The 144179-nt window shown below is 40.4% G+C and overlaps 1 protein-coding gene across 2 annotated transcripts; it reads right to left on the bottom strand.

Moving 5' to 3' along the window:
- Positions 1 to 62847: 62847 nt before the first annotated feature.
- Positions 62848 to 129666, bottom strand: mafa (MAF bZIP transcription factor a). 2 transcript variants are annotated; one of them, XR_003840592.1, is made up of 4 exons: positions 128301 to 129666; positions 120538 to 120603; positions 101003 to 101125; positions 62848 to 63042 (listed from the first exon to the last, which is right to left on the bottom strand). XR_003840592.1 is itself a non-coding variant. In XM_029498362.1 (3 exons), exons 1-2 carry the CDS (start codon positions 129260 to 129262, stop codon positions 120576 to 120578), a joined length of 990 nt encoding a protein of 329 aa, XP_029354222.1. In that variant the 5' UTR covers positions 129263 to 129666; the 3' UTR covers positions 62848 to 63042; positions 120538 to 120575. The 2 variants fall into 2 exon arrangements, 1 of the variants encoding a protein (XP_029354222.1); XM_029498362.1 differs by lacking the exon at positions 101003 to 101125.
- Between the last annotated feature and the right edge of the window lie 14513 nt (positions 129667 to 144179).

Raw genomic sequence — 144179 nt, 5'->3', positions numbered from 1 at the left:
TTGGGTCTTTGGATGACAGTCTGTTTGTTGATGTGTCAATCAATCAGTCCACTATTGTGATTTACAATGAATAATCTCACCTACTACCAAATGAAACTTTACAAAGACATTCATGGGCTTCAGTGTTTTTATCCTATTGAGTGGTGATTAATTTGAGCCATAGTACAATCATCACTTTATTTCAGATTTTAGTCTTTTTTCATCCTGACAATGTTTGAATGAATTACCATAAAATATGTTAATTCAGATAGCCATGATCTCTAGGGGATGATTTCTAATAGCTTTGGTAATCCTTTGACCTTTCTTCCAACCTCACAAGCAGGGTGACGTTTTCATTTGTTTATTTCATTAGTAAATTCCATCAGTGGTTCGAAATACATTTTTATATTATTACCAAATACTCGCTATGCTCTGTGCTCATAAATGTTTCTTAAATGTTGGCATGGTGTAATGATAAACTAAACGAGATTACAGATTACATCTGTTTGGCATCAGTTTGTTAGCCCTGTCATTGCAATTGTGTTAGCATTATAGATATGGAGCCTCACAGCTGCTATCCTGACTGTACACTAGCACAGTCTTCTTGTTAAATTTCCATTAATAAATCACTGTTAAACATGAATACACTTTTAACAAACGGACAGCATTGTGAATCAAACATTTCATGCACTACATGTAAGATTTTTTATGGTAATCTGTGTAAAGGACCAGGTTCACCAATCTCCACTTTCCGCTCATCATTCAGTTTAACGTCCCTTTTGATTTTATTTGGGGTTGGAACAAGTCCCTGGTGAGAGATTTTAAAGTGCGTAAATGAAAACGATTTCATGCACTGTCAGTGTATTTGATCCACAGCGTATAAACTATGCTTAACAATTGATTATCAGAAGACACAAGCGTTTGCCAGATGCTGCCAGATGCATCAGATCTGCTTTCTCTGAGGCAGTGGAGACAGACTTGTATCTACCAACATCAGTCTTACAGTAGCAGTGTGGATTTCAATGACGGAGCCAAGTTTGGATTCTAAATGGCTCTGTGACTCCCCCCCCTGCTCATTGCCAGGATTCTCCTGTCTTGGCAAGCCTGTGGCAGGGTTATTAGATAAGGAGACAGACTCTCCATCCCCTCTTAACATCCCTCTCACCAGGAGAAAATAAAATGATTTTACTCCCTCCCTGTTTACCAATGAATGGAAATGGAACAAGACAAAGCAAATGACAGCACACAGAAATCAATGTGACAGCAGACCTGTGGCCCATTCTCATCTGAAGAAAGATTTAAGATAACTGCGGTTTCAGGGTTTTTTTGTTTTTAGTTGTTTTTACATCTTGCAAGTGAATCACTCACATAATCAGTTAGCACGCATGCTTTACAAGCCTTTCTAGTTAAGTGTCATCAAAAAGAATGATCTCTATTATGAAGCACCGTTTTAAATATACTCATCACATTTTCCACTTGGCTGACTGAAAGCCACCAATGATGAAAGCATATTAACCTATTTAACTGAGGTCTGTGTTTCTTGAACCAGCTCCATGTTCAGGTTAAAACTTATTTAAATTAAAACAACTTTTATGTTTTCAATTTTGCATATGTGGAAAACAAAACTAAATGAAACCTGATTTTCAGTCGTTGTTTCAGCTGTAATATTTCAGTCTCCTGCAATTACCTGGGATGTCAGCTGTAGGCCTACTGACCCAGCTAGCCCTGAGACTAATTATCATCTTATGGAAATGCGGCTATTTCTGCAACTTCCATATTCCTAATTATTTCTGTTATTCCATTATTAGCCTGGCTTTGATGTCCCAAATCCTGTATTCAAACAGTGTAAGATTCCTATTCTTTGTACCCTCTGAGGATTGTTCATGTAAAATACATGGACTAAGAGTGGGTATTACCAGAGCCTCCAGGGGCTGGACATACCAGGTCCACAGCCTCCTTGAGTCCCCCCCCTCACCACATGCTGGCTCCTGGGTACGTCCACTGGGAGAAAGCGGACAAAGGTAATATACATACAGGTTATAAGAATATTGGGCTTGTGGAAATTCATCTTTGTCTGGTATCTATAGTCCTTGTTCCCAAGGAATGAGGAAAAATGCCCATCAGAAAGATGTGCACATTTTTTTTAATTATTCCTCATCTCAAATACTACAACTTATTACAAGGTGACCTGTAAGAAGCAACTCTTCTTATATTGTCTTATACTGTCATGGATAGATGGAAGGGTGTCCTTGCCATGTGCAGATCTTGTATTCTTCAGGGTGCTGTGTTAATCAAAACGACTGGCCAAACTTTTCAAACTTTCAGCTCATTGAGAGTTAAAAGTATCTAACAAAGACATCCATCAGCAACACATAAAGAGACTGGTTTCATTAATTAGTAGGGTTAAATGGCAGTGTACCATATGGTCTGGTGCCATCTTGGCAGACAATTGCAGTATGAAACTGATGCACTGTCTTCAGAGAGAATTTCATCACTCTCTTACCGCTGTCATGCATGAACCACATTGTGATTTGATTTCATTCACCTGCACTGCAGGTTAGACAGAATCACAGAAATAAACCATGGCTGTATCTAGAGTTATGACTGTGTGTACTTCTCAGTCTGAGCCCCGCTCTGGCACATGAGCTCCATTCTAAAAAGATGACGCTCTGTAAAACCATCATCATGTATTTTCATATAGATGAGCTATGGCTACCTGTGCTCCCAGCCATGCTTTTATTAATGGGGAGCTGTCAGGAGTGGGATGCTCTGCATATTCGCATATTAAACAGGCAGGGGGGGAGATGCCCAGTTTATTACCGTTTGATATAAATCAGCTTAAAGCATCTCTCCACCTCCTGCTCCACCTCTTTTCTTCTGCTTTGAGGATGTTTTCCTCTCCATTTTCCCTCTTTCATTACTCTGCAGTACAATTCTCTCCATCTCTATTTGGCTCTTCCACGGTGTTCTTGCGACTGCTTCCTCTTACAACTGTGATCCAACCACGATACATTTTAATAAGAAGACACAGTACAATGACTTCTCTTTTCAGCAAAAGCTGTTTAGTCCTCCATTCATTTGTCTAAACAGAGTTGAACAGTACCCCAGCTGTCCTGATATAGTTGAGTTATGAATAGCTAGGGTAGAGCGATTAAGCAGATGAAATTTCATCATAAAATTTCTTGATGCTGCCACTGTTTATGACTGAACGCTTATTAAAATGCAACATGTTCCACTACATTTGGATTCATTTTGCTCGTCATAGAGCACTATACTGCTGCTATTTTCTTTACTACTCCAGTTAAAGACTTGAGATACTGTATAATCAAGGGATGAACAAAAGTTTGAAATAAAAATTACAGCATATTTTGTCTCAGCAGCAGTACAAAAACACATTACAGTTTCACAATTGGATGATAGAGTGGAATTCTGTATGAAAATATTGATTTTCTGTACCCTTGGGTGATTTGTGGAATGCAGCCTTCAATAAATTTGCAATTTGGATCCATTTCTCTTTTGCGATCAGATCATGATTTAGGATAACCGCTCAACACATGAGATGATTGATCAAAGTGTGCCTTTCGTTATTTTCTGTGTGTTTTTTTGCAAGCAACTAGTATTGCTTCAAGAGTAGAACCAAGAGAAAGACACACTAGATACACTGGGGTTCCTCTTCAAAGACGCTCTCCCCTCACTGAAACAAAATAATATTCTCTGGTGGAACTGCTACTTTCATTTACTGTGACCCAGCTCTGGGGATTCTTGAGACTCCAGGGCCTCACACATCGCAAATACAGAAAGGCAACAGCTTTTCTCAACACTCCTCTCTCAGTTCTACAAGCTGTGTGTTTGCTTTTAATAAAGTGGAAAGTCTAAAATATTACAGAGACCTTGTGGAGACGTGAACTTATAGAGTAAATGCAAGTTTACTGCTTCCTGGGTCACGTCATCCATAATTGGTGCTTCAAACATTGTTTATGAGCTTTGTCCAATATAGCATTTTATGGGTATATCTAATTACTTGCGTTGTGGCCATGATATTTTACAAAATAGTCGTGCTCTAAATTCTTCTCAGAATGATATCCCACCATGACAGTTAAAGCACAAAGAGCCCGCATGGCTGCAGTGTTAAATGGAGCATTGTGCTGGCACCTGTCCCTAGGTAGGACCTGGGCCACGGTGTGCTTGCTCACGCATGGCTGTGACACTAAACAGTTTATATGCTGGCACCCCTCCAGAGGACCAAATTATAATCGCAATTTAAAAGAAAAAGAAAACAAGAAGAGGTGAGGAACATATTCCTCATGAGAGAAGAGTGCAGGGCACGGCACAATGTGGCTCTAATCATATCTTTAGCCTGATAATGATCCTGACATGTTTTGTTATTGCTTGCGATAGTGATGCCTCCCCTGCAGACTTTAGGTCATATCTCAGACAAATCACAAGGGAGACTTACCCTTTTTCTGTTTACTTTCTGTTTTCTCACTCTCTCATCACTTCACAACTGTTTTCCTTATCTCTCCCATCATCTATCTAAAATTATTCATCCCTATCAATTGAAAGTCTGCCTTGATGAAAGGTGGCCCAAATGTTGCTTTCAAGCGAGAGGGTTTGTCCACTGATAGTATTTTTTTTTTTTTTTATTCCAGCAACTGAAGACAAATGTAAATGTATGGATGAACTATTTGTACACTTTTTATGTTTTATTTACTTGTATTTGTAAAATGTATTAGTTTGTTTTGTTGTTTTATTTTGGTGCGAAAATGAAAAGATTTAGTACTCACTGGGTCAGAAAGCTCTGGTGAAGACTGAGGCCTACATGCTCAATAAGAACAGCAACTCATGCCAAGTACCTCCAAACAATAATGGTCTATAAATCACAGCCCGTGTCCTCTTCAAACACCCTTTCCCTTTTGCTCCTCTTTTTAAGGCATATTCTACTGTACTCTAGGAGCAAGTACAGCTGTGATTTCTTTCCTTTTTTTTTTCTTTTTGGGAGAACTTCCCAGAGGTGTTATTAATTACACAACAGGCTGTTAGGTCTGTGGGATTGACACTCCCTATGAGGTAGGTCCAACCACTATGCCTTCCCTGACCTTGTCTGGGTAGGTGGATAAGAAATATTAATCAGATATAAAGATGGTTTCTTGGGCCAAACAGGCCTATAAAATTAGACTCAGTGATGAGATATTTGTAGATTTTACATCCATTTATTTTTTCCCAGGAGTGCCCATCAATCCATGTGTCATTCTGCATTTCTGCACGTTTTTACAGCTCCCAACAAATACACTTTACCCCCCTTAGATTCTCAGGGCTCTTGGAGAGAGCTGTCTGTTCCGTTTGGTGGGCCACCGTGTCTAGCTTATGCATGTTTAATGTTGTTGAACATGAATGCACAGTCAGCCCGTCATAAACATGGCAGCTGGGACACATAAAAGGTCATAAACCTGTCAATGAAATTAGAGTGGCATGTCCACCAGTGCCAGTTTACCCACACAACACCTGCTTAGAGAAAGGGATGGGGTACAATATTTGCCATCCCTATCACCTCTATCCCACAATGTAGTGATGCACCAGCCGCAAAAAATGTGCAGCTGAAGGGTCGGCAATAGTTGCTTCAGCATCTCATTGCTTTTGACAGCTACAGTGCTCACAAGAAAGAGGCTATTGCATCACTAAGTTGTAGGTTCATGCATTCCTTGAATGTCATAACTTTTGCACATTTTTCAGCATGTATTTGTAAATGCCAAGCACCTTTTTGGCTGTTGAGTTGATTTGAGTTTATACATTTCTGGTTGAGAATATAATGAAACATAATAAAAACTGTGCAAAATTTGCTAAATGCTTTCAAAAGGTTCATTTTATCTTTCAGTGTGTGGGAGGACTTGAGGAAGTGCCCTCAAGTGTGATCTTCACTTTTTAGGTTAACTGTCCCCGCTGCCAGCTGCCACTGGGTAAAAATAACACTCTTTTTCTACACCATTATTCATTCAACTCCATTAATCATTAGAGCATTATCTGGCATGTGAAAATTCACTTGCTGATAAGGAATGCATGACCCCAATATGAGATTTCCGGCTATTGTAGAGCTAGACTAATTGATCGTGGTGTGCTTCTGGGACAAGCTTTTGCTCTCTCTTTCTCGCTGATTTGCTCACTCTCTCCTTCAATTGCCTTTTTTTCTCTCTCAGTATGTTGACTAAAGACATGTTTGGGTAGCTTTAAGTCCATTACAACATCTCTTTATTCCTTTTGTAAAGTAAACAATCAAACATGCCAGCTCTAACAACACTTGAATTCTGTAGTCAACTGTAGGTAACTTTTAGGAGTGGGACACTTCATTGGTGAGAAAAGAGTTTTTTACTTAAAATTTTTCTAAATTAACATGGGATAGAGGGTATTACACTCAGTGAGGTACACTTTCGAAGCAAGTGATATCCTGCAGGTAAAAACAAAAAGAACAGCGTGAACCAAATCCTAATTAAGCTAAAAACAAAGCTAAAAATTACAATTTTACTTATTTTTACCTTTTGGTCCATTAGGCAGGTGAACTTAATAAATGGTGACATTTACAAATGCATGAAGACGTTAACACCACGTTTTCAAAAGTGAAAAAAACAAAACAACTTTTGTGCCTGATTCACATATTCTGTGCAAGTGATGAAAAGCTGTCAGAGGAAACTGACAGGAAAGTGTGGTTACCATCTAGCTTTGAACTTTCTATTTTGTCAAAGGAAAATTAATGTTAATGTCACAGTACTTTGTAATGTGTTACCACTGAAAGACTATTTCTTTGTTCCTCACATGACCTCATTCATATAGTATATGAAAGTAGGACCGTGTGAAAGTGTATTCATTCTGTTCATGTATGTAGGTGGTTGACGTGTGTGGGTGTAAGATGATTACAAAGCAGCTCTCATTATCACAGTGACCACCCTGTGGTTTTCCCCAAGCCATGACTACAGAGCAACCAGTTGTATGCGTTTTGTGGTCAACAAAACTTTGACCTCAGAGAGTGGCAGACGTATCCATTGCCTGAGTTCTGAGGGCAAGGGTAGGAATGTCCGACAGTCAGCTGTGATTGAGTTACTTTAGGCCTCAGCTCTATTACCCAACCCCCTCTTGTTTTGCTGAATTCCTTAATAGTTGTCCACAGCATCCTAAAGACATAGACCTAAGAGCTTAAATCACTGGACAACTCTCAAGTAAAAAAACTAAACGGGAAACTACAATGCACCCATTAAAATAAGATTTTACCTGTTTCATTATTTAAGATATCTCGATCTTTGGGTTTACATGACTACTGTATAAAGCAAAGAAATAAGAAAATTAAAGGCATCCAAAAATGAAGTTAGTACTGTATTGTTGTGGCCCATAACTGCTCCGCTCCCACAGCAATGTATTTTTCTTACATATAAACTGAGTTAATTATTTTTGGTTTTGTATCCTCTTCACAGAAAAGGGCAATCACTCAGATTTTATTTGTTATTGCAGTAATGTGTGAATTGATGTAAACTTAAGTGAAGAAAACATCAGCCAGACAAAGCTGCTCGATAGAGGGTGTTGGTTGATTTATGACACAGAGGCACTTTTCCAAACAGGCTTATGAGTATCCAAGAAAACTTTTCAACACATGGCTCAATTGCCTACAGGTTAAATGACAGCGGAATAGCTATGCTGTTAATTTCCTTAACAGATCCAGATGTTGGGAGCGTGACAGTAAAGGACTCGGGTTTCACAGATGCATGCTAGGGGATCATGTATCAGGGTTTCCAGATGACATTTGTGTCTGTGTGTCTAGTGCATAAACACAATGCATCTCCACACAACTGTTTGTTGGAATTTTATTTTGTCTTTTCATGAAAATAATTCGCCCATTTGCTGGCAATGTCAATGGATCAGTCTATCCCATTCTGCATTGATTGCCTTCCCTCCCCTCTCTTTCTCTTTGTTTGCTTTCCTTGTGCAATGCCATTTACCCACTCAGATTCAGACATCAATTTTCCTGAGACGTCCTTTTCAATATACATCAAACATTTTCTGAGCTGCAAAACAGATCCTTTAAATCCTATGCAAGATATCAACACGAAACATCTCTGTAGTGAAGGGTGTGTGTAGATAGGCATGAAATAACATGTTTATATGTTTCATGTCCCACTAAAATGACATCATCAAACATGACTGTCCTTTTTTTTACCAAGCTAAGTGACTGAAGGGTTCTTTTGCTTTTCCCTTCATGCATTGTGCATAGGCTTATAAATTCTAAGTCTGTAAAAACGTGGTTGTGATCCAACGTATAAGTTGACATGAACACAAGGTTTTAAGATTAGCTTACAGTCAGATAATTGTCTGTCATCAGATTAAATTAAAAAGTAGGAGAACAAAAAAAATCTACATTATTATTTTTATTAATAGCTGAAATATGCAATGGCAAAATACAGTTGGTTCTGTGTGTGTGTATTTGTTGTCTGCTTGTGTGTGTGCCTATTTGTTGTCTCCTTGTGTGTGTGTGTGTGTGTGTGTGCATCCATGTGTGGATTGTATGTTTGCTGTTGGATCATTGGCTCCTGTTCATTATATTTTCATGAGGCATGCAGTATAAAGCGGACCATTCCCCCCGTGGTCCCTATTGCCCTCCAGTCCAATCCACTCTAGTGGCAGGGAGCTGCAGTATACTCCCTTCTGACTGTATATCATCCCAACCTTCCTCTCACTGGATTTCCTGTTTGTTTTTCCAGATGCTCTTCCTTGTCTCTCCCACTGAGACTATAAGGAAAATAGTCTGAGAGCAGAGCAGCGCTGGACACGCGACTTGTTTCTTTAAAAGAGGGGGGAGGTAGCTGGGTTTTTCCAAATCAATACAGTGGCCCTTCAATCTGAAGCAAAGGGGCTGAGTGGTCAGTAGATTGGTGCACATATGGTTTTGATATAATGAGGTAGATGCATGCAGTCTGACAGTACAGAGTACATATTACGCTTCTAGAGTAATGTCACTTAAGTCCTACACTAAACCCTTGTGGAGGGCTTACATTATGACCTGTGGAGATAGAAATATTAGATGGGGACCTGCAGTGAATTCAGATTTTCTGACTTTTGATAATTTTATTAAAATAATAGCTTATTTGATCTTTGTTCATCACAGTAATTACCACTTGTTTTGACACATCTTGTTTTGCAAATACTAGAAACTACCTGTCTGTTGTAGCTTTTGTCAGTCTATGTAAAATCTGTGTCTGTCTTTCCTGTTTCCCCCCATCATCCTCACAGTCACTAACAACTGCTGTGATCCTTTTTTTGGATGAGCTCTTGACTCTTCATAAATAGTTTCTTCTTAAGGAGAATTGGTCGCTGACTGTGGTTCCCTGAGCACTTTGACAAAACAAATAATTATCATGGATGTGAATGGCCCTTTTACTGTCCCTTTTATAGTGTGAACTGGTAGCATGTGGCCTTTCTCATGAATAGGAGACAGTAAAAACATAAGGTTCACTGCAGTGGTTTTGATGAGACCGTAGATAGGTGAGAACTAATATGATGTTCCAGAGACTGAATGATGTGTGGCTGTACGATGAAATACAGGGAATGCTTTCTCTTATTAATCCTCAGCCGTAACTGCAGTATTTATTTATTTTTTTATTTATTTTTTTATCACAAACCTTTTTTTATGTCTCAGCAAGGTATGGAAAAGCCTGCTTTCTCCACACAGCCAGCTCCACCTCGCCTATCTAAAGGCCACTAATAAAGCAGAGTTTAAGGGGCTCAGAAGTATCCTTCTGTAATACCATTAATTATTATTGGCATTTAAGAGGATGAGCAGGGCTGGTAGGTACAGAGGGCCATGCTTTTTACTGTACTGTGCACTCAGGTTTACAATTAACCTCTCCCTCCTCCTGCTCGTGAAAAAAAAAAAAAAAAAAAAGAAACAGAGGAGAGAAACCTGTAGGTGTTCTTTGGTGATGGCATATAGATGTCATTGTGGAGAATTCCAAGGTCAAAATATTGGTTGTGTAAGACTCTCTACAGTACTTCTGCTTATCAGCTCTATTTACAGCAGGGAAGTGTGAAAAAGTTGGATGTTAATAAAAGCACAATCATTAGGTTAGCTTTAATTAAAAAAGGCAGTAGTGTTGTTTCATATTCCCCCTTCTGTCTGTGTTTCCGAGGAAATGATAAAGATTTAATCCAATTAGCCCGGCACTGTTTCACTAGACTGCATAGGGGAATAGACTCTAATTGGGCTGAAGACAATTAGCTGAATTAATTCCAACAGAAGTCGGAGAATATCGCCAGATTTAAACAATATTTCCTCTGCCAGCTTTGCCAGAACATTGTCCCATTTTATTTTGTTCAAATAAGACAATGCAAGCAGCAATGTAACTGGTTCTTGTAGAGAATAAGCTCAGAAATTTTTTACTCATGCGGGTCTGCTTTTCATTTCTATTTAAATTATCTGTGTAAACTAGTCACTATTAATGAAAAAGAGCTTTAAAGACCTATCCAGAGTGATATATTTCACAATATTTGACCTCCTTTTTATTTCTTATTTGCTTTTTTTTTCACCCTCAATTCATTCTCAGGACTATCAAATTCAATGTGATGAAATTGTACAGTAACTTAATGTTTTAGCTTTAAGGTGAGAATCTAAAATAGACAAGAAGAAACTTTTAAGAATAAAATATTAACCAATACGAGTGGGAGAGACCTGGTCAGTTGATCAGTGGTTATACCTGCCTTCTCCAGTCAAGCTTACCTCACAGTTGATTTTGTAAAGCAGAAGAATGGGAGGAAGACGGTTAATGGAGAATGCTGAACATAGGCGAGGAAAGGAGGCATGGAAAGCCCTTTGTTGGATCAAAGATCAATAGACATGGAGAAACGACAAGGCTCCATGAGCATTGAGGTTTACCTTCCCCACTTTTCTTTTCTAAACAAATGCATTTCAAACAGGCTTAGGGAGCACCTCCACTAACAATGACAAACGGCAATGCATGGAGTTTTCTTTCTCTATTAACATAAAGTAATATAAACCGAAGGACACTACTCTATAGAGAGAGTTAAGGGCTAATGTTCCATATCAGATGTGGACAATGTCAGGACTGAATACAGATTAGGCTGTGTCCTTCTCTCCCCAGGGGGAATTAAGGGGTTGACACCATTCTAGCTGCCAAGTGTATTATTATAACATGCTGGTGCCAGGCCTGTCTTCCCTGGACTATTAACCCCGCTATCCCCATACGCTTTCCCATTGTCCCTCAAAACCATAACACCACGTAGCCTTTTGTCACTTTGAGCCCACTGTACTTTAACACCCCCCCCTTAACTTATTGATGAGTCTTTCCTCTGGTCCCTGCAAAATATACTGGTCCACGTAACCTCGATATATCTAATGTCTTTCTCTATGATTAAACACCACAATACCATCAGTGTATGAAAGAGGTCAGAGTTTGACAGATGCAGTGCAGAGTGACTGAACCTGTGCAGTTTCAGAGTGCAGCAGTAGGAGTGCAAGACTGTCAACTTGATCTGTGTGCTGATGATCGGTAAGGCTCATTGCTTATGAGGTATCAGGTGGGTGGAAAGATTATCGGAATAGTGACGCTTTAAAGAAAACGGAAGTGAATGTGTCCTGTTGCAGTTTCAATGGTGTTTGTCTTCATGTGATCTAGGTGGAGGCTTCTGGAAAACCTTTCTGCATGCACAGTGTGCATTTCTTTTTTCTAATGTAAGCAAACTGCTTGACTTTAGTTGTGAAATTGAAAAGGCTCTTTTTCCTGGATACACATTGTGCATGTTCAGTGAACTCCCTTAGATGGATAATGAAACAGTAGTAAAACTAAGCCATAAGCCATCATAAAGAAACTGAGGGAGAAGCAGAGAGAAGAAAATCAGATGTAGAGGATGAATGGAAAAACACTGGTTTCTTTATTGGAGCTTATTCTTGAGGTACTGATGATCCAGAAGCAAAGCTAAAATGTAACTGATAGTAAGGCCAGCTGGAACAGACACATGTGGAACAGAGTCTGAATGCTGTGATTGCAATGACAATTCTGACATTGATGGTGTCCATAAAAAAAAAAAAAATCTGGTTTATGCTTTAATTCTTGTGATTTATTTATTTATTTATTTATTTATTTTTATTTATCTGAATACAGCATAGACAACTATTATATCTGTATTTGTTATTAAAGAAGAAAGTTGAAGCTGTTAATGTACTAAGTGGTCTTGGGATAAATCCAGTGTGTAAGTTAACAGTGAAGTGTTTTACTGCAATGTCACTTGCTCCCTCCACTAAATATGAATTAAATTCAGAATAAAACAGCTGCTGAGGCTGATTGAGGTAAGTATAGGTATAAAGATTGATTTAGTTGGTTAAACTGTTGTTACTTTGACCCTTTCTAATCCCTGACAGATTCACCCTTGAATGCTGTGATCCCAATTATATTCTACTGATTTTTGAAGGTTTTATTATTGTTTCCTTAATTTTAAACTAGTGCTGTAAATTTAAATTTCATTTAATTAACATGGAAATAATCAGTTTGGGGAACATCCCTTGACAAAGAAGGAAGTCGCCACACACTGGTCAGCAAATTACAAATGGACAAAAAAAGAGGACATCAAAAAGAGAGGAGACCATATGTCCTATGTGTTATTGAGTAGTGTAGCTTTGCATGCAAAGTATCTACTCTGTGCTGTGGTTTTCACAGGACTGAGGAAATACGGAGGCCTCTGCATACAGGAGCCAGAGTGGCTTCTGTTACTGCTTCTGTGTTTGGGCACTTTAATTGCCACCGCACATGGAAACATATTATGCTGAGATGCTGGTACTGGAAAATTCCATTCAATAATGCCTGTGGGTGTCGGTGCCATGTGAACGATAATGTGTGGGCAGAGGCTTATTTTCTCTTTAATACGGGCATGCCCACACTGGCACCCACAGAGCCCCCATTTGAGCTCAATAATGAAAGAAACAAGCCATCATTGAGGCTTGGGTTTGAGGTGTTGTTAAAGTCTTTGAGGTTTTCTCCCTGTGGGCCTCTGTCTGCTGCCCTGAATAAGAGGGGCTTTGTTAGATCAGCGACAGAAGCTTTGGTGAGGCTTGTTGGACAGGCCTTTCTCTGCTGGATTCTAGGCAGGCTCAGTACTGCCTGTAACTACCTCATCTCACACAGTCAGACACAGAGACAGAAAGATTGCACACAGGCACATGCAGACGTAGACACCCACTGTATTTAAGAGATTGTTTGATGCATTTGAGAAACTGTTTTTATTGGTGGTGGTGATGTCACAGCTCAAGCAGAAACCACAAAAAACTTCATTGTTTTGTTTTGTTTTTTTTTTTTTTTTGCACCGATTCTGTTTGAGATAGCTGAAGAAAATTTTACTCTGTATTATTTTTATGGCTGATCAGAGGATTTTTATGGTGTACTCACTAAAGCACAACTGGTCCCCTTTGCTCATGTACATATTTTTCTCTTCTCGGGTTCTCTTCTTCCTTCACTTACTCCATTCGAGACTCTTTCACTCATACTTGAACTCTACCTAGACCTGACAAGGACTGGACCCCATACTGACCTCTCCACATTCCTTTAGCCCAATCATAGCATGCCTTACTGACCCATTTCTATCCCCACTTGACCAATCAAAAGTGCCTGTGAACAACCAACAGGAAGATGTCAGCATTCCTCTGGTAGGAAGTCAGTCTCCTTAAAGGCTTACCGGGAAATGTTTTCCTTCTTCCCATCTTTTCCTCTTTCTCTCCCCTGACAAACAGTGATAAACCGGTCATTAATATAGCCGCCTTTCTGTCAAACAGAGCCTTCTTGTCAACTCTTGAGTCCCATGTGAGTGAGAAATCTTCCAGGGTATGTCATTCTTCATGCCCCCTATGTTTGAAACCCTCCACCCTTGACCGCTCAGCAGGATACCCAGCACAGCAGGAGCATGTCAGCCATATGCCTCATTCTTTACTTTTTCTCATTTTTCTCTTGGCTGTCTAGTACCCTCTGAGCTCTTGGGATAATCAGGATTTACCTGGCTGTGTTAAAGTAATTTCAACTGCTGAAAAGACACAAGACAAGCATGTTTCCCTGTGGTCTACATGAACGGTCTGGACAGCAGCATGCCTTGGTAGATTATTCTGAAACACAAACCACAGAGTGGTCCCATCACACTCAAGCTCAAGATCTGCTCATTCAGTATTCTTTTCCCCTTTTACGAGAGATGTTTACTTTTCATTGAATGATTTCGGTTTGGGTTGGATAGCATATATATTCATGTCTCTGTTGTCAAAAAGGTCTGCCAACAAGTGTTGTCATTTGCGAACAGTGAAGGACAAAGTTAAATCTTCTGAGAGAATGAAGTGACGGCACTCTTTTTTAAATCCTGGCCTATCAAAGGTAAGCTACAGTGTTAACTCAGCTTTTTATAAACATTGAATACTGCTGTGTCAAATGCTTCTCTATGAAGAGCCGTGGATGTCTCTCAGTATTGTATATGATGGTCAGCTATAATGTTGAGAGGGTGTCTTTAGCCTCTAGTGGTCATTTGTGTGTGTATGTGCATTTGTGTGAGAGTGCTTAGCGGGCAGTAGAGGGGCTTGGGGCAGTGCCATGCCCCCTACAGTAGTTTATCTTGGGCTTGTACATGCCCCCCTTGGCAGGGTCGATTCTCAGGGCGCCCTACCCCAGCACAGCTCCATTTGTGTGTGTGCTAACCTTGCAACAATGCTGTGACACCCTCGTTTTTCATCCGGCCCTGCCTTCAGCCTTCTCTCTTCCCTGAGCATGACCCCAGGGCTTCCCAGATGAGACAGAGGTGAGAGGGGCTCTGTGGTCTGGCTGTAAGACAGCCCGCTGCCATGCCACTCAAAAGATCCCTTATTCCTTATCTCTATTCTAGTGTCATTGACTGTGGATGAAAGAGTTCAACCTTTGCATGTAGGCCTAAAAAGTGACTGCTCCCTCTGCCCTTAGCCTCTCATAAAAGAAACATAAATGAAGCTGTGCTACCCTTTATTGAAAGTGTCTTCAAGTATTATAAAAATTCTCCCTCTTCCTGTTACCTTGTTTTTCACTCGTTCTGCCTTCATGTGCTGAATTTTTCGGAATCACAACTTTAGAGACAGTCAACTTGAAACTAGAGCTTTCGCTTCTATCTGGGTAAAAACACACACCCTTCATTAAAGGTGGTGCTTTGTAAAGCACTCTGAATTAAACACAAGAGACATGTTTACATGTTAGTACTGGGAACAGCTACTCGTTCTATAGATGAAATGCAGATGTCACGTCCTGCAAAATCGATGCAAGACAAGATCCCTCATCATCATCAATCACATCATCACTGCAGAGACATCTCTGGCAGGGGTGTCTCACATCTTCCTTTTTTCCATTCATGCAGCTCACATTTCATGAATACATTTATCTAGGATGACCTTAATGGCCCAGTTTCATGTGGGTGTAAAAGGCTGTGAGTATTTTAACTCTGAGGTTAAATAAGGCCTAGGGCATCAAGTCAGAAACGTGCTCAGCGATGATGATGGCATTTGGAACTCAACGCACAGCTTATCATTTTTTCCATGTTTTGCTATTCATTCTTAATGACCTGCTTGCTTTTACAGGCTAGTAATTCTTGATCCTGTAACTCACAGCTGTGAAAACTCTGATATCCTCTGACATTTCACTCCAGTTCTCTGATGAACCTTTGCTTCCAGTGTTTTTGAGGGATTAGCAAACTGCCATTGTGTTCTGCTCAACATTCCACAAGTGGCAGATATAAGACAACTAATTCGGACTTGGATTTGGAGTTGTGGCTTTTGCGTTGCACCAGGGAGTAAGATTGCAATCAATGCTCTGCATACTTCGAGCTATTTATCTGGCTAGCTAAATAGTCACCCATTCTTTTTCTCTCTGTCATCCTGCATGTATTTTGTGTATCAGTGAAAAAGCTTACTGCCTCTCTTTTCTTGGCAGGTGTTTTGCAGCGATGATCACTGCTTCTCCATAAATAATCAATCTACGAAGAGCTTTTGAGGGCAGTAGGAATAAAGAAAGGAAGGTCTGCCTGCTTTACTAACACACACGGATGATTAAATGGATGTAATGTATATTCCTGCCGTATTGGCCTCACTGTATTTTCTGTTGCATGTCTATTCATCCCAGACACCACCATGATCCATCATATGTACTACTGATGGATATCCATGCCCTTCCTAAGCTGTCCTGGACACATACTTATTGTATCTTTTTACTGAGGCGAAGTGATGAACTCATGTGGCCCTGGTACTACACTGGCAGATACTCAATAGGTGAATGAGTGAGGGGGTTATAAAAAGCTGAATTACAGCACAGGATACCAGAGAAGAGTGCAGGATGAAAGGAGGATGAAAAGACATGAGTAACTTGACAAATCAAAATGCATTGAAACGGCAAAATCTCTGAGAAATTACATGGTTGTTAAAGTTCTTTACTTGAGCAGGATGAATGAATTAGTTTCTTTTTTTCCGCCACTCAGGATTGTATGCGATAAAACATTCAATCAGAAGTAGCCCTGGGTGATACTATTTTAGTGCTGGGCACAGTGTCCTCCTCTATTCTTCTTTCTAGGGAATTTAGCCTGATTTATGGTGAAGCCTGGGCTACATAGATGAGGGTGTTCCTGCAGCTACAATATATGCATGTATGGTTCTAATGAAACTCTCCTACTCACAATTCGAAATTTGTCCTCAGAAAATAAAAGATCTAATTAGAGCTGGACAGTTTTTGAAATGCAAAATCCACCTGCATTCATTTGTCTCCTTTTTTTTTAATACCTTAAGAATTTACAGGGAAAAAATACATGAACATCTAAGTTGCTGCTGCAGATAAATGTAAAAACTCAAAATGAATATGATCTATACTGTGAGGAAGGGTTTGAAGCAGGGATATGAATCGGGGATAAGCCTTTTATCTGAGGACGTGGAAACCACTAGCTCTTATTAATAAAAAATTAAATAAATAAAAATCTGATCTAGATGAAACACTCAGATCTGTGCATTTCACACAAAAAATCCTTTCATTCCTTTAGGCACTGGATATAACACATATATCTCATTCTATCGCCTACAACTATTACAAACAGTGGGGAAGTGAGAGCCAAATCTTATATTAGTGTGCTGTCTCCATCTGGTTTGCACCGTTTTAATTTAAGAGAGGAGAAGCACCCTCATCAGCTGCAAATGTAGATGTAAGCCCCCTAATAAGGAGGCTTAGGGAGCGATGAGAGAGGACCGCACAATGAATTAGCTTCTGATTATTTGGAATCATGGCAGCATAATCTTTTATAAGCTGCCTTTTTGCCAAACCCGGTATTGAACTTTGCTTTTACCCATACTGATGGGGCGACCTTTCTTGCTACTATCCAGCCTAAGGGCATTAGCTGAACTGATAAGGGGGGATTGTATGTTACAGGGAATACCACTACTCTATATGCTTATGAATTACAGTAGAAAGTCCTCCTGCTCTCACACATACTTTTTGTGAAGAATGTTCTTTACATGATCATGCATGTATCCTGTATGTTGCTCCATTGGGGAGGGCACAGGGGTGGCAGGGTTCCACAACGACCAATGCTAGGGAGAGAGGATGAGGAGGAAGACAGACAGGGTTGGCAGAATATCCAGGTGCCATCAGTGTGCTCCAGAGAGTGTGGAGCCCATGTGGGCATAGGTGTAGTTGGCACTGAGCTGCTATGTTATAGTGTGTCCCATGCAGTCTCACCAACCTGTGTGCCCGGGCAAGGAGCCACGTCCTTCCCCTCTTCTGCCTTCATGGCCGCTGATGCATAGATGTGTGATGACTTAATTCCGATAGTATTATTGATAGCGTTACAAATTCATCTTGACTTGCACAGCCTTCCAAAGAATGGCATACATTTCTTGAGAAGTGCATTTGCTTTGGTAGTTTGATACTTTTTGTTGGCTTGACTTAACTATTAGACCATTTATTTCATTGTTACTATTAAAGCTCTTGTTTCATGGACTCTGCTATAACATTTCACATTTTTAGGCCCAGTTTACTAACCCATTTTTTTTTTGCCCCACAGCTTTCTATCACTGGTGTTACAGTGTTTCCTAGACATGGGGATAAGATTAATAATGACACTAACAATTAATGACTTTTACAGTGATGTTTGTGCTTGTGTGTGTGTACGTGTTTCTCTAAGACAATATCAAAGTGGGATAGTTAATAGCAGCCCAAGTGTTGTACATAAGAGATTTAAAATGTCCACAGGGCATTGTTCCTTTGCTAAAGACACTCCTCACATCTAAAACTTCAAGGACACTCTTTTATTTAAAGATCCGCTATAAATGATTAATTTAATATTGATGAATATTTAACATTTCTTAATAAATTATTATGTATGCTATTAAGCACTACATGTGTCTGCATAAGCAGGACTGTGGGCCTGTGTTTGGATGGCTGACTGTTTAGAGCATGTGTCTCTGCAGTTTGTGTATGTGTGTGCTCCATTGTGTGTGTGTGTGTGTGTGTGTGTGTGAGAGAGAGAGTGTGTATGTCCATGTGTGCACCACCATGGGGAATTGTCTTGCTCCGGTTGTATTTTGACATTTGATTTATGTTAGTGTGATACCATTTTCATGCAAGCCATTATGCAATCTATAAAAGCAAGCGCGTGGTTTTCACTGAGCATGGGGACCTGCTGCCGCATCGCTGGCATACCAAGTGGGTCTTCTTCGTAAATTTCATTACACTATAGACACTGCTGCAGCTCTGACCATAACCTAAAGGTGCCATTGGCTAATGAAGGAGGAGTCTGCAGCTAAGTGCAGATGGATGCTGGCATCGCCATAGTGCAGTGTTCTATATGTGTGCATATTTATGCAAGATATAAGAGTAGCATGACATTACTTTCTTCACAAGATGAAACTGGGCTTACTGACTTGTAAATAAAACAATATCCATATCCATAAATAAAAAGGGCTTTGGGTCCCTACTTTTGTATATGCCAGTGTCCAGCAGACAAACAAACAACAAAAAAAAAACAACTAATCATTGATTATGGACAACAAACGTATGTAGTGTACAGAAGCCGACTTTTAGGAAGTGATTTGAATTTAAAAGTTGTACAGTTGAAATTATGTTGTATATAATACTAGGCATTTTAACAAGTCATGTTGAAATTATTTTCAGGAATCTCTATTATGAAGCCTGAATAACACCACTATTCTAAAGTGCATGTTAATACTATACCAGACTTCTTTAAATCAGTTTAAAGTTGCCTACACAAGTCTCAGACCTATTCATCTACACTCCAATCCCTCCATGATACTGAAAAGATATGCCTTTTACATTTGAAGGCAATACAATGACAATTAGATTATGGTGGCTGCACTTTGGTCATCCATGTGACTGATCTGACCCCACTGATTGGCTAAAGCTGGGAAGCGTGGCTCAGCTGGGAGACAGAGGTGGTGTTCGTGGCAGATCCATTGTTCGTCAGGGAACTTCTTTATGTGCAGCTGGTGTTGCCTCTGATGTGATTTGGCCTTTCTCTCGTTCTCACTTTGGATGATAAAAAGCTTTCTTTTAGGGGCTGACTGGAGTGGTTCATAGGTCTTTTGAGAGATGAAAATTAGAGGAAGAGGGTAGGTGGAAGACTTAAGGGTATGGCTGCCATAATGCCATAATGCTTTTTCTGAAGTCTGACTTCACTTGCAGGTTGAGATAACATCATTGTTTTGACCAACCATGTGCAATTTTCTCAACTGATTAAATTGGCAATCCATCCGTGAGGTTCTGAATGAGACACACTAAGATGCTGGAAGCTGTGGAACATTTGATGTTCTTTCTCTTACTCTAAAGCAGTTAAAGATAAATGAAAGATAAACTAGGGGCGATGACACAGACTAGCAGTAAGATGTTTGCTTTATGAGTCAGTTGTTGTCTGTGCTTGTCTCTGTCTCGACGTCTCCAGCAAATATGTCTGATGAAGAGAAATAAGGCCTCTTCTCTGATGCTCTACATTTACGTGTCCTTCATAACTCCTGTTTCCACGCTACCAATACCACAACCTAGAGATAAGAGAACACTGTTTTAACCACCCCTTCAGTTAGGTCAGCATTTCCACATTACGTACTGAGTGTCATATCACTGAGGTTGGGAAACAGAAAAAGCCCCGTACACAGTCTTGAATAAACCACAGCTATAACTGGCTGTCCCTCTTCAATTGTAGAATATTGTTTCTTACTCAACCCATGAGGCTTTCTTAGATTGGCTAAGCATCTCCCTGTAGTGCTATTTTGTATCTGGTGCAGAATGTTCTTCCTCTCCTGTCAAACGTACAGCAGAACACATGGGCCTGCTGTCAGAGAGTATTTTCCAGCAGCCAAAAGGTTTTAAGAAAGAGAGACAGAAGCCTCCCAGCATTCAGCCTGTTTGCTCCACACCTCTCAGAGTTCCACGGTATGTGGGAGAGAAGCTGTCTGACAAGACCACCTCTCCTGCCAGACTTGGAGAAGGTGGGGGAGAATGAAAGGGGGGGGGGGGTACGAGACCGGGAGAGAGAGAGCAGCCTAGAGACTGTTCCCCTAATCTTTATGTATTAACAAAAACAACATATTCACTCAAGCTTGCCAAAGCTTTCACAATCTCCTGAAGGAGGAGAATCTTGGACAGGATTTGTTTTTCTATCCGATAGTGTGTGTGTGTGTGTGTGTGTGTGTTCACGCGTCTGCGCCTGTATGCTATAGAGTGGAGCATGACTTTTTATTTGTTTGAATATGTCTATGTTTACATCTATCAAAATGCATGTGTTGTGTCCAGACAGTGTGGGTTTCACACTATAATTGGTTCATGTTTTTGAACTGTGCTCTCTGAATGGCATCGAGGTAACAACGGTGTATGAATTTTTCATCGTAGGGAGCAGCCGTGGCTTCTTGCTCTTCTATGGGCAGAGCCGTTTTTGGTTAAGCTAAACTTGGGATGACATGCCATCTGCATTCGGTGTCAACACAAGTAAGCGAGTACGGGAATTCATTAACACCCAATCCCAGTCCCTCAGCCTCAGCGGGGGATTCTTGATGCAACTCATCTCTGCGTTTAAATTATTGAGCTCATCGTGTTGTAACTCCAAATCACTCCTAAATGATCACTCCCTAATGTGGCTAACATGGCTCTATTTGCCACTACAGTCACAATCACTTGTTTCTTTTTCGCTCTCTAACCTTTTCCTTGTCTGTCTTTCTCTAGCTGTGGTGATTCTCTGTGGCTCCTCATGTTATCTACTCAACTGATAGTGTATGCCTCCATGCATCACACCTCCTAAGCTGTGATTGAAACATCAGACAAGGACAGGCCTCAGAAATGCTCCTGGCCTGACACGGCTCTCAGTGCCAAGTTTTATCATACCCAGTTCCTGCATCCCACACACATTGGGTATGCTTCACAGCACCAATATATATTAATCAATGACAATATGATTACCTCTGAATGGGATATATACATTATTTAAAGGAGTGTCCCATGGCTTACATTGTGTCTTCCTTTCAAATTAAACTCCTAGTCAATAATTAATGTTAAAATTAACTGAGAGCACCTTCAGAGGACAGGTGTTGGGATGTATGTTGTGTGTGTAAGTGAAAGTGAGAGTGCGACAGACACAAGAATTTGCTTGCTCGTTGAAGTTTGTTTGTGTGCATACACCTTATTGACATGGAACCAGTCATGTGGAGGAGTGTTCTTGATCTTGGCTTTGTTTCCTGAGGGAATGTCTCTAACAGCTCCAGGCAGACACTTTAAATATTCCCCACTGCTGTTTGGAGAGACAATCTTTCCTCCCTCTCCCAGACATATGAATGACACTTACAGAAGCTGAGAAGATGGTGAGGTATGTTTTTCTCACAGTGACGTAGGGTGGGGAGTTATCTTCATCTCTCCGAGGTTGCCGGTCATGTTGTCCGAGTGAGAGCCTGGGCTTTCTCACACGTGGATGGAATCCCTGCACGGTTCAAGGCCCCTGAAATCTGTCTGGGTGATAAGCTGCCAGTGCAGAGGGGAACAACAGCAGATAGGGCTTTCAAAGCGGTTCAGCTCGACTGGAGGGCTTCTGTCTGCCTGCCAACTGCCTGATTACTCAATCCAGCTTTTCTGCTGCTCACAATGTGGCCAAGAGCTTGCTGGGCTGGTCCTCAATGCTACCTGTCAATACTTGATACTGGCATAAATATGTCTGCTCCACAAAGATGTGGAGCATGGAAGGTTACAGGAGGTGTAATCCCTTGTAGCAACACATTTGCTTCTAAACAACCTCAAACTCAGACAGTAAACAGAAAAGGCTGAGGTTGACTGTCGTCTGCACAGAAACACTTTCAATACTGCCGCTTATGTTGTAAACTTCACAGTAAGACTGCTCAGCAAAAAGAACCCACATACAACATCTTTCCTTGCGAAGATGATCAAAACAAAAGATGCCAATTCGATGAATCAACCTTCTGCACACTTTCTGCGTAATTGATGAGAATTTCTCCAAACCTCTGTGGCTGTGAACAAACGTGTGGCTTTGCTGATTACTGTACAGGAGGTGCAGGCTCAACTCTCCCACATGCTGTACAGCCTCATAAGCCTGATAGAGGGTTGCATTTTTAACTGATAATACAAAATTAAGCATGATCATGAGCATTACTTTGTAAATGTGTTGCTCCTAAACCTTGAAATGTGAGGTATGCTAATATAGTATAATATAACACAACAATTATAAAATTATTAATAAGACTACACAAGTAAACCACAGTTCATCTTTAAAATACAATGACACACAACATGTTTGTTAGTGTTTGGGAGATAGAAGCAGCCCGTCAAATACGAAACATGTAAATCTTTTGTGAACACATCTGTTATGATCCATAATTGTTCCATTGACTTCACTATTACAGTGCTCAAGACAGTATTTTAAGTTAATTGATTTTTTTTTTTATCTTGAAAGCATAGATAGAGGTTCAACAAAAATAAGAAAATACTCCCCACATGTGAATTATATAACTAGTCACAAAACAGCCTGAAGACTGAAAGCCAAACCCTGGGTTTTTGTGATTTACATTCTTAGAAAAACATGTTTCTTCCCACATGACACAAAGCAAAGTTACATTCACAAAATACGTCCTCTCTACCACCAACCTTCTGTTCCTCACACACACACACAGATCCCACACACATACCAAGTCCTACCATACCACAGACACTTACTTGTGATCATCTCTCTGATGACCTCTGCTTTCAGTGAATGATGGATCATCCAGAGTTCCAGGGCATCTATTTTCCTGACCAAAAAGAGACACCAGCTTTGAGCTAGGACAGATTTGGGCAGATGTAGGACTTTGGTAGGAATAAGGTTTCATCCATCAGTAGGCAAACAAAAGGCTGCATCAGTTTCATGACATTACTGATGAGATTCATTTTCAACCCTTGAACAATTACATAAAAGAAGATTTCACTTCAAAAATGTCAAAACAGTCATAATGCATTATTACTCATAAATTCACATTGAACAAAATGATTCATATTGAAAATATGAATTTTAGTATTTCCATACACACACTGAATCACTTTGGCATATTTGCGTAATTGACTGATTTATAATTTGTATCTTCAAACATCTAAAATGTAGGTCAACCCATAGCATGTAAAAACATCGCACAACCATCTTTAAGGTGGTCCAGTGAAAGAGTGAAATGTCACTCAGCCCACGCTTCTAAAAAACACGTGATGAGCACCAAGTGATGACAAAAACACATTGCAAGAAGACATAGCAAAGAACAAAATCTCCCCTTCCTTACCGAAAAGGTGACATAGAACATGCTAGAGGGGAAACACCGGGCTATTCTTTACATATTGAAGGGCAACATCTTCCTTCTTCCTTCCTTCATGCTTGAAATTACAAAATTATAAAATAATTACCATACTACCGCATTACTAATCATGCACCATAACTATATCCCACACATAACCGACTTCAAAGTGTGCATACATGTCATTTTTGATGTGAGTCAAAACTTATGTTTCTCAGATACGTGTCAAATGACACGTATAAGAGAGAAGGTAACTAGTTCATGTGGCTCTTATCAAATGGTGTGTTAAAAGTTGGGCAAATTTCTCAGTTGACATCATGATTATCCATGACCTCCATCTAATTTTCAAATCATTATGGTTCAAACCCTAATTCTAATACTTAAGAGAAGACCAAATAAGTCTTTACTTTTGATTTGATTTGAGGTACGTTGAAAGTGCAAAACAAAGTTTAAGTCTTTTTACTTCAAATAAATGTAGTACCCTTCTGCTTTACATACTTAATACAGACTTGCTTGTATTTTTTAACGATAGAGCTTAAATAAATTTTTTCTGATGTTTTTTGAAATGTGCAGCACATTTCAACATGATTCTGCATGACCGCTGTAATAAATAAGCGGAAATGTGTCCTCTTTGCAGAGACGGTTGACAAGACCTGGCGGAAGTCTGTAGTGGTTTTCATCAGTGTACAGGGCCACTGTACACAACATGCACAATTTTCCAAGTTTCTTCCTCGCCCTGCTAACCTATTTTTTTTTTTTTTTTTTGATCACAAAGGTATGCTTGTGGTAGCAAAACAGACAAACGGCACATCTTTTTTTGACTAATTGGACAACATTTGTCCCATTTATTTGTGGTAGCAGATTTTCTGTGAATGCTACCTTTTCTCAACTGAGGTGTTAGATAAAATGGAGTCCTTATTATCTCATCACACAATATAGACAGTATAAGTCTCCCTCATTTTGCATTTGCAGTGTATTATTATAAATCATTACCCTTTTGTATCTTTTTGTCTTATTTGTCTTCAATGCACCTGTAGTAAAGTGTGTATTCATACAGTTTTATAGTTTTTTTATTTAATCTGCAAAATCTTCCAAGATCTGAAAAAGCTGAATTCAAGTTATGAAGTTCTGTCTATGTCACAGACAGTTATTTTATTGCTGTGTGTCAACAGTGGGACTGGACTAATCCCAAACACTTCAGACCCTTTCCCTGTAATTACCTGCTTCTCACTTTGCTCTGGAAGAGTTGAGGTGAGCTTCCTCTTGCTCCTCCTGCACACTTTGGGGCATTATCATAAATACGGCACATTAACACTTGTTCCTGGCTTGTCAGGATATAAATTAAGTCTGCAGGTGTCCCACCGAGGTTTACCCCTGATACTAATTAAGGCATGATAATTAGGTTTGTTATATTCAGTCCTTTCAGCCCTGATACCCCCCTTGGAATACAACAATCGCAGATTGCAGACAAGAGAAGGGCTTAGAGGATCCTCCCCTACCTAACACACAAGAACAGACCAGTGGCTGCCTGATAAAGTCGTTCCCCAGTGCTCAAGGGAATATACGGGCTTGTAATTATGATTTTGCGCTTGACAATTCTCATTCATCTGACTTGAATGTGGTCTCGTTTTATGAAGGGAAGAGACAACATTTTGATGAGGTTCTTCCTCTTCATCTAGAGAGAGATAGAACTCTTCATTTACACCAGAGAAATACCCCAGTCCCCCTTCTTTTCCTCTCTGCTGTCTCCATGACCTTGGCGGCTGGCATGCCTTATCAAGCACGAGACAAGAACAAAGAACTGGAAGAATAACAGAAGGCTATGGCAGCTCTTTAAAGCATTTCAGAGGCTTAAGCATAAGTTCTGTCTCTTGTAAGAGTGAAAACAAAGTCAGTGCAGCCAGTGATGCACAGCTCATTAGGTGAAGCCAAGATATAGGGAGAAGACTGTGCACCTTTACAAAGAGGTCAATAAAGGACAAAGTTCTGCATATCATTAAGCACTACTTTGCCTCTGCAAAAAGCATCTATGCTATTATGTAGCTCTTAAGTTCTATTGGAAGGGGTATTCATTTTATTATAATGAAAGAGTTTTATATAGAGCTATAGCTCTGTTCCAGGAAAGACACAAAACAAAAGCTCTGTTTCTCAGTGGGCTGAATTATGATTTCATTCAGGAAATTAACGCAGTGTAACACTCAGCACTGATTAATAACCTGAAGGTTGTTGCAATGTGTCACTGTTCACTGCAACTCTGCTCTGATATTGCACATGTAGATTATCACTCAGCCCCCTCAGTCTATAGCCCTGCTAGGCTGATGTGAGGGAGAGGTTAACCGAGGAGAAAGAAAAAAGAAAATAAGACCAGGTTGATGGTATGAAGTATCTTGCTGCTTGAGAGTCAGCTGGCTCACTATCACTTCCCTAGTTATTCTCACTTGTGGACCCTTATGTATAAGGCTGGTGAAAAGAAATGAGAGACAGTGGGCATTACAGAGATAAAGTAAGCGAGAAATTGGGGCAGTAAGATCAGAGAATTCAGAAATGATCCCTCCCTCCTGTGCAGTCCAGATGTCAGATTGTGTGCAGGCCTCCCAGTACAGGCCTTTGGGACAGGCCCAGCATGGTGAAGCCTACTGACAGCTCAGGGAGAACAGCTGTGCACAGGTCCTCAGCTCTGCTGCTCACAGCCCAGATGTGGGACAAACAGATACCCCTCTTTGTTTACAGATGGTCGTTGCGTACATATTGTGCTTGTTTACTTGCTTCCTGTGTTCGTGTTGTTTTTTGATGGTCTCCCATGATGGCCATTGTTCTGAATGGTCATCATTTTTTGAAGTTGGAGCGCCTGGCAGCTGATGGCCTTCCAGAGGTGTGGGCACACACCAGAATGAACAGTTATATTTTAGGCCCCTTAGTGAGCAAGAGTGCACCTGATGTCTAGGTCTCTGATTATCCTACCTGATATCTCCTTTCATTGATTGCATCCATCTTATTATCTTACACTACAGCTGTACATTTAAGCTACGCCCAAACATCACTTGACCTCATTTGCTGTCAGTTATTTTGATCAAAGGGCTAACATGAGGAGTCTTGGTTTCCTTTTCTTTCAAAAACAAAGTGAGTTTTTAACCCATCTGTCTTCATAATGAACACAACAACAAGTGGCTTTTATGTGTGTAACTGACAGGCTCTCAGAGATCCATAGCTGGATTTTCAGTCATTGATAGACTCTTGGTGATGGCAACCCAAAGAGCTATCCATTATGAATGAAGTGGCAAGAAAGAAGATTGAATTGAGTGAAACTGAAGAAGACCAGGCAGAGTGCCTCACATCCCTGCACACTTGACTGAGACCAGAGATGGGATTGCTTTAGTAATGTTGTACAAAGAACAATAAATGTCTACACTTTCCCCTTATGTACTGGATGGTGATGGGGTCACACAGCTCTAGTTCCTGTTGCACTTCTGGGATTTCTCTTCGTGTTCAAATGCTAACAGAGCTACACAAGTATTAAGAGCAAATTCAATTTAATAATTTTAGTTTAATTGTATTCTTTACAGAAGAGAATGAGCAAGAATGAGAAATGGGAAGCAGGGACAGGTTGACCTGCAACAAAGGCTCCAATCTGAACTTGGTGTCAAAATTATTTAATGTAATCATCGCAACCATGGACAGATCCTTAGGAAAAGGACATGTCCTTGATTTGCAGGGATGTGTTTCTGCAAAGAAGTATCCTTGTGTATTTCACAGTTAATAAGTGACTCTGTATGTGTATATTTTGGAAAATGTGTACATTATATAAAAATGCATACTGTATGCAGCAACAGAGTAAGTGAGTACAGGAGAGAGAGAGAGAGAGAGAGGTGCATTGTTGCACCTAAATACCTTCACTAACCATATTATCAGTATGTGTGCAGGAGCCAAGTGGTTCCTGGTTTCCTCCTCTTCAGATGTGATAACCTGTCCCAACCCCCTTGTGATAACACCAAGGTCCAAGGGGTTCTGCACGCACTGCATCCTCAAAAAGGGAGGGGGAGCTGCGCCACAGGCATCCTGAAGACTGTCTTTATGGAGGGGAAACACAAGTGAACAAACAAAGGGGTCCGTAGCCAGGAAGCCTTAATCACTGCCACTACCATTAGAGTAATGAGGCCTGATGGACACACAGTCTAGTGAGAGATTGGGGGGGTCTCACAGATGAGGGCCAATAACCCTCTCTCATTCTTCTGTGGCTGCCACCACACTCTCTGGGCATATTAATGAAACAACAGTGCCCTCCTGTCTTTGTTTTAAGGGTTTCTTTCTCTTCCTGAGATGTGAAAGAGTTCAAACAATGCTTTGCACTGTGCTGCTTTAAAAGAGATCCTAGGAATCATACCAGGGCAGATGGAGACAAATGCAAATGAGAGAAAAGGTTGCACCCTATAATCAGAAAAAGTCAAGACCACTATGAAAAACACAATAGGGATTTTAGTAGCGATCCTCAGAAATTATGCTTGGCTGTTGTTGTATGTGACCTTACAGCTTTTTGAACAACTGCCTTGTGTGACCATAACTATCCTGGGATTGTCTCTTGCGTACTTTCCTGTTTATGGATGTCATAGCTCTTTACAACACACTTCAAAAATGAATCGCCCCAGAGTCTCATACAAATCTCTGGCATGCAGCTGCTGAGCAAACCCTTCCAAACTCATGCTCACGATGAGGATGCCATCAGTCAACAAACGACTGCAACTGAAAAAAATAAGATAAAATAAATAAATACAGCTGTGATTCTTGTTATATAAATTAAATAGGAGTTAAGTCACCCTTGAGGAGAATTATCAGCATACTCATTTATGTCTGGTGTAATGTCACAAAGCAGAGCTGACACTGATGGCTTGTCACAATGCTGTTTGCTAATGCAGCTTACTGCTGGATCTCCTGTCTGCCTGTGTTGGCTTATATTTCCAGCAGGTTTCAGTTTTAAAGCTCTCAGGTGGGCCTTTAAACGGTTGCTCAGACGACAGTGAAGGCCTCCCTCCGATTTTCCATCTCTCTCCCCTCCTGTCCACTGTCCTTTTCAAAGGCTGATTTATTGCCCACATAAGTGTGCAAGTGATGCCATGATTTCAGGGAAAGTCATATATAGAACAAAACCAAGGAAGAAAAGAGGAAGAAGGAAACATACTGAAGAGGTGGCAGGGACATGCTAATAGGAAACCAGAGCAGGAGGGAGAACGAGAGAGAATTTCTGAATATTGGATACAGCAGACTTTCCCTGCTGTATCCACTATACTTACTGTCTGACTAGCTGCCTTTTTTCTTTCCTTCCTCTCAGCTGACCTTTGAACTTCTGATGGTGGGTATGTTTCCCTGTGGTTTGTTCTCCTAATTGGATGCTCTGGCAGCTCGAGAGCAGCATATATGCATGCCATCTTTTTAAGGCTGCGCCAACACAGAGAAGGGATGATGAACTGAGGGAAGTCAGTCTAACGGGGGAAAGTAAAAGAAGATATGAAGATTGAAGGGTGGGTTCTGTTGGTTTGTTTACATGAGTAGGGATTTCCGAAATACAACAGTGCAGTTAAAGCTAAAGAGCCCTTGTGAAAAAAAAAAGAAGAAAAGAAAAAAAGATTGGCTGGGGCACAAATGACTCCACAGCAAATCAAGTAAATGTGAATTCAGATTTGTTTTTGTGAACAAGAAGAAGCCAGTTCACCTTAAACAACCTTTCAAAATGGACTAAGCCTGCTAGTGATCCCCTGTTTTCAGGCTCTTAGACAGCTGGCTCCCTACCACCACACTGAAAAACGGTTTCACCATGAGATAACCTCTTTATCATAATGATGAGGAGGCTACTGCTCCTATGTGTCCAATAAAGCCATAACTAGCCAACCTATCATCTGTCCCACTTAGGCCCTAATCTACGCTGGTGTTTAAAAGAGTAGCTGGTAATCACACACAATCTAAGTGTTTGCTCCTGTAAAATAGGTGACACAACGCTTTCTCTGAGCACATTTAATGGTTTTTCAGTGTAAACATGTACTATTAGGTCTGTGATTGCACATCCCATAGTTAGAAATCATATTTTTATGAAGGTACCATATTGCAAGCATTTTAGAATTTAAACTTTGCAGAATATTTTGCTTTATGTACAATGAAGAAGGTCTTTTATGCTTAAATTGCAACATTAAACAAGTTGCAAACTGCAGAACATGTTATCCAGTCATCGGCAAAAGAAACCTGCCAGAAAGTATTCAATACTTTTATACTTATTTATTTGTGCTTTGGAAGCAAAACCATCTTTGTAAACCAAGGCAGACACCTCTGAGACACCAACACTTTGCTTATATGTGTGGGAGCTGGTAGGTCACAGTAACCTTTTCATGACCTTTTTATGATAACCACTTCTATTCACCATGAGTGGAAAGCCACTCTTCCTTTTCTTGTCTGATTCATTTGCAGCTGGGTCAAAACTCGTGCAAAGATATTTCTTTCTCTTATGTTAGAAATTCTGATTGTATTGTGAACTCTGCCTCTTGCCACTCTGCTAAGTATGGATTTGTGTGCATTGTGTGAATATCTGTATATCTATTTTGATATATAGCTTTACACTTGAATCAACGGCAAACCCCACAGAACTTTTTCTGAGGGACATGTAAGTGTTTTGAGCCATGACATTGTCACAATTATTATTGTATTGTATTGATCAAGTAGAACCCTAATCTACCTCACAGTGGCAGACATCATACATTGTCTTTCATTTATGTTTGGTAATCATGGGCAAAGGGGACACTATTTCTGTAGGTTATGTAGTCAGGGGTAAGATTTAGTTTTATTATTATTTATTTATTTATTTATTTATTTGTATTGTTTTATTCTTGTGTGTATGTGTGTGTGGGGGATGCAGACGGCCCATACATCATGTCCTCTTTACAGTGTTTCCCTGTGAGTCATTTGCATGTCATTACAGCTTTGTTTTATAAGTGAGTGGCTATTAAGGAAGCTGCTCCATAAAACGCCTGTTAAAATGGAGGAAGGCAGCAATACGGATCTTAAAAAGCCAAGAGCATTCTCCATTTTCTCACCTTATGTAGTTGATGAAAACTCTGTGTGTGTGTCTGTGTGTGTATGTGTGAGTGAGAGAAAGAGACCACAGATGTCTTTCCTTTGGGATTCACACATCTGTCGGGGTTTTTAATGACAGCGAAATTCATGCATACCCATTTCTCGTGCTATTTTCTCTACCCTCCCTCCTGCTGCAGCCCCTCTGTTCTTCCTCCTTTCACACATCTGGACTTTGCTGTGTGAGCCCTGGTGTAGTCCCCATCTGTGAAGGACGGCACAACTGTTGGCAGGATTCTTATGAACCATGCCCAGAATTACACGGGGCATCCGGGGAGTCTGTGCATTCAAACTGTTCCTCCTTGACAATTTAATTGTTTACAGTGATCAGACTTTTTTCTTCCTGTATTGAGTATTCTTATTGTGGTTGTTGCTTTTCGTGCCATACTTTATGTTGTTATTGTAATTCAAGGTGGTTTCAAAAATTTATACTTTTTTCTTTTCTGTTTGACTTTTTTGGCAATTACCAGAGCAAAATCAGCACATGGCACATCATAACAAAACTCTGCATGACAGAAGCACACCATTACAACACATTTTCTTCTTGTTTGTATTATTGTGAAAGACGAGACCCCTTTGCTAATGAAACACCAGTGACTAGACTGCGAGTTCTGCTTCCAATTGTTAGGGGGTTAGGTGGCTTTGGGTGTAGGAGGCAAACCTCAGTTTGGGATTTGAAGCATGTGGCTCACATCTGGAACTGCTTACAGTGTCAAGGAGAGTGCCTTCGTGACAGCCAGGCACGTGGCAACAAAGTAGACCCTTTGCAGAGAAAATGTCCCCTCAACTCACTCGTAAAAGAAATGTTAATGTGGCAAGCAATTTTGACTATCTTAGAAATGTGTTTGTAACAGATATTGGAGGTTGGAGGTTGTGCAAAATTTAACAACTTTTGGCATAAGGAGAACAGCCCTTTATTTCCCTCAAGCTTCACTGCAGAAAACTAATTAAAATTGTTACTGTATTTTTATATATGTGTGTGTGTGTTTGTAGATTAGATAATATAAAACAATAAATATGTAGTTACAAATCTTTTGAACACAGAATCATACTCCCTGTGATTATATGGTACTGAGTTTAAAGAACTGTCATTTGAATGTTACAATGTTGTTTTTGCACTAACGGGCTTATAGACCTCTCTCCTTTCTAATTCCTGTCTTGTCAAACAGTTAGGAGGGCTATGATCAGAGCAACTGGTTTTCATTTTTAGCACAAAGGCTGGTCTGTTTTCACGGGGTGTATTGGTGAGACATTCCTTTCCATCCTTATATGAATATAGCGCAGAGAGATGTTACCCCTCTGTGCCTTTTCCTCCCTCAATCATAAGTAAAAACACTTGTTTGCCCTGCTGATACGCTATTCTGTGTATGCACTACATACTATTGATGTGCCTCATCTACACTGTCCTTTAGTGACTGTTCTTCACTTGCACTTTCTACACCTCCGTCTTCTCCTTCTCCTCTGTCCTTCTCTCAGTCCACTCTCTCTGAACACCATTTCTCACAGCTATTTCCTTCCTTCCCCCGCTACCCGCTCCCTCTCATGGACATGACAGTGTGGGGGGATAAGGGAAGAGTAATTATGGTTCAGTGAGGCTGCCAGGTGTGATAAATGACTAATAAGGGGAGCGGAGCCCTGGGTCCTCTAAGGAGGGCTATTACAGTCTTATCAGCACAGGGCTGCAGCTCACAGCCTGGCCTGGGACAGAGGCCCTTGTAGCTGTGCTCGCTCCTCTCCTCACCCCTACACCTCAGTCATCCTCCACAGCCAGCATCAGTCCAGCCCACCCCAGAGACAAGCTCCAGCTTCAACACCTTAGCTGTTAGTTCTGAAAATGCACATGCATTCCTTATCATTGAACTTCTAGGCCAGGGGTCGGCAACCTTCAGCATTAAAAGAGCCATTTGGGCATGATTCCCACCAAATAAAACCACCTGCAGCCACAACCCTATTTAACCACTATAATGAAGATAGCTTCATTGCAGTTATGCTATGTATATAAGAACTTTAGTCATTTGCATTTATGAAATAAAAGAACTACATTCTGTTTTCCTCAGAAATTGATGTATACATGGTTAGCTTACCAGGGGTTGAGGGCTCAAAATGAGTCACCGGCCTGTCAGTAACAGGTGACACAAACAAGGTGGGATGCATATTTTGATGGACAAAAACCTTTTATTATGCTGTTACAAGATCACCTAAATCTCTAAAATCTACTAGTACACTGAAAAAAAAACAACTTAGAATTAAATTTAATTAAATTTAAATAGCTATTATTTATTCACATTATTTTCTCAAAGCCACAGGGAGCCACAGCAGAGGGATGAAAGAGGAGCATGTGGCTCTGGAACTGCCAGTTGCCGACCCCTGTTGTAGGTCATTTAGCAATTTAAGTGAGGAGACACCATTATTGTGGTTGTTGTGCACTTCATCATTAGCAAGACAATGCCCTGAGGTCCTGATGGGGTCAAATAAAATATTCAGACTATGGTTGGCAAAGAAATGTAAGGTGTAGTATTCATTTCTAAATTTGTCAGTCAAGTACTAAAAATTGTATTTCTGTGAGAATGAAGAGCAGCAGCTGGTTTCCACAAACTACTCCTGTTGGTGATATTGCTCACTGTGACATAACAGCCTTTAGTGAAACATTGGAAACATTTTTATTGGAATTTTAAAAGCTTAGCTTCTTTGCAAGTAATATTAAATTTGATCTACGGTAGCTGTGACTTGCTTATGTGCGACCTATTGTTTGTTTTTTTCATCATGTGGTTATCATTTATCTATGGCAATTACCACATGGAATGGCATTCATTTTCCATCACTTTGGTAAATTTTATTCTATCTCTATTTATAACTTTTGAAGCCCTTTCAGTTTATAGCCCATGCAGGATATTTTTAGGACAGCCTAGAATAGCAATTGAGAAGACTGGAAAATGTCCCGAGTGGCCCATTCCATACAGCCAAAGTATGGACTATCTTTACATTCAACCAAGTTGGAAAAGTTGATACAGACGTTGCAAGTCAAATTTTTATCTCATTTTATTGTAAACAGCAGGGAGAAATTTTGTTTCCTCTTGTACCACTGATACAACTACACCCTACAAGTTAAATGTAAAGAATGCTCATGAAGGGTATACAATGTGTACATTCTTAGGCAACCGAATGATATCATGTCTGGTTTAAATTGCCTTGCAGCCAGTTTTATCTGATGGCAATATGTCTTTCTCTGTGCATTACAACAGAAATATGGTGCAAAGAATTATGAGGCCTCACTGAAGAGCCTTTCAGTGTGACCAGTTATGCTGTCTGTCTCCTTCCAGTCTTCACAATAGAGAAATTCTTGTTCTAACCAGTATGTGCTTTTACCAACCTAAAGCACTACAAACACTACAACTAAACCTTCTACACTAAAGATTCCTATGTCCACCTGGATTTTTTGCTTATTTTTATGAGCCAGAACGTACCCTGTGATTACATGCTTTTGCGCATTTTTCCAGAACACTTACAACCTTTGATATCCGACAGTTTACCGTCTGTCGAAAGAATGTATTAACTGATAACAACAAAGGAACAATTTCAGCAATTTCCGGCAACAGCATGAGCAGAATTACTGTAATGGTCCTATATTGGCTGGGAAGCACAACTTCTCAGCTTTCAGAAACTGCTGGCGTTTCTCGGATAGAATAAACATTCGCGAACTTACGGTAATTTGAATTGCAGTGGCTGCTGGCAAAATACACGTTTTAGAAGGGTGATTGATGCCATTTTTTCTGCCATTGGTTTTTCACTACCCCCAGAAGTCATGCATTATAACTTAAGAGGCTGTAGTGTAAACACATATTTCCACAATGTAAGCATGTCCTTTAACATTCCTAAAAGCCAGACTCAGATGTTTCTATTGTCCATGAAGAGCTTGCTACATTTGCTTTATTTATTACATAACATAATTTAGAACATGTTACATGAGAAAGTAAGTAAAACTGAAAGGATTTTGTGCCAATAATCAAGATAAAGACTGGGTCTGCTCTTCCTAGGAAGAGCTGAAATAATTCCCTTTTCATCTGGGTCTGTATGATGTATGATGTCTGTGGAATACATCCCCAGGGAGGTGTCTTCAAGTCATCTTAGCAATGTCCTGTTTTTTGTTGTTTTTTTTTTTTTTTTTGGTTCTTTTTTGAGAAGGAGTAGGAGTGAGCTGAGATGTAGGGGAACCAACAAAGTCACAAACTTCTGTTGTCTGATTTGTTCATTTCAGGAACGCAAAGCAGACACTTGTACCACGATATTTACTATGTACTATGTAATTCCTGCTCCTCCTGCGCAATTGCTGTGGCTGCTAGAGATCTCCTAACAATGAAATGCAACTATGGTTTGTAATAAGCAGTTTGTATAGACAACGGATAGTCTTGTTTTTTTACACAACACTGATTGAAATAAATATTCACGGGTTAAATAAAGGTTAAAGAAATATGCGTATACACTGTTTCCATCTCTTCAAGGGCCATCAAGGGCCACTGCCCTCTACTTGAGAAATATACAGTTGCTTATAGCATCCTCTCTGGAGTGATGTTTTCTGGAGGAATGAACGACAAATGAGTTAAACATTCACTCGATCCTTTAACCCTCCATCTAAAACTCACGGCTAATTCATAGCCCCATTGATTACCCAGGGGAATTCTTTTATCTCCCCCATTTCATTGCTGAAGCGCTCGGCGGACATTTTAATGGCTGCACTTTCATCGTCTGTCAGATATTTAAATGGAGAAGTGTGTGTGGGTTGTGAGGAGTGAGGCAGCGCAAGGGCCCTCTCAGCTTCTGCATGTCAATCTTTAATGCCCAGAGATATGGGTGAGCTCTGACCTCTTACTCTGGCATTTTACCTTTCCTTTGCATAAATTGACCTCCTGATAATCATTTCGTACTCCTATCTGCTGTAACGAGTGTTCCAGGGTACTTTGCAGTCACATGACCCAAAGTGCCATCAGGGTTGAGAGATTGGGCCTCTGCAGTACATAGGCCATAGAACTTCCCTTTGCCATATGGACTACACTAAGGCTGTCATGCCAAGTAAATTTCACTCTGCCTGTTATGACTGTGAATATCACAGAATGACATGTAATGGAATGGGTAACCATTGGTATAATGGAGCCACAAGAGTGTTGGTAGGAAGAGCAAAAGAAAATGGTGCTAAGGAAAAAGAGTGAGAGGCAGAACCAAGGATGAATGTGTAGTTTGATAAATTGAATTGGAAATGTGAGCACTTCCATACTGTTTGCGCTCGATTGCTATTCCAGAGGTATTCACCAATATTTTTTGCTTGAGTGCCACATGCCTGTTAGGAAATCTGCCCCTGATGATACTCCATCTTGAGGACTTGGTTTAGCACCAAGAAATTTAATAAGGCCAGAGTTTCCTGTCCTTCAGCATCTAAGGTCACACACCTGCTCCACAGCAGTTGTTGTTCACAGATGACCAAACACTTTTAAGGCCAGCGCACCTTTGGATTAGCACTGTATGTTTTTATGCCAACTAATCTGTCTTTATCTTGTCCTCTCAATCACACCCACTACCAACCACAAAGGTTTCAGGTGGGCAGCTAACCTGGGTCTGGGTCCTTTCTGTGTGTTTGCATGTTCTCCCCATGTCTGTATGGGTTTTCTCTGGGTACTCTGGTTTACTCCCACTGTCATGCATTTGCAAGACATGCAAATGTAGGTTAACTGGTGATGTTAAATTGAACATAGGTGTGAGTCTTTTTTTGTCCTTGTGCGTCGGCCCTGTGATGGAGTGGTGACCTGTCCAGGGTATACTTTGCCCAATGTGGGCTTTGATTGGCTCCAGCAGCCCTGCAACCCAGATACAGATAAAGTGAGTGAGTGAGCCAACTGCAGCTTTCAATACTAAGGCCTGACAGTTTCATCATATAATGATTTCATCTTATGTAATCTGTATGTGATCTCTGATGAACTTCAAAGACAATTAACATCAGCATAGCATTTTTCTAGTCTTGGCTCATCACTTCCCACTATAATACAAAGGATGCTTATTTGCTGCCCTTGCCATCAGTACCACTTTACTGAGGAGGCTACTGGCCTAACGTTTTCTGGATTGAAAGGTAGCTATATCTTGTTTACAGCTTGTTTATTAGGTGTTATTTGAATTTACACAGTCATTATTGTTAGACCTCAATTGAGAAATGAGGAACCACATTCGCCGGAATCTAGAAGAATCTAGTTATTGCAATTATAAAGGTAACATCAGCACTTGTTGCAACGTGTTTGAATGTAGAGGAATTCTTTTTTATTTTATTTTATTTATTTTCTTTTCATTTATAAATTTTTTTAAAGAAGTAAATCTGGGATCAACCAGCCAGACTTTATCAAGCATATTGAGTCTCAGATGGAGTTATAACATTCTTGATATGGATGGGAGTCTGGTTGTCCAAAAGTATACAAAAAGATTTAAACTTTAATAGGGAAACAAGCAAGCAGGCTAATCATGTTAAGGTCATTGGTACGGTGGGACAGGCTGCTTGGAGAAATGCACTGTAACAGGACAGCTGTGTCATCAACATAACAAATTAAATCAAATCAGATTTATATGTATAGCGCCAAATCATAACAAAGTTACATCAAGGCACCCTAAATATAGAGCAGGTCTAGACCAAACTTTTTATAAAATTATTTAAAGAGACAGATCCCAGATGAGCAAGCTCTTGGCAACATTGGCAAGGAAAAACTTCCTTTAAGAGGCAGAAACCTTGGGCAGAACCAGGCTCGGGGGGGCAGCCATCTGCCTCGACCGGTTGGATTGATACAGTATGTTGTCTTTGTTATTGATTTGACCTAAAGGCAACATAGAAATGGAAAATTATAACGAGCCCAAGTCTTACTCTTGAGGAACTCCATCCATCCATTATCTATATTGCTTAATCACTAGGTACAGTATCCAGTGGGAATCCATGCCGACTCACCACAGAACCCAGAGCCTTCTTGGTGCGAAGCAAGTGCTAACCATTGTAACGCAGTGACAAAGTCCTGGAGAACTGTTTAAGTGAAATGGGAAACATGGTAAGATTGAGATTCACAACAACAAAGAAGGTTTATAACACAGAATAGTAGCGTTCTTTTAAGATCAGACCCTTTAACACTGATACTGACGTATCAAAGCTACACTCAAGTCCAGTAGATTGAGAATGGAGCTTTCAGCCATATCAGCAGGAAGGAGTAGGCCATTTGTTTCCTTAACTAAATCTGTCTTACTACTACCCATGACTTTGAATCAAGTTCAGGTCACCTATTCTGACCTTCAGACTGACCTCATGGAATGCACCCATCATATGAGTCTTCTAGGCCATTGAGTTCCTCCAAAGTCTCTCGTCTGGCATAGCAGTTGCAGCAAACAAGGTAATACCTGGCCAGGCTGTTCTCATCTTTGGTTCCCAGAGGGAAGGAAGTGTATGAGTTTATATTAGAGTAGAGACTCTGATAAAAGCTCTTGAAAACTCTCTTCCAAGAACACTTCCTCTCCAAAAACCCAAACTCACATTTTAGTTGTACTTTCTTGTATGATGTCCATCACTACAACAGACTCATACTCACAGAAATCACTCACTTGCAAATTGCTTTGGATAAAATAAAAAGTGCTCTACCGTGTCACTTGACCATGAGCAACCAAGGTCTTCTGGTTAAAGCTAGATGGAAAGAAGCAACAGGACAGCAGCCACAGTGAACCAGCTTTCCAGACAGCTAACTAACTACTATTTGTGGATCACTTTATTAAGTTCACAGTAGCCTGGAATCTGTGTATAAAAAAAGAGAATAAAAATAAAAGATAATTGAAAGTGAAATAAATTACAATTTGACAGCCTGACATTTGGTCACCCAATGCAGAGCCCTCAAGGCCAACCTTGAAATGCCTCCTCTTTCCGAAAAATAAACTCCAAAGTTTTTAGAAACACTGGAGAAACTATCAAGCTTTAGTTATAATGTGTAACAAAATCTAAAGACAAGCTCTGCTGCTTAATTATACATTTTTGTGTTCAAGCCACAATTTCATCTGATACTTATACTGATACTGATACTGATACCATGAGCCTGTGTCTCTGGCTATCATAAAAAGCATTTGCTCCATCTAAATGGGAATATGGAAGAATAAAACAAAACGTTGACCTTCTGTGTCTCTCCAAATATTTAAATTTATGCAACTAATTAACTCCTGATGCAAAATCTGCTTAGTTAGGCTACTTAATCCTTTCAAGAGGCCAGCACAGCGGCATAGTGATTGTTGGTTGTTTCCAGGTCGTAGCGCTGTTGCCTCACTAAAAGAAAGTAATGAATTCGGGTCCCAGCCTGGGGCCTTTCTGTGCGGAGTTTGCACGTTCTCCCTGTGCCTGTGCTAGTTTTTCCTCCGGGTACTTCGGTTTCCTCTTGCCGTCCAACAACATTATGTTTGTTAATTGGTGACTGTAAATTGTCCGTAGGTCTGAGTGTGAGTGGCTGTCTGTTGTCTCTGTGTGTTGGCCCTGTGATGGACTGGCGACCTGTCCAGCATGTACCCCGCCCTTGCCCAGAGTGAGCTGGGACTGGCTCCAGCACCCCCGCGACCCGGAAATGGATAAGTGATAGAAGATGAAGGAATGAATTAATGAATGAATCCTTTCAAAAATAATGGCCACAGCCTCAGGACCCTCAAACATTTAATCTTTGGAGGCCTATATTTTTTTTGTTCTTTCATTTACAACTTAATGGAGGTGCTTTGACAAAATAATGTCTTATGCATTGATTTTTATACCAGTGTGGAGAAATTTTATTTTTTATAGATTTTTGCTTGTCAGACATCATTTTACATTCCTTTTTTGCTCAATGATGAGTGCAAAGGATACACAAAAAAAGCATTGTCTCATTTTCCTGTTGCTTCATGTTGAGAGCAAATTCTTTTGCTTGTTTAACTACTTTTTGCCCACATGTTAAGTATTTTACTTGATACATTTACTCATCCATGCAGTTATCAGGAATGGAAACTATAGAGAGAGTGTTTTTCTTTTTTAACCTATGTGCCATCATGCATTGTTTATGACTGATCTACTATAACCAAAATCTAAATCTACCCAACAACCCAAAATCAGTTATTTTCAGTGTTTCATAGTTTGGAAAGCAGAAACTGTGATATTTTCTTAGTGTCTGTGATTGTTTCTGCAACCTTTTGTTGCCGCAACCTTGAGGTTAATATGATAGAATTCATTTCAAACTGGTTCATTGGTACTTTCTGGTCCATGGTTGATCAGATAGCTGTTGTGACTTCTAGTGACTTAGCTGCTTCTTTCAGTATGAGAAAAACATGTTAAATAACAATCGGATTGCCTTCACTGGAGCATTTATGAAAGGCACTAAATGTTTCCATCTTTACGTGCCATTTGTTCATATACTAGTATGCAATTCTGGATGAAAATGTCCATGAACTTGGAAACTACATTATCATTTTTTTCCCCTTGAAAACATTTTGTGCATTGCTAAAGGACATATATTTTTACCCTTGGTAGTAGTTGATGCACTGGATTGGAAATGTAATTGGTTTTTATTTATTTTGTTAAGAAATGCAGTTTTGTGCTCATGTAAGTGAATAATTTTTAGATAAATATATATCCCAGCTTGTCTGGCTCATAGGAATACCACAGCTGTGGTGTTGAAAAAATACATGGTTGATATAATCGCTGAGCAAGAATAATGTGTAAAGGCAAAACTCAAAATATTTAACATATTTAACAACTCCATTTGTTCTTGTTCGGGGGGAACACTTGCTGTATGGTTATCATAAGACTATTTTTCGAGTAAACACCTTTTCTAACAAATCAGATACATTTTTAGATTGTTGAATGTATTTTTTCATCCTTCTGCTTGAGCAGCTATTAATATCCATACATGTCTGTATAGTGTAAAAATCAGAGATTGACCAATTACTGGGGACCAATCTCAGCATCAATTGTCAGGATTTTTCTTTTGTGTTTTTTTTAATCAACAGAATACATTAATTAGGGGAGTATCCCTCACTGCTGGGCTCCTCCAAAGGTGACTCTCTGTGACTCTTGTGGGGTTATTTTTTTTTATTCATTCATTCATTCATCTTCAACCGCTTACCCTAAAAATGGTCAGCACTTTGTTTTCTGAAGCTGCTCACACATCAAGTAACTCCCCGCTCACGGCTGAAGGCTTCTGTGTAAACACAGAAAACAATTCAATGACCCCCAGTACATGGGCATTTATGCGGCAATACTAAGCTTTGTTAATCAAGTAGTCTCTCTCTAAAACCACAGATGGATAAACTAAAGATAAGGCCTTAAATTGCTGCATGTCAATTCAAATCCATTTCAGTTTCAATTACTTATTGGTCTCCTTGATTGCTAATAATTGTTGTTGACCAAGGAAGAAATCATGTACATCTACCACTTCAAAAATCAGTTAGTGGATTCTCAACAACAATAATAGAAAGATAATTAATTTTGGTCCTTTTTTCTCCTGTTCTGTGCACCAGACAACAAATCTGTATGTTCTATGTTTGATCATTGTTTAATCTGTCAGCAGGTCAAGCTCAGAGCTCATTAGAGAATTCTCAGTGTGCCTTTATGATTTTAAAACAATAATTTAACTAAATATTTTTCTTTTCTTATACAAAACTCCAGAACATTTGCTACTCATTTATATATAGTGCAGAAATCAATGGGAAGATATGAGCAATTATTGTAGAGGAAAAATTGCATTAATTCACTAACTTATTTAGACTAGGTTGAGAGTGCAAAAGTGATTCACTGGGATGTGAAGTACATTGAAATTGTAGAAAATGGGCTACGACATGCAGCACCACTAGTACTGTCCCTTAAAGAAACCAACCCTCTGATGTTGATGAGGTCTGATGGGAGTTCTGAGAAGTCTGCAGCTTTAAACTGTTGATTCCTCCGACCTCTGAGAGCTCCATGCCTGCCAGTGCTATCTCCTTCTCCCTGGTGGGAGGATACTCTATGGGAAGGGGTATCACCACGGGTTGGTGTGAAATCAAATTCTCCTATCACAGCCTGTGACCTCACTGTTATATGATAGAATGGGAAAGTTAACCTGGATCAGCGCCTGGGGACGGTGTCTGCCTTTGTTCAGGGAATATGATGTTTCACTGAGTTCCAAGACTTCTCTGTCCTCTCACTTTCAGTTGTGTGTGTGCACACATAAAATGCTTAGCATAGACCATACCAAGCAGAAGAGTAGCTGTGACATTGCAGGCCACAGAGACTCTTCTAGGCACATTTAATTATTCGTCATGTCACATTTCTTCTTCCATCACACCCTGTTTATTCATCAAAGGACATACTTTTACATAAATGCTTGCTGGTGTAAGAACTGTTTTTAACCACTTGGTTTTATTTCTCAATTTTGCTTTTCTCCCTAATGAGGAAAAAATCAGTTCCACAAAAAGGACTGCAGAGTTCATTTTAATAAGCTTTGGTTTGGCAATTGTTTACTGGCTGTGGTCTTTACTGAGTTTAGACATTTATACTAGGAAAAGGAGGTTATCACCGAAGCTGCACCCGAGAATCTGGGTAAATAAGTATCTATGCCAAATGCAGCTGTAGCTTTCCATGGATGGATGGGGGCAACTGGCTTCCTATAATCCACAGGGAGGATCTGCACATGCACTGTTCTGTATAAAGGTTAATGAAATTAAGCAGAGGGTTGGGACCACAGCTGCAGGTGTCGTTTCGCACATGGGGGCACTTAACAGAGATGGTGGAGAAAAAAAGAACAAGCTGGTTGCAAATTAACATCATACACTAACATTTGCAGACTGCAAAATCTGCACATGTAGTAGTTTATACTGACAGCACAATGCAGCACGTTAAGAGGAGTTTGTCTGCAAATGGTGTTTTAAGAAAACAACTTTTTAAGTCTTCCCATAATGTGTTTAAAAACGCAATAAGTTTGGACTCTTCTCATGATGTCTGTATCACTATACTGTACAAATGTGTCAGTTGCATCTCTTTAGTTTTGGCATTTTCCTTCTCTTTACCACCCCCGTTGAAAATTTCATGGAGTGTGTGTGTGCGTTCATTCAATCAAAAATATATTTCAACTGCAAGCAAAATGACATATTGAGGACATGGTGAAGTAGCTTTTATGTAATTACAGGGCCATGTGTTTCGTGGCGTTTTTCAGTTCCTTGCTTTGCTGCTGCAGGTCAAATGTCACATAGTGCCAAGTATTAGTGGAAACCAAGATATGAAAATGACAGCAGGACAAAGATATTTAGTTTCACTGTCTTCAATCTGTTCTCTATTCTTAAAGCTGTTTACAACTATGTCTGATCCCAGGGAACAGATGGTCTTCTTTCCCTCTCTATTTTTCTTTTTTCATCTATGTCACCATTTGTTCATGCGTGTTCAAATGTTCATATGTCTGTGTCTTTGTGTGGCTTGTATTTGTAAGCTACAGCAGTATATCTATTATAGATTGTAGAATTTGTTTTGAAGTGATCAAGTTTATCTGAAAGTATTGTTATTCTGAGACACATTTTAAGAAATATGTATGTGTAATATATATTGAATCCTATGAAAAGTTTCTTAACAAGACAAAAATACTGCACTTCGATTCATGGCTTGAAGTTCACAGCAGATGTAAAAAGTAAAAACAGAAAGGTTTTATAGCCGGTGATTGAAGTGACCAACAACAACAAGACACTATCATAATGTTCATGTTTATTTAAAGATAAAGAATAGCTTGTGGTGATATTACAAGAACAAATAAGACAATGTGAAAAGTAAAAAAAAAAAAAGAGTAAATGGGTGGAGAGTGTGGTGAAAGTGAAAACAGATGAGATACAGTTGCATAGAGAGATTGAGTTAGAGACAGAGAGAGCTAGAGGGATACAGGCACTGTTCTAATGACTTCACACCCCATTAGCCACTTAGTCTGATGCGTCACACCTCATTATGCTGCTGGAGCAGCAGTGCATGAACACGTGAAACCGTCCACTCAGCCAGATCTGTCCACCCGCTCCAAACGCTCACTCACTTACAGCAATTGGACTGTGAGTGTTTGTGTTTCTCTGTTGTTTGTATGCTTGTGCGCATGTGTGTGTGTGTGTGTGCGCGTGTGCGTGTAGGTAAAACTCAAATGGTTCGTCTCTTTTTGAAAACAGATGGTTAAAATTGATTGTTTAAAGTCCAGCAAAGACCTTTTCAACAGATATGGCTGCTCCCACAATGTGGCATTTCAACAGAAGTTCACCCTGGCTACCCTACAGCTCAAGCTGGAAATGTTGTGGACTGGCCAGAGCAGCGCCTCCTTTGTCAGTCTACATAAGAGAGGAGGGCCGAGTAGCGTGCTCCAAAGGGTTCTCCTTAATCACTCTCCTTTAAACACGCGAGTGCACATGCATATACTCTTTCACAGTGATGCACACACACATGCACACAAGAATAAGAAGATGGGAGAAAAGAGAGGGCTCCCCATGCCGTTCCCTGCACGGGCAGTCCCAGCTGGCAGAGTGTGAAATGCTTCTCTCCAGGACAAGGCCTTCTAACTCAAATCCCTGGCTAGCAGCCACACTCCTCTCCATTACAAACACTGGGCCCATTTTTCCCGGTGCCACCCACCCCCCCCCCCGCTTCCTTTCTCCAGTCACACTGCCACCTCAGGGGGAATGCCTCATAATTGCTCTGTAGCCACTGTTACTGGCATCTCTACTCATCTTATGTTTATTGTTTTGCTTTTCTTGGTTTGTTGATATTCAGAATCCCCCCCCCAGGAAAAGAAAAAAAAAAATACTAGAAAAAAGAAATGAGTAAATAATTCTATGATTATGCCAAGCCCTGGTTAATTCATGGATCCCAGACAAATACTTCATATTTAATGTGAGTAGTCGGACTGAGTTAGTACTCAAGAGATGAGGAAGCTACTGCATTGTGCCATTTACCTCTGACTGGCATTTCACCACAAGGATGAACACTTTCTTTAATTTCTGAAGTTGACCTTTAGTGATCTGTTTGCTCACCTTTATATTTAAAGGTCCAATCACAGTTTGTTTTTTTTTTGCTCTGTGCCAAACCTGGACAGCAGTCTCATATGGTGTACTCTTTGCATTTCATACGACAGACAGAGACCAACAACCATTCACACTCACACTCAGACCTACGGACAATTTAGAGTCACCAATTAACTCAAACATACATGTCTTTGGACAGTGAGAGGAAACCCATGCAGGCATGGGAGAACATGCAAACTCCACACAGAATGGCCCCAGGCCTATCCAAAATGACATAACAAAATATTTCTAAACAAGACAGCCATGTAGCAAAAGTGAATTAAATCAATTCAGTCTTTTGGTAAAGAGCACGCTGGGGCTCTCCCCTGACCTTCACCAACACACCAAGATAATGTAATCATGGTCAGGGAGTCGCTGCTGTCAAACACATTTCTCTGTGATGAACGCATGCTGTGTGATCATGTCAAACATCACACACCTGAAAACCCGTCTGTTTCTGTTTCCAGCCCCGCCTCACCCCCATCACATAGGACGAATAAGGGAAAGGACAAAACCAGGGGGAGGGGCTGTTCAAAAATACAATGAAAGAGGAGGAATACTCCTCTGTGCTCAGAGCCAACAGGGGCATGCAGCAGATTACAGCTCACAATGATTGCATTGTTAATTTGCTGAAAGGGAGGTTTAATTAAAGAGCCTTTATCAGTGTGTGGTTCACATGGTGAAGTATGTTAGTATCATAATTTGTCAGCTATCAACCCTGGCTGACTGGCAGCTGGGACAGTGGGAACAGCTTGAAGTTTGTTGGCCCCTGCAGTGGCCTGTTACCGGGTCACTGAGGCCTTCCATGTTGTAGACAGGGGTTGGCCTTTATAGTCAGAGTGTTGTGTGACCTCCCTCTTGCATCTTCCCTCCCTTCACCCTTTTAATCTCTGCTACTGTCCTCAGGGATAAAATACAGGCAACTCATATCAGATGGAGGAACTGCCATGTCTTGCATTTCATGCTGGGATAACAGTTTAGAGAGTCGATTGGTTGCAGAGCATGTGTAAGAATGTATCTCTGTTGCTGTGCATATGTCTGAGAGTGCGAGTGTTGAATTGTGATGAGTGGAAAAGTATGACTGAATGAATGAATAAGCAGTATTGGACTCCTTCATCTCCAGAAATCTTTAACACAGCCAGGCTGTGACCTCTGAACCTCTGAACTTCACCTTCCCTGCTGGCAGCAACTATTATGAACAGACGTGGTGACCGTGCCCTTGCCCAGTCCAGATGTCCACAAAATGATTGTTACACTTTATTTTGAAGACATGCGTGAGTGTGGGAAGGGTGATAATGTACTATGGCCAAATATTCTCATTATCCCTCTCAGTTCATTATTCCCTCCACTGCCTCCATTCAACGACCCCAAACCAGCTGTATTTCCCACTGCCTCCCTCCTTCCACCTCCCTACCTCCTACTCTTTCACTCTCTTTTACTCCTTCTTTTGGACAGAGGTATGGGTGAGATCATAATTATGTTTTAAGACATGGCGTTAGCCCCTACAGCACACGAATCTTAACTCAAAGTGGGACTTGTCAGTGCAACAGCCCTTACTGTTCTTAATTGGTGGGGAGGACCAGGAGGCCCGCCCACAGACCAGGGTGGCAGTTTTAATGAGGTTATGTTTGCACAGGAAGTCAGAGTTATGACAGGAGGAAACTGTCATTGGCCCGTTAAAGAGAGAGGCTGACATCTCAAAGCCAACTGTGTTTGCCAGTGAGAGGAGAAACCCTCTCCACTCTCTTTACAAGGTAGAAGCAGGCAATTAAAACAGAAATGAGTAACTAGAAATACATCTAGGGCAGCCATACCAACTCCATTATATTGCCAATAAACACCAATCAGAAGAGTAAAAGTTGCTGATAGAATAATAATTGCTAAATGAAACACTTATTAACCTCCTTTGTATCCCTTCAACAGGACTCAAAATTACCCTGACTAAATGGCAATTAACAGAAATCAGCAGCTGTGTGCATTCTGTGTTTGCCCCTGTGTGCACTCGTGTATGCAGTGTCCATCTTTGCATTCTGGTGTACTTTGTATATTAATCTATGCATGGTGTGTTTGCATGTGCAGTTTTGGGACTTTGTACTGGTGTTTTTCAGCTTTCCCCTCAGTTTAAGGAAAAGCGTTAGAGAAAGTGTTGAAAGCAAAGCTGCAGACAAACATCTGGGGCCAAAACACTGGCCTCAGTGTTCTCTAGGTGCGCCCTGTTGAGAGACAGTTGCTGTTTCCACAGTTTGTGGCTCTTGGTGTTCTGCCTTAACAAATAGGCAGTGCATAACCTTTGATCTGTGCCACCCTCAAAGTGAGAATCCCCTGAGCCCCCACTTCTGCGAAACATCCATTTACAAAATGTTTCTCTGAGTAATAACCAAAGCCAAAATATTGGCCCAACATTTAATTTCAAACACACATTTATTTGGAGTGGGAGCTGTGTTTATTTTCCTAAGTAGTTCTTGAACAGGTTTGAGTTTCACCATTGCTTTTAAGCACACACACGATCTGGGTCAGTGTCCAACCAAAATCATCAGAGACCAGAGATCATAGCCGTTTCCTCTTTGCATGTACCCCACAGACCTATGCATGTTTCAGGCACACCGGTTTGTTTTGAAGACAAGACTGACTTTGTTGGCCAGGGAATTTTTTGGGATGTAGAGAAGTGTTTTTACAAAAATGAAAAAGAGAGAGCTCTAAAAAAAGAGGATTCAAGTTTCACACTACCCTCACTTTGGTGGGTGTAGTTCAATTTGTGGGTACTTCATGAGAGAGTTTCATTTCTGTCTTAAAAAAAAAAAAAAATATATATATATATATTATTATTATTATTATTTATATTGGTGGATAAATTTGAAGACACTGCACGTGGCACATGTTTGTGAAGTACTGTACACACACAGGCAATGTGAGATGGCTATGTCACAGCCTTTGGTTTGCTTCATCTGGACCTTATACCATGAACTTAATAGGCTCTCTTTGTCCACCATGACAATCTGTGGCTTCACACAATTAGAGACTTCTTCCTGCCATATTATAGATAAACATCACCTGCTGGCTGTATAGATTGGAACAGTCTCTCCAAGGTTGTCTGGAGGTCTCTTCTGTGTTCATTTCAACATTCACACAAACACCACAGTCTTCTTTTTCTGAGGAAATGGAAAGGAGCATAGGAGGATGTGCTATGACCTTGTGTGGTATGGGTCATGAGGAGAAAGATGGGGATGGGCGAAAGCATTTGGTCCCAATCAGAACATGAACAAGGTCACTAGGCTGGAGGACGCTAATTAGTTAGTTGACAGGAACAACAGCAAATGGGGCTTATCAGGAGATGTGGACACCAAGGTGAGAAGAGGCAAAGTCCTACTTAAATCCAATCTGAATTTAATGCTATGGTGAACATGATTTTTTTTTTTTTTTTTCATGTTGCACATCAAAGCCTTCTGTGAGTTTTTTTCCGATGATGGGATCTAAAAAAAACAAGTGCGCAAGGTGCCCTCCATCAGGACACAAGGTTTCCAAGATCTAACAAGTCAACAAGTCAGAAGTCCAAGCGGGCGTAGCATTTGGTTTCAGTTTGTGAACACGCTTATGTTGTTGGTTGTAGCAATAAAAGATATGGAATTTCACCTATGACAATGTACCGTCCTCCCATTTTCACCATGAAACCACGTGTTTTAATGGAAAGAAATGTGACTTATCTGAGGGGAATTACTGCTGCAGTTTGTAGGAGCTGCACGGAGCTTCTTTTGTATGTCAAAGTTAGAAAAATTAACATCCATTCAGTATTATAATTTTCTGAGCACTTAGTTTACAGCAGGTGAAATTGACACTCAAAGTGTTTGCTCTCATGTTGTTTGGCATGATCAGGAAACAGTTAAAAAGATGAAACATAACCCTTCACCAAACGTCAAGGTTTCTTTTCTCCTGCAGAACTTATGGTTGAACCATTGCAGATTCATTAGTCTAATGGATTCCCACAAATCCTTCAGTCACACTGTTGTAGAGCCATGTTGTACAGTATGGACTTTGTGAGTCTCTACAATGATCACCTCTGGTTAAACCAAGAATCTGTGATGCTCTAAGGTCCACTTAGCCTGGCTTCTCTAACATTAATAATGCAGAACATTTTCCTAATGAAGGAACATATTTTTTCTTTTCCATTTTTCTCTCAACATGTTGGATAACTGTATTAATCAAGGCTTTACTTCCAGATTTCCTCTCTAATGGCATATCCAGTGGAGGAAAAAGGTCACGGTGGTAATAGACTGATCTGTAGTCCTCGGGGAGATTGTCTCTCTTGCTCTATCTTTTTCGCTTTCCTTTCTCCCTCATAGATTTCTCTTTCTGCTTACTCTCAGACAGACAGTCTCCCTCCCAGACATCCTCATCTGCCTCCCGCTGCGCTCAGCCCAGCTCGCCAGGATTTCAATCACAGGGCCAAATGAAATTATTAAGAGGTGTTAAACTTATTAATCATTAAATTAGCTAAATGATTCTCCAAGTACAGCCCAGATGAATGACATGTCATTCAGTAATGCAATTTGCCTCTCCAGCAGGTGAAGGTCAGGAGAGGGCCCACAGCATGGCATTTGATGGCTTTTTTTTTCTCAATCTTTTTCTTTTTTTCTAATTTCAGCTATTTTTCTTTTCTTTGTGTTCACTCTGAAACTCTCTTTGAGCTATGAAGCAGGAATGAAAGAAAGTACGCGTCCTGAAAGAAAATTCTGCAATGTGCAATGCTGTTGCCAATGAAGTGACAGAAACTAAATTGAATTTGATGAGAACAGCTACATTTCATGAATAGCCAACCTAACGCTCCATGTCATCATTTCCCTTTTGAATAGGCACATCAAGCCACCACAAATTTCAGTTTCCCCCTTTAACTTGATTTGATCCGTGGGAAAGTAGACAATTATATGTGAAACACACCTCCTACGCAACACCTATGGTAGGATATCTCTTTTTATTATCTTATGACATTTTTGCGATATCATATATGTGTCTATGCATAAAACTACCCACAAGAACCAGAATATGAACCATAATATAGATACTACTGAATTGGTGTCTCCACAAGTCTCAACATGCTCTACTTTCAGTTTACAGCAGCGTTAAAGACTCATTTGTTAATGTTGATAATCACTGTGCACATCCAGTTCTCTATTATAATTTTGTGTAACATAGAGCCACTGAAAATATGACAGAGGTGAGAAAATAGTTACTTTATTGTGGGATTTATTGAACATTAACAAAGCATCCCTCTGCTCCACCAGTTACAGCTACAGTTGAGGTCAGGGCTGTGGATGAGCAGACTGAGTGGATTGTGGGGAGTGGGGTGCAGTCGGGTGTTGCAGGATACACAAGGTCAATGCAGTCACAATACTAAAGGCTTTGTACTGGAAAGCTCTGGATAATTAAGAAGTTGAATTGCCAATTTTGTGGAGTATAATATGCAAATATGTACATATATTTTTAGATATGCAAGTTTTTTGTGCATTCCCATCAATAATTTTTTTTAACTGTTGTTGACAACAGATGAAGATCTAGCTCTAACAGTGTCCTCATTTAGCTCACAGGTCGCAAGATTTTATGCTTACCTGGAAACTACACATTTTGCCACCAGTATTCATTACGTGTGCACACACTGCATGCATGTTTGGGCGTGTGGGTGTTTGATTAAGAAAGAGAGACAGATTGAGGGACATACACACCAGTAGTGCAGATTACAGTCCTAAGGGATTTAAATATCATTTTAATTAATCTGCTCACCTGAATTTAATGAGACATGTCTAAGAGGTTATATGTGCATGACTACCTGCAGTACTCACACTGTGTGTGTCCACACATGAATGTGAGTATTCCATGTGCACGTGCGTCTGTAAGTGCATGTGTGCATGCTTGCGACTAATAATATTCACTGCTGGACTTCAGATGGCTTCTGTGATTTGGTCTTTTGAAAAAAATGCATCCTAGGTATTAGGATGAAAGTGGGGATTAATACTAAGGAGTTCTGTTTACTTTTGAATAAGTGCGTCACGTGGCAAATTAAACAATTTTTACTTAACCAAGGAATATCTGGACATGACTTCCATATAGCATTAATACTAGTATGATTACATAGTTAGTCTATGATCAATAAAACATCGCTTCCAATGCAAACAAGGGATTACAGTTTTCTGTGTTCTCTGGTCAGTTCAGCAGACATGAGGTGGACGTGTTCTACAGACTGACCAGCTGGCCTGTACAACCTTGACCAAGTTTACATCAATACCTGATTGAACAGAACACAGAGGTTATGGGAAAATATAGAGTTAGAAGTTACCAAAGCACAAACGTGGCATGATCATGGACTATTTACAGATTATATGTTTCATGATAGCCCAAACTTTGCTTAAATACTCATAATAATAAAAAAAAGTTGGCTTCCAGAACATTGCTTGATTTGTCCATGATGAATGCAGACTTCTGAAATGTAGAGTTGTGAGATCTACTGGTGCTATTTTGTTTTTCCCAAATCAATAAATGAACTGTGTGTTGTTAGAGTTCTACCACCTCTCCCCCTTTGACCGCAGTAAATTGGGATTTGATTTTACATAGTTATTCACCATATGCAATGTTCTTGAAAGACGCAATAAGTGCGAGAGGGAGAAAAAGAGGGTATTGGTTTTTCTGTTGAGTGTGACTGTTGTCGGTGTGAAACATGCAAGCACATTGCCAGACATTATACAATAGGCACACACAAACCCACCCTCCCCTCTGTCACAATTGCCTGTTTTTCTGGCTGTTTTGCTTTTGTTTTGACTGGCCTCATTTGGGATGGTATTTATATTGGTAAAGGATACAAAAAGTCTCCCGCTCATCTGAAAGGGGAATCATTTACAATCATTTACATTAACAAAAACTGTATTTTACCATTACAATAACCTCAAACAATAGCACATATCTGCCTCGTTCATTTTGTCCAACAGAAGTACACTTGCTTACATTGTTCTCCAAAAAATATGCCACAAACACAGTAATCTCCCTTTGCATTTGTGTATTAGATAATGAGAAGATGCTGATAAGGTCCTCAACACAATCTGCTCCCTATTGGCTAATCCACATCATTCAGTATTGTGACGATCACAATGATGGTTTATTATTGCTCATTCAGAACTCAACAGTGATTTAAACATTTACAATATGGGAACAAACACGCTGTCTCAGATCACTCATCCATTTAAGAGGATGCCAGTTCTGTTTAGTAGCAGATATAACTTGCTTGAGGGGCGCAGAAAATTGTTTTGTCTTAATGCTCTCTAGTAAATATCTGTTTTGGAAAAGATGCATGATAAACTAGGAAGCTGTTCTGCGAATAATAAGATATAACAAGCTGGCTTGATATACTGGACAGTAGGTTTGTTTGTTAGATGAGGTATACAATATCTTAATTATACATATGAACACATGTAGATATGCAGTGACAAACAGACAATTAATTGTACAAGGAACTTGGACACAATGTGGTCACAGTAAATATTCCCATTTCCCTAGGATCTTATAAAGAGAGAACATTTTCTGTTTAGCTCATCTGTCCCTCTTCTCTCAAGAACCTGGGGTATTGAATTTCACTGATCCTCAGGCCCTTAATGAGAAGCAGAACGACACCTTCATATTATAGCTTGTGCCCTACCTCTCTTCATTTCTATGACTTGCTTTAATAAATTACTGTCCAATAAGAACTTTTATGATCTTGGCATATGTTGCCTTTTATAGGTGAAAATAATTGCATTCCCAGATCACCCTGCCCATTCTGAACATGAGAATGAGACTAGCGGAGGCCACAAAATGAGATAGTTTCACAGTGTCTGCACAAGTCCTTATCATTTGGGTTGTTACACCTCCCCCTCTTTTTTTCTCAGTTTCCTGGCATGCCTTCACAGGCGCGCCCCCCGCCCCCCCATTCACCACTCTCAACTCCACTCATGCCTAGAGAGGCCTACACTTGCATGCCAACAGGCACTTTTAAACCCACAACACCATCCCCCAATCGACTTCACACAGACACACACACACACACACACACACACACCACACACACAGTGTCTTGTTTTTGAGTTCCCACTGAAGTGTGACAGAAGCCACTTGACAGGTGACACACACACTTGATGTTACTGAGTCAGGGCCAGAGATTCAGCCTCTTGAGTGATGAGAGACTGTCACTCCCATTGTTTATCTATGCTTGAGGAGGAAAGAGAAGAGAATGACAGAGAGAAAGCAAGTGCTCCTCTCTTCCTCTGCTATATATCACTCAAGGGGAAAGGGAGGGAGCAAAGAGACCGACCGACCGAACCATGCTTCCCACAGATGCTTGAATCTACATGTGAAATTTCTGGCCTCAACCTGTGACTCAAAGAATTTCGGAAGAGTAAAATCTGAAAATATTATTATAATACATGTAATAATGTTGTATGGGTGTGTGCTAAAAAAAAAAAAAAAAAGTCAGAGGAAACAGGGATGCAAAGGGGCCCAAAATAGAAGTGCTCTTCAATCATTTAGAGAAATGTGCTGCAGTCAGCTGGCTTTGTTATCGGCATTGTCAATTGATTGCAACAAGGGCGTTAATGAAATAAGTAATTGAATGTGTCCTCTTGTAAACAATTTGTTGAAACGTACAAAACACAAACATGTATGGTCTTGCTGCTCTTTGTGAGAGTGTGATTGGCTTTCAATTAATTGAAGACTGGGTCTGATAACCTTCACAAAACCATCCGCCAGGCTTTTAGTTGCACGCGTGGCCTAGACACATTACAAAAATCTTTTTTGGTATCCGGTAGAGAATTTAATTTTGGTGTTATATTTGGCATTTCAGCAGAAAAGCAGAGCCTTACTATGACATGCAGTTTGTTTAGCAGCACAAAACCCTTTTGCTCCATCTTTCACCTCTGAGAGACAGAGGTCAAAGGTCATTGTATGCAAGACTGTAGTTTCTCTGTATTTCATCATGGATATACTGGAGCACTTTACCTTGACAGAACTGTTGCTAAAGGCCTTTTACAACTAAAGTCACTCTTTTGTCTTTGTATCTCTCTTAACTAGTCTTATCCTTAAAGTCTGCAGTGTCATCATAGGCAATATATATATAAAAAAAAGGTAATTCAGAAAATGACACGTTTTCTTGTTACAATAATTATTTATTAAATTTAAAATATCTTTAGCACAGGTTAAAAATTAGACACTTCAATCTACCATGAGCGCCTTGGGATTTAACATTGTTCTAACATGGTTGAAAAAAAAAACAAAAACAAAAACACTCTTAGAAACCAAAAACATTTCTCCTTCTTTCATCTGTGTCTTCACATGTCATATTAGCATTATTAGGGCAGAGGCAAATTTGGCATATAGATATTTGTTTTCATTGGACGTAGTATTACAAATAAGACGAAAAAACCTGTCAAAGTTTTCAAAAATCTCTCCTTTGCATGTTGATTTTGAGAATTTGAAATCAGTCAAAATTGCTTGTTCCAGCTTCATTGTTTATTTAATGGTTTTGCATTCACTTATCAGAAACAAATGTATGCTATTTCAAAACAACAGCACACTTGAAAGCTGGTGATACGTCTTTTTTTTGGTGAGATAACTCAAATGGCAGCCCAGTTTCTACTGCTTTTAAGCTAAACAGTTTTGCCATGGCATTTCATTGGCTGTGTTAGACGCTAAGGATATGTAATCAATTATTAAGTATGTGCATGAGAACGTGCAGCGTCAATGGAAAAAAATTACAAAGAGTACGTTCAGACTGCCATTTTTCCACTCCTCATCTTATTCCCCAACCTGACTATTCCACAAACCAGTGATTTATGGTCCTTTTTGCCTCAGCCCTACCTTATGAAACATAAAAAAGATATTAAGTAAGATGAGCGGAGCACTGTAGTAAATGGCAGGCCAATGCATTAGTCATCAGTAAGAAAACATTAACAGCAAAGACATATATTTTCCAGTTTTGAAGTTGTTTACAAACCATATCTGTGTTCACAATTTATTGTTTTTCCATGTTTGTTTTTTTTTTTCATCAGTACATGCCATATGAGAAGTCTGGATTACAAAAGTACCTGAACAAATTGCTTGTATATTAGCATGCATAGCTGTTTGGTATTTACATACTATTTACAGACTTGAACTAAGAAGAGAAGAATCTACATTACATTTTCTTTAGTGTGTTTCATTTACATTTCTAGGATGAAGAACAAAAAGCAGCCTCATACCGATTTGTAGAGTACACAGGACATGCACGTGAAATAAAATGTTTGCTTGTATGAAGAAAATGAGTTGTTTTATTCCTTATCACTGAAAAGGAATAGCTCAATTCTGTAACAGGCTCTGTCTCCAACCAGTCCTCCTGCATTGCATAACATGGATCTATTTTCCCCCCATTGTCTATACTGTGCACCAGTCTCTGAGCACAGGGGACTTGAAAAGGTTAATTTACGATGTTAAACGTGCCGTGAAGGGAAAAGCAAATAGAAAAGAGCATGCACAGCACCAGAGAAGGGCATTAGGCTGCAGCTACATCTTTCTCTTTCCCGCTCTCTCTAGCTGTCCAGCGACAACAGTAGGGCCCCCCGATGTGTACAGAGACGCAGGGCTATCACCATCCATCACTGCAGACATTCTGAAAGGATCTTTCAACAGTGATCAGGCTGTAAGTAGGAGCACAGAACTGACACTTGAGTGTTTTTTTGTTTTTTTTCCCCAGTCTTGTTTCATTCATAGCCAAAGGAAAATGCCCAGATCACTATTAGCGAAGTTGGGGGGGGGGGTGCAAAAAATTACAATTTAGTTAATAGATTCAGTGTAACACAATGCAGATTATTAGGAAGGAAGAGTCCTGTGACTGACAGTGTATTACTAACAAAATAAATAACAAAATGATCTTGTATCTATAACCATGTTTTTCTCATCTCTGTCTTTTGTTATGGTAATGCTTGTTTTTGTAGAAAGCTTGGAAGACATAGATATATAGACTGAAGACAACATTGTAACAATAATGTTATCCAGGGGCTAGTAACCTGCCCATGGGGTGTTGCAGTCATTAAAAATATTGCTCATTTAGTGAGAATAACATCAGTATTGCATTCTCAGTTCTCCTCTCTGCTACAGGTCTTTTGTCCACCTCTAGCTCATTTACACTCAGCCTCTAATATCGGCAATCAGCAGAACTATACTCTCACTGGGGGTCCATAATACTTGATTTCATAGAACTGCCTTTGATAAAAGAGGGAGGTGACTGCCAGAGCATGTTAATGTGCCTTCCCATAAAGCTTATCTCTGACTGGGGTCATGGAGGCCAAGTGGCAAGGGGCTGATCGCCATAGCAATAAGACCCTAGAAGCTGTTACTGCAGCTTATGACCCCTCTGACAATAACTGAGCCAAACGTGGCCCACCTTTGAATAATCAAACCCCTCATCCAGGCCCATGTGGGAAATAATGCGGACATTTACAACAGTACAATTGAAATGAGGGCCGAGCACAAATTAACCTCTGGCAGCAGAAGGGGCTCATTGTGATAGGAATCATAAAATTTTAATTGTTCACAGGCCACAGTTTAAACAAAGTTTAATCAAAGCAAATTTCTGGAAAAATATAATTTTTTCTTCACTGCTGAAAGGCAATAGTTTTAAAACATACTTTCAAGATTTGTTGTGTGTGTGTGTGTTTGTACAATGAGCTGCATAATTATGTTTCTTCTATTTTTGTCAGGTATAAGTGATGATACTGTATAATTTAGTGGACTAAAGACGGAAGCTTTGAAGAATACTTTCATAACATATGGTTATCCCCTGCTGCTTCTCACTCTCTGCTCTATGGGGGGCCCAGAAGGGATGTATGTGTAACTTTCTGGACTCTACAAACTTTTCCCTTCTCTGAAACTGAAGGATTACACCCTACTCACAGCAGGGAGAACAGCATGTATCCTAGCATCTCCCCTCGTGCCGCTTTAATCTCAATTTTTCACCCTAAAGACAGACTATACCCCCCCTCCCCAAACAGAGCCAGACTCAGATGGCAGAGTAAAGGTGACATACACCATTACCATTTTTGACTACACCCTGTATCTGATCCTGACTGGGTGTGCAGACCTTTTCCCTGATCACAACAAGCTCAGTATAGCTACCAAAAAAGCCTTTCTCTACATTAGCTTCATCACCGTGTTTCAAAACAGGCAAATTGAAATCCAGTTAAGCAGTTTGTTTTCCTGCTGTTAATTTTCTGTCTCTTTTCTGGCTCAGGTGCAGGAGACTAAATCAAGCTGTCAGAAACCAGACTGCAAAGCTAAATGCTGCCGGCTGAAATGCCACCTGTCCACAGCTAGTGACGATTAATTATTTTGCCTTTTATTTTTTTTGAGAATAGGTACTTGGGTATTTGTAAAAGTCCATACTTAACATAACAAACTCAGCTTATATGCATTTGATACAATGACTAACTACTTTTACGTAAAGATCTGGCTATCTCACTACATCTAATGGTTGCTAAAAGGATATGTCTTCTTCCACTTCCTAATAAGATCCGAGAGATTTGGTTTACAGCATTTATCAGTGGTATTACACTGGAATCTGCCCAGAACATTTATCCCAATTGAGGCATTTTGGTTAATCCGATTCACTCCATCCCCCCAAATCTTCATGGGATCCCATCTCATCTCAGCGAGGGGCTGATGGCTAGCTGCTCATGCACCGCTCAAGCTTATGTGTTGGCCAGAATGAGGTGGGAGTAAGGGCTTTAAAGCCTCTATTATTCATCCCTGTCATTAGCTTTGTGACATAAGGAGGTCTGCACTGTCTTTGCTGTTGTCTGGCCATTGGCCATCTCATCGTATGTGTCTTTATAAGAAAAGCCACATTATGTCAAAAGCTACATTTCAATCAGCCCCCTTTTAGTTAAAATACTCATAAAAACGTATATTTTCTGAGTAATATACAAATTTGCACATGGCATGTTGAGCTCAAGCATGTCAATCTTTTTTCCCAAGTGTTGGGGTGGACTGATGGTCAGGTATTAGAGCAGAGCAGGTGACACAAATTGACTCACTGTAATCCTTTCACCTTTGGCCCCACTCCCACCATCCCAGCCATGTCTGGCATGAGGTCACTGGTAATCATGACACCTCTCTGGACACAGACACAGGGTCAGAGTGTGCTTGTGTGTGTGTGTGAGAGAGACAGAGAAGGAAAGATAAGGTGTGTGTGTGTGTGTGTGTGTGTGTGTGTGTGTGTGTTTCAAAAGTGGGAGGAGCCTCATAAGTGTGTGATACTGTTTCTTGTTCAGTATGGTAGACGGCCTTGAATGCTACCTATAATTCTCCCAAGCAAGTCAAAGGTTCAGCATTCAAAACACTTTGTTGTTGGAAGTAAAACAGTCCAGAGTCCAGATTTAATAGATTTGATTGTATTGCAATTACAATTATTTTTCAACACTGATATTAAGGTTTTGTAATGAGTTTCATTTACCAATCAAGCTGTAGAAGGGCTCCACCCGTCAGTCACATAATACTGACTGTGGGGAAAAAATAATTTGTTTTACTTCCAAAACCACAGACACAGTTCCTCCCACTTTCAAGTTTAATATGCAGTGTGATGTGAATCTATTACAGCATTTTGATTCACATAAAACTACATACAACATACCAGCATTTCAGCATGCCAAAGGTACATTCTTTCCCAAGTTGGCTGAAAATAATTCTATTATTTTAAGCCTTATTGAAAATTAGGAAATGTTTCCTTGTGGACATTTTTGACTTGTCCCCAAAATTTGATTATAGGCAGAGGGTCTTGATTTTTTTGCTGTCATCATCTGAACAGCTGGCTTTGTGGTTATTGACTGTTTTATACGTTGTTTTTCTTCCCAGTGTTCTCCCTCTGTGTTTACTCTGTCCCTGAGGCCCAAAGTGTATCTGCTTCAGTGGTCCACAGACATGCAGGACACACAAGCTAGTCTGTGGTGACACTAATGGAGTGTTTAGTCAGGGAGACATGGACTTATTAACTAGTTGAGAGAATAGGCTAGAAGGTAATGAAATAAAGAAGAGATACGTTAATAAGCTGTATGTACAATGAAGCAATCTTTGCAGGATTTATCCTGACTGATATAGTACTTGTACGGTGTTACTAAGTGAGAAACATGATACTTAACGTGGCCAAGTGAAATGGAGAATCCTCTCCATAAACCTTTTATCTTTTCGATTAATTACATAGAAATATAAAAATATACAAATATTTCTAATGAAATGCTGCTTTTCTGCCTTTTTGTTACTTCTTCCCAGTTCTTGTTTGTGTCAGACATGGATGAAGCTCCCCAATTGTACAATGTCACGCAAACCATTCTTTATCTAATCCAGGAACAAGATTGTTGACCCCTGAATTTTGTTGCACAATAGGGAAATTTGAGGAGAATGGAGGAAAAGAAGGCAAAAAAATGCAGAAATGTAGTAATGGAAGGGAGAAATGGTAAAAACCAGCACAAACAAAGGAAAATCTAATATCAAAGAAAGTGGTAAGATGGGTGGTGCAAAAAAAGGAGGAAAGCTGATTAAATGGGGCCAGTAAGGCAGAAGTAGAGGAGAGAACGGCAGTGGCCAGGGCCAAAAAGGGGGTAAATCTGTATCGGTAGAGCTCTATATCCTTCATATCCCTGCCCCCTCCTCTCTCCCACAAATCCATCATGTTAATATACCTGCAGTGTGGCCCTCTGGGTAATATATCTTTGACCTGTGATTACGCTAACAGCTTATTGTTTGCACACTGAACAATCCCATTATGTTGACGATCTGTTTACATACAGCATTGCTGTTTATATTAGTATGGTGTGTGTATGTATGGATATATATAAACACACATAGACATACAAACACGCATATATACTGTATATATATATATATATATATATATATATGCGTGTGTATGAGAGAGAGAGTGAGCAAGCAAGGATGCGCTGTGTTTTTATATCTGCTTTCACATATTTTGTAAATGCACATGTACATTATGCGTATTTATGGAGATGTGCTAATCCTGGTTAGGGTAACTTCCAGATGAAAGTGCACTCGCAGCAGTGCAACAACTTTGACAGAATACTCCTTGGGTTTCAAAGCATATAAAAACAAACCAGTCTGCCACAGTTTGCCTGGAGCTTTGCAGAAATAGAGCTTTGTTTCACTTCTAAGAAGTGGAAAGCCTCAAGACGCAGAGAAGATCAACACTTGTGCTCAATGCCTTGTTTCTGACTACATGCTTAGTACATCATGTTTGAGTGACATCTTCATCCTGAATTTTAAGTCTTCTTTAACTAATCACCTGTAAGTCATAAGTCTTGATTTCACGTTTGTTTAAATTTTGACTGTAAATACGTTTATGGGATTTGGTGTGTTTTGACAGCCTTTCATTTAAGACGAGTTGTTTTTATAAATTGGCTACACAAGGGGGCATATAGATTAGATAACCACATCATATCCAAAATATTTTTTTCATCAATGGTGTGGGCTGATTATATTTCAATTAAAACAAACACAATATACTCAGTATACAAAGTTGAAATTTCTCCCTGGACATTTACTCACCATATTTTTTAATTTGCAGTTGTTAGTGTAGTTATGTCCAGAAAAAGTACACCTTTAGCGGCAGGAATTAAAGAATAACTGGGTGAAAGCAGTGACAGGTATCAAACCACAATGCTGAACATCTGGCTGATCTTAGGGCCATGCTCATTTACTCAAATTTGACCTGAGACACAACGTAACATCATGGCAGCCTGGATAGCTGAATTATGGTGTAACAGTTTGAGGTGAAGTCGTCATTGAACTCTGTCGTTGTATATGAGGGCAGGGGAATATTTGAACAATACATTTTGCACTAAAAAAAATGCCTTTTTCTTTTCCATTCCATCTCGTACGCCTTTTTGCGGTTCTATTCTGCTCTGCCCCTCAGACTTCTCTGGCAATGCATAGACTCATTGAGATGTGAAAATCCCCTTTGACATAGGATGAATAGACAGTTTTTGGCAGGATGCCCCATGCCACTTTGTGCACAGCTACTTAATTGGAGCGCCCCAGTTTGCCTTCCATCTTCTCTTCTCCTACCCACGCTCACTGCGGCCAGGTTCTGTCTGACATCAAAGACGAGGTTATGTGTCCCTTCAAAGAGTTTAAACCCCATCAGCAATGCTGTTTGGCTGGCAATGACCTTTCACAAGAGGACTGGGAAACAGAAAAAACTATTTTAGTCATGTTAGTGTACATTTTATAAAAACAAACTTTAAAGAGATGTGAAGTTGGCAAAGAGCTTGCATTGGTTTGGAGAGTCAATTGACTGACTTGGCCTAACTGCACAATCTCTTCTATGAGTAATGGTCACGTACCATCTACAAGTCAACATGCAAAGTACAGCATCTGGGACTATACATAGTGGATATACTGTACATATATACAGCATCTTATTCGAGTGTTGCTGTGTATGATTGTGCATCTGGGGGCATGCGCTTGTATGAGTGAGTGCATTTGAGTCAAAGTAAGCAAGTTTTTGTTTTGTTTTCCCCATTGCCGTGTGTGTCCGTCAGTGGAATTCAACGCAGAGCAAGACTCTCCTCCATGTAACCTCACTACTAAGCAGGTGGTGGAGGGGATACTGAAAGGTCACAGATTCCTTGATGCACAATACACACTGAGAGGTAGAGGATGCACAATGACAGAGATGAGGTGCTCAACAAACAAGTATTTTCCCTGTTGTCCATGCAATGGTTTTTCTGTCTTCATCAATGAGGGGCTGGAGGGGGAAGGGGGGTTAACCTTTAATGTTGTCTCGTCATTGGCTTGGCATATTATCTGTCAGTCCATTTGGTTATCTTCATAGTCCACAGAAGACAGAGGTCAGAGTCTTCATGTCTACATTGCAATCAATGAGGTGTTTGTTTTCCCAATATGTAGGCTCTGGATCAGAGCAGCATTTCCAATCATTCAAAGAAAAAAGCAACCCTCTCAGGCTGACAGCTTAAGCAGTTCCAACTCATACATGGGGAGGGGGATTATTGCAATAGGAAAGAATAAAGTAAATTTTATAAAAAAAAATATATATATTATTTAAAATATTTTAGTTTTGAGAAGTGCCAAGGTGGACTCCTGGCTTGGATGGAATTTCCTTTTCCTCTTCAGTTTGACCATTTGTTTTCTGTTGGAAGATTGATGACACCAAAAGAATTGCTTCTTTGTAATCCTTGCAAGGTAATCGAATAATAATATTACCTGTATTTCTGCCTGTGCATCTATTCAAAAATGTGGGAAAATATCCTGGGGGTATGTATTTAAATATCAGAAAACAAGTTAAAGTATTTAAAACTTTTCCAAAAGGTTGTCTGACATATCCTCATACAGAAGTCTTTGAACTAGGGGAGTGGTAAATATATACTATAGTCTGTTCCATGCTGTTGTCTTCATTCATCTCTATTTACATGTTCTAGTGTGAATATTGGAGAGAAAAACTAGGCCATTTTGCAAAGACAATTTTCATAGTCAAACTACCGCCAAAGATATTGGAAATGACAATTACGTGGTCTCTGAGGAGGGAATTCTGACTTAATATGGAAAATAGTGAACCATGAGTACTCTATCCACAGTCATGAAGGTGTAGGAAGTTGATGAGAGGGACTTGGTATGCTTCCTATATTTAGGAATGAGACTAGGGTTTTTAATATGTTCTATTTACAGAGGCATGCGTCAGCGATCTTCCCAAAGAGAAAATAGTCCTTCCAGTGTCTGGCATCAACCATCTCATGAGGGTGAGTCTGTTGTTTTTTTGTTTTTTGTTTTTTATGTTTGTAGAAAAAGCTGGAGGTAAAATATCAGGAAGAAAAAAGGAGTTTTAAGAAGCTTTCAAGAATTTCACTGCAGGGAGTTTGAGGGATTTCAGCAGGTTTTGTCTTTTGTTCTTCAGTGAAGTCATTTTTGATTGTTGTGCTTTGTAGGTGCCTTCGTGCTATTGGTCAGCCACTCTGATGTCATCGCTGCTCAGCTGTTATCTGTTGACAGAAAGAGAAAAACGGGGGGAAGAAGGGAGTAGAGAAGAGGGTTGAAGGAAAGGAAAGGAGAAAAAAGAAAGTCATTGAAGGTTGAGTCAGATCCAAATTGTCTCACACACTTGTGTCATACCTCCATGCCGGCAGACACACACAAAGTGCACTATTAGACAGTGAGTGATGTTCACATTGTGAGCTATACAGGGCCCTTGTCTCTGCAACCCTCCTTCCACGGTTTATGGTGACACATAGTGAGTCAGGGCGGTTGGAGGGGGGTTCTGCTGTCAGTGTAAAAACAAAAGCAGTGACCACCCTCTGAGTGTACGTGGTAAACCAACTTGGCTGAGATTCAGAGTGACAGTGGCATCAGCATGGGGAGTGACTCTTTAATCAGCTTCAATTAAGGCCAAGGAGAGACAAATTCGCAAATAGTGTGAGTGCGTCTCCTGTGTCTACATTGCTTTACGTTGATCAATCCTCGACTCCATCAACATAAGAAAGAGGAGTTCTTTCTTGCGCTTTTGTTTTTTAAATTGCAAAAAGTTTTTGTAAGGTGCCTTGGCAACTTGTGGAATGAGTAAGAATGAGTCATCGGGTTGAAAGGAGTACTCTGTTGGTGGGACAGAGACTACAGTAGAATCTAACTACTATTTACAGGTTTTTATGACAGAACATATATATATATATATATATATATATATATATATAAAAGTATAATTTTTAAAAATTATTTTATTTTATTATCCCCAGCCAGGGGATACACATTCCTGCTGAAACTCTCCTCCCACTTTATTATGTTGAACTGAAGACCATGTGTGTTGATAAAATACGTAGTTAAAGCTATAATTGCATTCCGACTTTCACAAAATTATAAACATTTACCTGAGATACAGCTGGTATTTATTTCATCACACACAGACACACGCATACAATTCATACATGTCAGCGGGACCTCTTATCTGTGTTTGCCCTCCACTACTTCTAGCACTAATCACTCTAAGTTACATGTCCCTGTTTGTCCACCTTTTGTGCAGTGAGCCGTGCTCTATGAGCTTACTTTGCTTTCTATGAGCCTTCTTACAAGTAAGATCACAGCCATTGCCCTGGGGCATGCTACATCCACTTTAAGACAACAGAAACAGTCAAGACTTCAGCCCTTCAAGATGCAATGCGGTCCCAGGGTGTGTGATAAGACAGTCTTGATGAGATGGGAATGCAGGGCCATTTGGACCTCCAAAGCCAGGTGTTAGCACTTCAGATCACTGCCTCATCAATAATTGACAGAGGCAAACCAATAAGAACAATTTGCTCCCCACAGCGAAGTGCTAGAGCAGCCTAACACCAGTGAATCATTAATGAGGCAATTAGATGAAATGGTTAGACGGTAAGCCCTCACTGACAGCGCTCCTGTGATGTTGCTGCAACAGGGGCCTTATACAGGAGCCTCACATGATGAAGTGATGTACAGGGCAACACAGGCTGAGGGAGAGCGGGAGGGATCACACAGCAGCACCTGGATGCAGCGCTGAACCTCCTTGAGGTTGTAGTGTAACTTGTGTCAGTGATGCCAGCTCTCCATCTGTTGACCACAGCTCAGAGGGCCAATAATGGGAACAAACCCAATTGGCCATTACCACGGGAGATTGACCTTTATAGGTTGTCGTTACCATCGCACAGACCAACAGAAGCCATCTCCTGGGTGATTCAAGTGTGGGAGAGCCTTTATGGACATGGATAAAATCGACCTCGGTGACATCACTCAAACATGAGGGAAACAACAGCAACAATAAAAGCAAAGATGGAGTCTGCCTTTGAAGAGAGGAGATCCTGGATTGTTGTTTGAGAGGAAAATCAAAGCCCCAAGGGTGCTGCACACAAAGCCTCATCGATTGGCCATATTGGAACCATTTCATAGTTTATCGATGCTCCTCTGCCTCCTCTCTCAGCCCTGGGTCCAATTAAACCAGCAACCTTGATCTCAGGAACAAACCATGGAAACACTACATAGTGCATGGATTATTCCCAAACATACACCCTCCCTCACACTTTTATCTTAAGTAAATACACACTGTGCATTTAGTTTTGGCCAGCTGAAATTATTTTTCATATTTGGAACTGTGTCTGTATTAAAAAAAAAGGAAAGAAAAAGGAATAAAGACTCTAAAAGCCAATCATCCTAATGCATTCACAGTTTCAATATATCTTTGTGATGGAAAGATCAGCAGGAGAGTGAGAGAGCAAGAGAAAGGGGCAGGGGGGAAGGCTACTAAAGGCTAGCGAGAGGAATTCATGCCTCATATAACACTTTCACTGTTTACAAACAAAACATGCTATTTTTTATCTATGTGGATGATTTAACCAAAGTGAGGAAAATGTCTTGATGCATTTGCCTTGAGGAGATCTCAAAGAAGTTGCTTGGCTTTTTCTGGACATGGTAACCTATTCACATTGTTGAGCACAGAATTAATTTCAGTGAACTTTTTTGTCATTAGTCGAGATTGAGGAGAAAGTGTATGATCTATTATTACTACTCTGGTGTCAAATTAGGCAGAATGACATATTCTAAGGCCAATGAGAGATCAAACAAACTGCAGAAAGAAGGATATACCTTCGGTGATCTGCTTTGTTATTTACCCCCATTTTAATACTCCATTTGCTTCAAAGTCTGAAATATTCCTCTGGTGCATTGGTACGTTTCGCCTCACAAAGCAATCAGTTTCGCAAATAATTTCCTATAGTGATAACAAGGAGTTCACGAGAGCTGTTTCTTGATAATGCTTATCTGAATTCATTGCACAATCACAAAATGTAATATTTTTCTTTCCATTGAACGATCTGCCAATTTAGGACTTACCTTAACTTGAGATACCAGGTCAGAATATATTCACATTGCGTCCTGGCTCAAACCTTCTGGTAAACCATGTAGGCTGCACTGACATCCACTTATGAATCACCCAAAACTCTGTTTTATCTAGCCACAGAACTATTTAGCAACAAATCAACCAGAAATATTAAAAACTTTTTTGAAACATAATTTTGGCTGCAACAAATTTGGGAAACTTGGAGTCACCTGCCTGATTTTTTCCAGTTCAAGTTTTAAATTGATTTTTTTTTTTTTTTTTTTGATGATGACGACCAGGAATTATTTTAGGGTTGGCTTAGTCTGGAAAGTTACATTAGAAAAATAAATGATAATCAACACATGAATCGTTATTTTCTGGTAAAATAGTGAATGACTTTAAAAGAGACAGCATTATTTGTTGTGTCACTGTGACTTTTAATTCAACAAAATATCTTTCCTTTTCATTTTGTGTTTGTCTTGATAATTATTGTCTTGGGGGGACAAAAATAATTGATTAGTAGCTGGGTCAAGCTGTGTTGCTCATATTGACAACTGTGCAGATATTGTAGACAGCTAGTCTTTGTTTAATGATTGCTATTCACTTTTATAGGCCTCACAGGATGCCATCCTCAATAAATATTTGCAAACAGGAAATTTGCAGTATGACTTGAGAGAGTCATAACTCTGGCACCTATGTGTTTTGAGATTAGCATGTAATTAAAATAGAAAATCTATATTTATTAAGCAGTTGTACATAACAAATTCAGTTCATATGAGCCACTGGACTCAACAAACATCTGAAACAAGATTTATATGCAAAGACATGGGCAACTTAAATAACTAGAGGAATACTTTGATAAAAATCAATTAGACAGGTATACACACACACACATACTGCATACATAAACACATTCACAGATGCAGTTACTGAAACCTCACCACAATATGAGACCCTCTCTCTTTCCAAACCACATTGTGTAAATGTGGAGTTTACACTTTTTCATTTGCTGACCACATCTATCATCTGAACACTTTCATGTTTACAGAACTAGTGTGAGAAGACGCCCAAAAACACCCCCTATATCTCACATTACTGACTGCAAATCACAGAGAGAAAGTCACAGAAAGACAGAGAGAGAGAGAGAGAGAGAGAGAGAGAGAAACAGGTGCCCACAATATCCAGCATCTACTGAGTGAAAAAGAGAAGATGTTAAAAGCTTAATGGACTGCTTCTCTTATTGTTTAAAAATTGCTCGGCGTATTACTGGCTGAAGGAAACATTGGTTGGCCTCAATTATGCATTGAAAATAAAGTTATGAGCTACTGGGTGAAATATTGATGCTGGCACAGGGAACAAGGGCATGTTGGCAACGTGTCACTGCTTTTTTGCTGATGCTTCATCTTGTATTGATAATTTTTCATCTAAAAAGCCCATGAAGTCTTGATCTGTGAAAGATGGAAAAACTCACCGTGAATATTGGAAATCTAATGCAATGTTACTGGAAGAGGAAAACAGATAACATCAAGTAACGTGATGGAAAAAATAAAAAGAAATGCGTGCTGTTCGAGCAATGTAAGCTGAAATATTGTGTTTTTCCATTTACAGAATTGAGTCCATACATTTTCTAACCATCCTATCCAGGTGTTACATTAAAGCGCAACAGTATGTTCGCAATTCTGTACGTGTATACAGATAAAAGTGGGTATAAAAACACAAAGGCTCTTCGCCTTGGGACTGTCCCGTGTGACTGACACACTTGAGATGCTAATTCTGGTTGTTAATCACCTCTCTCTATTCTATTCCATGCATACACACACTATATATATATACATATACATACACATATATATATGTGCGCATATGTGCGCATAAGTATCAGTATGTGTGTGCAGAATGAGAAAAAACATTATTTTTTTCACATCTCTTTTTTTCAGGCTTTTGTGCAGAAAAACTACTGCTGTGATTTCCATTTGCAAGTAGTTTTGATCAACATCATCCGACATGACCAAATGATGAACTGATGGAAAACGGAGGCACAAAGTGAGATAATAATAGTTGTGTATCACCTCCTTTCTTTACTCTGGAAACTGAAGTCAATGTTAGTCTCCAGCAAAGTTGGTTATACGGATGATGTGATGTGTGGAAAATTCCAGAAAACTTTCCACTGACGTTTCTCTGAGTAAAAGACTCTAAGGCTCAACCAGTTCACACACATGCATATATAAATGCACATTGTATGATGAGCTGCCAATGTCCTCGATAACTGACAGAGCTGGAGAGTTCTTGTATCTTTTGAGTCGGACAGTTTCATAGTCCATGAGGTCAAGAGAGTGTTGAGTTGCATTGCAGGGTAGTGCGCACTACGGTGTATCACTGACTTTCAGTTCATTGTCCCTGTTTAGGGTCACCATACTCTTTTCATATCAAAGTGAAGCACTTGATCCAAAAATGCCACTGATCAGCATAGATAACCATCACTTATCACGATGGACTTTAGAGAAGTGGCTTTTGGAAATTCCCTATTAATATTATTAGTGAGTCAACCAGTAATTGGTTCTTATCTCAGATATTTTGAGCTTCTACGGAGAACTGTGGCTGTAACTGTAAGAGGGTGTAGCAGAGACATACAGGTCCTAGGTGAGCAAACTAAGCCTCAATGATCTCATCTAACAGCAATGGCCCAACCAAATATGTTTTTTTTTTTTTTTCCTTTTTGTGGTTGTACTCACTTTTCTAGTCCCTTTTGTTCAGTTGAAAAAATATTCAGCTTGATTACGGAAATGAATCTGCTGTCTAAAAAAGTTGTCTAAGAGACATAAGATACCTTTTCTTTCCAAACATTTTCATTTTTGTTATTGTATTGCTCAGTTCATGTAGAACGTTTTCAGCCCCCTTTACTTGGTTAATATTTTGTTATGTCAGCACCATATACTGAAACTCATTTATACATTTTTTTTTCCGTTATCTGCTCATCAGTGACATGTTCCTGCACTTTAGTTGGAGTTTTCTTGAAGAAAATGTAATCTTTCATCTTAGGTTAACATTTTATTTTTCATTCAAAATAGGTTTATTCAAATGTTTCATTTCATCACATTGATAATTATGTAGCTACACTTTTAGAAACCAGTTATATTAATACGTAAATACAAATCAAAGAAAGCGAACATATATAATCTACATAAAAAGACACGGGGGTACAGCTGTGCAGCGGTTGAGGTTGGGACATTTTCAATAGACATCAAAAAAGTCATTCATGTGCTACTGCTAAAAACACAGAAAAGATGAGGGAGGTTAACAAAGACAAGATCAAAAGACAAACAGAGAAGTGAGACTAAGCTGTAAGGCAAGTGCTTGTAGTGTTTCTCACGACATATCATGTCATGTCTGAGGCGAAGTTTGAGCCAGTCACTTTCAAACATTCATAATATATCCTTGCATGATTCACTGATCCCTTGAAGCTGATGTCGTGCTTTTCTTTCCAATAAACGGCTGAATTTATGTTTAACTGGCAGTTGGAGGCCACTGTTAACCTTTCCACACCTCCACATCTCACACCTCACAAATGAGGTGTGAGATGTTTGCCGGTGGAGAGCCACTCCCTCTCTTCCTCTCCAGGATCCCATAATGGTATCATGTGGAGGAGCTGCTGAGGAGATCAATACCCATCAGAATGGCAAAATAAATACATTTATCACCCTTGATACTTGCTGCACTATGGTGCTACAGCATGTTACACCTGATTTGGAGGCAGAGATAGACGCTATCATCAAACTCTCCCCTGCTGTCACTGAACACATGATTTGTCCTTCTCTATGGTTTTGAACAAATGGATGTTTCGAGTTCAACAAAAAAAAAGGGACAATACTTTTGAGTATGTGCTTTTGCTAGGGGTTGAGAAAGTTCTCCGGGTTATAAAATCTCATCTGAAGTAAATGTTCCTTCTGTCCTCCCTCTGCTGCAGATAAAGAACAGGCGTTTGAGTAATTATGGTGCATTATCGCCAAGGAACATTTCATTGCTACATTTTAAGCTGTGTAGTGAGCGGTGACAAACGAACGACTATTTTAATTTCTATCAGGAGGAAAAACACATGGCTGGAGCCAATGAAGTCAGCTCTCTCATTCTGCCACTGACTGAGACCATCTGGACCAAATAAAGTTTTTCCTTTTGAATCAACAGCTTTTGGAAATTACACAGGAACACTCCTCTCTATATGAGTCTTTTTTTTTCTTTATTTGCACTACTTTGAAAACCAACTATGTATGTTTTATGGTTTAATTTTACTGCCAGATTTGATCATTGTTCACAGAAAAAAAAAAAAAAAAACGACTTAGTAAATGCACCTGTTTCTCCTCATTCTCCATCTTCTCTCTTAGTATGTTATTGGTTCTGTACCTCTCTCCCTCTCATCCTGCCCTCTCTGCAGTGGTGATCGAAGGGCTGACCATGTCAGTCAATCTGTCAGTGGATGACAGTTTTACAACACATGCACTACATTGATGAGTACCATCACTCACATAACGATTGCCCTCCACAGTGAAAGCAAAAGCTGAGAAAGTGAGAGGGTTGGAGGGGATTGCAGAAATGGATGTAAAGACAGTTGAGTAAAAGCAATGGCTGGTGAGAGACAAAAGTGACAGCAAGAGTCACGTTTACCTCAGCGTCATTTGTATAATCCTATAGTCTTTTTTTTTTTTTTTTTTTTTCTTTCAATGTTTTCATGGAGGTAGATTTTCCTCACTGGTATCAACATAATTTCTCTTTCCACTGGCCATAAATTAATTTGTTCCATATTTTTAGCACTTCATTTAATCCTGATTCATCACAAATTTTTGTTAATATTGTTTGAGACTCTAAAACTTCTCTGTTTCAAAATTATTTGTAATTTAATTCCTGACTCACCATGCAAAATATTCAACAAAAATGGGCTTAAATGTGAACTCAGAGGCTCAGAGGCTCAAAGCTCAAACAAATGACGCGCGACAACAGTGATGGGAAAAAATACCTGGTCAAACTGGATGGCACGTGTCCTAGACAGCTGAGTCAGAAGGATATCACAAATATGCACATTTGAGCCTGGAGTTTTACTTACATTTTAACACCTTTGAACATAGAAGTGATCTAATGGATTTAAGGAAATGTATTTAGAATTTAGAAAAGATTTAACTTTGTAACACTGACAAGAAAAAGTGAAGCCTTGGAGAAAATCTCAAATTTTGTAAATTACGAGCTTGGATGCTTGTTTATTCATATCCATGATGAGCGAATCATTCAAACATTCACATTGTTGGCTGATAAAGTATGGGAATCATCAACTAACAACTGAGTCAAGTTTAAGCAATGAAACCAAAGTGCAGGTGTGTGTCAGACATAAAAAAAAAAACACCCAGAGGATGTAAAGTCAAGAGTTTATGGCTTCGATGAAGTCCCCTCAAAATTTCCATGGCGACTCTCTAACGGCGCAAAGCAGTTTAAAGCTTAAAACAACCATGTAGGCGGGATAACCTCTCTTCCTGTACTGAGGAGTGGTGTGGCGCGTACCATTGAATCCACAGAGAAAAGCTGCTGCTCTCCAAAAACAAAACACTACAAAAATGCCTGGAGTTGCCAAAGAGCAACTTGACTCTCCTCCACACTACTCAGAAAATGTTTCGTTGAATGATGAAACTTTAATTGTTTAATTGTTTAATTGTTTGGAAAGAACATGCAGCACTACGTATGGCGTGCATTTCAAATGAACTGCATTTCAACATGAAAAGCATCATCTGGAAGTTTAAGTACGGTGTAGAGAGCACCATGATTAGGGGCTGATTTACAGTTCACCAGCACCAAGCGGAAAATGAATTCTGACATTTCTCAAGGTAACAGGATAATGTCAGAGTGGCTGTTGACCTGTTGGGTAACAGAGTACCTAACGCACAAAAATAAAATCTACCGACTTCCAACAATGAAGCCACCTCCCCAAAACCATCAGAGCCCAAACCTTAATCCAGTAGGGATGTGGAGAATTGACCTGAGGGGAAGCGTTCACAGCATACACTCTGAGTGTGAATATGGCTGAGGGGAGGTCCATTATTCCTTGTGAACATTGCTCAGGTTTGACGAGTTCGTTCAAGGTTATTGCTGTCAAAGGAGACTCGACCAGTTATTAAATCCAAAGGTTCACTTACTTTTTCAGCAGTACTGTGAATGTATTCCACAAAGACACAGAGATTGGAATTGTTTGTGCATTAATAACTTTAATAACTTTGTCTCTTCATGCAACTTTGAAGGTCAGATAAAGGTTTAGGATCAATTCATGCAGAAAACCACCTCTGAAGGACAGCTTTTTCTTGCCATTGTGTTCAATTAATCAAAAATAATAATTATCGTTTGGAGAAGTGGCTCTCAAAGTTGAGTCCAGGGACTTCCAAGGGGGGTCCCAAGAAAGAAGTAAATATTTCCTGCTGACTTCATGGCATTTAAGAATGTTTTGCACTGAGACATGGTGTAATTTTATGTATCTATTTCAAACAGAAAATTCTGCATTTCCTCCATTGAGGAAATTGTAGAACAACTCTTTAAGATGTAAAAAATATACAGACACATTTTTGATTAAAACTATTTCATATCAAATTCTTCATCAAATCATTTCAGTTTTGAATTGAAGTTACTTGCAGACCAAATTCCTTGGGATCTGCCCTTGAAAGGAGTTCGACATTAGATAGTGTCTTTGGCTCATTAAAGAAGCCATGCTTGTAATTGAAATACAGCACAATCAGGAGTCTCCATGGAGAGCCAGGCGACAAAGGTCCTCAACTTTCACCGGCAGACAGAAGACAAAGCTGCCCAGCGGAAAAAAAACGCGTGAGCCGATCTGTTTGTCTGTTTATGGAGAAGCATCTTGCCACCCTGCACTCTCATATGGGAGGCAGACTCCCACAAACACATGCTTAATGACTCAATTTATTCACCTCGTCACCATCTCTTCATCTTTGCCTCTCTCTCTAATGGTGCTGCCCATATGCACCTCCAGTTTTCTCTCCCCATTGGTATATTTGAAGAATGGCAATAGGGTTTTTTTGTTTGTTGGTTTGTTTGTTTTTTCCAACTTTTTGTGGAGTGTGGCGGATGTCTGAATTTTAAATTTGAAAAGCGTGCCGTGCTCTGTTAGAATATTAGGTCAGGGGTTTCTGTTAGGTCTTAGTGATGTAGTCACAGAGGAGCCGCATTTTGAGTGGCTGTGTGATGCGTGTCAGTGACATCTGGGCCAGTGTTGCCAGGACATCGATCAGACTGTAGCTCTGGAAGGTCTCTCAAAAGCCTTATTCTTAAATCTATGCTGACAGGCGATGACATGATGGAGATGGGACTGCTGAATTGATTGTGTCCTCTCTCTCCTTTCACTCTCCCGCTCACACTCCCACTTCCCTCAGTCTCGCTCTTCTCCCTCGTTTCTTTGTCCCATCACTCTTTGCCTTCTATCCCTTCTTCTCCCCTGCCTCGTTTTTTTTCCTCCCTCTCCTTCCTTCTCTGCTCATCGCTTGGATGTGTGGAGCACAAGATTTCAGATTATTTCCCAGCAGACACTGTGCTGTTTGACAGAGGACTGGAGCTGTATATCACTAGAACACTTCCTCTGCCACCCCCCCACCCCCCGCTTTCCGCAGACAACATCAAATATCGCCAGGCCTTTTTGATCACTTAAAAGACTTGTATTAGGAGAGGAGCTGGTGCTTAAACAAAAGCAAATGGTGTTTCATCTGTCATGTTTGTCAGAGGGCCATATGTGTGGCATAACAGCTTTTCTATCAGAGAGGTGGTAAACCACACTATCACACATTATAGGACCTACAAAAACAACTCTGTTCAGACAACCAAATGTCAAACGAAGCATCGTGACAATTCTTTAGTTAACTGTATGTTATGATTTTGTTTGTCTCCGTCTGGTTTATCCTGTATAAAACACAAATCTTTTGAGAAAAACTAAATTCAGACTTAACTTGTGGTGTTAAACATACAAAATACCTCCATCCTTCAGGGTTTTTATGTTCACTAAATCTGGGCTTCAGGCCATACCTTGTAATTCTAATTGAATGCACTGAGCACTTTGGCACGGATGGGGTCGTCCCAGTATCCAGGCCAACCGCTTAGCATATTGTTTCTATGGCACCTGTCCCCCCAGATTAATAACTGCTAGGTCTGTGCTGGCAAAGTATGCATGGATACCTGAAATTACAATACTAATTCAGCACCAGGGATTTATACACCAGCCCCTCCTAGGATTTATGACAAAGAGTAAAGATCTGGTGGAGAGAGAGAGAGAGGAAGAGAGACTAATAATGCTAGCAAAAGTGATTAGCTCAATGGGAGAAATTGTGCATTTGTAGTCCTGCGATTATTATTGTGTTTCTCATCACATAATGAGTTTGAACAATGCAGTTAATGGTATTATTGGCGAGCGACCAGAAACGGAGTGTATAGAAGCTTGATAGCACTTTTTCATCAATAAATCACTCCAGAGCACATGGCAATATTTAAATCTATGTTATTAAAATTGTTGGAACAACACTATCAGATTTATGTTGTGTTATTTTATTATGGATTGATTATCATCATCACGGGCATATCTGATTTGCGTGAAGCAGCTGGAGCGTGGTTGGTTTAATCCATTTTGATTGCTCTGCAGAGGAATGCCACTGCTCTGCTTGAATGGACAGCTACTTGCTGTGTAGCTCTGATGATTGGCTCAGAAAGAAGCAAAATAAACCAAAGCCTTTTTTCCTCTTTTCCTTTGTTCCCACATTAGTAATGTTTTCTATCCCAAACAGAGGCACTGACATTATACATAAATACCACTGAAATATTTCCATAAATCCAAAATAGATTACAGCTCAAAATAGTATCATTCCTTTTATTCCTACATCTTTTCCTATACTTTATACCTATATGTTACTCTGGGTAACATATAGGGTGTCTTTCTAATCATTTGATGAAATGATTATGAATATTTGTAAAAAATCCAAAAGCCAATTGTATTCAGCAGAAGAAGACAAAGAGGTGCACTGGTTTGTTAAAGTACTTTCATCTGTATGAAAATGGAAAAAATGAAGGAGGGAAGAAATGTGTTAAAGCATAGAAACAACAACAACAACAAAAATAGAAAGAGGGGTGCGATCATTATATAGACGTCTTCTCTGCTCCTGTTTACAAAGTAGTCTGATGTGGATCTATTTACAATCAGTTTGTTTATTCTGATTTGCGATCAATGTATTAAAGAGGGTAGACTGGACCACAGGAGCAGAGATCAGTCTCAGCATGAAGAGGCATTTGAGTGTGTGTGCTCAGCGATACGGCAGCAGAATTACCGGCTCTCAGAACTGTGACAGCCCTGAAATTACAATTGAGTTTCACTCTTTCCCGTTTTCACACCTACCTCCTTCTCTCTTCCTTGTTCTCGCTCCCTTTCTCATTCTCTCTCTCTCTCTCTCACTCTCCCCCTGATGGCTCAATAACAGGTGCCATGCTAAGAGAGCTGTTATAGCCGTCCCTGAGTGGTTGTGTCAGCAGCAATGTTGGGGTTGAGCTTTCCAACCTGCTCATCATGCAGGAAAAAGGAAGGAAAGAAGGAGGGGGGGGGACATCATTCTGGTCCCCAAATGATGCCCGCTGGGAGCTATTGTGCGCTAAATTTCGCCGGGTGGTTCTCCACTTTTTTCTGTGTTGTGGCCGATTTACAGAGAGAGCCATATTGAGGCTTTCTGCATGGTGGGGCCCAAGCAGCTGTGTTCAGCAGAAAAAATGGCAACTACAAAATAAAGAAATAAATAACAAATCAACAAACACACAGGAAAAAGCTTATTTCTTTCCTTTGCAAATGCTAGAATAAGGAAATTTTGTGTCCTATCTGCAGAAAATGAACCGTAGAGTCGGACCTTGATTGCAGTTAGTCAGGTTTGGCCGAAACAAATTGTATAAAATCCACTAAAGTGTTGGAAATCCTCCCATCTGCATAAAACAAATTCATAAAAGTTTTTGTGTGCCTTCCCTGACTTGAAGAGTCAATGTACTGCATGCACCTCAGCTGATATTGTGTGTGGGTTACATAGTCAAACAGTTAAGCTCTTTCCTTTTCATAATTTCTCTTCTTTTTCGCTGATGAGCTACATTAACCTTATTTTAATTTAATGTTTACTTCCTGAAACTTTCTGATTCTATGCATTTTTTAAGTGCAAAATGTAGGTACACAACCAGTGACAGGTAACTAAAGGAGTCCGGGCTTTTAATATTACCTGCCATGAGCACACTGATGTATGAACTCTCAGCATGATTCATAACCCACTTTGTTTTGATGTGAGGAGGTGTTGGGATATGTTAACCTACAGGTACTCTAAATTTAGCTTCCATAAGATCATAGGGAGTTTCATTTTACGCACAAAAAAAAAAAAAAAAAGAAGATAAATTTCAAAGGTGACCTGATGGGTTTCATTACAGCTGATTGATTGGTTGACGTGAGGGTGTCACAAAATGGACAGGGCAGACATAGTACCCCTTCAGGATCCTACATGGGATGGGTCATCTAACCACAGCACCTATATGAGCAACATTAGAGAGTGATATGCCCTGACATGCTTGATTTGAATAGAAACTTTTGAGTTTACAGTTTAATTCAACGACCTGATTTTTTTTTTTTTTTTAGCTAAATGTTCTTGACGTGTTGGCCAATTAAAAACAACCATCATACTCTTTAAAAACATTTGAGAAAAAGCAATACTTTTTAGAAGTAGTTAGAAGTAGTTCAATTGAATTATGGTTTTAATTTGTCCTTTTGTTGTTTGTTTGTTTTTAATTGACATATCCTGAAGTTAAAATTTCTAAATAGTTTGAGAAAGGTTTCACATTTTTGACAAACTATACCAACTGATGAAAAAACTGAACCTTTACAATTGGCAGAGAAAGTTTAGCGTAGTTTAGTTATTTGTCTGGCCGTCTTTGCTTACTTGAATACTGAATGTTTGGGAACAAAGCAGCAATCTGTGCATCTCTCCTATGAACTATGAATAACCCTTGCAATTCATCTTAAAAACAAGGAAGAAATGTCAAGGGCACAGGAGTCCCTTTTTTTTGTTGTTGTTGTTGAGGTCACAAAACATAGCATGCAAACATGCACAAACATTAACATGCTGCATTGTGACCACACTGCACTACATAGAAGTTGAGGCATTGACAAATCACTGAGACCTGAAAGTAGTGCCGAGGTGGGACTAATTGAAATGAACTTTACAAAAGGGGGGACACCTAATTAAAGATGAACTTTCTCTCCTGCGTTTGTGTTGACATCATGGGGCCTAAATTTAAGCTCATTTTTGTTTGGCCAAACCTGGTGATGCAGGCAAAAGTGTAGAATATATGAGCACAAAGAAGGAATAAGGTCATTGCTTTTCCTCAGTGAAAACAGATTTCTTTGTGTCTCAAATCACTTGTGACATTTTTCAGGGACGCGCGAGGGGCCCATTCATTATCTTCTTGCTATCTATCTTTCCTCAGAGAGATCGTAGCGCATATGGTGCCTTGTTTTGTGATTACTTGTTTATCTGTGCTTGTATGGGACATGTCGTGCTCATTGGCACACATACAGCCATGTCCTAACGCACATCTGTAGGTGTGAGTGTTGGTTGAGTATAGGTGCGCGTGTGAATGAATGCATTTATTTGTTGCTGTTTATTGCCCTGTTCTATTTTCTGTACGACTTAGTTGGGGACACAGCCCCGTGCAGGAGCTGTGAAGTTTCCCATTTTCAGGCTAATTCCTTAGTGGCTGTTTAGAGTGTCTCCAGCAGTGCTAAGTGTTCTCCTCTCTGTGCCTAATCAGAAAACAGGACCACTTTAGCCAGTTTGTTTAAGGTCCCCTGAGAAGGCTCTCATATCCTCCTTCTACTCACCCCTTCCTTTTCCCTGCTCAGTCTCTCTCATGCCCACACACAAACACACTCACAGCGCAGCTTTTACGTGTGCTGATTTACTTCGCAAATGGCAAATTTTATATGTTTAAATTTATAATAACTGATAGTGTCTACATACTGCAGCATTATTCTTATTTTTTCATCATTTTATCGGAAGCTTCAAAATATTAAAAAAAAAAATGAAAAGGATTCATTGTACATGTATTAACGCTTGATACGCTTGTGATCAAGCTTGTGAAGAAAAACAGATTTGTGATGTGCCTCTTCTAAAAACAACTATTTAAGTGCCACGATTAATGCATGAGTTTGTATTTGGTTGTAAATATCTCAGCTGTAGATCTCTCAGTATGAGGTTTTGAACTTGATGATGATATGAGATGAACTTATAGTTCTCTTACACACTTTCTCAGAATTGCGATGCCACACAAATGTAATAACTCAATTTATAATCTATAATATTTAATTTTAATTCAAAATGTTAAATACACAAACTATTTTTGTTTAAAAAATTTTGATTTTTTTTGTTGAATGATGTGAAAACAACATGATGCGTTAAATTCAGTATTTCAGTGTAAATTCAGGTCTGTTTTCTTTTTTCTTCTTCTTCTTTTGGTGCAGCTCAGAATAGGTTACATGTGCAAGGGAAATTCTTTGCATAGACAATTTATCCCAGAACATGAAGACACATTCTCTCTGTTTTCTGCAACCCGGCCTGTTCTTCTATCCTTGTGTAAAGGTGAAGTTTCCTCACAAGAGCTGACAAGTGTGAAATTACGATAGGAAGTACTTCATACCCTGCCATTTACCTTCATTCATTACCAAGCTGTACACATACGCACACACCTATGCCAACACATGACCTACAGTCCACTACTGAATGGATGGTATGGCAGTCATTCCTTTAACCAGGAATGTTAGGGAAATACCACACACATTATGCAAGGCAGTTTTGTCCTCAGCTTCTCACTAACTTTGGTGATGTTCTCAAAGGCATCAGCTTTCCTTTATAGTGGTATTGAACACAGAGGTACAAAGGTATCAGAAAGGAGGTTGGAAGTAGAGATGCACCTCCATGGATCATAGCTCATCTATACATCTATACCACTGGTATCCAGCCTGGGAACTGGATCCATATGATGTTCAAAGGGGTGATGGACCACAGAGGTTTTTCTACCCAGAGGCAAAGCAGGTCATAGACCATGACATTGTCCTTCAAGGGACCACTCTTTCTCAGTCTGTCTTTACTTCAGTTCAAATCCAAGTTATTAAATGAGAAGTGGTGAATTACACAATTGCTATAAACATTGCGTCAAATATGGAATCAAATATCTCAGGACCAGAGAATAAATCAAAAATATTGCTTTCATTTATTGTCTCTCTCTCCTGCTCAGTAATTGTGTGTTGTCTGAAGGTTGATCCAGCTGACTCTCTGATCAGAGGAACTGAGGAATCACTGGGCGGTCATGCGTCTGTCTTTGAAGGCTGCACGCTGTGTCCATATCACTGTTGCAGCGTAACTGATACAGGTTCACACTGTTGAGCTTAACGGAGCCCCATCATGGCCTTACACTCAGATCTCTCACAGCTGTAGGGCCCAGACTACTGAGCTCTCCCAAAGTCACACGTGTGTGCACACACGCACACACGCACATAATACCCAGCTGGCTTCTGGCAAGATCATAGCTAAAGAGATCCAGAGTGGAGCTGGTTACACTAACACTAATAGAGATGAGCTGCCTGGTTAGCTCAATGGAAAATTGAGCAGAGTTGAAGCTTATTTTATCACAGCAGTAGTCTGTTCCCCAGGGAATATACAGTCAGTGTACACTAATTCAAAATCTTTCTGAAAGAAAGTAAAAAAAAAAAAAAAAAAGCATTGCAGTGTTAGGGTGTGCTTGGGAGCAGGTTGGCCCACTACTGAGAATGCTTTATAGCTAATCTGAGGTGATATAGTATACGAAAAGGCATGTGATGGATGATTTTCTTCTCAGTGGTATGCACAGAGGATACATTTGTAAGGCCATGCTGTGCTCAATCAATGTTCTTCCACCGACAAGGAGCTCTCCTCACTTGGCTCTTTAGTAGCAAGTGCATTAAATCATGTCACCAGCCAGTCCGGTGAAATCTGGGCCACACCTGAGTGCATATGCCCTGCCCGGCAGCACTGTAGCATGGTAAAAACTACTGAGGATCACTGGCAAGCAGGAGGAGATCCTCTGCTTTTATCCCCCCCTCACCTGACATTCTGTGACATTTAAGAAGTCGTTAAAGGAATGAGCATGTGGAGTGGGAGAGCATAGATCCTCAGGCAGAGCAAGACCCTCAGTGCTGTCACCAAATAAAACCTTGTTGGATGAATTGATTATGCTGTCCAAAAAAAATCACATCATTGCACTCTCCTGCAAAGATAGATTTAATGTGTTGACAAATAATTTACAGTGGTGTGCATTGTAAAGACGGCTGGAAGCCTGTGGCAGTAGTGTATTATAATTCTGCCCTGTAACCCTCGCTAGATAGGAGGATGCACCGCGATTATCAGATTGTACACTGTCCACGCCTGGAATGGTCTGTTCTGGTAGTGTGTCATTGTGGTCAGTGTTGGCTATGACACAAACACACAAGTTCAGCAGAAGATAAGAGTCTCCATTTTTATGAGCTGCTTCCTCTCCACTAACAAACAGCTATTAAAGTACAGCCAGATCTGGCTCTTTCTGGTGCTGCTGACAGCTAATGTCCTGCTATTTGTCCATCTCTGGCATCTGTCTCCATATAGGGCTCGCTGTAAAAAGCCCTGCTGACCTACATCGTTAGGGGCTGACCCTGTCTTTACAACAGTAAATGTTTGTTGAGGGGCAGTTCCCTGTTCTGAAGTAGCGATTAGCCTCTTGTCGTGAGAGAAGCCCTCAGGTTCAAAGCCTTTCCTCCACTGAGAAGCTGTCAGCTCCAATACAAACAGAAAACATGGACAAAGAAATACAGAGCTGAGATTACACAGCCTCAGATCTCTGCTCAGGGCCCGGTACTACTGCTCTGGAGGAAATTAAAAAAAACAAAACAAAACAAAACACTGCTCTCCTCAACCCAATGAACTGACAACTAGATGTGTACAGGCACTGAACTGAGGAAGTGGATATATATGTTTTTCAGTTTGTCTGTCTCTCAGCAAGTGCAACACAAACTGATAACTAAAGAGCTAAAATTGAATGCATGATGATCATTATTGCAACTAAGCCGAGACATGAAACCTGTGCAAGTTATCTCAAAATTAGGGCCATACTTATTCTTTTCTCGATGTGGTCAGTGCTGTTTGAACAGTGGTCAGTGCTAATTGAACATACTTACATACATCCTTTGAATGATTTAAAATCTTACCAAGCTAATTCACCTCAAAGTGGTCTGATATTGTAACAGTAACTAACTAATTAGCAAGGTGAGATTAAAACTATGACTGGTAACAGTATTGTTCTGCCATTAGGGATTGAAATTTATTCACGTTGAAACAAATGTGTACAGCCAACCAGATATAACGCTCTCAGTTTCCATCACACCATTTAATATGATGCCACAGTCTTCTCTCCTTTTGGTAATCATCCCCTCAACTTCTGACTACATTTTAAGATGTGCTGCTCATTTAAAGAAAGTTCAGGGACCTTACACTCCTAAATCAGTTTTTTTTTTACACCATGCATCCAGCATACTTCTTTCCCATTATGCACAAAGCCTTGTGCTTGTGCTATGTAAATCTGTGTGTGTGCTCAGAGTGAAAGTCGGCTGGGTCACGGTTACACCTCTGCCCATCAATCTGAGACACATGCTCTCCTCGTAGGGAGGTCCTGACATTCTTACAATACACACTGGGGTAATGGAGTCCCACAGATGCCTGAGGGGACATAAGTCACAGAGAAAAGAGATAGTGACAGCGGCAAAAGCTTGCTACAGTTGGATGACTCCTGCTCAGGTACAAGCCCTATTGCTGTAGCTACACTCCCAATTCCTCTATAGAATCTAGCTCAGGTTTGTCCTGAGCCACATCTGTCATCACATGGAGAGGACAGGAGGGCTTTATGATCAGTATTGAAAGGTTGGTGGCTCTAGGTTTGGGGATTTAAACAGAAAGCACATGGATATTATCTTGTGTAACGTCACAACTGCTGTGGTATACATATGAATTTGCTTCAATCCTCCACTGCAAGATAGATACGTGAGACAGAAACCCAGAGGGATTCCTCATCTCTACATAAACATCTCAACTGCCTATGACTGTACAGATTTAATAGCATCAATGTACATTATAAGCTGCACATTGCTCTATAGGCCCAACCACAGCATGCAGACATAGTGGCAACACCAGCAAGCCCTTATCTGCTTGCACAAGATTGTATACATTCACATTAAGCATTAATCCAGGCATCAACAAACCAATGCAGCGATGTCTTTTACAATAAATACATTTAGTCACTACAGTAAAGAACATTAAAACATGGAATACAGCCATATTGAGAGCTCTCTTGGCTTTTATAGCCACTTTTGATGAATAATTCAAGTTTTTCTCTAAATTATTTAAGTAAAGGTTATAGTGTAATGTTATGCAGAAAAACTACCTTGTCTGTTAGTGTACCACTGTCTTGAGGTTATGTGGTGATTTTTCTTGCCTTCCATGATAACATGCTGTACTACATGCACTTGCTGTTATTATGACATGGTTTTCATTACTGTCACTATCAGCAGCTCAGAACATGACGGTTTTGAAACCAACAAGGTCCACAATTTTAAATGAAATTAATCATTAATTTTTTTTTTTTTTAACTCACCAACTCAGTTAACTCTGTCTGGCCTGGACTTTGTCTGGGCCAAAGCCAAACCTAAACATACGGACATCTGGTCCTTGTAATCCTCTTACAACTGCCCCCCACACATACAGTGGTCCCCAATGGCAAGTCTGTGGTGTCTGTGACATTGTGACATGGCAATTAACTTTAACGTATGTCTATTGATTAGCCAAAAGCAGCTTATCCTAGCAAGGGTCAAGGAGTAGATTTAGACTCAAAGCACTGAAAAAGACATAAAAACACAGGTCAAGGGCCAGCCTCCCATTTGATATTTAAAGTCTGTATGTGTTGTTTGTTAAGTATGTGAATGACACATATGAATGCACATTTTGTGTTTGATTTTCATTCGGAAATTCAGCAAACATTTCAGGGCTCTCCAGAATTAATATTTCAGGCAATGTAACCTAAGTGTGTCAGATTAATTGAAATATGTGAACGATTGTACAAATTATCAACAGAATAAGAAGGTTTGTTTGTATCTGCATGTATGACATCATTGAAAAAAAAAAGCTGTTATGATGCTCCTTCAATGAAATGATGATCTTTTTCTCACCTGTATGAAGACACAAGGTATGATGATACCAACATAATTCATAATATTTTCACACGATTTCTGGCATGCTGGCTACTGGCAAAGCAACCAGCAGCGTTCATGCTTTCCTTCTTGTGGTCTGCAATGGCTTCTGATGCTGATAAAAGTTGCTGCTCCAGGTTTCTGAACCTTCAGGCTTATCAGTGTATTTCTCTGCCTTTACACATGGATGACATTAGACGCATCTGTTGAACTAGTGGCTCAATACCACAATTTTGTAAAAGTTTGATTGTTTTATAGATATTTAATTTTGTAATGCTTCTGCCTGGCAAAGATCATTAAGTTGTGTGCTACAAAAATTTGCACAGGATAGTTTTGTTTCTGGTTTTGGCAATCGATTTTTTGTGGGAAGGGGGGTAAGTGAAGACATGTATTAATATTTTGCCAGAGGCGATGTTACGTATGCAGTACTGTGCTTGAGTATATTATCAAGAGTAAACATACAGTTGTGACCCTAACCCAGATAATATGTGTGTATCTTTGAAGTATTGGGGCAGTTCTTTCCAAGAAAGAGAAGAAAAAGTAGGAAGAGCAACAGGAAAACACGAGTGAAAGTGTTGAGATAGCAAAGAGGAAACTGCTGTGTCCCTGCTATGGTATATGACCCCACTGTCATCACTCACAGGAACATCCTCCGTCATCCGACTTTGCATCTAGTTGTTCTTAATTTATTACATGTTCCACATGTTAAGTGTGCAAACCTCCAGGGTGCAATTTTAGCAGCGGCAAACTATCAACAAATCTTTGTTTCTCCCCTGGCAGAAAGTGCTTAGTAGAAGTGATAAAAGCTTTTTGAGAGAAACGAACTGGAACAATGGTGGAGGCTATACTCTGAGTGGCTTCCTGTTGCGTTGCAGTGTAAGATTGAGCACTGCTTCAGAAGTGCAGAGAGGGGCAAAAGCATGTCATATCATGTGCACAAAAAGCCAAGCAAGGTGTACACAGAATGAATGAAAGTGAGAAAGACGGGAGAGCTTATGAGCGAAGTGAGAGCAGAGCAAAGATCCATGCATGTTTACAAAGGCATGTCTTTAGCCTTTTGCACAAGCATCTCCCAGTCCACACAGCCACTTAGCATCCTGCCTGAGGGAACACAAGTGGCTGTTACTGCAACATCTCAGGGGTAAAAGTACTACAGACAACAAATAAAAATCACATCTCTGCTGTATAGCCAGAACGGACTATATGTAATTTTGCTGTAGTGCTTCATTAATGAAGAATTAATCAATATAAAGTTGTTTTACATATTCACAGGTGTTAAAAATATAAAAATATTTCAGGCTGAACTGTTTTCTGTTCTTTGCATCTTTTCTTCTTTTTTTTTCTCAGTATAACAGGGTTATTTTGGATAAGATGACACAACTCCGTGCTGACAAAGCTCTACATCTCTGTCACCTACAGAGTATGTTGGTATTCATCTTTTCTTGGCTCGATTTTGTGTTTGTTTTCAATTTATAAGTCGGAGTGATAAGGTTGGAATAAAAATATAACTGAGCTATTTCAAAATGTCTTCGAATGGTGGACATTTGGTGTCTTAAGAAACAAAATGACAAAAAGAAAATACAAGATGGTTAAGCCAATAAATGATAAGACATATTAAGCATGCGACTTAAACTCAGTGAATTCATAACGATATTCAAAGGAGTCAATCCAATTTAATCAAAAACATATTTGATAATGTAATGGTAGTGGTACATAAATGTATTTTGTGTCACTCAGGGTGGAAAGTTAACATGTTTGGTATGTAGATACAGTAAAAAGTGACTGATTTGGCAGCAAAGACTCATGTAGTGACACACGACCCTTCCTAATTATAGGTGCCAACAGTTAATCACTGAAGGAGTGATACAGTATATTATAACACCCATGTCTCATCCAAAACTGGCAGTGTCCCTGTGTGGCCAATGGTTGCCTTGAACAAGAATTCTTGACAGGGCCTCACCGAGCTTAAATACAGGGTGTTCCTTATTAGCACAGAGCCCAAGATAGGATGATGACGGCTGGATAGATCAGAACCCCCTCAGGGGAAATAGGACAGATAGATGACACTTGGGCTTTGGCACGGACCTGTTTGGATTTAGTAGCACTTTGTCACTGTCGTGACTCACACACATAAAAATTGAGCTGCAATAAAGTCTCTACACACATCTGGATAAGGAGAAAAGAGCATTCATACACCAACTCAAAAAGATGAAGAAAATATCAATGTAACTTTAATCAGGCCCAGACCTATAAAAGTAACTCTGAGCTGTGGTAATGGTAATCAGAAACAGAGCGGCCCCGTCAGGAGCCAATCTGCTCTCTGTTTTTCATTAAAGTGCTGGCCACTATGCCTCACATCTCTGTGCACATTTCAATAGTTAATGGACTGCCCATCCGCTCGGCTACTGTAAGTCAGAGTGGCTGGAGGATGCAGGGTGGCATTCTTGAAAAGTTTTTCTTTTAGATCAGAAAGAGTGACTTTGAAGTTAAATCAAATCCAGAAATCATGTGTTTCTTGAAATCTGAAGTCCTTTGACTGATGAGTAATGGTATAAATCCACTCAGTACATCCTTTAACTTTACATCATTTCATGTGGTATTACAGTTTCCTTTTCTCAGTCTGAAGAAATACCCCTGCCAGTACACTCAATGCAAATTGGAGGGAAACTTTTCAAGAGCCTGGCTGAATCTTCTTCTTGTATTTCTTACTCTAAATCAGCTCAGAAATATGTTTGGTCAGTTATCCACTGATAGTCTTTTAGCGTATTCCGGTGTGTTTGGGTGAACTACAAAGTCACTGTTGAGAGTGGAAGGAAGTTGTGAGGAAGGAGAGCAGAAAAGGAGAGAGGGGTAACTCTATACAGGCCCAGGATACCAGGTAAGAGGTCTGAAGTCCTGCACTGAACCCACACTGAGTCTTTAGTACAGATGACAGGGCCTCTTTGAAGGAAACCATAAAATATTAAGGGGAAGAAGATACCTCACTCGACTTAATGCAGACATGAGTCAGGGCACACAAAGGGTCATAAGTAAAATCTTCTTTTTCTTTTCTTATTTTTCTTTTGCTTATTTTTTCTTTCCCTCTCTTCTGTGTCGCTCTCAGTTTGGGTGGTTTAAAAAAAAAGAAGGGTAATGAAGTGTTCATCTACATGGACTTCATCCTCCTCTCTCTGGTGTTGCAGGCAGTAAGTGAAGTTCCTCCAATACCCAACAAAAATGAACCCCAACATTAACCATTATGTAAAAATTATTCTTCACTTTAGAGTAATTAAATATTTTTTTTGTTTTAAATAATTTCCGTATATTTCACAATAATTAATAATTTGGATAAAAAACAAAAGCAGCCTTAAATTATGTAGCAGCGATGCAGATTTTCAACTGTTACTTCCTTCTATTGTAATAATCAAGGAAATTTCTAAATCTTTATTTTATTATACATTTAGCATGTTTTTATCTAAAACATTTTGCTAGAGCATACATACATACAATTCACTATTTACATTTATTCAAATTAAGACTTTTAGGCTTGGACTATCAAATAAAGAGGTAAACTCAAAGATGTCACCTTTGGCCCTGGGAAACTGTGATGGACATTTTCAACAATTAATCATGATAACAGTTGTTTAATGATTATTCAATGAGTAAAACGATCATTAGATGCAGCCCCAAAGCTGCATACATTGATATGCCAATTAAAAATTTCAACATGAAAGGGAGTAAAAGATTGTACAAGTTTTAAAACTCACAAGTTTACCATCTCAGCACAGCAAGAAAGAAAGGCAGGGGATGAGTGAGAGACAGACGGTAAGAAAGGAGTGAGGGGGGAGCACTATTGAAAATGCATCCATCAAATTGGTGCCACTGAGCTCTGGCTGCTTTTAACCCTACAGCTATCTCTCCCTCTGTCTCCATCCATCCATCCATCCATCTATCTCCCCACCTCCTCTCTTGCAGGACTGCTCAAAGTTACTGATACACAGCATGCCAAGCCAGATGGTCAGCCGCACAGTCGAAACATGTACCACTCGGTTTCAACACTCCTCTAACAAACCCTCCTCCCAGCTCCAGATGGCATGCCATGCCTGGTTCTAGTGCCACAGGGGGACTGCGACAGTATTGGTGTGACTCAAATCCCTCAGGGCATGGTCTGTGTGCATGCGCATGTACACTTGTTTCAGCTTTCAGTGCGTGCTTGTCCCTTAAGTGCTCTTGTTTAGTTGTGGAGAGTCCCAACAATCAGATCCCTGTCTCGTGGGTTGCTGATTTTTCCCCCTTTGGCCAAATTTGGCTGCTGTGGTTCAATATGGAGTTGCTTTACTAATAATCCTCCCCACTGTTCCTCACTGGTTATTTAAAGGGGGTTTCAAAAGGGCAAATAGAACCTGTGAAAATGTCACTGCTATAGGGAAGGTATGGTTGCAAATATAAAGAGCATTTTCCTTTAGTCTCATTTCTCACACACTGCCGACCAAAGAAAAAATAACTAAAATGGCAATTGCAAATATCATCGATGACTGAAGAGATTTCTTCTCACTGCACGTGGAACGGCTTTAAATCTAAAAGAAGATACAGCTTCTCCTAACACAGAAACAGGACAGCCTAAATCATATGAAGCATAACTGAAGTTGTTAACACAGCTACTCACAATATTATGCTTCAAAAGACCGGTCAGTCTCCAACTGTGGCTGTACTACATTTATATTGTAGAAGAATTATTGACCCAATCCCCCTGGGTGCCTAAGACTTCAGGAGGCTCCCACAGTACCCAGGTTAACTCTTCATCAGTGAAAGGTTGTGTTCATTGATGCAGGGCAGAGAAGTCCTGTTTCAGGTATCTGTTTCTGTTTCACCATAAGTGTCTCATCCGCTCATATCCTTTGACTAATGACCTCCAGAGCTATCCTGTGCCTTCATATGAAAGGTTTACATAGTTCAGCATAAGCTACCTCTTGATTCTCTGTCCTTGGCTCTGTGTGCAGGCGCATTAGGCATTAACACGCAATCTTTACTATTACACAAAAAGGAAACATACCAAAGGAGCTGCTCTGTGGTGTTGTGTGTATTGTTAAAATAACTGGGACTGCTCTCCATGGCCGTGTTTATCCTCCGGCTTCACCCTGAATGTCAAGGGGGCTTAGAAAAGCGGCAAAGGGGGAAACAAGAGGAGGGACTTTGCCTCAGATCTGGGGAATATTTCTGCTGATCACCCTTCTAAATTAAAAAGCAGTTATGAATAATCCTCACTGGAGACTCTACTTAAATTAATGCCTCAATTAGATTGAGAACATTAAAGGTAGTAATGATTCCACTCCTCTGTATTGTAATTTAAGGCCTGCTTGCTCTTCCTTGGGAAAGCAGCTCTTTGCAGTGAATGTATTAGAGTAGATTAATGACAGAGTATATGGAGGTGGCTAGCAGAGAGCCAGGCCACTCTGCATCCACTTTCCACCCACACCGTTAATGGCGTGAGAAGAGGAGCTTTATCAATCATGTAGTCTGTGTCAGTCAGAGATTGCAAGAAAATTTGGCAAACATGTTCACACATAAATTTTAGACACAATTTTATATAAACTGATCTAAATGCCTACTGAGCCAAAGGGGGAAAAAAAATCTGCCGTCACGGCGAGGACATAATTGAGTCAGGAACATCACCTCTCTGCCGCTATGAGTCACTCCATGGCTCCACCTGAGTGCTGGGGTGGGGTTGTAACGATCGTGGCCTGTAAGTGATCCATTCCTAATCGATCGAGACTGTCAGCATGGACTAGACATTCACCTCTGCCTGTTATCTCTATCTGTAAGGAAGCCTGCCTCAATCAAAGCAGTGACCACAGCCTAACCTAGCTGGTCAGCTCCAGCTATGATTCACCCATGACTCCCAGCAGGGTTCCTATTGGTCTAGCTCTGGTCTAAAGTCAGACTCAACTTTGGTGAGATAAACAGCAGAGAGATGTTATCTATCTTATATTAATTAATAGGTTAAATCTGTAGCAACTTCATTTTTGGTGAAACAGCATGATAATTGAAAGTCTTGCACAACATTGAGGGTTACCATTTTTATCCTCCCATAATCCCCATGAACATTAAGACACAACGAGCTACATGCTGATTAGCTTCAGGCAGGTGCAATCAATCAGAGAGAGATAAATACCCCCCCTGGCTTTCTATCCACATTGAAGAAGGGTAAGTAAACAGCTAATATCTTGCTGAGGACTTTCCATGGGTTTACCATCTTTATTGACGCCATCTGAACTGAATGAGACTCCCCTTGGAAGTTTACATCTACAACCGAGCCCAAGCGCATGACAACGACAAATCTTCATAAGACTGCATTTTTTCAGTAACATTTTCAATGTGGTTTGTAACTTTAAATTAAAGTGGATTTTTTTATTGAAGTAATTCAAATAAATAGTCAATTCTTTCCATAACTTCCAGTTGACAATCCAAAGTGTAAACATTTATCACATGCCCCAGGCCTGTGGGTAGGATGGCTCCTTTGGCAGACAGGAAGCCATTTTGCCATGCTGCATATTTGCCTTTTCAGACAGGGAATGGGCAGAACCCCTCAAGCAGAACATATTCAGGAGGTATGTTTTGAGGACTTCATGTTTGCAAATGACTTGCAGGTACACACATAAAACCTCCTACCTGCTCTTGATAAAGAGACTTGTTGAAACCCAGACAAGCGTGGCTACACAGCAACTCTAACCAGATGTGGGATGGCAGAGACAGGTTGTGTGGTGAGATGGAAGGAAAGGAGAGTATGTGTATGTGTGTGTGCTTGTTGTTTGGGTTGGGTTTGGGGGTGGGGTGGGGATAGAATAAGATGGGGGGGCACAGGCAGGCATATGCTCTTTCCTTGTCTGTGTGACGCCATGATAAGGAGACACTAGAGCTTGTTTACATGCAGCAATGGGAAAACAAATTGAAAATTCCTGCCGGGACGCAGATGCATATCAAAACAGGATTATTTTAGAAATAATCGTCCATGCCACAAACTGTCACCAGCTAATCTCCACTTTGTTAGAATTCAAATTACTTCCCCATGTTTACATTGCTATTACTGCAAGGGCAGAGACCGTAGACTGTATGGGGGCCTATTTGCACAAGAGTAGCAATAAAAAAAACTGATAAAATAAACTTTCCATAAATATTCCAGACCAGAGAGAATGCTTATGTTCTGTTGGTGCAATAGGAATGTTGAATAGAAGAATCTTTTGGAATAATGGAGACTGAAACACCCAGCTTGAAACGAGAGGCAACAGACAGATTGATATTATGATGGGCTGTCTTCGTGGCTTGACAAAAAATGGTAAAGGGATGAGCCAATCAAAAGTGGTCAAAAGAACTTTTGGAATAGCCTCTGCTGACCTCCACCTGACCAGGCTATGTCGGGCTCAGCAGGATTGAGTCAAGCAAATCTGGACTTGGCTGAGAAGAATAGAAGTGCATTAAGTTTGAACTCTCTCAGAGGCAGAGGCGTCTCTTGTCTCTGGATCAGGTTGCCGGTGTTTATCACTTCTAGCTGTGCTGGCACTGAGAGCAGACACACTATCCCTTATCCTGGGCTGTCAGTCAGTCGGCTGAACTGTCTCACACATTGCAGTACAGAGCATCAGACTTCTTCAGCACTGGAGGGAGCCATGGAATACACACAAGGATTATTGCCCCATATCTAACCGATCAATGGGGCTTGTCCTTAAGTGAGAACGGAAGTGCAAACTTGTGCGAAACAGTTCTCACGTACCACCAACCTCGCAGAGTCACTACAGTCTTCATTTTAGACATGCAGGTAAAAAATGTAAAATAAATAAAGAACACAAATTAAAATAACTTCAAATCAAAGAGAAAAATTAAACCAGGTCAATCTCTGTACATGCAGAAACCATCAGTCTGTCTTTGAGCAGCATTAGAGACACCAACTCTTACTTTTTTCGCTAAAACTCTTTTCTCGTGGTCCGACTCTCTTAACCAGTCTATTTATTACTTTGCCATACTGTCATAGAGGTTTGCCTTATGGTTCCCAGAAGGATAGGGTATGTGTCTTGTGGTGAAAACCACACTATGTGACAGACACAGAGGAGACATGAGCAAGGCAGTTTATCCATGTTCAGTGCAGCAGTGGTCACATCAAAGACTATTAACTCAGTTTTCTTTTGTTCTCCAGAAGCGCCAGCATTCTTATTCAGAAACATCACAGCAATTTGCAAATAAGTCCTTTACAAATCAGCCTTGCACAGAAAAATAGCCTCTGTTTGAGGGCCTAAATTTATCACTGGGTGACCAAACATATATTGATGGTGTTCAGTTCACATTGTGGGCATACTCCTGTGAAGAAAAGCATGCAGTCTGAGAAGAGACCCTGTGCTGGTGACTTGAATCTATGGCTCTGCTGTGACTTTGCTCTTTTGTTCCCAGCCCTTGCCTGAGGCGGCAAATGGCTTTGCTCACTAAGGGAAGGAGGAGAGGGGACTGGTGTGGGATGGAAGAGGAGAGCAGACAGAGGTGGGTTAGATTAGGTTTGACGGGTAATGCTTTGAAAAGGGGATGTAGATGATTTATTCTCAAACACCTTTCCATAATGGGCCGGTGCGTGTTTCTATTAAGGCTGATGGAGAGTGTGCAATGCTCATTTTCTTAGACACACAGTGGTCTTTCACTGCACCTGTCCCTCCGTCACATCTTCAGTCTCGTCATCCTTTCACATCTCAACCTTTCTCCCTTTTGCACTCCCACAGAGATGCACAGATGCAAGTTCTCGCCACTCCTCCTCCTCGTCCTCCTCCTTTCTTTCACATTATTCACTCATCAAAGATTCTCGGCAGATAATTTGTCAGCACGTTCAACTCCGGATCTTGAACAGCAGATCAGACACAAAACATCATAACTAAGGAGACAAAGCTTTCCTGGAGCTCAGGTCTTCTGTCCTTAAACTCAATGTGAGACTTAGCGCCTACTACCTGTGTGCGACTGCTCCTGTGACTAAGCCAAAAGACGGACTTCAGCTGCTCAGTATGGGAGTATAGTGGTTTAGAGTATACCAAAAATGGAGGAGGATGGAGAAGATTGTCAAATAGAAAACATTTCTGAAACCGTGAATGAAAGGCGATGTTTTTACCGCAGATAGTCTCAAAAAGCAATCAAAACCTGACGCTGTTAGTTTAATGTACATATGAATAGGGTTGCAATATGACAAATACAAAGTCATGCTAGGCAACATAAATCATGTATAGCTTAGACCAATCAACATGAATCTTTCTGCTTAAAGCTCTGCCTTTATTTTACCCTTCCCCCCTCTGATGTCTTTCTTGACTGTTGCATTATCACTATGAGAAATAAAAGTTCACACTTGCGCAACAACAGGCCTGCTTCTTTTCAGTTTAACAAGTCTCTGGTTGATGTTTCTGTTCAGTTTATTTTCTCATTTCACTCCTGTTACCTGTTTCCTTAATCATCTTTGAGGCCATGAGTTTAGAGCACGACTTCCTGTGAGTTAGTCGAACCAGGCTGGTAGCAGCGGTTTCAGTTTAGTCAGGTCAAAGTTGACACATGAATATTAGAGCTGCTGGTGAGAGGGAGCTGGTACGGGTAGGACAAATGAAACAGGAAACAGTGTTTCACTCTGTGAGGCTGACAAAGATATGGGCATAGCGAGAACTACAATGGGGTTATGGTAAGATATGGATGCCTGCTTGAAGCCACGGCAGGAAGGAGCAGAAATAGATACCATTCTCTCCGCAATGCTGGGAAGGTGCATCAAGCAATCACATTACAAAGAAAAACAAACATAACTGTAAGACAAGAAATTAGACTTTCAAAGATACATTCTAGACTTACAGTGAGTAAGTAATCCTAATAGCTCTTTAAATAAAAGCTGGATATAAATACGCAACTGTTAAAAGTTCCTCTGCAGCTGTGACAGATCCAGCAGACTGCAGTCTATATTGACCATATGCTCTGATCTGAGGATTGAAGAAATATAGTAAAGCACATTCTCTAGTCATACTGTATTTTGGTAATAAAATATTTTCTTTTTCTTTTTTTCCATTCTTTTTTGGTGAGGTTTTGTATTATTTTGCAGGCCCTTGGCCAGCCTTTAATATATTGATTATTTTCTTCTCACTTCTGCTTCTATTTATACTCTAACCCTAACCCTAACTTGGATGAATTGTGTGTTTTATTTTCAGTTATACACAAGGCAGCAGGAGTGGTTTGATCTCTCATATGCGTCATGAGTGTACATTGTGACAAAACCGCCTGCTCTGTTCATCCCACAAACATTACACCCAACCCATTTCTCATGTATCAACCTTTGTTTATGGGCCTGGGAAAGCAATACAATGCAACCATTTCACAAATATTAAATTTTTAGCAATGTCAAACAATATAATCATAGTAAAACACCTTCCCACAACACACAAACATGATTATAAAGACAGCACACCTAGCACCCAGCACAACTGGATGCATTAGTGTTTTTTCTCAAACAGCAGAAAGCCTGGGTCACCATGTACTTTCACAGTAAATCCAGTTAATTCATTGTCAAGACAGTTTGCTGAAAACCAACGTTCATTATGTAAGCTCGCTCAGCGGAACATGTCAGTTGGCATTTTAGATGCTTAGTTTGTTACTGTTTTTGTGTTGTTCGCACAGCATAGTACCTTCAGTTTCCCATTCCTGTGACTTTTGAGGTGCTGAGAAATGATACGTTATCTGTAGCAACAGAAACTTCATTATCTCTCCCTCCCCTATTCTCACACCAATCGAGGTTTGTGCCTACAAATGCTCACAAGTGCACATACACAAACGCAATCCAGCTTTCACATACATACTTGTGAACCTCATTGTGACCACCTTTACCACAGGTTGTCTTTGGTCCGCCCCCCTTTTCGTGGAGGCCGAGAGGAGCTGTGGTTGCTCTTAAGTGTAACAGAGATCACCACTCATTTTTCCCCCATGTGGTAATTTGATGAGCATTTCCAGCGTGCAGGCTGTTGGAGTGGACATACGTTCAAATGCTGCTGAGGTCTGATCATAATCTCTACAAAGAACATGGGCTGAAAGGAGGATTCAGTATTTGTCTGTTGGCTGACGCATTACTAGAAAACAGTCACAACCCCAATACCGTACTCCTGAGAGAGGCAGGGCGTGATGATGATAATGATGTTGAAATAACTAATGATTCACACTTTACTGTCAGATGTTGTAAAGGGAACGCTTGCTCACACACCTAGAAAAACAGTGTGTGGTTGCATCGTGACTGGCATCAAGTCACATTTCCTCCACCATGTCGCCCAGCCAGTTGCAGCACTGTTGCTTTGAGATTACAATTGCTGTAAGAAGTTCTTAAAACAAAATGTCCTCCAACGCAAATCACTTTTAAGGTGCGTTTGTATTATATGACTGTGCACATAAACTTTGTGCAAATGTGCGAGCTCGGGTATACCTGCGAGCGCAGGCATGTGTAGCTCAGCTTTCGAGCTGCAGATGGTGAAGTCTCCGCTCTCCATCAGCGGGATCTCAGTTGAAACAGATGCCCATGCAGGCATGTATGTGTTCCCATTGTGTTTAAACCTCTCTGTGATCCTCACCTCGTCTCTGTCTCCTCAACCTGGCCCCATTAACTCCTTACCATGAGGAAGTTGGAATTTGGAGAATTACTCCATAAAACACTGTTAAACTTCCGCCCAAGTGGGCCACCTCTAGTAACAATGAATATCAGGCAAACAAGGACAAACATATGGGTGGGGGGGGTCAGTCCGTGTCAAAAAATTCTTCTGCCTAATGCTATATTTTAAGTGAGGTGGACAGGATTTACCTGTTTCACTGTCCATTTAATAAAATAATAATAATTTTAATTTTAATAAAATTGCTCATCTGGTTCATCAAGCAGGGTTTTTTTACTCACTTATTATTTGTCAGTCCTAATTGAATGTGCTATGTTTTACCACAACATCAAATATTGGGGTTGTTTTTGGACTTTAACTCACTATAGGAGCGGTGTCCCACAAGGCCTGGAGAGTATGTGTCGTCTTTCAGGCCCAGCAGTATCTGTCTAAACACTGATACAGCTCTCCCAGAACTTCCTCCTGTCATCCCAAGACCTGACTGCTAAAACAAACACTGACCCATCCATCTATGAGAAACATGCCACAGGTATGTGAAAAGCAGGAAATCATCCTTTCTTCCAGTGTGGACACTAAATTTATTTGTTTTGTTTCTATGCCCATAAATACAATAGGAACATTGTTCACTTGGATTTGTGGACAAGTTTGAGTGGAGTATAGCTGCGATTTCAAGTACACAGCAGTCATTGAAATTATAAGGCCAAGCCCGAGCAGGTCATGGAGGTAACCCACTTTGAATCAGTCTGCTGTGACTGGAGTGATAAGAATTAACTCCAACCAAACAGGCATCCTGTCCCTGTCCTCGATGCTTTTCTAACCTTAACCCAGGGAGCAGCTGATGGCCTGCAATCCTGTGTCTTTATGATCCCCCTGGGCTCATAAAGCTGCCAGGCCGAGGATGCAGCATACTCTGACTCCACCAACCATGTCACTCCCAGCTCCTTCCACATCAGTAGCATCTACAGATGTCAAGTGAAGAGCTGGATGTTTGATGGTTGTCTCTTGCATGCCGCTGGGTGTTAAGATAACAAAAGCAGGTAGTTCTCACCCCCTCACTCTGCGGCAACTCTCTAGGAAGCCATTTACTATCAGTCATTTCTGTCACAGAGAAGAGAAGTAGGAGTGGAGAGGATGGGTAGACTGAGTAAACAGGATCATAAAAAGTTTTAAATCTAGGCAGACAACAAAAGGGTAATGTCGTTTTTAGATATCGTTTGTCTTCTTATATGCAGTTCCTCCAATACACGCTTCCATTTCCTTTTAAGTTTGTCTTTTTTTTACGGCAATCTTGATTATGTGTGTTTAAACAGTTTCGAAAAGGAAACAACAGGAACTTTTTTTCCCCTCTTTGGGGGCTATCACTGTTAGTAAAAAAAAAAAAAAAGTCTCAGTCAGGAAGTGCTCTCAAACTTCTCATCACATGAAGTGCTGAATGCACCATGAGAGTAGAGCCAAGAGCCTAAAGCAGATTCCCATGGATCAGGTTAAGTTACAGCACAACTGAGGACAGACCTATACACTTTCACTCACAAACACGTGCAGTAATAAATCGCATGCAAGCCTCGTGACCGCAAACCAATATTCTTGGGTTTAGTTTTAATGAGTGTACCGGGTTCAAGGCTTAAGATGGAATGCTGTTGAGATGACTGACTGAATGAAGAATCCTATTGCTTGAGACCCGGGTTGGGTTGATCTTTAATTAGCAAGCAGGTATTGTGTGTGTCCTGATACTTGCCAGCTTATCAAAAGGATAATAAAGACTCGATAATATGTTCGATAATATGACGCTTGTAGAAAAGTAATTTAATGATTTTCAATGTGATTTCAGTCATTTAATTATTAACAGATACAGTAAAATTAACAAAAATATCCACACAGTGCACTTATGTAAATTCATCTGGTTATCTGTGTGACGCTCAAGAAGGAAAAAAAAGATTCCAACACACACACAACGCACAACAGAAGGTCCTGTGAGGATCAGTTCTCAGTATGTATCTGTTATCCATAGAGGGACTCATATGTGTATTATTGAGACATGTGGGAGCAATTAACTCGCATGGATTCACCACATGATGAGCATTTGTGCATCGAAAACACAGTGGACAACACTGCAGGAATCAAAGTACTGTAAGTGAGGGAGGGAAAGAAAAGCTGAAGGCCCAGAAAAAGGGAAAGCCTGTATATCTGCGCCTGAGCTTGGCAGCTGCTGTGATCAATATAAATAGCACCAAGCGAGCTGTTATAAAATTGTTGAGAGTTGTAAATGATCCTGAAAGACAAAACACAAATATAAAAGGGCAGACACAATCATGCACAAGCACAGACATGCAGTCAAACATATATTTCCAGTATGTACCGCCTCCCACCCCCACCACCACTTTCACACTCAAACACCCACATGCAGCTGATTTCTGATTGGCTGAGCAATCTGAAATACTATTACTGACTTCTGCATGCAAAAAAAACTGAAAAGGAGAACAAATTACTTTTTTTTTTTTTTTTTGGGGGGGGGGGCAAAAAAATTCTTGGCAGGCACACATCCAAGTGAACATGCATTTTTAAGAGAGCATGCATGCAAACACAACTGCTTAAAGTTGACCTAAGTCAGTAGGCCTACTTTTCCCTCAATAATGCAAACAAACATCTTTATTGCTTTGTTTGGTGGATGGCATGATTTATGAGAAAAACTTCCGATCAGCAGTATTTCATTTGCCGTATACCAGGGGACAGGGAAAGGGCTGACTGAGGTGGAGAGGAGAAGAAGACAGTGCAGCCCGGCACCTGAGACAAACGTCCTGTACACGCTGTCCCTGGTGGTGATGGGTAGCATGTTCATCTGTAAAACTCAGTATAATGAGATTTTCCTGTTGTTTATTTTTCTGAAGATTCATCTTAAGTTTGCATCATTTGTTTTTCCCCTTTTCCTCCAAACCTATTCATTTATCCCAAGTACGTTGAGAGAAGGAGATCCAGTGATTATAGGACTTATTGTATTATAACTCAGCCAAAGATTAAAGGGAGAAATGGGGGTGGAAGGATGAGGGAAGGCTAAAGTGCTGCGCAGGCATTTTATACACACAAAGACTTTTTAATGCATATGCATCCCCCAATTCTTCTTCACAAATGGGTGCACCTTGAGCGAATATATTCCAAGATATCTTTCCAACTAACTTTTGAGGTAAAAAAAAAATAATAATAATAAAAAAAAAAAGAAAAAAAAAAAAAAGAAAAAGAAGTAAAGAGCCAGAGCTGGATTCCGGCTGACAACAGAGGAGCGTGTGCGTAACCAGTGGATGCACTCGCTTCGCCAGAGTGCTCCCGGTGACGGTTGCTTACAGTAGCCGTGGATCGGCGGATATCACACAGACTGCCTAATGAGCATTAGCATTATAGCAAAGAGACGCACAGGTAAAAACACAGAGAAAGGAACCTCCTGAGGATATGTCTAACTTCTTAAATCCTCCTTTTCCCCTCTCCTTTATTTTCCCCCTACGGACCATTAGCCAGCAGATCCCTCCCACCTCCCCGCGCCGCCTCCCTTCCTTTTTTCTTTCTTCAGCCTGGTGCAATTAGCGCTCTCATTGAATATTGAAGGTATGAAGAAGAATGGGGCTTTTTAGCCGTTTCTCTTCCGCTAAGACCATAGCTCCGCTGAGGGATGGCCGAAGGCTTCGACTAAATCAGGATGCCGAGCTACAGCAACGGCACTTAGAGCCAAGCAATCACTGATCATTTATTTAGTCAGCCTTATTTATTCATCCCGTTTTCTGTTGCTCAGAGCTGCGATTATTTCACTTTGGATTATTCTCAGGTGATTGTCTCTTCTTGAAGCAGACAACTGGCCTGAGACTGCTTCATCTTCATTGTGTCAGTTCAGATGATTTTATCACATCAGACTTTTCGAGGTAAAATATCAGATATGTACTGCATCAAACATGGGAAACATTTCATTCCAATTGACACCTTTTTATCACCCTTATGTTAGTAGCATATCATTATCTTAGTTTTGAGCCTGTGTTGTGTTACTTTACTTTGTGCGGACAATATCTCTGCTGTACATGGTTGTGTTGCATGAAATTTTGCCTTACCAGTACAGATTTGGTAATAGACTTTCTAAGGACTTTCTCACAACACTCTACCACTGCACAGTAGCACTGTCTATAAATCCTCCATGCCCAATCAGGCATGATCCCGATTAACACAAACCTGCTCCAGCCACATATAAACACAGATGCACACAAAATCTCTCTCTCTCTCTCTCTCTCTCTGTCACACAAACACACACACACACACACACACACACACACACACCATTTAAAAAAATGCACATGTGCTGTCTCCTAGACCTCAAACACTCACATGCACAAATACCAGACATCGATTCTCACACATGCTAGATTACAGCGTCTCATTCTCTCACAGTCTAATACCCGTACCCAGCTCACGTTGCACTTTATAAATACATTTATAGTCCTAACAGGACTCAGTATCAGGTCTGGCATGTTACTGAACTCCACCACTTGTTGGTTGTGGGGCAGATAAGATGAGCTAGATGGGACACAAGTAAATCCTGAGTGGATCTGTTAGTGTTTGGACTTGTTACTGTGAGCTGTGCTGCTCATCTCATGATTTATCAACATCCAATTACATCCATTCTAAGATTAAGTACGCACTGGATGTACAGTTGAGTTTATTTTTAAATTCATTATTAACTTATATATTTTTTATTGTAAGTTAATTAAGCCAAAATATCTTGACATTTTGAAAAAATAAAGTCACTGCAATGTCTTAATAATAATTTTCTCTGAGGTTATGAAGCAGTACTGGAACACATTCACACACACACACACACACACACACACACACTGATAAAGCGAAGGAAGTATTGCCGTCTTGTGTCTCCTACCACTTCCTTTCATATAGCTGTGCTCTGTGGTGAAGATCGTAATGCAGAAAAATGCACCACATAGACAGTGATGCAAATACACACACAGAGTCATTTCCAGGAAGTCACATCTCACTGCCGTGCAAGTGGTCACAGGCAGAAGCAGACACTTATCACTCTTGTTTCTTGAGATCTGATGTTTCCTTACAGAGCAGCAATTGCTGCATAGAGCTTCATTCAACCTTGTTCAGATAGCCATAGCAGTAGCAAAGATACAAATCACAAAAAGAGAAAAAGAAATTGAAAACAAACAGGTTACAGTCAGCTAGGAGACTTTCTAAAGGCAAGGGCCAGACCACAGTAGGAGACAGGCTCCAGCCTTCCCTTACAGCTCCATCAATGTTTAATGCAGTGGGGCAGAGAAAAGGCCGAGCCTGGGCTGCCACCCTTATAGAGTCAGCTCTGGAGTCGACTGGCTGGAGCAAGACTTCAGCGATTTGAAAGGGGAGTGATTGGAGATGGGGTCTGCCACATAAGGTGTGTCACGAGAGGCACGCCATCTCTGAGGTCGAGTGTTTAGTACAGCTTTCTCTCAACAAAGCAGCTCCATCTCCAAAAAATTATGTTAATTTTTAAGTGTTGTGTTTTAAAGGATGCAAGATATCAAAAGAAAAAAAACTAATTCCCCCCATATATTACCCTGCCAATCTATTTAATTTGTTTTCCACAGGTTACAATATTTGTTCTGTCACCCACTCCAATTTATTGGGTCCAAAACAGTTTTGGAAAAAATTTTTGCAAATTTTTGTCAAAATATTTTCTGTTTAGCAAAGTAAATGTATATTATGCAAGTATTGCTTTACAAGAAAAAATACTGTGCAGAAAAACTACTAACGGTCAGACACAAAAACATATGTGACTGCTGTATATGATAAGATTTTCTGCTTAATCTAAAGTGCAACAATACACAGATACACAGTATTTGGCCTCCAGCATGAAAATGTGAAAGTTAGTGTTGAGTGTGAGTTAGTAAGCGGCTAGTGAATTTTGAGCCTGTTTGTGTGGGAACCCAGTGATGATAAACAGAGTGGCTCGTGGCCAGCCAGACACCGTGACCAGAGCTTGAAAAGGTTTGCTTTCATCAGATCCACTCCAACTCAGCGGGATACATGCCACAGTCATCTCCTCTCACAGTATGAAATGCCACACACACTCACAGAGGAAGCAGCCTTTTAGAGCACAGACACCTGCAAGCTGTGATTACCTGGACTGGTGTCTACTTGCTCTGTCATTGAGCCCGTCAACCGAAGGTGCGCAGAAATACAGATAAATAGTGACCTTGAACTGCAGTGCTCATGGATAGGGCTGTGGCAATTGGTTGAGACAGCTACAAAGGACAGAGGAAGAAGAAAATAATGAATACTGCAGGTAAAGATGGACAGCGACAAGGAATAGACACTCAGTATGGTGGAGCAGGTTGTAGATATCCTGAGAGGAAATACGCTCAGGAGAGCTAACACTCATCTTCAAACATGGTTTTGACTTGTATGTAACTGTTTATTCATTCATTCAAACTGACAGCAGTGGCAGCAACTCTTCCAAATTTTGTGTCAACACACAAATATCCAGCAATGTACATAGTAGCTCAGGCATATGTCCTGAAGGGATGTTAAATCCACAGCATCTGTGTTTGGCAGGGAGGGAGGGATGGAGAAACAGAAAAAGGAGAGGGAACGAGGGGAAGAGGCAGGGAAAGTGCTGACTCTGACACCATCCCTGTGAGCCACTAACACAGGAACCAATTAGCTGGGAGCCAGCTTCCGTTGCCTGCGATGTTATAGGACCTCCTCTCCGTGTCCCCAGGGCTGACTGCAGCTTCAGGGCTGTGGTGGCACATATACTGTATACAGTAGACAAGCTATAGGAGAGACACAGATACTCTGCAGACATGCCTCAGACAGGAACGTGGTGTGGCCTTCCAGACGGAAGGGGCAGGCAGATACAGCAGGTCATAGAGGTAAAGGGCAACGTGTAAAAAATATATCAGAGCCGGAGGTATAACACAAATAAAACCGATGCAGGAGAGCGGAGCTGGAGTTAAGTGCCTAAACATTCTTTTCATAAATTTGTGGAATTTTTTAACACATCCTAAAAAAAACACCTCACAAAATGCAGTCTGCAGCTAATTTCTTTTCACATAACAGTTATGTTTCACATTTTCCACATTGTCTTAAAAAAAAAAAAAAAAAAAAGCCACTAACAGCTCCTGCTAACTCCATACTTCATCCTCTCTTTATGTAGAAACAGATGCAAAAACATGGTGTAATAATATGTGCACTCACACATGTCTTGTTGCATGAAAATTTGCATCTCCCCACAACTGTCCAAATATTTTTACATCCTCGCATGCCAAAAAATCCGCTCTTTCAAATTTACGTAGACATCTGACCTACATACACACACACACCACCTCGCTGTCCTGCTCAAAGAGGGCACTGGGTGACGCAGTCTTTTTATGACAATTATTGATCCTCTGGAGCGCAGTAAAAACTATCCCCAGACAGACAACAAAAATAACTGTAACCATATAACAGCTTCCTGCCTGGGGAACAGATCCCACAGAGCAGCCACGTGACTGGATTATTCCTGGAGCCTACTGAAGACCCCTTGCAGGCCCAGGGCACTGATCACGCATACACTCACATACAGGATGCAGAGAGGTGAAGTTTATGGAAAACTATTTGTTCAGCCTTTGTCAGTTCATCTGGCTGAAAAATTTACATTTCATGTATTTTGGTTCACTGAGAGGCTTTCAGTTTGATTGTTTATGTGCAGCTTCTCTCCCTCGCCATATGGTGCTGCTCACTTTTAATTATGATAACATCAAAGTCTTTGTCTTGCATAGTCCATTTATGTAATAGCATTCTCTCAATGCAGTGCCCACACCATATACTGTAGACCCCTTCATACCACATGCACACACTCCACCGTTTCTTCCTGTAGATGCATAACTTATTAAATCCATCTTCCTCAAAAACCCTAAAATATATTTTAGAGTATTACAAAAGAAGGATGAATATGGGTCTTATTTCTCGTGTAAAAGCTTGCTCTTGTATCCATTGCTGTGTAGTTGAATTTGTACTGCAAGGACAATGGACATGAAAGTCAGTATTTCTCTCTCACAACAACTTGGCTGCTGGTATGGAGGAATTACTGTTATAAAGCTGTCTTTGATTCTGCCACCCCGTCATTAATGGAGCCGGCTACAACACAGCTCCTAGATGGACAGTGACTACCTGATAGGAATTAGACACTGACAGAGGGAGACTGATAGCATGTGGAGGCCTCACAGTGGGATAGTCTAAGTCCTGTGCACTCTCTCAGATAGGCTTGAGTACCCCTTCATCATACAATTTCCATAGGTGGGCAGGCTTCAGGGAGTTGTGCGAAAATATTTCACAGCAGAGAAAACACAGCTGATGTGGTGCATCTTTGACCACACAACACTGCTATCTGGGAACTGTCAGTGTTTCGTCTTGGCTGCTTTTTACTCTTTTCTTGATTTTTTGAGGTGTTACAACCGATTCAAGTGGCTGGGCTACTAAGGTGTTGACTATGCAGGCAGGCTGGTGTAGCTGGTAAATATATACAGAAAAGAGCAGAATAATTTGCCAGAAATTGTCAACAATCTGTGATGTTATTTCTGTGTACACTCATTTGTATGCACTGGTGAACAAATTACATATTGTGCTGATTTTTGAAGTAAATACAGCCCTTGTCACAAACATAACATGATGATACAGAAAAGATTACAGTAAAATGAGCACAATAATGTCACAAGCATAACATGTACAACAGTTAGGCAACAGTTACAACAGTTAGGCTTGGAAAACCAATACTTGTCATCCTCAGCTTTTAAGCATTTCTTTCTTTTATTGTTTTTTTTTTTTTTTGTTTGTTTAGTTTATGTTATTGTTTTGGGTTTTTTTTTTCTTCCATTATTGATTCAGGATTTTTAACCCTCTGCCTGAAACTCACAAATGACGTGCTGATGTAATTGTTCATTCTCTTCCACCTATAGCATGTTTCATATCAACCCACAGGTTTCCGATGTTCAGGTCAGAGGACTGTGGGGGCTGTTCTTAAAGCTTGTGTTTCAAGAAATAGTTCATGGTACATGTTGAGGTCTGGTTTGGATCACTGTCCTGTTGTCAAAGCCAATCTCCTTTCAGTTTAACTTTCTTGACTGACTGCAGGAAATTTGCATCAAGAATCTGCTGATATTAAGGACAATCAATCCTTTGCTCTATACAGTGTTTTCTGAGTCACTGGCTGCTACTCAACCCAAAGCAGAATATTTCCACCCCCAGGCTTAACAGTTGACACAGCTCTCTTTCCATTAAAAGCCGTTCCTTTTTTGTTTCTTTCAACACATTCGGAGATTGTAGCCAAATGTGTTTAACTTTATCTGTTCGTGGCACTAGATTCCCAAATGACTCTGCAGACTTTGCTTTGCCTTTCATGGTCTTTTTTTTTTTTTTTTTAACTGAAAACAGTTATTTCTGACATTAAACTGGAAGCAAATAGGTGTTGATACCCTCCATTGCCTCATAACACATCAGTTTGAGTTTTGTTAGCACAAGAGTCATGTACAGATCTAAGAGAAGAAGAGAAGAGAAGACTTAAATTATGTCCAAAAAAGGAGGGACAAAAAGCATTGAAGCAGAAGAAATCTAGAAATGACCCGGTCTCAGATACAAACCAGTAAGCTGACTGTCAGACAAACAGTGTTAAGTCTTGTCAAAATCTAACACTCCGCAGACCACATTAGGCTCTGGCTCCCAGCCAGCCTTGTGACAAAAACCTCTCATCAATGCCATCCCTCATCTGTCCTCAGAGTCCCATTGTCTGCAGCTTGGACTGCTTCAACTCTGGTCTCAGTCCAGACTAATATATGACATAGCCAAATACTGACATCTGTAGTGATGCAGCGTTTCTTTCTTCTTTTGGAAAACAGTAATGAAGCCGTTTTCTGTATTTACATCTTGCACATATAGAATTTATTACACAAGATGCCATTTAATGCTACACAGTCAGAGGACTATGCTCCGTAGTAAAGTGGCTAGAAAAGAAAGAAAAGTGTAATAACTGAATTTTATATTTTTTTTCCTCCAATAATTTATAATCTGTGTTATCACCTTGTTAGTGGTTGCAGCACTGCCTCCACTAAATGAGAAATGCCCTAAGTAGTGCAGCTATGTGCAGCCCTCCTGACCCTCAAGGGGAGCTTTTGAATATGGAAGGTCTGTTTGATCTCAACACTTATCTGCTTCATTTCTGTTCTCTTATGTGGTACTCACCAGCCATCACTTTGATTTGTGGTCAGGCTCAACTCAAGTGCATTAACCACCTAACACACAGAGGTGTGCATTTAGCTGCATAAACAACAGACACACACACACACACAACAATGCATACAAATACACTCAGCATCAAAAAGAAATGGTCCCTTTGCAAACCTCAGGCGCAGTGAAATGAATGTGCTTGCTTGCAGGGCATTTGATAGTATTTCATAAAATGTTGTTCGTAAACTGCTTGAAGAAAATACTAGAAAGCCATCAGTGCTGTGTCAGAGTTACCCACTGCTCAATACTCACTCACACACAAATCTGTAAATTGCCTTTCTATTGTGTCTAGAGGTCCACTTTCACAATTCTTCCAAACTAAAGCAAAGATACATAGAAAAACAAAGTGACTTGCATATCTTTGAACACAGTTTGAAGATTTACCAATGAACAACTTTTGCTTCAACATAGAATCAAAGTAATGTGGGCATCAAAGGACTTAACTGAAAGTTGGTCCTTTAGCACTGTACTCGATATTGGTATTATCATGTTATACTGTGCAATGCTTAGTTTTTCATGTCTTTGCACAAAATCCATCCATGAACTCATGTGATGCTGACAGAACATTTATGAAAGGAAAGCCTTTCGTCATTTTTATCTTGACTGTCCAAAAGAGATTAAAGTTTACTTTTTTTTCCACAATCGTGAGAAGAAGGGAAATCTTGTGCAAATTTGTAAATATAGAACTTAAGGAAGAAAGTAAAATTTTACCCTTCTTCATGTTTGAAAGAAGGAAAGAAGTGCTTCAAGCTGCTACCGCGGTGTTTCCTCTGCTGTTTAATGCTGTACATTCTTCCTGTTTAAACTGGCAAAGTCCTCAAAAGTAATCAATAATTGAAAGAGAGACTTGCCTATGGGAAAAAAAGCTTCTTCACTGCTGGTCTTAAACTTGCCAGATGGTGAAGAAACACTTAGATAAATAGAATTAGACAAAAAATAACCATGGCAAAATACAAAAGAGGATGAGTGAAATTCAAAACACACTTTTTCCCTGCTCTGTATCCTTATTCCTGCACGCTAGTCCTGTGCACCTATATGCGAAATATATTCCTATGCTGTCCAGTGTCCATCGCGCTGCTTAGTAGTGACGTCCCTAAATATAAGGAGGGTATGTATGCATGTAGATCGGGTTGAGCACAGGAGATGCCCCCCTAGAAGAAATTGGCCTGTTTTATTGGAGAAAAATATTTTGTATTGAAGGAAGGAGGAGAACCACTGCAGGGTAGCCTTTTCTGCAGTGTCTGCAATAACAGCGTTAATTTCTGGAGGTCTCTCCTTTCAGTGAGTTTTTTTGTGAAATACTGGGAGGCACAAGGAGGAGGTAAGAGTTTTGGGGATGCTGGGGGGCTCTAGTAGTAGGTTTATCTGTTTAAATAAAGCCCTGCAAAGCTGAGTGATTGCGGTGGAAAAACACACACACCAGAAAGAATATGCTCTAATTGTATCCATGCAGACACGCACTATTACTGATGTATAAAAAGAAATATTTTAGCAGTTTACATGCAAGAGGTCTCATGCTTGTAAACAGAAAGAGTAAGACACTTTTTTCTGATCATGACTGATCATTTCTGTCCTGTTTGTTGTGTAAAACACATTTTATAGTGGAAAAAAGCTAAAGGACTGACTGTTTTTGTGAGAGAAAAAAACTTTTTGTTTTGGTTTTACCCATGTTTATATTTTTTATTGATTTGACAATAAGCCTGGTATTTCATGAACATAAATAAAATACGACCTTATAAGACTAAATACCAAAAAAAAAACCTAAGTGTTTGCTGTTTAGTGATTTCAGTGCATATGAAAGGCCAAGATATGTTTGTGTTGCCTATTATCAACTCACATATCTTTATGTCTACAAAGAAACACAGCAAGAGGAAGAAAGAGAGAGGAAGAGATGCTGATATAGAAACAGAGTGAGGCTGTACTGCAGATAAAGAGTGGAGATTTCAGATATAGCCGTTAGCAGCTCAGCCATGATGGTGGCTGAACACAGCTGTCAGACCCAGATGGTGAGTTGCTAATAACATTCAGAGTTTTGCAGCGCACCGTTTATTTTCTAATAATAAAACTGTTAGCGCTTGCTAATAGCGGAGCCAGTGCCTGCCAAGCACATGTTCCGGCTGACACTCACACCACTCTGCTGCCATTTACGTACAATACTGCTGTGCCGAATGGGATCATCGTAGGCCCCTAACACAGAAAAACAGACTCACACACACAAACACTTTGACAAGTGAGCTGTTATGTGTGATTAAGCAGAACGGAATGACCCAAGGTAATGAACAAGTGGATATGCAGTGTTATAAACATAGAGAAATAAATACACATGTGGAGGTGAATGTAAACATGTACACACACATCTTTATGAACATATGTGAGAAGAAGCAGTTTTTAGACAATTAGGTCCTTGATCAGTTGTATGTTGGGATAACACTCCCTGTGCGATCTGCTCTATAACAAATGGCCTTTGCCTTTTAGCAAATCAGCCAAATTTGCAGCATTAATGCAGTATCAGTAATCAGTTTTGAACTCTGACCATACATGTAAAAAAATAAAACCTGCTCAACACACAACATTTAAAAAAAAAAAATTCATTTAAGGCTGATGATTAGATGATTCAAGGAATAACAAGAAAAAGTCATTTCAATGGGTGCAAATGTTATACAAAATGAAACATTTTCGTTTTTCATTTCATTTATCTAATTCATGAATGGATTTTGTCTGGACAGGAGTTCCGGGCTGAACACCCAGACTCCCAGGGACAAAAACAAAAGGTGCTATTCTGTGAAAGTGCTGATTCATCACAGTGTGTCCTACAATAGAGGGCTTCTGTAGTTTGACACAGTATGTCACTGACCCTAAAAGGCTGCCGCTTTCCTGATTAGACTTTCCAATTTTAGGTTAGATCAATAGTATATACCTCTTCTGGCATACGTATTAAGAACGTTACAGAGACAAGACATATGGGGGACAACATAAACCAAGGTTTCACACCTTGACTTGAAGCTATCACATTATGTTTACGTGCTATTAGATTTTAAACTATCGACCATTAAGGGACCCCTCACTTTTTCTAATTCGTCTCTCCTAGCAGTACATAGCAAACCTGTTCTTAAAAGGAGACTGCATGTGTGCACATATGTAAAATACAGAGGGAGTCAGCTACTTGTGTCAGTATCATACAAGGATGTTTCAACTCGAAACGTTTGTTAAATATTTCAACAGGAGCCAGTTGCCTGTTAAGTGTCATTATAGTGTTCTTGCACACATGTACGCTTGCAAAGTGCCACAATTAATTGGACTTCATTTCCAGGAGATAATTCCCAACTGTTAGGCAGGCTGTAGAAGCACATCACCATGCACATAATTACATAGGAAGGCAGGAGCCGCAGAATTTATCTTCCATCCTATATATGAGAGGCTGGTGAGTGGGTCTCTGCTATAGCCTTTGATGAAGCATTTGTGTCTGTATGCCAGCAGTCTGTAAAGAAGCTCGCTATGTCACATTACTGTGATGCAGCTTCATTTGGGTTTAAGCTCACTGAGTCTGGTCTTCCGTGGATCTGACTCCCTCAAAATATCAATGAATAAATACATTTCCAAAGGTGCTAAATAAAACTACAACACTCGGCTGGACAAATGAAAGCAGTAATAATGAAAATAGTAAAAAGAAAAAACAAAACAACATGAATTCACTCCAAATTAACTCTACATACTGCACCAGATCTCCAGCTGTCTCGTGTAGACGAAAGCAGAAACCTGTGTCTTGGATAATTGAGCTCCCCTCTGTCAGACTTATCATTTCACTTATTATGCAGGGATATGTAACACTGCAAAGTGGCTCTCTTTAGTGAAACCAGCCCTTTACTGCAAGGTCTCAAATGTGCAACACGAAAGACAAGACAGGTGATGACTGGATGAGAGAAGGCCGCCAAGTGTCACAGCAGGGTGATTTTGTTAAAGCTGTTTCCAGGCAGAGTTTGTGGAAAACTGGAAAAGAACAGAGATGAGGGGAGTGTGGACTTTAAAAGGAGATGAAATCATTCGTGGAAGTCTATGAGGTGGATGAAGCACTGGTGGGTTAACATTGAAAAATCTAGTCTATGTTGGTGTGTTTGCGTGCACGTGTCTCTGTGTGTGTGTAACAGAAGGTTCTGGGGCTGCTGTGTGCAGTACCGGCTGGCAGGGTGGCTGTCAGAATGGCCCTGTTTCCTGTGTCAGCTCTAAAATAGGTCCAAACACAGCAGAGATGCACGACACACTCTGGCTATTTACAGAACTCAAACAGTATGTGTGCAGGATGCTGCCAAGTATATGGAACCAGACGCACTCTGTGTTGTACTGTATATACTTTTGGAATGGGGGAAAAAAGTACACACATTAAAAAGCATGCAGCATGACAAAGAATCAGTGGGATAGATTCTTTTATGTTCTTTCGTTTTTGTATCACCCAGGTATGTGTGAATCAGTTTGTGCATGGCCTTGACCCCGTCATATGTAGGTGGTGTGGGAGTGCTGTGTATAGTAAGGGCATTGCAACCTGCTTATGTCACTGCACCCACCTCCTGTTCATCAGAGCGTCGCCCTCTATGTGTCCGTGACAACCACCGAACAAACCCATATGACGCAGCTCTCTGCACATACACTTAACGTGCACACAAGTAAATCAGGTACTCTATTCACCAGCATACAGGAGCCGTTTATTCCATACATTTATGATATTTCATCATTTGATCACATTTGGTTTTTAACCGCACACCACAAATGTAATCTTATCCATGTCATGGTTTTCTCAATTTGTCTTCTGCTCTTTCTGTCTCCACAGACAGTCACGAACTGATGGCAGCAGTTAGGAACCATATCTAAGTAATAGTATAAAACAAACATATTTCACACATAACCCAACACTCAAAAACAAGGCCACCTGACAGATTTACTCATTAGCTCATACCCATGCACTCCAAAACTGCCGTTGACCATTTCCTGCAACAATTGTTCATATAAAGTGGTGGAAAATTTGAGTCAGGTGTCTGATTACATTAGCTACAGTTGGACCACAATTCCACTACGCACTGTACAGAAGGAAGTGTGCAATCTCACTTAACACTATTGCATCTGAAGGAGTGTAAACCATCACTGCAGTCTTATAATTCTTAGCTGCTTACCATCCAACAATCTCACTTGTTAAGGGAGAAAACCCATTTTCAAACAAGAATGACTCAAGTCATTCTTGTTTTTGTAAAACTGAGTTAGATTTGACAGTCCCGTGCTCTAATCGCCCACACTTCACTAACTGAATTTCGACCATATATTGCATCTTAGCAGTATTTGTCATTGTGCACTTCATGAGTTTGAAGCTAATTTTAGTTTAGCCCCCATAAAATAGGTGTTATACCATTAGGTTTCGATCCCAACCAGTTGTGCTTTGTCACTCACCCACACAAGTGTCTGCTCCCTCTCCTCTCTGTTTCATTTTCTTAGTATATTTTAATCAAAATTTCCATGCCGTCTTTCAGTTAAGAAGCCAAATGATTAATGATTATTTCCCAGGTGAGGTGCGAAATAGAAAGAACATGAAAATTGTTATGTGACAGAAATGACATTTTCCCCCAAATAGGCACAAAAAGCATGACAAGTTTACAGTTGAGCCAGTGCTCATTTTCAGATTTTACTGCTGTCAGATGATCTGTGTGTGTGTGTGTGTGTGTTAGCACATGCATCTGTCGGTGCTTGTGAACTGAAAGTGAAAGGAATTGGATAGATAGGAGGCATCCATATTGTAGCTACTGTATCTAGTCTAGTGGAGGAGTTTAAATGTACTAAGGTTAGGACAGAGCTCCTGTTATCTGGGAGTAAAGATGTGGTAGTTAGTAAGGTAGTTCCTAACCCAACCAAGGGAGAAAATGGAATCCAAGAATGGCAGTGCAGGAAGCGAAAAGCAGCTCTTAGGCATACAGAGATTGTGGGTAATGTACAGATAGGCCGGGGAGGCTTGGGGCTTGGCCCAGGCAAACCGTTGTGGAGTAGAGCAAGTCCCAAAAAGAAGTGAAAACTAGTTGTGGAGCAGTTTTGTAGACAGGAGGAAATATTAAGGAGTGCAAGGGCAGTGGCTCAGGCTAAGCAGGGACAGTGGTTGAACTGGGAAGGTGTAGAGAAGAAAAAGCTTAGTTGGAAAGAGCTGTAGAGTATGGAGGAAAGTAGGATTAGATTTTTGATAGGGACAACATATGATGTATTGCCAACTCCCCAGAACCTAAAACTCTGGGTAAATGGAGATCCATTATGTTCGTTGTGTTCAGGTGCTGCAACTGTAAAGCACAACTTTCCTGGTTGTAAGGTTAGTCTGTCTCAAGGTCGGTATACATGGAGACAACCAGGTTTTAAAAAGCTTAGCTGCAGGCATTGAAGATATACAGAGGCAGGCAAATTTAGGAAGGTCTAAAATAAAGAGTGGAAATTCAGTTTGTTCAAGAAGGAGGAAAAGTTAAGATAACAAGGAGGCAAGGCAGCTTAGGGGATGCCAGTGACTGGGAGATGCAGGTGGATTTAGGAGGAAAGCTTGATGTTCCCCAGGAAATAGCCTGTATAAAGCTAAGGCCTGATATAATTTTGTGGTCTCGGAGTAGAATGAGAGTATATTTCAGCCTCTTTGAGACCAGGCGGTTAGTCCAGGTGAGCTGGCCTGTGTTGGTTTGATTGAGTTTGTTTGCTGAATCCGTTAGTGCAGCTTGTCCTCCACCTCCTGCACCCTCAATACTTTCATGTCCCCTACCCGAACCAGGGTCTGTATCCCATCCCTACTTTTATCTCCACCTCTTCTATTTCTCTCCCCTAACCGAACCAGGGTCTGTATCCCCACCCCACTTTCACTGATGCAGTCAGAGTAGTTGACGGTAGTGTTGTTTGAGATAGTTGTCTTTGTGTGGAGCGGTAATGGCTGGCATTAGGGGGGTGATCCTGGGAAGCCAATGATCACTGTCTAGCCTCCTTGAGGTGTTGTGGGACAAACTAGACAAAACACTGGTGAAAGGAGGTTCCCACCTGATGACCCCAAAGACATGTTAGCTATCACTGCTCACTGGCCTAGTTAGATATAATCTGTAGGGCACATAGGCAGGGCAAAGTTTGTTGTTAGTTTTAGGGAGTTAATCACCGAGTCTGGTCCATTTTTTTTGTTTCACAAGTTTCTTGTGTTTACTCCAAATACTGTGTAATTTTTCAGTCATGGTGGCTATTCATGCATTGAGGAGGAAGAGAAAGAAGAGGAGACCTGTCTGGAAACTGATGAGATAGCTCAGGCCATTCTCAAATTATGCTGATTTTTTTTTTTTTTTTTTTTTTTAATCGCTGGTGAGAACAGCAGAGCTTTGAATTTTATATCCTTTTCTCTCTGTTTGCCTGCATCAGTTTTTTTTTGTCTCTCACTGTCGAGCCCCACACAGTTCCTGTCCCCCACGGACCTGCTCACCCTCATTGTCTATCAAGGTTTCCAGTAAATGTCTTTTTAAACACACATCAGACCGTCAGACTTGATGTGGGACAGCTGAGAATGGAGTGAGTGTGCTAATCTGTTTGTGTTTCGCTGTGTGTACGTACTTTCTACTCGGGGCACGTTAATACAGACGACTGAAAGGGTGTGTGTGTGTGTGTGTGTGTGTGTCACACACGTCCTGTGTGCACTCATGCTTCATGAACCAGAGAGCTCAGGTCAGATGCCTCCAGTGTTGGGCTTTAAGCTGCTTTCAATGGGCCAGGTTGAGCTCATCTTCTGTCTAATCTTCCTGCTCTGGTGAGTGTTGGGAGGAGGAGAAAAATCCATAGTCTTTTCATCCTGCTGTGACCACTGTGCCTGTGAGACAGCAGCCGTGGGAATGGCGATGGATACAGGCAGCCCTGCCTCTGACCTCCTTCTACTCCAACATGAGGGTGGAGATAAACAGGGCCACAAGGATTGCTAACATCTTTCTTTCTCAGGCACACACGCGTACGCATGCACACCCACCCACCCACACACACACAAAGCGGCACAGACATCTCATTAAAGCAATAGCAGGTGAATGTTGCAACAGCAGTGTGTCACTGGGAGAGAGGTCTATTAGTGGTACTATCAAGAGACTGAGGAAAGTAATGAAAGTGCGCGTGTTTGTCTTGTGCACATCCAATTGTGGTATGACGTGGGTTTGACGTATGTCTAATCTTGACCCTGGGGATCTGGCCAAGGAGCCAGTATTAATACCTATTGACTGAATCATTATGATAATATAGTGACTAGAGAGTTAGTAAAGAATCCCTACAATAAATATCTATTACCCAGAGAGTGTGTGTGTGTGTGTGTGTGTGTGTCTGAGAGGTAGACACTTACTCGGTGTGAGCGCACAAAAGTGCAAAAGACAACAAAAACGCCAGCCTGAGTGTGCGCACAGAGCAGGCACTTCATCCGAAGTTACTCCTCCCTCCTCTCTTCTTCCTGGAGATTTTGGAGTGATACTCCCCTCTTGCTCCCTCGCTCCCTCAGCTGTCAAAACCAGTCACCACAGCTATTCCACTTCAGCCACAGGGATGGAGAGAAAGCTTTGTCTCTCTCCATCAAACTCCTTTCTCATCCCTCCCACTAATGGCAGTTGTGGCACACTGGGTTGTCTATTGAAAATGCATTTGCTTGTACCCTTACTTTTTTTTTTTTTTTTTTTTTTGACCTATTGGTTTATGGACACGACTGAAAACTAATAATGTTTCATTTTTCGTTAACAAGAGTCATTCTTTTGGTCACAGTTTGTATCCATAGAGATGCATGTGTCTTATTATGGTTTGTCAGGGGTCATTAATGTAATCCAAGAAGACAAGTTTCTACTGAGAAAAGTGTACCATAGTATTATTTCTCTCTCTGTGTGTGTGTGTGTGTGTGTGTGTGTGTGTGTTTAAGCATCTATATGCAGCCACTTCCGATAATGTCATCCTACACTGCTCTCTGCTCCTCCCAACCAGAGACTATCAGCTGTGAACTCATCGCTCTCCTTTAATGGCCAGGTCTCTGAGAAGAAAACGAAGAAACAAACTAAGAGCCTTGTGGAGCAGTGAAGATGTTGAGTATGTTCAATTGAGAGGTTGCTCAGCTCTGTGTGGGGGAGAAGAGACACTTTATTTACTTCAGAGAAAGCATGAGCTAAGCAGACCTTTGGTTCTCTCTTTATTTCTGTTTTTGTCTCTGCCACAACATTCTTTCCCAGGGGTCTGACACCCTTCAAAAGGGAAAAAAAATCATCCACTGGAGTTCGGAGCTTGGTCTAGTGTGGCGTGCCTGTGTTACACTTCAGAGAATAACTTCACGACACATGGCCATTAACTGAGCATGCCTCGCTTTGGTACACTGGTGACCTTCAGGAGTTTGTTGCTCCTCAGCCTCCACACCTCCAGCCTCAGTATCACATGTTGTCTATAGAACGTCCTCTTACGGCAGATCTTTGAGACCATGTGCTCTCCACGGGTGTAATTACAGAGGGCAAAAAGCATTCTTCAACCTGGTTAACCAGAACTATGAGAGTGGGGAACAAATATTTACTTCCCCCCCACCCTTTCCTCTGCTCCTCCTCCTTTAACATGCCCCCACCCCAATAATTTAACATTAAGAGCAACTCAGCCTTGTAAACACAATAGTTGTGTCTGTGCTCACAGAGCCATGAAGCAGACATACAGGCTCCACTACCCCACTGCCCATGAAGCTACTACTAATACAGGCTCATGTCCTCCTCTGCTCTTCCCTCGCCTCCTCTCTATTCATTTGTGTGTGTGTGTGTGTGTGTGTGTGTGTGTGTGCGTGCACAACTTGTCAAACAACAGTGAAATTGAACTTAAGTGCAATGCAGTAGCGAAGTTGGGCCACAAACACTTTCTGTACAAAGTTATTACTGATAAACGGAAGTTGCAGTCATTTTCAAGCGTAATGGTCAAAAAGCAGTCCTTTGAGCGTGAGGAACAAGATTTTATCCAATATATACAAATCACCCATATTAAATTCTCTGACCATAACTGTTTCACAGTAACACGTTTGCGCTACACGTAAATTCAGCAGGACAGTCCCAGGAAGCAAATAATATGTAAGCTGTCAAGAAAACAGCAGCAAATTAAGAAGTTTTTGGCCCTAATAAAAATCTGCATGTTTAATAATATGATACCAAATATTGTATTAATTCTCAGAGCCAAGGGAAACATGAGTCTTGTGGCATGTGCATGTGTCTCACATATGTATTAATAGGACACTCCAGACTGTTTGGATTAGCACTTTGTAAACAGTCTGTGTGTGCAACTCAGGCTTTAATTTCTGTGCTTGTGCATGCTTTATGATGATCCTATTTGATTCTAGGCACAACCTAATTCATATCAGCTAAAAACATAAAATGGAAAAATAACTTCTGGGAATAAAAACTTCTCCTGTAAAACAGCAAAAGTAAAGAAAAATAAAAATAAGAGAGAATTGCATTACTTCATGATTTGAATGGCTTGCAATGGAAGTAATGCGCACTTAGACATTAAGTGCCAGCCACACTGTGCGGACAGCATAGTTTAACATGTCCCAATAACTCTTTGAAGCTGCTGCTTGTTGTTGCCTTGCTTTCAGCCTGCATCTTCTCCAGCCCTCTTCCCACTGTCACACTTTGAATACCTTTCTTAAACGCGTTCATGTTCTTAAATATAAAATATGAAAGATGAAAGAAGGGAGAGGACGCTGCAGGTCTCCTCAGAGCTACTGAACAATATGTAGTTTGTGGCGTTCTGTCTCCCTCTAGTCCTGTTTGTCTGAGTGCAGCAAAATACTGAAAATAATCTAGAAAAATATAATACGATGCAGTGGTGCTGCACGATTTTTGCTCTTGCTTTGACAAAGATTCAAGAGTGGAGCTGAACTCTATCAGTACAAATGCAGACCCTGCCTCCACAGAGGACCTGCATCCAGGGTGAATGACTGTGAGATTTGCTGTATGGCAGGATGAAGTGTGTTCATTTCCTTATTTATTGACTCACTTGCTTTTCTCTGAGTGTTTGAAATTAATAACAGCCAGCAGAAATCAGACAGAGGGATGAAAATCAGCACTTTCCCCGCAGTAAAGCCATTCATCAAGCTAACGAGGGGGAGAATAGGAGTGGAGGAGGTGGCGGAGAGGAAAGTGACGTTTGAAGAGGGGGCGAAGAGGGAGAGGGAGAGAAAAGCTGGAGCAGTGTGAGGCAGAGGGAGGGAGGGAGAGGAGGAAAAGTGACGCTGGGGATAGAGGAGAGGGGGAAGAAGTTAAGAATGTTGGTGAGGAGAAACATTTGGAGAATAGCAGTATGACAGGAGGAGGAGCTGCTTCTCTCTAAAAAGAGGAGTCGAGATAGAAAACAAGTTGGATTTTGGATTATAAATAAAAAGGAGAGACAGTTAAATGTTATATGTTTTAAAGTCTATGCTAATCATTGATTAATGTTTTGTTAGACTTTACATATTGCTTTAGATTTCATTCACGACTACATTCACAACGACTATGTTGTTAGGCCTCTGCATTTAGTCTTTTCATTGTGCGAACTGTCAGCTCTAGAAACAGAATAACTCAATGAAGACTAAAAAAGACAGTACAGAGCTGTTGAGCTCTTGTAGACTGTCCCCAGCATTTGTACCCCACCACCCCCATTTTCTTTTCACTGATGGGTGATGATGAGCGTGCCCTCTCCAAAAGCCTTTGCCCTTGTGATGACTTGGTCCCTTGTTGCTCCGCCTCCCAGTCCACCATAGACCCAACAGTATCTCACACTCAGAGCTGGGCTGACTAAGCACTTACTGCTGAGCCTCTCATCCAGAGCGAGGGAGGTGTGCCACGCTGAGAACTCTGCTACGGGAGAATTATGAGCTAAGTGGACTTCTGCCCAAACACACTGGGCTAAATCTAGCACCACTTCACATACAAACGCAACTATAAATCTTTTTGTTTTTTTCTGCTTTTCCTTTTTGCGTTTATGCTCAACACATTTGCACAATCCTATGGGATAAATGTAGGATGTCTCAATGAATAAAGCTACATAGATTTTTGTAGTTGGGTAAAATAAAAAAGAAAAAAGCACAGACTGAAAGCTAGAAGTCGCTTTGCACTCTGTCCTCAACCTGAGTTGGTTCCAGCTGAGAAACTTGTAGCTGATGCCTGCCTGTGAAGTGACACAAACTGTGCCCATCTCACTGTACATCGATATCTATATTTTTAACTTTAAAGTTAGCCCATGGTGTCTTTGGCAACCAGTGCTAAATATAGTCAGCTCCTCCTGAGCAGTGTCCAGTTTCTCAGTCCTTTCCAAGAGGCAGGTGGAGCAGAGAGGGGGGAAAGGGAAGGTGGGTTAACACCCAGTCTTGAATAAATCATCCCTCGACTTTTGACCTGCATGAAGCAGGAGGTTGTTTTTATACTTCTGTACTGCCCCCTCCTTCTCTTTGTGGCCTCTGCTCCTCTCCTCTATCTCATTCATTTTCTCCTCCACATGACAGGTCAATCCGGATCGATTTCATCTGCCCTCAACCACTGAGACAAACATCCTGGCACCCAGAAATAGATCTCTGTGTGATAGAGGAGCTTCCGACCAAGCGTTACCGTTAGCATTAAACTCAGAGATGTGTGTGAGAAAGAACGATTGGGCAAAACTATTTTGAAAACATGCAGTTTACTGTACAGATAAATTACAGTTACAAGGGAGAAAAATACACTCCCTAAGACGGGAACTGGATCACCGTGACTGGTTGTGGTGTGTGGGTGACTCTGTTGCAGCAGTTTTCACACAAACCACCCGTTGGTGCCATAGTCACATAGTAGGTGGCATCTTCCATGAGTTAAATTTTGCTTGTGAGTTCACAGGCACATATGTACACACACTCAATCATACAGTCCTGAGTCCCAAAAACTCCTCTCTGTCTCAGCTTGTTTTACACAATTTCGGTATATCGGCATGCACCTGGTGTTTCATCTTTGTCAGCATATTGAGGGTGCCTTGGTTCACCGCTGGGCTCCAACTCCAGTGTGTCTTTGCATGGCAAAGCCCAGAGGTGCGCCTGCTTTCACGGTGGACACACACATAACATAAACTGCTCTTTATCTTCTCACAAACTCTACATCTCACAGCATAAATACATTTGTGCTTGAAAGAATATTTTTCCTTTTTGCTTTGGCGAAGGAATGAAACAGTAACATTGTGTCCTGGTGGTGGCTAGGCAGTCCAGGCTGGAGTCAGGACACTTTTTCCCCAGGCAAGGACACAGAGACCTGTCTCTCCATCTCCATCACTCAGCCTGTCCTCCTGGAGCTACGTGGCCAGACTGCTCATCACCCCACCCCCTACCCTCTCCTCATATGCATGGATTTGCATAAAACAAAGACATGGCTGTGACTGCAATGTCTGCTATCACTGAAACCGCTAACTATGTTATCGACCAGACCACACGCAGCCCCTCCAAGATTGCCTGGCATGTTGTCAGAGCATAACTTCACTGTAACACAGCAGCACAGTAAGTGAACAGAGATTTACGAGGCATGCTAAGATAGACACCCTCATGGTTTTCCACTTTCATTCGTTTAACATCCGTTCCCTTGGCATTGTTTATATTCTGCACCCCCTAGCAGTGAGCAGAGGGCACCTAATTCACAGTGATGACGTGGGAGGGGAATCAGAGCACTTAAAACACTTCATCTAAAGATGATTTGTCCTTGTCTTTCCTGATGGCTTTTGTCCTACTTCCCCTCCTGAAGTTAAGTAGACCTGGAGAAAGGCCAGCCACTGATCCTAAACCCCACTTAGATACAATCAAGTAAAGAACACTGGATACTAATACATGCACACACGAAAACACCTCCACATACACACGTTAGTCCACTAAGTTGGGAAGATATGATTGCAAGCTCAAACCTTATCTCAGTCTTCTGTGTCATGACCGAGTGTCTCACTGCTATTTTCTGTGGAAGTCACTGTAACTCCTTCAGGAACAATTGGATTTGCATGATACATTTGCTCAAGTTCCTTGTGTGAATTGATGTTGGAACTAGAAACTTATTCTTCTACTCTCTGTTGTTTGAGACTCTCAGTCTGTTTCTCTGTCTTTGCTTTCATTCATTCTTTCATCTTCAACTGCTTAGCCATTTCCATTTCAGAGGGGAGGGAACTGGAGCCAACCACAGCTCACACTGGGCGAGGGGGTACATGCTGGACATGTCACCATACAGATGACATACAGCGACAGACAGAGACAAACAACCACTCACACCCACAATCAGACCTACGGTCAATTTAGAGTCACCAATTAACCCAAACATGCAGGCATGAGGAGAACATGCAAACTCTGCACAGAAAGGCCCCAGGCCAGGAGCTGAACCCACAGCCTTCTTATTGTGGGGCAACAGTGCAAACCACGATGCTGCCGTGCTGCCCTCTCTTTGCTTTCTTCACTCAAAATCTGAATGTACAAATTGCTTAGAATAAATCAATATAATTTGTTGGTTGTGGTGTTGATCCATGATGACTGAGAACTTCTGTTCTTGTTGTGTTTCATATAGACGCATGTCTGTGTGTAAAAAGTGCATCGGTTTTAGCATCAGAGGAGATGTTGTCAAAATAAAGTGTGTGTTCTTTTTAGCATATCAATAGGAATTGGCACGACAGTACGCAATGTGTGTATTATGGAAGCCTTGTGCAATGTGCTCTCAACTGCTTAGTCGTTTCCAGGTCACGGGGTGTGCTGGAGCCAATCCCACCTCAAATTGGGCGAGGGTGGCATACACCCTGGACAGGTCACCAGTCCATCCATCGCTAACCACTATGCCACCTTGCTGCCATGCTGTATGCTATTAAAACTTAAATACTATAAATGGTGAGTATCTCCTTTCACTATTTGATATGGATGATTTCCCACTCTCAACCCAACCGGTCGAGGCAGATGGCCGCCCCCCCGAGCCTGGTTCTGCTCGAGGTTTCTGCCTCTTAAAGGAAGTTTTTCCTTGCCACTGTTGCCAAGTGCTTGCTCATCGGGGGATCTGTTGGGTCTCTTTAAATAAATTTATAAAGAGTTTGGTCTAGACCTGCTCTATATGTAAAGTGCCTTGATGTAACTTTGTTATGATTTGGCGCTATACAAATAAATCTGATTTGATTTGATTTGATTTGATTTATGAATTATGAATGAATAATAAATACAAATGTCATGCTATAGTTATCTAATAGGAAAACAGAAACAATGTGATCAGTATAATAACACTGTATATACAATTGTTGTGCTTGTGTTTATATGTATACCTTGATATTTGATTGTCTTGTTTCACAAGTCTGTTACGAAGTTGAAATAACAGGGAAAAGTAAAACGAACAAGCTTAAAGAGATCAAGTGAGAAGTGTTTTACCTCAGGAAGCCAAGGGCATGGAGGAATGGAGCTTGAAATCACAGATGGAGGAATTTTCTCGATGACCTACAGGAGCAGATGAGATTTCACAAAATATATAAGCATGGATAAATGAATATCAAAGTAAATACACATAGTGCATCATCTATTGTCACCCTCTGCTACATGCGCGCGCGCACACACACACACACACACACACACACACACAGACATACAAACACACACAAACAATCACAAAGAAACAAGTAGATCCATTCGCAGCAAAATTCACTCTCACCTTGTCTGTCTGATGAAATACAGTACATGTATCACACTAAGTGTTTGATGCGGAGGGAAATGTAAAAATTTGCATGCAAATAGATTTTACAGGCAGAACTCATGCATCAAACACTGTAACCACAAGAGACATAACTAAAATATCTAAGCATACAGTGTGCCGCTACACAGAAAAGTCAAAATAAATTTGTGTCCTTTATTCCTGCTCATTTCATTAAGTTGTTAATTACCCTAAAGGGATGGGAATTTATCATACAACAGTAGAGGATGTAATGGTAATGCTTGCTTACTCTACTACCTCATAAGCAACAATTTAACCACCCCCCACCCTGCCCAATAAAAAACAACCCTCTTCAAAACACATACAAGTACACAAACATCTTGCTCTGGGTATATCCTAATAGAGTTATTCATATTCCCAGTATACATTGCTATACAAGTGAAAACATTAACTTTGCTCTTAGCCTTCTGCACACAGATGCCAAGCCAGGGCCCCTTTAAAACGCTGTGGAAAATGAATTGTGGAAATACTTTGCCCATGCACTGCAGTAAAGGAAATTTTAAATCATTGGATTTTCAAATAAATGCCACATAACTCAGCTTGTACAGAGTATATACAACTGCAGAAAAACAGGTGACGCCACATGATGATATTAGTACTGCAGCAGGAATAAAAAATGTCATTGCATCTGCATCACAAAGTATAAGTTTTCATCAGGGTGACACATGGTTATGATGAAAATCTTAAAGGGAAGTTAACTGTGCAGGAAAAGCAAGAGCTTGTGTTCAGAAAAGTTGCCTCTTCTGGCAGACATGTTGGTGCACACCACCTGAAATGTATGGAAATATCTCAGGCAAACCCACAAATAAGTAGGTCAACTCTCAACACAAAAATGACAAAATATCAGCTTTTGTTCTTTTGCAAATTACTAAATCCTTTGGCTTTGTCATTGGATTTCTCTCTCATGCAAATAGCTCTTGCTGCAGCTTTTTCGTTTTTAATGAAAAGCATGCTTTAAAAGACACGGCGGTGAAGAAAATTTACTTGTCCTGTTAGTAAAACTCCAGCAAGCAAGACACGACTAGAGTGAAACAGTGATTTTGTCATCTATCTTGTAGGTTTTTTGTTTGTTTGTTTTTCCTGGGAATTTGAAAACGGTGTGCTATTTTTGAAAGACAGAAATCCCTTTTACTTTTTTTTCTGTCACCTTTTAAGCAATGGGACAGCTGGGAAATGGAGTTGCATTTATTTAAGTCACAGGCTCTTGGTTTGGGTCCATTTATAGACATATAAAATTACACTAGCAAGTCCTGACCACCTCATTACCAACATAACCTGAAGCCAGTCTTTCAAGGATAACTCTCTAATGACACCATGCGTATCCGCTTAATGTCTATTTGAAACACATAGTGTCTCGCTGTTACAGAGAAAGAAAGGAATTTAAAGGAAAGGCTAAATCTGCTCAGATAAGAATACATCTGTTTAATTCTGAAGAAGTAAAAATCTGTGTACAGACAATTACACTCTCATATACACTTTTAAGTCCCTGAATCTGATGTGTGGCTGCCACCTTGTTGAGCTGAGACACCCAACAACTGTTAGTGTTAACTCTTTGCACATTCAATATATCCTGCATGAGCTTTGCTGTTTTTCACATCTGAACTCGTAAATAATCAAAACATCAGTCACTGCTGTGAACAAATTTTTACCCAGGAAGGAATTTATGATGTTTTCAATCACAATTCAGCAATGCACTGGTAGCCCTGCAAAATAATTTTGATGACAATCCTGTGAAAAGGATGGAAAAGAGAGTTAAAATATTTAAGAAAAAGTATATAAACTTTATGCAAAACTTTTTCCTGATAAATACACATTTCCCTGTCTGTTACAAAGTTATTGTAATTATAATGTGGACTTTAACAAAAACAACTTAATTAAAGAGTAAACTTGGCTGACACCAAAATCCCAGTTTGACACACCCAGTGTGACTCATGACTTGTTTTGTTGTGTCTTTGCAACACCACAATATAATCCCAACATAATGTCGGTGTGAAAATAAAATGAACTGCCACAAACACTACTGGACAATTCCCATTATACCACTTTGAGTATTTAAAATAGGTTGCATTATTTCTATCATCACCATTTCCATTCAGCGACATCTCAGTGGCTTCTTCTGTTCAGCTTGGCATAAAAGGGAAAAATGTTTGAAAGCATGAAACTGAACCTGCCAAACTTAAGCAAAAGGCACGCTCCATTCTACACAATTCAAGGTAACAAATGTGCTGCATGCATAAACGCCTTGTGTGTATTTTAGCCTGCCATATATATATATATATATATATATATATATATATATATGACTCAAAGAATGTAAAATAAAATATTAAATAACTAGACACTTTTTTTGAATTATTTTCAACTCCTCAACTCCTTGATACTGACATATCAAAAAGGCAAAAATGTATCTTGAAGACAGCGGTAAAATTCAGGAAATTGGTTAAAAAAAAAAAAAAATTGGCACTGAGTGGTCTTAAATTTACTGTGTCGGATGTGAATGTACAGCTCATTCAGTGGGTTCTGGACATAGGAAATGAGCATGAGCTCCCCAGGGCTGGGATTACTCTAATGACTTTGTGAACAGCCTCGCGCGCTGTAACTTTTGACCTCTGCTCATCCTTTTTTACAAAAGATGACAAGAGGGACGCAGATGCACATGCACATACTTGCACTTTTGAACGAATAAGCACGCATTTTATCCACATTGGCACCAATCGACCTCTTGCGCAAGCTGATGTGGGCTAAGAGATGCAGAATCACACGCAAAGGACAAAACAACAGCTCAGCAGTTCTTCCCCTGGCACACTCAAAAGTCTCTACAGCTACTTTGGTGAAGATCACGTTGCATCTCTTGCTGTCAGTCCACATTGTACCAACGCTCCATATGAGCACTTCATTGGAAGATTTATCACTCACATCAACATTGCACACCGGTGCCACAGATTTAAAATGAAAGATCTTTAACAAATTACATCTGTCTTCATGAATATATATAACATTTAGCTTGGAGAATCAATGCATTTGAGTCATGTGAATACCAAAATACAGAGAAACATAAGAAATATCATGCGGCAAGAAAAATACAGCAGGCCCGTTTACTGTTTATCTGTGCATTTGTGTGTAGGCTGTCAAGTGCATTTTCATTTCTTCTGTCTGTGGTTAGTGTATTTTCAGTTCTAGTGCATGAGCATTTGAGCTTTAACTGATCTCTCATAATAAGAAAACAATCCCAAATAAACAACCTAATGACTCTCGCAAGGCTCATAAAGAAACCAAATTTTCATTTTTTTACATACCACTCAACACATAAAAAAAAACCACCACACAAATGCACAGATTGAAGAGAAGCAGTGCCTTACTTCTAAGTAGAGAAAAAATTATTTTCTCTTTGAAATTGCTAGTACAGAAACATATTCCTCAAAGGGGAGGAAAGCAAAACAGTTATTCTTTGTGAAGTCATTGAATACATTGTTGTGGTTAATGTGAAATATCAAAATATTGCAGCACTACTGCTTAGATCAAATAGATGTAATTAGATAAATTGAGGAAGGAGAGCAGCTTGGTTGTAAATTGCATGGTGTGTGCATGCTAAGACCCAACACTGGCACAGCTGCACAGAACTGCACTCACGATTTATCATCTCCACATCGCAGGAGCCAGTGGCCCACACAACTATTAATCATCAGCAAAATCATTTAATTCCGCCCAGGCCCGCCTATTGTCTCTGTTTCTTCCCTCACTCTGGGCGAATCAGCCACCACAGCAACAGCACGCACCTCAGAGGAAATCACACAAAACTGTGTAGGGTTAAAACTGTCCTTTTTTTGACCAGCTATGTAGCATATCATCACTACCAGATGGTGCAGATGTGGATTTTTTGTAAATTTAACAAGTATGAAATTCATAACTGCTAAGGCTGCTGTTCTTAGTATAGAATAGCAGCTGATCACTCCGTGCTTTGTCAACACAGTGACAGTGTGGTAAATTTTTATGAAAGGTGCCCTTTGTGTGTGTCCTTTACTCACTGCCACGCACACGCAAACCCTGGGTAATTTTCAGAAAAGGCTGGCAAATCCAGACAGAGTCTGTCCTAGTGAACCTGAGTGTTACTTCAAAGTGTATTTTGGCACATCAGTCTTCCTGTTTCAACAAATAAATTGTCCTGGAACAGTGAAACAAGATGCCCACAGGTTGACTGCTTGCCCCGGAACTTCCAGAAGAACTTTTCCTCTTGTGTTTCATAAAAGTGGCCCTTTCAGTCCGTGCACCAGCACTTTAAAGACGTTATGTTGAAAGATGTCAGAATGAGATGTCTAAACGCAGGATTGAACACAGTGGCACGCAGGCTCTTTTGCTCGCTGAAGAGGCTGACTTGCATTGGCACCTTGCCCAGCGCCCCCTCACATGCCTGTCATGACTGTGCCCTCACTGCACCCCCACCCCACTTTCACTGAAAGCAGGCTTGCTCCAAGCCAGCAGCCAGGCCCACTGGCAAACAGAATAAAGTGTCGTGAAAAAACTGGGAAAGCCAAACAATGACATGCTAATGATAGCGAGCACACATTGTCTGAAAAACAGAGGTGCAGACAGACGGTAACACAACGCACAGAGATCAGGAAGCAAGGATATATAAGGATATATATATATATATATATATATAGGAGGTGCAAATAAGCATGCCTAGTCAGGGGAAGTTCTCATAGAGATGTCATCCTTTCACACTGGCATTAAAGGAAGAACACACACCGATTAATACACACACACACACACACACACACATTCATTAATCACAAATCACACTTGACAATAAAATTAATAGAACATTGGTATATTAAACCACACCATCGTCACACATGAGAATGGAGGCAAAATATTTTAAAGGGCAAATGAAAAGATAATATCCCATCATATTCAGCCATCTGATTGCAAGGGGGACTGAGAGAGGATGGAGCTGACATGATGAAACAAAAGTGGAGGCAAAGTCTCAGTTTCTTAAGATATTTGAGGGCTACTGTGAAAAGATTTTCATTGGTTCTTAATTTGGACATTTTGAAGAAAAAAATCTGAAACTTGAAGCTGTGTCAGAGGACATCCGTATGTTGGCTAGATTGTATCTAAATCTCTACCATCTGAAATATAGGACGTGAATCTCTTCATTTTTACATGCAGCTCATTCATCAAAATGTCTCAAACCTGAATTGCTTCCTGATTTTTCTTCCCCTCTCCTCCTTTATTATTTAGTGTAAATTTATGGATGACTTTTAAAAACCTGTTTGTGAATTATTCAGGGTGACCAATTCCTAAATTAGTGACGGGAGTGAACACAAAAAAAGCTGAAAACAACAAGTTAAGGACTGAAATGTAACGCTGTTATCTACCAACTGTTTCATTTACAAAAGTAAAATTTTGACAAGTGAAAAGAAAAGTGAGAAACTTATTGAAGACAATTACATACATTTATTGCATATCATTTAATTGTATGAAATGAAAATAAAACAGCACATAATCATCACATATGGTTAGTGAGTGAAATAATTTTGCACAGCAAAATATATATATATATATATATATATATATTTATATTCTATATTTAAGTTGAAAGATTAATAAACATATTTTCATGATTTGTCGGCGAATGGTACTCATTTTGTACATGCAGGGTGTCAATCCCTGACGACCTAACAATGTCCAGACATTATTGATTATAATAATTGTTAGTGCTTCGCGAGTTCGCTTAAGACAAAACACCAGTCCCTCCTAAACTGATAATGAAGTATCAAAATGTTACGATTAAGTCTTAACAGAATGCCAAACTTGAAATGTGGAGAATACCGACTCATTCTTCACTTCTACATGATTTTTTTTGTTTATTTTTATTCCAAAAAATATGACAATTTGTTGAAGAATTACATTTCCGAAAAAAAAAAAAAAAACAGGCTATGGCAAATTACCTTGACTTCGGCTGTAGAGATTATCTCTTCCAACAATACTTTATTTGAAATACATTGAGGAAACGTGTGGCAGAGACCAGTGGAGCCCTCACACTTGTGTTTGAAGCACATGCTGCAAAAGCGCTGCTTATGCACTGCACAATGGTGCTCTTTTTGGAGCCGGGCCAATTTCTCTCCATCAATATTACAGAAAAAACTTTAGTGCAGCGTTCAGCTCATCAATGATCCTGCTCATCTGTACTTTTCAACCTGTAGCACGTTACCTTTTTTTTTTTTTTTTTTCAACTTAGATTATAAAACTTTGAACTTAAATTACGCTCTAAAAATTATTCAAATGTTGACAAATGCACAATGGAATATCTTTTAAATAACAATATAGGCTTTCAAGCAACAGTCTAAACTTCCAGAGAAGGGATTGGCGCTTTCCTTCACAGTGAAGTCTTTTCTTTTTTCCCCCTCGCACCGGGATCCCCGCTGATCGACTTTCACCGGGACTGCACAGCGCATTCAGTGCAGCCTAATGACAGCCGGTGGTGGTGCACTTCAACACAGCTGAAATGCACTTGTATAGATTGTGAGGGGCGGGGGGAGTCCTGTCACTTTTTTGCTGCTGTCCCAAAAAAGTGAGGAGGCCATAAATGAAATATGAATGCCATGCTGGAGTCACCCGACGAAAAGGATAAGAAAGAAAAAAAACAAACAACAACAAGAAAAAAAACAAACAAACAAACAAACAAAAAAATAACCATACATGTCCAGCATGCAGGGCAGTTCAATAACACATCTCTTTAAAAGCAATGAATAGTTTGTAATGAATACAGTCTGTTGCTGTTCAACAAAACAACAAGCAAACGCATGAGATGAGGTGGCGTCAAACGGCAGGCTCGCAATCCTCCAACTTTGGCAGACAAAAAAAGGTAGAAAAGACAAAAAAAAAAAAGACAAAAAAAAAACATACTGTCGATGGATGCAGTTTTGACAGCAGTCTGTACATTGAATTCAAAGTAAAATGATGTAAAAAGGGGCAAGTTGATGAACTTCAAATGAGTATACTTAGCGCTTGCATGCACATTTGGTATACTGCGGCGTAAAGTTGGATCAACTTTGAAAAATATTTGACTGAAACATTGCGAATTTAATGAAAGACGACGAAAAATCTCGACTGACAGGCTATACATAATAAAGGCCTATAGCGCTACGTAGGACAGGAAAAGTGTGTGAAAGTTTTCTGAGTGTGCCTCTCCAAAATTAAACACGCGGATAACAGCTTTACAAATCTAAAAACAGCCGCAGACTTGAGAAAACTCCTGTTTAAAAAATGCATGGAAAAAAAAAATCAAAAAGTCGACAAACAAGTTCTTGGTCTATTGGGCTTTGCGCCAAATGAAAAATAAAGTTTCATAATCAAAACTTTGTTAAGCGGGGCTGTGTAACTCATCTGATATTTCTTTTTTCGCGATAATGTCGAAACTCACATGAAAAACTCCGGGGATGAAGGGTTGTTGTCACTGCTGGATCCATTTTCTCTGAAGCCGTTACTGATGAGCTTCTCATACTTTTCTTTGTACGCGTCCCTCTCCCGGACCAGCCTGGAGATCTCTTGCTTTAGGTGCTCGACCTGCTGCATAAGTTGCGTCTTCTCTCCCTCCAGGACGTGCCGCTGCTGCACCCGCTTGAACCGGCAGGACTGTGCGTAGCCTCTGTTCTTTAGGGTCCTCCTCTTCTGTTTCAATCTGATCACTTCTTCCTTGCTGACCCCCCGTAGCTGCCGGTTGAGCTCCCGCACCGACATGGTCACCAGCTGCTCGTCTGAAAACCGCTCCTCCAAGCGCATGTGTGGGTGATTCGTCCCAGAAGTGCCGTTGTTCTGGATGCTGGTCGCCTGGTGGCTGCTGCTGTGGTGGTGATGGTGGTGAAGGTGTTGCGCTCCGTTCTGAGCGGCCGCCGCGGCGATGACTGCCGATACCACCGCCGCGGCGGAGCCCATCTCCTCTCCGGCCATGGTGCCTCCTGTCCCGGCTGCGCCAGCGAACTGCTGGCTCCTGGCGTAGCCATCGAACGACTGGAGCTGGTGACTGCTGTTAATCAGCGCCTCGACCGCGTCTTCGGGGCTGAAGCCCAGCGCCTCTGGATTCAACTGCTGTTGATAACCGGACATCCAGTAGAAATCCTCTATGTGTGTCTTCTGCTCGCTCCCCGAGCCCGGACTGGGTGCCGAGAAGCTTGGGGAAGGGGGCACCGAGCTGCAAGGCGTGCTCATCGGGGTGGAAGACAAGGATCCCCCGGCGATAAGGCGACTGCACTGGCTGATGTTGCGATCGGGCTCCACCGGCTCCTTTTTCACTTCAAACTTCATCAGATCGAAGTCATTAACATATTCCATGGCCAGGGGACTGGTGGGCAGGTCGGAGTTGCTCATTGCCAGCTCTGATGCCATCCTCTTGCTGCTGACAGTCCTCCAAATGGGGTGAAGAGCAGCTGTCAAACTGGGCTGGTTTGGAAGAACGTGAGCCAGCTTGATTTTAAGCGTTTGTCTTGAAACTGGAAGAAAAAAAATGTTGTTGTTTTTGTATTTTCAGCGTCCCTTCTGCAGCCGCGGACTTGCAGGCGTGTGAGAGGAGTTTTTCTTTGCAGAGTCTATTGCACAGACACGAGAGTGCCGCGCGCACGAGCAGCGGAGTCCCTTTTCAGCATGTGAAATTCGGCGGTTTTGTATTTCAAACATTTAACACTTTAAGGGTGTTTTCTTCACGGATACATGGCGCGGGCGGAGAGAGGGAGAGAAGCCGAGGAGTGAAGGGAGCAGTGATCGCAGCCTCGCACGTTTCGAGCCGCTGACTGCTGGGCCGATTTTTTCGAGGCATCACAGAGCAGATGAGTTTAAGAGGGTTGTAGCCGCCTGACGTCAGGATGGAAATGACTCGGACGGAGAGCCAATAGGGTCTCACACTCCGACAGCTAATTAACATATTAGTAACCCGGAGAAACAAAACTTTTCTCAACTGTCAAAGGACGTCAGCTGACTGTCAACTGGGACTCGACCTCTTAACTCTTTGGCGACTATGGCCCGAATGTTTAATCTCCGTTTTTTAATTGAGAGCGACGTTTGCTGCCTCTTAGTTTCATTTTGGTTTTCGGTGGAAGTGAAGTGAAGCGGACTGTGGATCCCTCAACATGCAAATGGTTCGAAGGAAATAAAGTGAAAACGTAGAATGGTTCTAAAATAGAGTTTATGTATTTGAGCTATTCCCCTTTTAATTAGAGTGTTTTTGCTTGGTGATGTTTGTATATTTTGAATATAGTTGGATAAACAAAAGGACTTTTTATCTGGGAGAAAAATACATTTTTGGTGTTTTGTCCCACAAATAACTATATAAAAGCATATTGAAAACATTGAGATGTAACTTTAAGAGGGATAATTGACCAAAATTAGACATTGAAAAGAAGATTGGAGAGTCTTTGCGCACCATTATAAAACTCAACACTGCCACCTTTTGGACGGGCTGGTGCATGGGATTCCCCTCTCTATTGTAATGGGCCATACAAACAAAACAAAGAAACAAAGGAAGAATCAAAGTTCTTTAAAGGGAATAAAAAGAAAACATCCAGTTTGCATGAAACACACACTATGCACTTGAGCTGTATCTTTATTTTTCTTGCATGATCAGGGAAAATAAACCAAATTCTCTGCGGCTTTTTAAGGTATTATATAAGAAAATCAAACATTGTGTGAAAGAAATCTTGTCTTGTAGAAGAGAATGGCAGAGAACCCAATGTTCCTTCCAAGCTGATATTATGTTGTACAGCCATAAAGATCACTTTATCTCAGCACTGGCCCAGGTGTTTCAGTGGAGTCATATAAACCACTCTCAAACTTTGTACTTTATCTCAGTTCAGAGGCGTGCTACTTTTAATTGACCTGTGTACAACATTATCAGAAGGCAGTCTGGTTATTCCTACTTTCCACATTACCATATGTCCCGTATAGTTAATTGTACATAATGGGTTTATTGTGTGGATCAAGCAACTTTTCTGCCAGCACCGTGTAGTATAATACTTTACGTTTTCAAGGGGATATTCCTTTTAGCTGTGGGAGCACAGGGACTATTGTGACACTAAATACTATACACTGTATACACTATACAATAAAGAACCTTTTAGGATTATTTATTTAGATATATTTCTACACATTAACCTGCGTTAGCCACAGCGGTGGCATTGTTAGGATGCAGTTATACCTATAATTTTGTGTTGCTCATTGATGACAGAATTCAATTAACTAATGACTCATGACAGTTCAATAATAACGCAATCTTGGAAATGACTGATAGAAGCTATGCTAAGGTCTGGTCTTGTTGGCAAGTCAATGTTAACTTTCTGTATCATATTTTGACATGGTGCTGACAAATAACCATTTATTCCCTGTGACAAATGCCTATAATCATACTCTCTCTTTCTCACTCCTCTCTCTGTCTCTCTCTCTCTAAGTGTATGAGCTCATAATTTAAATGGTGTGTGTTTTTAGATTCCTGGGTGAGCATTATTTAATGATAGAAGAAATCGGTTTCATTCTTGCTGCCCAAAACTGCAGAAGATGATTGTGACAGTCTGTCCGATATTTCATTCACTGTAAGGATTTAAATATTCCCTGAGTGACAGTCCAAAGCTGTCACTCAGATTATGTCTTTCAGTTTTCAAAAGTGAGTGTTGAGTGTTTCTGTGATGTTACACTGCTTATGCTTCTGTTTCTGGTTATGAAAATTACACAAATCAAGTTAATCTAGCACACAAGTATCATTGGCAGTTACTAATTGTTCTAGTGAAGGAGTGAAACAAACTTGGATAGAACCCTTTTGTTTCTATTTCCATTCTGTTGCCTTGTCATCTGTTTGGGCTTACCTGTTCATGAAAAGGCACAACAGTGGCCCATTCCCTGGGGTACAGCCACAGCAGAGCGAGACTAATACACAAATGAAGGCAGAGCTCATTAGTCATGACAGAAAAAAGTGGTGGGCCTAATTTAGCTGCTTTTGTGCCTTTGAAGTTATCGATGATGCAGAGCTGAGGGAGATCTACATGGAAAGAGATCGGGCCGCTGTCACGAAAACTTAACAAAACAGAAGGGGAAGTTAATGTGATGCTTTGGCATTTTGAGCAATGTATATGTTCATATCATTAAATGGGTCAATCCCATTTCTCAGACTTTTTAGTCATTTGTGAAACCGAAAGATTTATAAAACCTAAGCAACCACATGAAATAGCAATCTGTGGTTGTTGAATCCCGTTCTTAAGTCAAAGTTAACATGCATTTTCTGTGTTTTTAGATTGTCTTTGTCAAAAATGACAAATTATCATCAGCCACTGATTGAATTTACATTTACAAGTCTTTAGGAGTTATTATGAAGCATCTTAAAGTCATTAAAGCCTATTCAAAGAAGTTACTGAATTCAATATCTACATTTCTTTGGAATGTGATGTTGCTAACGCCCAACAAGATGACTTCTGGTTTTGTTCTGGAATGATGGACGATCAGTGTAAATTGCTAGTTTCAGACTCAAACCCCCTGTCAGTTTATTGACATAAAAAGTGCACATCTTATTGAGGCAGAGATACAATCTTTTTGATTGTACCTTTGAAAGTGATCAGAGCCAACTTTTAAATGGCTCTTCATAGGCATTTAAAGTTACAGATTAGGATATACACTGAAAACCTGCCAGAGCTCTGGGTTGTCCTACTGGGAAACTGGAAAGTGTTTAGCGGCTCTTTGGTTGACTTAATAAGTCACATATGCAGATTATACACAGGCCTGCCACTCTGCAGTGTTTGCTCAAGAAAATGCCCACAATAGATGGCAAACACAATCTGTGAAAAGTGAGAAAGTAAGAGAATCATGGAAGAAGCTGGCAAGATTTTATGTCATTTTGGTAACAAAAACACTATAAAAAAAAAATACATCTGTCGGTTGCCTGAAATAAAAATCTCCACAAAAATTCAAAATATAAAGGAATTCTGTCTTGAAGCCTAAAATCAGCTGAAACACAAAAAGTGTATTTAAATCAAAGGATTAGTGCGGGTATCAGTCTGAACTGATCATCCTGTGGTACAATAGAGAGTGAATGGAAAGAGTGTGTATGTTTGTGTGTGTTGATGTGTTTATATGTGGTGCTGAGGGTTGCTTAGTTCCAGACGAAGTTCGATAAGTAATCAGTCACTTTGTGTTCTGAAACTTTTGTAAGCGGCCCCTATCATGAGTGTATTACCGTATCCATGTCAGCATTGGTGAATACCTGAAAGGTGATAGCGCCTGCAAACACACAACCAGGGTGAGCAAATGGAGGCACACAGATTTTAATATGATTTAAGTACTATGCTTGAATGACGCTTTTAAATTTGATTTAAAGAAGACATTACTCAACATTACTCAAGCTTTGCCTCTCTTTTCGAATCTGAAGAGCTGGTACTGCTCCGGAGCAATGCAATTTCATCAACAGTTCAGTGAGAACAACAAAGCTGGAATATCAATTTTCACCCCACCAGCAGAATGTGGGCACAGCCATGTCATAATTACCTTAATCCATTAGTCAGAAGGTGAGTGAGGCTGAGAAGGGTGTGACAGAGGGCATAGCAGACAAAACAAGGTCAGGAGAAGAGCAGATCTGTAGTCTGAGGTGGATCTTGGATGGCCTCCCTGACACCAGTGGAAAGTATTTGGTAGCCTACAGCCAGTGGGCTTTGTATGACTGGAGCACTCTGGCATATGACCCCGAGCAAGTATCAGTTTTGCGGCTTGATGGTGAGGCACAGGCAGTAAACCAGTGAATGTGTTACTGTGCTGTGAACGGCATTGTTGCACGTGTTTTCTAGACTGTCTCAGAGTCACAGGGGAAAGAGTGACAGTGAGATTTGATGTCTAATCTGTCATAATCAATTCTCTTTGCCCCCTCTAATTGTATGTTTCACAGGTTTGAAAACATGCTTGCTAATTAATATAGTGTGGCTCATGGATGTAAACTTCTCTGTTCACCACATGTAGAGTAATCGAAGAAGAGTGGTCAATATTGCACAAGTGTCGGCAGAGCTGCTTGCATATTAGCCAAGATTGCATTCACATGGACATAATCTATTGGTTTGCTGTCATGTGTAAGGTTAATATGCATAGCAAATTATTAATATATTAACACTTAGATAGCTTTCCAGCATTATCTACCGTGGACAACTGCAGTGGTTTCATATGACTTATACTTTCATATTTGTCTGCGTGCGTCTGTGTGTGCCTGTGTGTGGTGCCATGGCGTCCTACCTGTGCCAGTGTTGGCAAGTTGCTGCATGCAATTTGCCAACCTTTTTGTATGTGTGTGTTGTTTGAGTTTTGATATGGCTTAGTGTTAAAACAAGTATTCGGAGTGCAATGGCAGCTTTCTACACGTCTAAAATGATGTGTACTTTGCTTTATTCAGAGCTAAAGCAATTTTTGTATTAGGAGCCATTAAGAAGTGTATTTAATTTCATCATAGAATACATCAGCTGTCCAATAAGTAGGCTATTTTGGTTTATTTTGGCTAATCAAACATAAAAAACAAACCTTGTTATAGGAGTACTGGACTGCATTCAACTGCATATGAATTCATAATATAACATTCACCAGCATTAAAAGATCTTATATACTTTATGACCAATAGGAATTGAGATCTTCTATCTTCTGCCTCCACCCACAGCTGCTCCAGTGCCCTTGAGCTATTGCCGCCTGCCTGGAACTGTAATTTTCACAATTACTAAGAGTTTGCAAGTTAATTTAAGCATCCGATAGAAACGTCAGAAAACAAGACATCTTAACCTATCTAGCTGTAATTTTACACTCTATGGTTGAGCAGACGAATGTGCTAATCCTTCTGCTAATTATAATTATAATTAGTTATATTATACTTAACCACAAGTCCCCACACAAATAAAGAGACAACTAACCCTAATGATTTGTTTTGTTGCTGTTTTACTCATATCAACTTTATCTATGGTGTTTTCCCATACATTCATCATCTGTTACATGGCCATTACACTGAACTTAATGAGACCGTCATTTCATTGTGTTTAACACAGTGTTTGTCAAAGATGCCAATACAGACTATTGACTTGGTGAAGATATACAGGAGCAATGGCTGTCTGCTTTCACCAAACCACAGTTTGATAAGAGCCAAAAGATTTCTTGAGGGGTAAACACAATCTGTCAAGGATCCCGAGTCCTGTTCCTTTTCTCGTGCATCAGACACAATAGACTTAGAGTAATGGCTTTTTCTGTTTTGGTTTGTCAGAAAGACTCAGCGATAGAAAATGGGTAGATATTTTGCACCTCCCCTTTTCATGTTCAGCTGACCATGGTCCTCTTCAACCACAGTTAACTTGCACATCACCCCCACAATAGTAAATACAAACACAAAAGCAGCCACAATGACACAAACCCATTCCCAAAAGCATGCATGCTTATACAAAAATGCACAAAGAGGAACACACGTGCGCATGCTCATTGCCTAATGAGAGATTTTCTGACCTTTCTTCATGTACCCCAAGAGAATATTGATGAATCCCCTTTTAAAAATAACTCTTGCCTTGTAGGGTCATTAAATGATTTACAGTTATTTCAGCAACACATAATTATTACATTTATTATGTTGGAGTGTACAGGGTAGGGCCATTGTTGCAGAAGGTGGACTTTTTAACACACAATAGAGCTGATCAAAAGTTTATTTTTTGTGAATACAATTTACTTGTGTTCCACTCTGAAGATAACATTGCAAGAACAGTTTACAGCTTTTAGAGTGGTGCATTAGCTGCTATAAAATGAAACCTTTAGCATTTATGGTGCACTTTCTAATAAGTGAAAGAAAGGCTATTAGAGCAGAAGGAGAGAACCCAAAGTAATAACATGGACCGGGGCCAATCATAGTTAGTTTTCCCAGAATTTCTAGACTCTTGTCCAGAATTTCTTCCATTCCCACCCATTTGTCATTGTAAGATTTGTAATGACATTTAAGTCTTTCACTATCATACAGTCTAAAGCTATATGAAGAAAACCATTTTGTCGCTTCTCAGGCCATTCCTATTATCCAAGTCAGACATAATGTAACTCAGCTAAGTAATCATAGTTAATGTCACACTTGCTCTAATGGCAAAAAGACTAATCGCCACATTCAAATTGCAAGGTTGTGGAATTGTCTTAATCAGAGCCGACCTGCAAATGTGCATCATTTGCTTCATTCTACTACCAGCATGAGTTCCACTATTACTAAACTGTTTGTGCGTTTGAATTTTGCAGTCTGAGTCTCTCCCTTATAACAATGTATTCTCAATTGTTAGACCACTAAGCTGGTTAAAATGTCATCTGACTGTGATTGTGAGTGTGGCCCTTCAAACACTCCCTGTGGGTGAGGTGCTTAATGTTTATGTGAGCCCTGCTAATTCAACAATCAGCATTAAAAACCCAACTAAAGCCCAAATGAAGATGATTTAAATGAACTCATTTGAGGAACATTTAATTACCAGTGGAGTAATTGAATGTTTCTCTGAAGTGCTGAGTGATTCCTAATGAAATGAGAAAGACTGGGGAGATACTGATGAGTCAGAGCTCAGGAGTTGATCGTGAGACCTGTATTCAGCATACGAGCCCACATAAAATGATCAAGCATCTGCTGGACAAATAAATCCATCACAAAATTTTCCAAAATTTTCCTAAAAATCGCACAACAAAGCTTGGATTAAATTATTGAAATTAAACAGGGATATTGGTGGAGACGAGAATGAATGAGGTGGAGCTCACATGCGAAGACATGAATCAGTTTTAAGACAGTATTTACAGGATAGGTGTGCAGCTTGGCCAGCAAAAGCCTCTTCCTCTGGACGCTTGTTAAGCTGTGGCTTGCTATTGTCAATGTAGGATGCATATTTCATGCTTTTAGGAAATTCCCACATTGCAACACCTGCACATGCGTATTACAGGGAATGTCATTCTCCTGCTTACTCTCAAAGTGTGTATTTATGGATGTGTTTGAGAGGGAAATGAGAGACAGCAAGTACCTCCATATGTGAATGCAAGTAGATATGTGTTAGTGTTTATGAGTGGCAGAAGCAGCAGCTGCTCCCCCCATGGCCCTTTCAGTGTCTGGAAGCCCAAAGGCCTCAAGGCAGACAACCAAAGAAATCTACCATTAAGCTTCTTGTAAGCTTGAAGTAAACTGTCATAACAGAGATACAGATCGAACATTTTACGTTCTGTTGCCTCGTCACTTCCTCTCTGCCTCTGCTGAACTTTTCTGAGAGAGCCTCACTTGTCTTCATCTGTCAAAGTCCTTTTTGTATTTGTAACAGAGCTTCAACTTAAAGCAAACGGAAGCTGGTTGGTTAAATGCTGGTGACGCTATTATAAGGTTAAATCTAGAGTATACAAGCCTGCAGTCTGTATGGTGAGAGCATTTCCTGCAGAACAATGAGTCTCCAAGCTTGTCTGACAGGGACAAAGACACAGAGAGCGATAGGGGAACGAGTGGCTGAGTGAGAGAGAAACAGTAGGAGAGAGAGAACACCACTGCACAATACGTGCATTTGTGTCTGTGCTGCTCAACAGCTAACCTGGCGAAGTTTAAATGTCTTTAATCGTACATTTACTTCATGGTGATCAGTCTGAGTCAAAGTGGTGATGTGATTTTAGGGCCTCTTGAGATCATCCTGTTCATATGAACAAACTGTACCTTTCAATTTACAGGAAAGTAATATAGTGATAAGAAAAAGGTGAGAACTTTCATAAATCTAACCACAACCTCTGTACATGAACTCACACACAGATCTATGAACAGACTAACAAGCATGAGCTTTCCAGTTTTTGTTCTCTGCTGCATATAAAGTCTGCATCAAGGCAAACTGATGTATCTTTACAAATCACATATATTTACATGGCTTTCACATTCTTACAAGATAACTTTTGACACCTAAGCCAATAGCTCTGTCAGGAAAGAAAACTGTCACTTGTGTCAGGTCTGGATTCTGCAGCTTTCAGGTGTTGCTTCTGTAAGAGTACAGCAGATACCAACTTGTCAGTGCACACATACATCCATATCCTGACCTTATCTACATGAAAAATTGATAAATGAAAACAACCCACAAGTGTACCATCCATTTATACTAAGAGAATTAGCCTCATTTTAAAGACAGACATCACATGCTTTTTGTACATTCAGACCAGTCTTACAAGTCAGTCAAATGGCTTGCTGTGCTGGATGTGCTGCTCTGCTCTTCCCATGGAAACAAAGAGACAATATTGGCTAATAAAAGCTCATAATCTAAATTGTGGTTCATGACTCCAGAGTTCTGGTGTTGGAGTGCACATGGACAATGACAGCCAGTAGTCAGAGCACATCCTCTAACCAGGCTGACATTCCAAACAGCTATTAAAGCACTAGGCCCACTAATGCAGACCAAAACACCTACTCACAAAAACAATGGGCATCACTGTTCTTACACAAGGGCAACCTTTTTGGGGGCATCTTCATTCTTCTGTCCTCTCTCCCCCTCTGCTGCTTGTCCAATCTTGTTATTAATCTTAACTCATTCATTAGAAAAAAAATGTCAGTCATTGCATTTTCTCCAATTATTGTAATGACCATGACTGGCCATGTCCCAGCAATGGGCTTGTACTCAGGGAAGACTCGGGTGGGATGAATGTAAATGGGTTACGTAGAAAAAGTTACTCTATGATGCTTTGCTTGCAGCTGCATCCATGATTGGCTTTGTTTGCGATTAGTTGTCTACGTCCCAACAGATATACCAATGGGACACATCTGTTTAGCCATAGCAGCATCTGTCAGAGGTTGTATTTGAGTCTATGCTGGTAGAAATAAATCAAACATATGTGTGTGTGTGTGTGTGGCTGGTGGGGGTGTAATGTGAAGAAGTCATGGCAAAACATATTTTATGGTTCACATGTGTTTGGACTTTGTCAACCTTTCCCAAAAAAACTCTCAGACATTGTTAATTTTCTCAGTTTCTTTAAGACACATAAAACTAAAAAAGTCAGTGATGTCCAAATGCTTGTATTTCATATGCACAGCCATTATTCACACCACATAATTATGTGTTAATGGCTTGCTCTGCAATTTTGTGAGCAAAATCTGGTTTGTAATTCAGTGTGAGATGCAATATCCCAGACGTAATGGAGATAGCATTAGTCCCACTGAAGCCTTTAGAAATGTTTTTTTTTTTTTTTTAGCTTTTCTGTGAAAGCAGTGCATGTTGACCAGTCACAGTGCCACAAGCAGCTACTAATGTCGCAAATGATCAATGCAAATGCATATATATGACCTGTTCATCCCATAGAGAAACTACCAACCCTGGAAACTGAGTTTAGGGTGATGATGCTGAACTAATGAGACTAGTTAGATGATTATTAACTGGACAGTGTCTAAACTGCTCTGATCGATAGAGATCACATAGAAATTGAATTGACAAGTAATTTGACAAGTGCTTGGCCACCAAAACAAAACAAAAAATGTAATAAACATGTATCCCATCCCTAAAGTTGTATTGCATCACACATTGATGGAATAAGTCATGTTTTTCATTTGAGTGTTTGTTGGTGGCTGCTTTTCAAACCATCTGTAGCAAAGCTTGCTCACTGCTGGGCCATACAGGAACCAAGTCTTGTGCAACACTCCCTCAAAAGAACATTTGTTCACCATCTGTGACTGCTGCTCCCACTCTATGCAGAGCTCAAGCAAAGATGCAGCACCGCTGACTTTATTACAATGCGGAACATGTTTCCACTGGATTCTTACCTTCTCTCTCCCACAAAAAACACAAAAGCACCAAAACTCTAAATCAACCTGAATCACCCTTTTTTTGGGTCATGAAAACATAATCACTGGATAATTTAAATCCTTTCTTTTCTATCACCAAGACTCCTGGCCGGTACAGTATGTTTTGATGACAGCTATGTGTTTCCTGTTGTGCCCCATTCAGGCTGGAGCTGGCTGTTAAAGACATTAATCCAGGCTGGAAATAGTGCAAGGGTGCCAGGTAGACTCATGTGCTCACACACAGATCGCACACCGACAAACCTCAGCTACAGGATAGCAGGAGAATAGACAGAACTTAGTGGAGCCTTTCATGAGTCAGATTTGTATGAGACTGCAGTAACATCAACGCAGAGAACTAATACAGACATCAGACATGGCTCTACTCTTTCAGTGCATGCACATTCAGACATCTACTCCGTGTCATTGTTCAACAATGTGCTCATTTCAGTCTCTTCTCTTTTGTTTGGCTTAGTAGGGGCCAGAGGTTTGGCTGGTTTGGTCATCTGATTGGTCGAAAATGCCTAGAGACAGTTTGTTGTATGCCACTTGGAGGCTGTGCTTGGACAAGGCCCTCAATTGCTGGATACACATTGCATTCAGAAAGGTTTCTCACCCCTTCACTGTCATATTTCGTATTATTTTTTTGCCAACATCAGTTCATATTCAATAACCAAAACGACAAATAAAAACAGATATTTAGCAAATTTGTTGAGAAGGAAAAACTGAAGAAAAACACCCATTGACACAAGTATTCAGACACTTCAAATTTGTTGTCTACTTTAGGTCTTGCACCTTAAACGAAGCCAAGAGCAGGAATTAATACATATTACATATTTTGTGTTGAAGTTTGAATCAACGAGAACTTTTTCTGAGCTGGACGCCCAGTCACACTGTGCGATCAGTGGAGAAGGGCCTTGATGAGACTCAACCAAACACCTGATGGTTTCTCTGGCTGAGCTCCTGACACCCTGTGCGAAGATTGGAGAAACATCAAGAAGGAAGACAATCACTGCCACACTTCACAGTGTCCATACGGGCCTCATGGAATCTCTGGTTTAAAGAAACCAAAAGAGAACAGTTTCGGCTCCTTTTTTAAGTGTTATGTTTTGGGGAAACCAGGCATTGCTCATCACCTGCCCGTTACCATCCCAGCAGTGCACCACAGTGATGATGGCATCATGTATTGGAGGTGAAGCAGAGAAACTGGTGGGACTGAAGGGAATGCTGAATGGAGTAAAGTACAGTTTACTTAATCAAAACATGGTTCAGAGCACTTAAGACTTCAAACTTGGCGGAAAGTTTACCCTCCACCAGGACTGCAAACTGACTTGCAGCAAAATGAAAAATGTTTTCTGGCTAAGATCATTATCCAGCCTGTCAGAGCCTGAGAGAAAAAGTGTTTACACCTTGTTGCATCATGTTCACGAGGACTCAAGCCTATAATTACTGCCTAGGTAATAATTAAGTTGATGTGATATTTCAGTGTTTACTTTTAAACATATTTGGAAAAAGAAAATATAGAATTTTCCTCTTGAGACTGCTATGAAAAAAAAGGGGGGGGGGGGTCTTAATACTTTCTGAATGCACCATATATAATTTATAGAAATATATCAGTGGAAGCTTGCAGGGAAAATATACCTAACTTGAGACTTTGTCAGTTTCTTTCTTTCTTTTTTTTTTTTTTACAAAACAAGTCCAACAGCAGTCAAGCATGCTGATATCTGACTTTGCAAAGTACCACACAACCAAAGTTCAGTGATAGTGCATATTGTTTATTTACAAGGAGGGAAGTCACATTCTTCTCTTATAGTTTTAAACTGTGTTGTAAGAATGTTTTGCCTTTCCAATGAGTAGATTCCATGAAAAAAACCTTCAGCTTGTCTTATGATGTCAACACATCTCAGTCAAAGGAATCGTTTCCCTTCTCATTACTCACAATACCTTTTAATTTCCCATAATTCCTCTTCATTACTCAGCCTGTAGAGGATGAGCTCAATTAACCATGGCTGAAGCTAAATCACCCTGTGTCAATCAGAATTTACTGAAAGAAGAGTTGCAGACATGAAAAAGAGGCAGTTCTCCTTGTTACATTGTCAGGGGCAAAAGTATTCATAGCTGTTAAATTTTCAGAATGAATCTAACCAACCATGGAAAACCTGCTGGGGCCACTTCATGACTTGGTTTACAAAGCAAGAGACCCTATGGAAACACAACTTTTGGTCAACCATATTTAAGGATGATCAGACCTGATGCAAAAGTAAAGAAGAAGAACATTAGTGACAAATGGCAAACAGAATTCATCTTGTCTTCACTTCAGGATCACTCTCAGTAGCAATAGTTGTCTAGGATCAGAATTGAAGCTCACCTAGATGGATTTGGAGATTCAAAACAATCTGGCAATGTACCAGGGCCCTCCCTAGTTGGACTGAAAATCATTGACCTTTTTGACTTGACATGATTTGAACATATGGCAATGAATTTGCACCATACCCTTAATTTCACGAATAAACATCATGAGTCCAAATTTGGACCAAGAAAGTAGGGAGAGTCAAGGAGAAGAAACCAAAACTGGTTTATTGAGAGGTTAAAGGTCATTCTAGGTCAAGTCACCGGCCTGCAGGCTATATGTTAAACACACTCCCTAGGGAAAAAGAAGGACACACTTGAAAAAATCAACACTGAAGGCCTAATTGGAACAAACACAGACGCCAGAGACCAACCATGTCTCAGAAGAACAAAAGAAACAAAGAGAATCTCCCCGTGTTGTTATTGTTTTTGAAATAAACATATTTCCTTGAATCATTTCCTTTCCAGTTAGTGCAGCAGTCTTCACCACCAACAAAGATATATCGTCTGGAGGGTAATTTGGAGAGACTCCTTGAGGAAACAGCCTTTTCGAGGGGGTGGGGGGAGACAATTAGTCCCTCAACAAACAGCACGGATCAGTCGCTTTAATTAAACACCCTCCCCCATTATTGCCTCATCCCTCTACCCTCCCATTCCCTCCTCTCCCTTTCATTTCTACTTTTTCTCCCCTCTTCTCATACGAAGGAGTCTGGATTTTCATCCTAGGCCAGATGACACCCTAATAAGTTGTTGTGCGGCTTGGTGAGCTCCTAACCAGTGGATTAGATGGATATTGGTCGGTGGGTTAGTTTGTGGAGTTAGCGCTAACAGGATTTACAATCTACTGAGTATATCAAAAGCAGAGTCCTGCACTAAGCACCGAGCACTTCACCAAATTAAAAAGTGACCCACAGGTGGGCTCTCTCCACTGTTTGTGCCGATGGGCCATGACGCTAATTGCTTTCTAACTCTGTTACGCGTGCCATCAAATTACACTCGTCAATTAGAGTGAAGAGGGGTGTTTGGAAGGTCTGAGAGCTTATCCCACTGATCACTGCTGTGTGCTTTACTTTTGTCATTATTGCACACAGGGCATTGAGTCAGACATGGACAAAGCAAAACTGACCTCTCTCTCTCACTGGTAGAGAGGAACATTTTTATATTTCCAGCCAAATTCTGCAATGTACTTAAAAGAGGCATTTTAATTTAATTCACAAGTTCAGACATCCTTTCTTATTACAATGTAGACCAATTACAATCCCTGCCAAGCAACATTTCAACTTTTTCAAAGAGTTGCTGAATAGGTGCTGAATAGAGGTCATAGTCTACATTATTCATGCTACAGTTAGGAAGGAGATAGAGATAGGAAGCTGGTTAAGAGGTCAAGGCAGGCAAGCAGGACAGGAAAAAAGCCTAGAAAGTAGGTGAAGTACAGTGGCAAAGAAAACAAAACTGAAACGCCACAGGAAACTACTCAATTCATCCTCTATGTGGGAATGTTCTCAAGCATTTTTTTTTGTTGTTGTTTTTTTGTGTGTGTGTGTCTATCTAAGCATTTATGCATTTTCTTCACTGTGATGTGGTAAAACAGTCAGAAGAAGGCAGGATGTGATGTCTCATGTTCATGTTTAACATCCTGTGTGAAGTTGGGGAACCCCACTATTGTCTTTCACCTGTATGAAGTGGTACATTATTTCCGCTATTGTTGTAACAATGTAAGGAGTAATTTTTTTGAGCAGGAATCCCAGCGAAAAAACGTCTTTGATGGGTTAGCATTTTAAAAAAGATTTCCTAAGATTTCGTATTTCTCCTCAAAACAAAATGCTTCTTTTATGTTTTTGAATGACAGATTGTTTACATTGGGTTTGGTTTAGTATATGTGCTATATCTTTTCTGCTTAAGCTGATTCAACATAAAGACTTTGAGGGAAGTTTTCTTGTAAGTTGCAAAGCCATAACCTCAGTTTTAGTGAGTGACATGAGCTGGGCTGACGGATGGGGGTGTGACATCTGTGCACAGCGGTTTACTGGCAATGCAAAGGCGTACCTTTCCTGGAGAAGTCACAAAATAATGGGGGGAGAGAACAAAAAGATAACTGACTCCCTCAAACAACCAGATCAGAAAGTGGCATGGTCATAGTAGTAATTCCACCTGCACTCCAGACCCTTTGGG

The sequence above is a fragment of the Echeneis naucrates genome, chromosome 3 (genome assembly GCF_900963305.1).
Source record: "Echeneis naucrates chromosome 3, fEcheNa1.1, whole genome shotgun sequence".
In the NCBI taxonomy this organism is placed as follows: domain Eukaryota; kingdom Metazoa; phylum Chordata; class Actinopteri; order Carangiformes; family Echeneidae; genus Echeneis; species Echeneis naucrates.
Note: the sequence above shows the minus strand (reverse complement) of the source record. Positions and strands in the feature narration are given on the sequence as shown.

What these genes read in the sequence shown, in the direction of transcription:
- mafa (XM_029498362.1), bottom strand. Translation starts at nt 129,262, where the DNA reads ATGGCATCAGAGCTGGCAATGAGCAACTCCGACCTGCCCACCAGTCCC. An exon ending in TCATCCCCGGAGTTTTTCAT is followed by an intron (nt 120,604 to 128,300) that starts GTGAGTTTCGAC and finishes CTGCTCCTGTAG; the next exon opens with GTCATCGAGAAAATTCCTCC.